The sequence below is a fragment of the Saccostrea echinata genome, unplaced genomic scaffold, assembly GCF_033153115.1.
Source record: "Saccostrea echinata isolate AGI-Se365-2 ecotype Australia unplaced genomic scaffold, CSIRO_AGI_Sech_v1 ptg000015l, whole genome shotgun sequence".
Lineage (NCBI taxonomy): Eukaryota > Metazoa > Mollusca > Bivalvia > Ostreida > Ostreidae > Saccostrea > Saccostrea echinata.
In genome coordinates, this window is record NW_026889764.1 from 3,926,751 (window position 1) to 4,070,929 (window position 144,179).

The 144,179-nt window shown below is 33.6% G+C and overlaps 4 protein-coding genes and 1 pseudogene across 7 annotated transcripts; 1 reads left to right on the plus strand and 4 right to left on the minus strand.

Moving 5' to 3' along the window:
- Nucleotides 1-22,081: 22,081 nt before the first annotated feature.
- LOC133187427 (FYVE, RhoGEF and PH domain-containing protein 2-like) lies at nucleotides 22,082-77,314 on the minus strand. 3 transcript variants are annotated; one of them, XM_061322791.1, is made up of 21 exons: nucleotides 77,236-77,314; nucleotides 71,213-71,383; nucleotides 56,488-56,685; nucleotides 39,092-40,323; nucleotides 37,522-37,620; nucleotides 36,981-37,129; nucleotides 34,960-35,116; nucleotides 34,525-34,612; nucleotides 32,838-32,888; nucleotides 32,229-32,287; nucleotides 31,809-31,955; nucleotides 31,041-31,124; nucleotides 30,087-30,125; nucleotides 29,031-29,110; nucleotides 28,355-28,385; nucleotides 28,068-28,151; nucleotides 27,781-27,909; nucleotides 27,231-27,377; nucleotides 26,838-26,966; nucleotides 26,486-26,631; nucleotides 22,691-23,114 (listed from the first exon to the last, which is right to left on the minus strand). In XM_061322791.1, the coding sequence occupies exons 1-21, from the start codon at nucleotides 77,297-77,299 to the stop codon at nucleotides 22,964-22,966; spliced, it is 3,435 nt and encodes a 1,144-aa protein (XP_061178775.1). In that variant the 5' UTR covers nucleotides 77,300-77,314; the 3' UTR covers nucleotides 22,691-22,963. The 3 variants fall into 3 exon arrangements, with proteins under 3 accessions (XP_061178777.1, XP_061178775.1, XP_061178778.1); XM_061322793.1 differs by lacking the exon at nucleotides 30,087-30,125 and having other exon boundaries at nucleotides 22,082-23,114; XM_061322794.1 differs by lacking the exons at nucleotides 56,488-56,685; nucleotides 71,213-71,383; nucleotides 77,236-77,314 and adding an exon at nucleotides 40,691-40,718 and having other exon boundaries at nucleotides 22,707-23,114.
- A 5,330-nt stretch (nucleotides 77,315-82,644) lies between these two features.
- Nucleotides 82,645-94,475, plus strand: LOC133187417 (U4/U6 small nuclear ribonucleoprotein Prp3-like). Of its 2 annotated transcripts, none has more exons than XM_061322781.1 (18): nucleotides 82,645-82,718; nucleotides 83,262-83,427; nucleotides 85,109-85,215; nucleotides 85,334-85,468; nucleotides 86,052-86,141; nucleotides 86,730-86,839; nucleotides 87,437-87,469; nucleotides 87,618-87,711; nucleotides 88,112-88,209; nucleotides 88,551-88,638; nucleotides 89,120-89,221; nucleotides 89,626-89,773; nucleotides 90,127-90,270; nucleotides 90,632-90,731; nucleotides 91,783-91,896; nucleotides 92,184-92,392; nucleotides 92,766-92,824; nucleotides 94,147-94,475. In XM_061322781.1, the coding sequence occupies exons 2-18, from the start codon at nucleotides 83,283-83,285 to the stop codon at nucleotides 94,306-94,308; spliced, it is 1,938 nt and encodes a 645-aa protein (XP_061178765.1). In that variant the 5' UTR covers nucleotides 82,645-82,718; nucleotides 83,262-83,282; the 3' UTR covers nucleotides 94,309-94,475. The 2 variants fall into 2 exon arrangements, with proteins under 2 accessions (XP_061178765.1, XP_061178764.1); XM_061322780.1 differs by having other exon boundaries at nucleotides 82,646-82,718; nucleotides 86,727-86,839; nucleotides 94,147-94,473.
- An 11,128-nt stretch (nucleotides 94,476-105,603) lies between these two features.
- Nucleotides 105,604-121,414, minus strand: LOC133188003 (uncharacterized). The gene is made up of 5 exons (XM_061323393.1): nucleotides 121,033-121,414; nucleotides 118,778-118,882; nucleotides 117,380-117,607; nucleotides 116,621-117,235; nucleotides 105,604-106,037 (listed from the first exon to the last, which is right to left on the minus strand). Exons 1-5 carry the CDS (start codon nucleotides 121,412-121,414, stop codon nucleotides 105,604-105,606), a joined length of 1,764 nt encoding a protein of 587 aa, XP_061179377.1.
- Nucleotides 121,415-122,802: 1,388 nt separating this feature from the next.
- On the minus strand, nucleotides 122,803-124,274 carry LOC133188004 (uncharacterized; annotated as a pseudogene).
- Nucleotides 124,275-128,539: 4,265 nt separating this feature from the next.
- LOC133187419 (uncharacterized) lies at nucleotides 128,540-138,679 on the minus strand. Its single transcript, XM_061322784.1, has 4 exons — nucleotides 138,484-138,679; nucleotides 135,438-135,665; nucleotides 134,639-135,232; nucleotides 128,540-129,377 (listed from the first exon to the last, which is right to left on the minus strand). The coding sequence occupies exons 1-4, from the start codon at nucleotides 138,650-138,652 to the stop codon at nucleotides 128,944-128,946; spliced, it is 1,425 nt and encodes a 474-aa protein (XP_061178768.1). The 5' UTR covers nucleotides 138,653-138,679; the 3' UTR covers nucleotides 128,540-128,943.
- Nucleotides 138,680-144,179: the final 5,500 nt, after the last annotated feature.

Consider the following 144,179-nt stretch of genomic DNA (forward strand, 5'->3'; position numbering starts at 1 on the left):
ATTTTTTTAGCCCTGAGATTGATGCAAAATAATCTAAAACTCTTGTAATTCCATCCAATGAGCTTGGAGAGCCATCAGAAATAACAGATGTATCATCTGCATATTGCGACAACTTGTATTCTTCACCATCAATTGTTATACCTTTTATATCTTTATTTTTTCTAATTAAAATACCTAGAATCTCTGCACAAAGTAAAAAAAAAGGTATGATGAAATAGGATCACCTTGTCTACAACCCCTTTCAGGGCAGAAATACTGTGACACAATCCCATTTTGAATAACACAGGATTAGATATTATTATAGAAACATTTTATTCAGTTTATAATTGAGGGACCAAAATTAAAAAAAAAACAAAGTATTTGATGTATGAAGTTCCATGGAATTGTATCAAATGCTTTTTCGAAGTCAATAAACATTAGTAGACCAGGTATTTTTCACGATTCTGCTTGGTGCATAATATCATATATTAATCTAATATTTTCACCAATAAATCTACCTTTAATATATCCTGTTTGGTCTTCATGTATTAACTTATCCAAGAATTTTTGTATTCTTTCAGCGATACATCCAGAAGCTAATTCATATACAACATTTAAGAGGCTAATAGGCCGCCAGTTCTTTAAAAATTGTCGTGGTTTACCAGTTTTTGGAATACATGTTATTACGCCAAGTTTGTTTGGTTCAGAAAATGTTTGTTTTAAGTATGAATCATTGATTGCTCGTGTGATGAATATTAATGTGATGAATTTATTTATCACTTGTTGATGCTATTATACCATTATCTCTGATTTACAAAACTGTTTCAATATTCTTTATTTACTCTGTTTTAATTGGAAATTAGAGGATAACATTGAAATGTTTTAAGTTATCTTCAATTCAAATGGAAATATATACAGGTATATTCAAAATGGTAAGGTATTTCGAACGGCCTCTGTTTTGTTCTCTTATCTAGAAATCTTGAAAATTCAGAAAAGATACACAACAATAGAATGTGTATATGTAATTTTTGCATATATTCATTTGTATATTAATCAGTGCTTATGTATTTGTGGAAATGAATATAATCTCCAGGACGCTGAACTCTTTCAATCAAATAAATGTGCAATTCATAATGAGTTCGTATATAGAATAATTTACCGATAATTGTAAAAAATGTAGCTATTTAGATCTATTTATAGAGGATAAGGAAGCAATGCTTTTATACGAAAATAAGTTAAATGATTCAAAAGATTTTTTTATGTAATTTTCATATGAAGAAAAAATCTTTTTGTTTGAACGCGAAATAATTGCAAGATAACGCAAACATTTTGCAAAATTATGTAAAACTTTCGCTTAAAATTCCAAACATTTTATTAAAATTCCAAGCTTTCCAAAAAAAAAGTGCTCTCTTACTTAAATAAACTCAACTAGCGTTCGAAAAATAACATCTGTATTTGCTGTATTTGGTTATGAATAATTATGATGGTCTTTTGAATATTATTTACCTACCCCTTGATCATGAGTGGTTATGTTGAATTTTTATATTAATAAGTGAATTGCAAGAGGCTACGACAAAGAATAAGTCATTGTACATGTGACAATTCGCGGCTCACAGTTTTATTACACGTTAATGTACCGTATTCATCCTCAATATAATTAAATTAATGAATTTTTAACTGATTATTCAATAACTTGCCTCGTTTTGAACATTATTCGTATGTGGATCATGCTTTTGCGTATCGAATCAACAGGGAGACATAAACTTCATATGCAGGTTATAATTGTATATTGCTACATAAATAAGGGAAGCTGACGATACAAAAGTTGAAGTCGTCAAGATTATCAAAAAAAGTTTTATTGTTAGTTTGCCAGTAATATTTTTCTCTTGTAATATTTACAAATGTGAAACAGATGTGTCAGACTCTGTGGTGTTTTTCTCTTCAAGTTCAAAGGTATATATCCAATCAAAGTCGGAATGAAATTGAATATAAAATGACAAAACGATGACATTGGCTTCGTGACCGGGAGGCCCGGGTTTGATTCCCGCCAAAGCGCAAAAGAAGTATAATTTGATGGACTTTTTCATGAGAGCTAAAAACCGAGGTTCGTTATTACGGTAGGCGTTGGCACGATAAAGAACTCTCAATGCTCAAAATACCTGAGTGCCGAGTATAGATCTAAATTTGAAGCCCTCATCAGTATATGGCGATGTTTCCATATGAATCAAATATTGTCGATAAGGACGTAAAACATACAATGAATCAATCAATTTATAAAACTTCGTCGATGTATCTAAATGTCGAATTGAAGGCTTTAAAATATTCATTAATTTGAAAGCATCCTTAGGTGGTGCAGATTTTAGGTTTGTTCAAATCACAATTCCCGATGATGGATGGGACGTCAATAAGGGATCAAAGCTTTGCATGGGAGTCTATAGAGGAAAAAAAATGAAAATCTGAAGAAGAACAGAAATTTGAATCATGGTCCTGTGGACAAGGGTGGAGCCAGATTTGGGTATCAAGGTTTTTTTTTTTACATGGAAATTTATTAGAAATGAATATTTTTTCAAGAAAAGTAGGGCCATATCTAATCAAATTACATTCGCTAGTTGTGAACTCAAGTATTTACCTAACTCATGTATACAGAAAACATCTTTAAAGAAGTCATCTAAAGAACAGCAAAGCCATGTCACAATACTGATACTGAATCATTCCCATGGTTTTTTGGATTCAAGTTCAGTTCGGCCAAAACATTTTTGAAGCTAGGATGGGGCCGCATTATATGGTCAATTTTTTTTCTGTGAATAATTTTCTGAAGAACAACAGGCCCAAGCTGACTCATGTGAGCGTTGTGGCCCATGAGTCTCTTATTCATGTATACATCAAATTATACGGTGGTTGATGGTTTAACTTGGTTGAACTGAGTGGAAATCCAATCCTTTTGAGAACATTTGAAAGATTTTCAACGACATTAATCAACTATCGAATAGATAATTTAATAACGTTATACAAGGTGATAATGTCGATGGCATGATTCATACTCTTTAAAGTAGACACAGACTTAATTTCTTGTTTTTTTTTTTTTTTTTGTTTTTTTTTTTTTGTTTTTTTTTTTTTGTTTTTTGTTTTTTTTTTTTTTTTGCACAAATCCCTGTAAAGTTACGAAGGATGTGGAAGGAATGAACTCCTAATAACCAAGTTTAAAATCTTGGTCAATTCAATAAATGACATATAAATTATTTTTTCCATAACCCCATGCATTTTGATATTCACGTGTAGGTATAAAGTTTGAAGCGTCGAAATCATCGTCGAAAACCCACGGCCAATCTCGCATACCCTTATCAATAAGCGTATGCGAGAATGGCCGTGGGTTTCCGACGATGCATCAAAATGAATGTGTTTCCGTTTGCCCGATCGTGACAAGCAATGTAAAAAAAAAATATTTCATTATAATCAGTTAGGATTATTATTTATTAATCAGCGTTAATGAAAAAACACAAAAAAATTTATATGTATATTTAAATTTCGGTACATCGAGAATCTGAATTTGATCTCAAGTTCTATGGTCGATACAATGAACTTGTCAACAAGTACAATCTTTCATTGTGTCGAATAATGCTGACTGACGTATTTCATACCAATTGTTAGACCATTATTAACACACAGAATTGTCCACGGATTTTTCCGTTTGCCCGATCATGACAAGGAGCACACGGCGGGTGTGACCGGTCGGCAAGGGATGCTTACTCCTCCATGGCACCTGGTTTTAGAGGTCCGTGTTTTCTCTGCTCCTGTTTTGTATTGTTTGAATGGACATATGAGCTTGAATACTGTTCGTTATCTCCATATTTCATTTTCATCAATTTTTCTATCACAAACAAACCTTACGTATGTTGCAATATAAGCATGATAACCTCGTGTGCATATGAGATGTATATATAGTCCAGTTAATTCGATAAAAAAAGAGCATGTTATACTGGCCAACAATGTCTAAAAAAACGAGGCAGGAACTGACCAATTGGTGATACAAAGTTATGAACAATCTCGTTCAAGGTCAACATTTTGCAAATTCTATGGTCGATGCAATGACCTTGTTTACGAATACAATCTTTCGTTGGGTCGAATGTTGACTTTTGTCTTTAACACCAATTCTTAGGCCATTATTTTCATATTGATTTGTCTACAGATTTCTCCACTTACCCGATCATGACAAGGTGCACTCTATCTGCGGGTGTGATCGGTCGACAATGGATGCTTACTACTCCGTGGAACCTCATCTTACTTTGATGTTTTCGAGGTCGGTGTGCTCTGTTCGCAATTTGTGATAGAATTAGGTATACCTACCCAGATACGCACCCTTCCCAGACCACCTAAGAACAAATAAACTTACCACCATCTTACCAAACTACATGCCTACTATTTGCATTCTTTCAACTCGATAATCGACATCTTAAGTAAATGTTACTCTAATAAATCAAACCTTTTTAATTTGTATGGTCTCATATGTTTTAATGGGTACAGAGAAATTACTGAATATTTCCATTACAAGTCCCCTTACTAGAATTAACCATATCTATCTCAACTGTTTCATGCTTGGGTACAATACCCACAGGATAGCATAAAAAGTAAGATAAAGACGCATTTTAACATGTTAGTAAACCTTTTTCTTGTTTAATCTTTCATTCACATTGGGACGCCACTAGTTTCCGGTGATGGATTGCAAATTTAGACCTGTATTTGGCACTTTCGGCCATTGAGGGATCTTTTTCTCACTACTGCAATTCGGGACCTCGGTTTATAAGGTTTCATCCGAATGACCAGTTTCCATGTTTGGGACATATGGTAAGTATACTGCTAAAGTTCATATTTACATACTTTAATCATCGCTTTTTCATGATAATCTTAATTTAATTGTGTAGCGAGACAATCTGAATTGGATTCAAGTAATAAGTAAAGTCTGAAGACCTTGCTTATAATAAAATGTTTATTTGTACATTTACCAATTTACTAGTATTCCCTGCAAAATGTACTTGCAGTTAAATGTTTTCATACACTTATATTTATGAGTAACAGAAATATTTCTTTCGATGAAAAATAAAGTATACAATTTTAATTATTCATACTCTCTCTTATTTCAAAATCTTATTTACAGTTCGAGGATTCCCAATAAATCCTACGTTAATTGATTTAAAGATTAAGGAAATGGCCAGAGAATTTCAAACTATTCATATTGGCCGGAAATCATTGTAACCAATTTCCTCTTGAATAGAGTTTAATGTATCTTTAATTTCAATTACCTATTTTAGTATGATAAGAGAGGTATCTTATAGTTTAATTTATTTAAACAAGAAGCTGCACTTCTTCACATAAGGCAATGTCAACATTCTCTCTAGGTTATCACACTAGAATGTTAGATACGGATGTTCGATCTATATTTGTAATCTTAAACGCAGTCGATTCCTCGAAAAAATATGCCTACTTTTTGGTCTAATGAAATTCAAGAAAACGTTATGACTGATTTGTGTACTATTTTTCTTATCATATAAAATTTTATATAATACAGTTTTGATTATTATGTTGTGTAGGTGATAAATCACCATTTATAAACAAATTCCTTAATCGCTTTACAAACAGTCTCAGCGTTGGCGGATATACAAGTGATAATTGTAGTAAGTTACATATATGGAAATTTCGTTCATGAATCGTGACTAAATCTTGTATATAAAGCAGGAACATCTTGTGCTTTCACTCAGAGAGTACATTTCTTCAAGCATGTCATCTTGTAATCTTTTAGAAGCAGTCACTAGTGGTAAATTAAGATTGGGGAGAATTCTGGTGGAAGGGGGCGCTAATATCAATGAAAAGAGCGAGGATAAGAGGACCGTTCTGATGGCCGCGTGTGCGCTTCAGACAAGTGACGGCCAAAGATACCGAAAACTCAAACTTGTACAGACACTTTTAGAGAATGGCGCCAATCCTGAAGAAATGGACGACAATGGGAATACCTGTCTTCAGTACACTCGCTCCAAAAGCGTAGACGTTAGGAATTTGATTGTAAGTTATAATGGGAAAAGTGATAATTTAAAACCCCTACGATGATGATACCGAGTTCCAAAATTTATTTGAAATCGTCTGATTGAATACGACCTGCTGAACAGAAACGTCAAGAGTGTGGAGAGATGAGACAGTTTAATGAAGATACTGATTTTGTTTTACAAAAGAAGACATCAGTTGTACACGTATATGTAACAATTGACACTTATCCGTTCTGATTTAATATCGTAAAAACAAATTCTAAAACAAAAGTGTAAAACATATTAAAATCTTAGAAGAATTTTCAGTTTAAACATGTTAAAGTGTTTAAGAATAAAGAGTTAAACAAGTGTGAGTATTTTTGATCTGTTGCTGTTGAATAAACATGTTAAAGTGTTTTTTTTTCTAGTACACGCAGGTAGGTTAAGGCTTCCCGTAGAATATGACAGTGCACTCAGTGCTTTCACATCTCTGAACTACCAAAATATGACGTCATAATGGAAAATGACGTCAGGTCACTGCAAACTTGAGGTGTTATGACGGGGAGAGTGTCATGAACTTTACACTTTATTTCAAACTGCATGTAAAATGCTAGATAGCTATTGCAAAATTCACGGGTCGTTAAAGGTTTTTAAAGTCTTAATGTCCGAATATTTTAAAAATGCACCGGTTACCTACCCTTGATTGAAATTCATCATGTTCAAAATGCTTATGAAAAATATACTTTTGAAATGTACTCTGTTTTATACCCGTGAATGGAGGTAGAATTTATTTTGTGTGCATAAAAGAGTCTGGCGCAGGTGATTAACGAGGATTAATCTGAGAATTTTTGTGGAAATCTGTAAGAAGAGGTTGTTCGCTAATTGAATCTTGCTTGGGAAAAATGTGCGTTGGCTTTGTTTTAATACAGATTACGATATTGTGTGGAAAATACCCTCAAATTTGTAGGTAAGTTGAATTTATCAGGAAATATTTTGTACCCAAGTAATACTATGACTTTTCCCAAGCACATTTCGGATACACAAGGATACGATGAGTTTATTTATATAACAAAATGTTAATAATTATTGTGTTAATCAGCTGCGCCGAAGCGATTTATATGAAACACTTCAAAAAATTATTAATGATCGTCACGTGATCAACACAGTCATGTGATATCATAACAAATATGCTAATATATAGCCGAGGAAACCCTTTATATAAATTGGAAGTACTAAAGTTCAATACTTATAAATTAAAACCAAAACCGACTTCGCAATGACATATTATGTTTTGAGCGCATTTTAAAGCTTCGGGAAGCCTTAACATAGCTGCGCATGTATTTTGCTACTCGTATCTGGCGTAGAATAGGTAAACAAGGTCTGGTTTAGTATCAAACTTTTACGTGCTACCAGTATATGATATAACATTTTAAAAGTGTTAATAGTATGAATAGAAACTAAATTATTAATTTTTATATTAAATTCAAAACATTTGAATGCGTTTATATATTAAGCATTTCAGAGTGTTCATAAATTAAACATGAATGTGTTTATTTCTTTGAACTTACTTATTACGTAGTATTTACCTAACTTCTTTGTGTTGGAACAATACAAAGGTAAGAGAGATATTTTTAAAATATTATTCGGATTGAAGTCAAGATACAAAAGTTATTTAGTTTCATAGGTGTTGCTGCAATATTTTGAGTATGAAATATCGAGATAACGAACAGTATTTAAGCTCATAGTCAATTTAAAGGGGGAGGAAATAAGCATCTCCTTCAAATTTACCTGGTCTGTGAACCCCTGTCAATCATCTGAAATTAAGCCTGGGATTGGGTACTTGGATTTGATTGACTTTTAGTTTTCTGCCATTGTGTATATCTTGTGTACCTTGTCGGGAGATCGTACCGACCATCGAATTTATATTCAGGCTTTTGATGCTTACCGCAAATAATAACTTGACAAAGAAGCAATGAAAACATTTTTTTTGATTTAATTCATAAGCATATGCCATAAATATAATAATTCTGTTAAATAATTAAATAAATGAGAAGAAAAATTATGCCTGTATATTAAAATTGTAATTTAAAAAGGGGGGATTTCATTTCACGATTACAAGCGATAACTATAATTTGTCAAAACATAATTTAACTGAGGTAAATTTATTCTACCTTAACAACATATAACGACCCGCGTTTGAAGTATCATGGAAGTAAATAAAATTATTTTTTTAAAACAAGTATGACAACATTGTAAAATTGCTCAAGTGAAATTTTATATAAGACAATTGTGTTACGTGTCGCTTTTCTTCGAGACAAGGTGACGAAGATACGGTATAATAACCAGTTTTAGAAGAGAAATTATTCGGATTATTACGTCTTGCTTTGCATATAATATTTGAAATTATGAATCCCGAAGGGAAAAAAGTACGATGCAGGTGATTCCATTTCCGTTTCAGCGGGTAATAGCTAGCTGTCGGGAAACCACCGGTCCGAAGCCCTGGCCATCGTAAAAAAAAATCAAGTAGGAATTTTCTTCAAAAATATTTAATTAGTTTATTATATTTCTACAAAATGTACCTCCAAACAGCGTTCCTAAGTTTTATTTTTACTGAGATTCATTTATGACCCACTTTCTGCTTTCGTTTTGCATACACGACGTGCAATTTGAATTACTTCCCTTTGTGTCGCCAGCTTACAACGACCGATTTTGGTTCGTTATTCGTTATAACATTTTATATTAATTAACAAGCACACAGTATAATTGAAATTGTCAAATTATTTTTAATAATATTAATTTCAAAAGAAAGAATTTAAGTAGGATTCTGTTCGCAACAAAAATATTTCGCATGCTTTATTTCAGAATTTTACGGTCAACATTTCAATTGACCTACACAAGAAACACAATGACATTGTTTTACCATGTCGTAGGAAAACGTATACAGGTAATACACTCAGGTAATATCCTGTGTATAAAGGTAGGTATACACAAGCCAGTGTCGTTCCCTAGGGGCTTCTCACCAGCTTCAATTAAGCTCCACCCCACACCAAACTTACCTGAGGAAAACCGACCGGTTGAAAACCTCGGCCTTTAAACAATACAAATCGGGAGCAGCAGAGCAAACATGGACCTCCAAAAACATCAGAGGTGGGATCAGGTGCCATGGAGGAGTGAGCATCCCCTGACGACCGGTCACACCCGCCGTGAGCTCCTTGTCATGCTCGGTTAATAACGGAGAAATCCGTTGACAATTCAGTGTGTAAACAATGGCCTAACAATTAGTATGAAAAACGTCAGTCAACATTTGACATTGGTTGATTGTATTTGCTGATAAGGTCATTGTATCGACCGTTGACTTCAAACGAGATTGTTGATATCCTTGTTTCAGCAACTTGTTGATTAATAGCTTACCTCATTCTGAAAATTGGTCCTACGTAGAGCATGCCCTTGCGTATCGAATTAACTGGGAGACATAAACTTTATATATGCAGGTAATAAGAGTATATACTGCAACATAAGTAAGGGAAGTTGATAATAGAAAAGTTGAAGTCATCGCGTTTATCATAATGTTTTGTTGTTAGGTTACCATTGATGTCTTTTTCCAGTAAAATATCCAAATATGAAACAGTTGTGCCATACTCTTAGGTGTCTTTTATTTCAAGTTCACTGGGATAAATCGAATGTTATATGAATTAAAGTAACTATTGTTAATTGATAATACGTCGTTGATGTATCTAAATGTCGAGTTGAAGGCCACAGCAAGCGTTTTCTTCGTCTCATGTAGAAGATTTTGAATAAATTCTGCTTCATATGAAAACAAAAATAGGTCTGCTAATAACGGGGTTCAACTGGTATCATAGGAATTCCAACAGATTCTTGTAAAGGCCTGATTTCCAAAAAACTACCTAGATATTATCAATCAGAAATTCAAGGATATTTTTAATATCAACTTCAGAGTTCTTGTGTGTACAAACAGAATGTTTTTAACAAAATAATTTTGCAAATGACCAATGACAAGGTAAGTATATTTACGACTTCCATTTTTATTGAAAAAGCAGCTGAAATAAAAAAAAACCTGGACTTTAATTTATTATGGGATGGGGAATGGTTGTATGTAGTGTTGATGTTATTGATTTTGGTAATCACATAAGAAGTAATGGCATACTGACACACACTAGGTCATGGAAATCAAATATAGTAAGACACAAGAACTGATTATAAGAGACATTCAAAAGAATACTACACAATACGTCGCTTTAAATCTATCTTATCAGTTTATGGTTTTATATTTAATTTTTTTAATTTCTTTGTCCGAAATAAAACTACAAATAATATAAAACATTTGTTTGTACATAAAGTTACTTGTTAATCGATAGGCGTGGTTTAAAAAAATCACGTGCGGGGCTGGAGAGAGAGAGACGGACAGAGGAAGAGAAGTAGGAACATGTGAATTTACGGAATCAAGAGCGTGTAAATACAAGGAATAACTGTCTGATAATTCTATGCATAATTCGGCTCTTATGCAAATTATCACGCAAGCCAATCATGCTTGATCACATCAAAAAAAAAATTAGACAGTTATTCCTTAATGAATAATAATCTTTTGGTTTATTATCCATATATTAATCGTCAGGAACAAGTAAACACACACACACACACACACACACACACACACACAAAACTAAAAATATGCTATACTTTTATAGATAAAATTAGTACCTACTGTTCTAGGCTTCCATTAACATTTGGTATTTCAGTAGCTACGCTAGTGATTTTATATAGGTGTCTTTATATAAGCCAAACATTTTTTTGCTGGTTCACGTTTGTAATAGAAATTACAAGCTAGCTGATCAAAACATATATAACATTGTCATTTTATAAAAGAAGACTGTTGATATAATCAAGATCTTCCCTTAAATGTAAGACTAGTGCAAGATAAGGAAATATTGGGACATAATGGCTGTTTTAGCTCAATCTGTTCTGTTGGTATTGCTAACAATATGTTATACCAATAGTACTGAGAGTGGGGTATCGAGGGATGAATTCTTGATGCTTAAGAATTTGGTGACTCAACAGAATGACGTCCTACGTAGATATGAAGAAGAACTTGTACTACAGAGGAAAGTTATCGAAAAATTGCAAAAAAGTGAGTAGAAGAATTCTTTTTACATACATGTATATAATTAACGGAACCTTAATTTAAAGTTGAATGTTTTCATTTAGAACAAGTTAAATTGCACTCATTTGCCCTATTTTTTTTTTATCTTACTAAATAAATACTGCTTTCTCATTGAATAACAGTTGTATTAATTATTTAAGTGTGATCAGTGGTTACTCAGGAAGGAAAAGGTAAGCTTCTATTCTTATGTACATCCTTTACAAAAGTTCACCGTAGTTAACTAATCAAAATTGGTACCGCATAAGATTTACATAATAGTAAATATTTCCAAACTTTGATTTACAATGCATTTTAGTACTTGGTATATATATAGTTGAACTTCAGTATCTCGAACACTGATATCTCGTATACCATAGATATGTTTAATATACCAACTTATTTGGAAGTCCCAATCACTTAGTCTTTATGTATGAAATATGAAGATAACGAACAGTCAAGCTCAAACTCCATTTAAAAAATACAAATCGGGAGAAGAGCAGTATCTTTTTTCAGTAGGTGAATCTGCAGCACTCACATTGCATTTGAGTATGATCATGACATATAAAGGTAACTTTTTTTATAATGGCAACGTTATTGCTCAGTCCATTTCGGTATCAGAATTACCGTCAGTTAAATTTCTTTTCTTTTTATAATAACAACATTACAAGATTTTTAATTGTTCATATCACATAAGAAAATCAAATACATATACGAAATGAATACTTTCCTGTTCAAAAGCGAAATACTTAAGCACTATTTATATTCCAGGATTTATATTTAGCTGATATTTTTGTAATACCAAGTTTTTCATTACTTTTTTGTTCAATGTTAAGATGCATTTTTGAAGCTTTAAATTCAATCAATGATGCAAATATACTTCATCATCTAAGCAGAAAAATACACGTAATATTCTGAAATTCATATGGGGAAGCAGTATAAAAACAGCGCCATTATGTGTATTAAATATTGATCTTTATTAGAAGCATGTGCTTTGTCAGTCAGTTTTCATAGTTACTAACTATTGAACTAGACATGTACTGTTTTCTTATTCATTAAAACAAAGTTTTATATCATTCTTTATTCCACTTTGCATTTAGCTTAAGCCACAAAATGTCATCTCACGATTTGATGAAGTTCTAGCATATAACCTTCCCCTTAATTAAGAGAAGAGCAAAATAAGATATTTCTTTTATTACAATGGCTGCATTGAAAGTTTTAGCCTCATGTACACTTCTCGTATGTCTTACAGAAAGTTTTAATTCCGCTTCTGGGTGTGACGTCGGGGTATCAAAGGAAGATTTCTTAGCCCTGAAGAGTTTGGTGATTCTGCAAAATGACACTATACGGAAAAATAAAGAGGAACTTGCATTACAAAGGAAAGTTAGGGAGGAATTACAGAATGGTAACTGTTATATCATGTTCTCGCACTATCACAAGTGTTACATGTAGATATTGTCTTGTCCAGTGACAGACAGCAGTGTGAGAGTTTTATTTTTTAAACTGTGTATAACGGCGCAGCGAACAGTATTAAGACATTGTATAAATAACTTAATAATCGGGGGTGTAAGTTAAAAAGTGCAATTTAAACTTGTGAAACTGTCAACTTTTATTGAAGCTTGTGAAAATCCCATCACTGTTTGAAAACCAATGGGTCATTTGAACATTTTACGATCAGAAACTCTCAAAAATTGTAGGTTGCAGCTTTTCATATAAATATCCAAATGTAAAACTTCTTCATTGTTACAATTCTATAACTTTTCTGAAAATATCCAAAAACTTTCACTTTAAAACATTATTAGCAGCCAGGGTCCTCGCTTGTTCCGAAGTGAAACGTTGTAAGAAAATTTCTCGATTTGACACCTTTTTCGAAAAACACCGCCATTCAACTCAAAACAGTCAGGTCGTACAATATTCTTTAATTTTCAGCTAGGCCTAGACTCACTTTTCTATGGGATTGATAAATAGCGTTTAACATACAGAGAATTTAACAGTCAAAATAATAAAAGATACTTATCTGTCCAGAAAACGAATCACTGTATGAAATCTTAACTACGACTAAAGTATGCTGTATACACATGTAACTCAACTGATTCCAAGGAATGCGAATGACCTATTTATGTCTTGAACAATCAACTTAATAACACTTAATAGTACTTAATAATCATAACTTAATAGTTATGGCTATATGTAAAGTACTAACATTTCTTTCAATTTTATTGTTTAATTGGTTAAAATATAACATTTATTCATTGAAACATACTTGCTTGTTCACTTCTTGTGTAGCTCTATTTTTAGGACGCAGAAGGAAAAAAACTGAAATGAATATATTATTCGAACTTATCATTGATGTTTTTCACTCCTTTCTATATAATTTTTTTATTGTTTTTGGGAAAAAAAATCGATATGTTCATTAATTTCTAACTTTGATTTGAATAATAGGCCTTATCCGAAATACTATTCGTGATTGAATTATTTTATTTTTTCAGAAAGACAAAAAGTCCGCTTTCTCGGGGCAGGACTAAAAAATGTTGCAAGACATCAGAATGATATGGATAATTTGTTGCGCAATACCACGATTCCGAAAGGTATTCACAATATTATGTTCCCCAAAAAGTTTTGAAACATATTGTTTTACTATGTTTCTTACTGTTATTATCATTTTTCTTCCTGAGAACTTTTTTGTGAACTCGAAAACTATTCATCCTATTGAATTGAAATATTTTTAGGGTTAATAGGCATGTTATTTAGATGTGCGGAACGAAGGTCATTTTGCGACATGTTTTGTTACTCGGAATATTAAGGTGTAGGAAGAGTATAGACGAGAAGACAAGGTTATCATTGCACATGCATGCACGTGCGCTCGTGTGTAATGCGTACAACGGCATATATATATATTTGTATATTTGACTGACTTATTCAAGGAAGCTTACAGGGAATAAGGCACTAACAAGGACTTGGGGAGCGTTTGGGGAACATCTGTAACGGTCCCAGTTACAATTAAACTAGTAAAAGTTGGAATTAATTTCTTAACATTTTATTCAAATGAAATATATGGAAATAACGAATAGTATTCAAGCTCAAAAGTCCATTTAACAATACAAATTTTGGAGCAGAGCAAACACGGACCTCTAAAACATCAGAGGTGGAAACAGGTGCCATGGAGGAGTGAGCATCCTCTGCCGACCGGACACTTGTCATGATCGGGAAATAACGGAAAAATCCGTCGACAATTCAGTGTGTAAATAATAGCCTAACAATAAGTATGAAAAACGTCAGTCAGCATTTGACTTAATGATAAATTTTATTTGCTGACAGGGTCATTGTATCGACCATAGAACTTACGAAATGGCGACTTTAAACGAGACTGCTGATATTCTTGTTTTGTCAAATTGTTTGTCAATAACCTACCTTTTAAAATTGTTCATACGTAGAGCATGCTCTTGCGTATCGAATCAACCGAGAGATATAAACCACGTATGCAGATGATGAAGGTATATTGCTGCATAAGTAAGGGAAGTTGACGATTGAAAAGTTAGATTCATCACGTTTATCATAAAGCTTGGTTGTTAGATTACCATTAACGTCTTCTAGTAAAATGTCCAAATATGAAACAGATGTGTCAGAATATGTGGTATCTTTTATTTCAAGCTCACTGGGATATATCGTATCGACATGAGTATGGAAATAACCATTGTTAATTGACAATACGTCGTCCATATATCTAAATGTCGAATTGAAGACCATAGCAAGTGTTTTTCTTTTTTTCACGTATAAGATTTTGAACAAATTCTGCTTCATATGAATACAAAAATAGGTCTGCTAATAACGAGCCCAATTGGTAACAATTCGACATACAGCTAGGATTAAAGTATATAATAAGATCTTGTCTTAAATTGTCAGTACAAGTTATTTTGAATTCATAATTCATTTGAAAATTGTTGTGATTGGGTTCAGACGATTACAGTTGATTCAATGTGAGACATCCAATAATGCAAACATCTGCACGCAGATTTAAAAGTGTCGATGCAAAGACGAATAATGACCCCTAAGAGTGAAAAATGATCCTTCAGATGTATAAAATGTAATTTTTTGTAGAAAAGAACCCTAAGGGTCATTTTTCATGTTCAATCTCTAAGAATTGACCCCCGTTGAAAAATTTCCTCCGTCCCAACAGAGTGATACACAGTTTAAAAGAGATGATTGATGACAATGTGTAGGTCTCAATTTGTAATTCTCTTGCCTTTTTCTGACAAACACTGGACGAACATGCAATTAAAATGTAATCTATTATTAGATCTATTAGACAAATTTGGATATTTTACTAGAGAAAAACATTAACGGCAAACTAACAACAAAACTTTATGATACATGTGATGACATTAACTTGTCTATCGTCAACTACCTTATTATGTAGTAATATGCCATTATCACCTGCAAATGAAGTTTATGTCTTCCAGTTGATTCGATAGGCATGAGAATGTTATAAGGTACAAAACGAGGCAAGCTATGGACAAATAAGTTGATGATACAAGGATATCAACAGTCTCGTTAAAAGTCAACATTTTGCAATTTCTACTGTCGATACAACTAGCTTGTAAACAAATACAATCTGTCGTTAAGTTGAATGTTATCTAACGTTTTTCCTACAAATTGTTAGGCCATCATTTTCACACTGAATTGTCTACGGGATTTTCCGTTTGCCTGATCATGACAGGGGACACACGGTGGGTGTGACCTGTTGACAGGGGAAGCTGTTGGCAGGCACTTGATCCAACCTCTGATGTTTTTAGAGATCCGTGTTTGCTCTGCTCCCAATTTGTGTTGTTCCAATGGACTTTTGAGCTTGATTATTGTTATCGTCATATTTCACTATTGTGTTTTCAACATACAATGAAAACCAATAGAAATAGAAACGACACAGTAGCTACCGGTGAAAACTGTTATTTTAATTTTTCTAGTTTCTCTGGGCAGAATACCACATTATACGATGTATTCTAGAAACAATCTTTTTGCATTTGGATATTTTACTGTTTTTGGACATTTATAATCAACTAACAACTAAACTATATGACAAACGGAATGACTTCCGAATAGGCTTTTCCGTTGCTAACTTCTTACATGTATATATTGTAAATGTTTAGTAAGATTCCCCCATCGCCTGTTTATAATATTTAAGTATCCTAACTTATTCGGTACTCTATAGCATGTTCAAAGTACAATCAACTTTAAACAGAGGCAGAATACTTGTACTTACAAGTAAGGTGATGTTACAGGACTTTCAAAAGTCTCAACGGCAGCATTTCGAAAATTCCTGGGTCATTTTAATCAGCTTGTTAGCAATTCCGTTTTTATAAGGATATACATTTTGTTACAGTAAAACTCGGTTACAGCGAAGTCCTGGGGACCTGTGAATTTAATCCGCTATATCTGTAATTCGTTATATCCGTATAATGAATTTGTCTAAGAATATATCGCGAATTCGCAATATACACGTTTTCCTTCAAGTATTACTACCGAATATGTTAGGGAAGCAATCATTACAAAACATATACCTTGGATAACTAAGGTTTATTATGAAGTGAATTTTATTGACAAATTTTATTGACAAATACTTACCGAAAGGAAAGTCAGTTCAATATATCAAATTGAGAGATCTTTGAAAATTCATTATAAATGATGTAAATTTCATTATTTTTAACCCCTACAAGACTCAAAATCAGTTCACTATATCCGTAAATTCGTTATATCAAAGTTCGTTATAACCGTAAAATTTTACAGCATTTTGCCGGGGACCCAGAAAAACTTTGCTATATTCGTGAATTCGCTATATCCTTGTTCGTACTAAACGAGTTTTACTGTATTTTAGAATCTTTAAGTTAATAGTTTAAACAAATTTACAAAAATTCATGGAGGTCTTAAATTTTGTATATGCAGAATATGTTTCAATAGAAGCCCAGAAAGAATAATATACTAGTAATTGTTCTGACGAATTATATGCTCAGAAAAAAATAAGGTACTGTAAGTTCTGAAAAGTTTGTTTTTCGTGCGGACGAACAAGATATTTGTAAGGACAAATTAGTTCTTTCTTTGGGCAACTTAAATACACTTAGAAGAAAGAATAAATTGTTTTGAACAGAATCCTTAGGACGAACTGAACATATGCTTGGAAACTTAGCTAATTACATGTGCATATTTATTCGAACAGATTTGACGTTTCTTGCTTATACAAGATTTATCATTACTCTGACCGTCACGGTCACGGTAGCTCAGTCGGTAGAGTGCTCGCTCCGTGATCGGAAGGTCGTGAGTTCGAATCTCGGCCGCCAATGACCTAAGTCGATAAAAAATAGGAAGCAACTGTCCCTTCGCCATGCGCTCGGCACTTTGAAGTTAAAGTTGCTGGTCCTTCGGATGAAACTTTAAAAACCAAGGTCCCGTGTCACGGCAGGCGTTGGCACGATAAAGATCTCTTACTGCTCAATGACCCTGAGTGTCGAGTATAGGTCAAAATTTGAAGCCCTTCAACGGTATATGGTGACGTCTCTATATGAGTGAAAATTTCTCGAATGGGGCGTAAAACAACATAAAATCAATCATTACTCTGATAAAGGGGAGCATCCAGAAAATCAAAGATGGTACGTGTATACAGCATAAAGATTTATTGCACTTCGGGAATGAGATATGGGTATCTGCATGATCTCGTTTTTATTGACTCCATTCCTTTGCGGTTTCTTGGATTTCTCAGAAGTTTTGCTTGCAGTTTAGGTTAAAATTCATTGCATATCCACTTTTGTTTGCTACGTATAATGGAGAGTTAATTAAGGCTTGTTATTTCGGTTTTACTGAAAATGTACAAATATTCATCTAAAACATCACACTTTATTCTCCTTCTCAAATTGTAAGACACTTTTACTACATGTATATGTCTGAAAATTATATGTAATGTACTAGTTATGTATACACAGTTAAGATTATTGACTTTAAAATACATGCATTTGCACAAAGTGAAGAATGAAGTCGATTAATGTTGTCAATTTATCATAAAAGGCAGATCATTTTACGTATAACTCGGGTGAGCATTTTCGCCCACTTATGTTTTAATTTATAATTCTTAATCCTTTAAACTAAATTCCTTATAAAATATACGAGAGGTCATTATTCTACGGAGGTCATTTTTCTTCACGTAAGGCACGTATGCAGATTTTAAGGGTGATGCCACTTTCTCTACAGGTGCGTCATTTTTCGACGTCGAAAAATGACTTCCGGTCATTATTCTACGGAGGTCATTTTTCGTCTTTACCCCGATCTACTTTGTTTGAAATGCTGGTTTTTGTAATCCGTTTATATCATACATTGTATAACATGGTCGACGAACTAAAAAATGTTTTTAAATATATTTATCATTAATTACAATTAAGGCATGAAGTTACTTAGTTGGACAGAGTAGCCTTAAAAGTTGGAAAGTGGACTATACTATGGCAATATATTTTGTGGATAGATCACCATGCAAAAGAATATATACATAAACTTTACAAATGCAAACGGCACACGGTGGGTATTTATGTCGCTATAAAGAGGGTTACTGATGATTTTCCTTATAACATTTAATATCATTCCAATGTTAAATCACACTTATCTTCATAAAAAGATCAGAAAAGTTATAGCTTTGCAAAGGGAAATACTAGTATGATTATAATTGCCATGAATTCCTTGGCAAACTCCATTTTATATGCTTTTGTTTTTATTGTGTGGGTGTGTCTGCCTTACATAAAATACAAGTTTATATATCAATACTATATAACTTAAGGGAGGTGTTCCTTTAATTCTGCAAATACACAGCCAGGTTACACGTACTTTGCCTGAATTATCAAAGGTCACAAGAATTTTTAGTCTTTAATTTTTATTTGGAATCTTAAAAAGTTCTATAAGAACTTGTACATGCAAGGTATTGTGCTTCATCTAAGGAAAACGTTAAGTAGTAAATCTACGTCTGAATTCCATGCTTTCCAGCTTGTTTTCATTCATTTTAAAATGAATACTTTTTTTTACAGTCCAACCGAATGAAAAGCGTTCAGTCACTTCAGAAACAGTTGCTTTTCATGCCTGCTTTGACCATAAAGTGGAACACCTTGGAAATAGTCACGAGCTTGCGTTTAACACTGTATTAACAGACACTCACTCTGCTTATGAAAAATACAGTGGCACATATATAGTTCCAATTCCAGGAGTGTATACATGTTCTTAGTTGGGTGACACCAATCTACAATGGTGATATTCCTTTCCAGTTGATCGTGAATGGAGCTGTTAAGGGGAAAACAGATCCATATGGTACCGCTTACATCTCATCAACTGGCGTGGCAGTGCTTTCCATGAATGAACACGACGCTGTCATGATTCGTACACATCCTGATTTTACACCTCGTGGTATGCTAGAAAGCAATTTATGGATGAATGCCTGCTTTTCTGGTTGGAAGGTATAACAAAGATAAATTCTTTTCATTGCGTTTATGTTCCTGAGCATAATAGATGAGAAACAATAAAAAGTTAAAAGTAACTATGCTGAGTTTTTAAGAAACAAACAAAATCATTGTTTCTTAACAGTATACATTGATTAACTGGGAAAAGAAACAAACTGTTTGCCTGAGGAAGATAACGAATAGTAATCAAGCTCAAAAGTCCTTTGGAATAATACAGATTTGGAACAGAGCAAACAAAGACCTCTAAAATAAATCAGAGGTGGGATCAGGTGCCATGGAGGAGTAAGCATTCCCTGTCAACCGGTCGCACCTGCCGTGTGCTCCTTGCCATGATCGGGTAAACGGAAAAATCTGTAGACAATTCAGTGTGAAAATAATTGCCCAACTTTGTATGAAAAAGTCAGTCAACATTCGACTTAATGATTCATTGTATTTGCTAACAAGGTCACCGTATAGATAATGGAATTTGCGAATTCTTTCTTTAATCGAGACTGTTGATATCCTTGTATCATCATCCTATTTGTCAATAGCTTGCCTCGTTATAGAATTTGTTCGTACATGTATAGAACATGCTCTTACCTATCGAATCAACTGAGAGACATAAACCCCATGCATATGCAGGTGACTACGGCATATTGCTACATAAATAAGGGAAGCTTACGATAGAAAAGTTGATGTCATCACATTTATCATAAAGTTTTAGTTTGTCATTAATGTCTTTTTCATGCTTACTTTGACAATGACGTGAAACACCTTGGAAGTAATTATAAGCTTGTGTTTTATATCGTATTTACGGACACCCACACAGCCTATAACTATGAAATTATATATAGTGGAACATATACATGCAGTTCCGATTCCAGGAAATGTATGCTTTTGGTAAGTGACACCAATCATCTATTGCGATATTCCCTTCCAGTCGATCGTAAAGGATCGAGTCGACAAGTGAAAAAAAGATCCGTATGGTACCACTGAGATTTCAGCAACTGACTCCGGGGCCATAAAGCTTAGACGAGCTCACTTTTGACCTCAGTCTTACTTTTACAAAAGGAATTAATAGTGGAAAAGTCGAAGCCTGGTGTACGTGACAGTGTTTTCCTTGAATGAACATGACGTTATCAAGATTCATAAGCTTCCTAATTTTATTCCAGCTCGTGGTATATCAATGAGATAAATTAGTGAGGTAAATCAATGAACTGAGAAATGCTTTTTTTCTGGATGGAAGGTCTGACAAAGATGATTATCTAATTTTCTTGAGAAATTGCGTCTGTTTACGAGTTTGAGGCAATAGAAACAATAAACTGTTAGTAAAACATTAAAATTATTAATAATTCGAGGCAATCTTGAAGAAATTGTTTGGTTGCCCTCTCCCTACTGACTGGCTAAAAATGGACTGACTTAAAACTTTCTAAACTTTTTTTTTTCTTTTCATTCCGGAAATTTTTCATCCCGTCAACAAGTATTTTATTTTATTTTGAAAATTCAGCATTGATGTTGAAATTTTCGGAGAGGGAGGGTGGGGTTACCACCTACCTACCTATCCAATTTTTTTTTTTATCCCGAGTCGGGTGAGGGCAAACAAACATTATTTTAAAGATGGTTTGATTTTAAACATTTTACAAATTTGTACTTTTGCTGGCAATTCAGCTATATGATCTGTGTATGATATTATACTTATTGAAGGCAGGCACATGATGACCGTTACCATGGTTACCCCGATGCTTTATTCTAGTCTGTGGTAATATAAGCATGGGTGGTAGAAATTTTCCATTCAAAATCAGTTAAAACTGTCAGTTAAAAAGATGAATTTAAACAATTTTAGAAAAATGTACTCAATTTTTTTTTCTTCCGATTTCCTAGTTATTAGTACATGTATCTTGATAAAGGATGGATACAATGCAAACAAAAATAGATTTTGTGAACTTTGGCTAAAATTCACTTGTTCAATGAAGAGAGGTTACGGAATATGAAAAGGACAAACATTCAAAACTGATATTTACCTGTATTTTGTAATAACCAAGAAACTGGAGGAAATGCAGAAAATATTAATGTGAAAGGTGAATTATGATTAAATTCTTCATGTTGATTTTTTTTTTTTTTTTTTTTTTGAAAATTGAAAACTGTTTCCTTTTTCTTAGTTTCCAATACATATTTTATACTAATGTGAAAGGTGAAAGATTAAATTCCTTATAAATTGATTTTTTCTTTTTTTAAAAATTGAAAACTGTTTTCTTTTTCTTAGTTTCCAATACATATTTTATATTATGTGAAAGATTGAATACTTTATAAATTGATTTTTTTAAATTAAAATTGTTTTCTTTTTCTTATTTTCAAATACACATTTTGGATTCCATTCATTACTATTTCACATAATTAACAGAGAACTACAGTTTCTTATTATCATTATGAAAACATTTATTATTTAGACCATTCAGTATAAAAATGAAGAAATTCTGTAACTGTACAGATATCTGACACACACTCATTTCAAGCAAATTTAAAAAAAATATGAATTGCTGTTATCACATAACAAATTAAAACATGTACACAAGAAACACATGTAATCAAAAAGCTGGCTTAAAAGTAAAAAGTCATTGCACAAAAAACAGCCCACATTACATAAAATTAAAGCTGCATGTATCATACTGATATAGCCTATAACAGTACAAACAGACTATGTCATTTGAATGTTAAATGATTTTGATGAAAAGTAAAACACAATTTAAATACCATTTCACTGTTGCAATGTCAGTCATTTTAAATCATTTTGATTTTCAATGATGTCAAGTTTTAAGCTCATACAATGAGCAAACCAAAATATATCGCTGAACTTTGATATCTCAAACACGGATATCTTAAATACCATGGATATGTCAAAGTGATTTGGAAGTCCAAAACACTTTTTCTTAATGTATTTTACCCTCAATGGCAATATCTCGAACCCTCTAATATCTCACAGTTTTTTTCCAAGTCCATTGGAGTTCGAGATAATGAGGTTTGACTGTATACTCAAAAAAGCTTTAGCAAACAATAATTCACAAATAAATATCAAATACCACAAAATACAAATTCTTTTATTCTTAATGACAACTTATCAACTAATTTATCATGTGTTAATGAAATAAATGAAAAAAATCATTGCTGCTCTTGATCTGAATGTTTTTAATGTCGTTAAAAATTAACAATGTTGGAAAACTTAACATTTTCAAATATACACCCAGTATCAATCAAGATCATTCAAACATGTGACCTTTGCATATTTTTTGTATCTTGGCAATTCACTAATTCTCATAAAATTAAAGTCTGACATGATTTGGCAATGTTTGGATTAATTATCAGTCATCTGCTATGTCTTGTTTATCTGCTGTGTCTTGATGTTTGTCGTCTGCGGTCTGACTTCCAGAACTTTCTGAGGAGTGAGTTGAGTTTCGATTTGGATCATCTGGAAGTTCTAGGTTCACCATCTTCTTCAGAACCTCCACCCATCTACAAACAACAAACAAAATAATCAAAAACTCCACCCATCTACAAACAACAAACAAAATAATCAAAAACTCCACCCATCTACAAAAAAAAAAATCCACAAACAGCAAAAAAAAAAATAATCAAAAACTCCACCCATCCACAAACAACAAACAAAATTATCAATATCTCCACCCATCTACAAATGACAAATAAAATAATGAAAACTTCCACCCATCTCACTAACAACAAACAAAATAATCAAAACCTCAACCCATTTACAAACAACAAATTCATCAAAATCTCCACCCATCTACAGACAACAAACAAAATAATCAAAATCTCCACCCATCTACAGACAACAAACAAGAACCCCAACTAACTACAAACAACAGAACCTCCAACCATCTACAAACAACATACAAAATACAACAGAAAAGTATGAAATGCATTACATTCCTGTTCAATTTCCTCAACAACAATTTTTGACATGTAACAAATCTTGAATTCATATATACTGTTTCAGGAACTTCCATCAAGAAATTTTATGCATTTATAACTTCTCAGAGCTACTCATTTACTAATCTCACTGCATATATAGAGTTGTTTTGTATAGATTTCAATGCATAAATTTTCTTCTACTGAATTATTTAATTACTTCTTTGTATAGAGTTGTTCATGTACAGATGTCCTTGTATAAAGTTGTTCATGTAAAGATGTCATGGTATAGAGCTGTTTATGTGTAGATTTTATTGAATAGAGTTATTCTTCTACAGATTTTATTGATTTGATTGTATAAATCTGTTTTTGTACAGATTTCATTGTATAGAGCTGTTCTTGTACAAATTTCATTCTATAACTTTAGCTGTTCATGTAATATTTTACTGCATAGAGCTGTTCTTGTACGGATTTCATTTGTATAGGTCTGTTTTTGTACAGTTTTCAGAGTATAGAGCTGCTCTTGTTCAGATTCATTGAATAGAGTTGTTCATGTACAGATTTCAATGAATGGAGTTGTTCCTGTACAGATTTCATTGTATGGAGCTTTATGTACAAATTTCATTGAACAGAGTTGTCCATGTATAGATTTTATTGGATAGAGTTGTTTATATACAGATTTCATTGTATTTATACAGCTGTTCACATATAGATTTCATTGTATATAGAGCTGCTCATGTACTGTTTTCAATGTATATAGAGCTGTTCAAATACAGATTCTACTGTACAGAGCTGTTCATGTACAGATTTCATTGTATAGGCTGTTCATGTACTAATATCTTCAAAGTATGTCACCCAAATAGTGTATAAAACGGAACACAAATCGAAATATTTTAACATCTACATAAACTGACGTAAATGCAGAATCTCTTCCTTAAATGAGATTTTGATGCAAGAGTATATCATATTGCTCAAATGTGATATTCACTATTAATATACCTCATTATAATTTTTCTACACAACGCATTATCTGATTGGTTCTAAATTATCACATGACAGGGCCATAAAACTTCATATTTCCGTCATCGGCATGCTTTTCATTATTCCACCTATTCCGAAACCTAGTGCATTTTCCTGCAAATGTTATCGTTCGTTGAACGAAAAGTCCTGAGAGTAGTTGATGTCACAATAGCCTGGTTTACGTCAAAAAATTGCTTATTGTTTCATCAGAGTGTGATGTTTCAAAGGGTTTCAGTAACTTTACGTTAAAAATGAACGTGAATTTGAGAGCGGTGCCAAATTTGAAAGTTTATGTTTATTTAAAAATTTTTGCTTGTTTCGGTATAATAAACAATTCATTGCATGAATGTTCGGGAAACATGAAGATTTATTCAGCCAAGAAATATCATATTCCCCTCATAATATGATTTTTCTTGGCTGAATAAATCTTCACATTTCCCTCACGATCATGCAATAAATGTATATTATTATGCATAACTTAGGATGTGATGGAGTTGGAATCTACACTCGTTCAAATATAGAGTATATCGTAAACAAATCATTTGTTAATATAAAATTTACAAAGTTGCAGTGCTTATGACCATCACTCTTTTAATGATGGAGCAATCTTATACTGTAGGAAAAGTTCATCATGATTTGAGGGCAAGAAATTGTTCCAGCTTGAGTTTACATTTGAATTTTTGAATTATAATACCTTATTCTTATTGAGTGTATAATTGTTTATATTGTGTATAGAGAATATCCAATTTTGTAGTTGAAAATTATTTCATAAGTGGGACAGCTAGGATTTTATTTTCATGAGTGTGAACCAAAAATCTTCTGTTTATTACATTTTCTTCATTTCCTTTTTGCCCATCCTTTTGTAATTCAATGTTGTAGACTGTGACATCAGAACCAAGAAGTTCCAAGATGTCATAGCTATGAGGTTGCGAGTTTGAAAAGTGTAAACATAAATTGTAACAAAATTTTGGAGAAACTTCTGCAGTTTAAGTCCATGTCAGGATGGTTTATTTACTCTGGCTATCTATAAGGAATATTTTTTTATAACACATACTCTTCATGAAGGGAAGAGAAATCTCAATTTTTGTTATATGTTTTCACAACTGAAAATATCACTTGAAATATTTTCATTGCGAAAATATCACTTTTTTTTATATATAAATTACACTCGTGAAAATATCAAAAAATCCTGTCCCACTTGTGAAATAAATTCCATATTCATCTACAAAACATTGAATTTTCTGTTTATTACATTTTCTTTGATTTTCCCTTTGCTTCTGTCTTTTCTTAACACACTGTCATAGCTAGGTTTGACGTTATAGTTGAGCGGTTGAGACCTCATAGCTTAGCAGTTGTGAGAATGAAAACATTACATAGTATGGATTTTAGCAACATATTTGGGAAGAAATTTGCAGTTTTAGCTCTAACAAGATGTTTAGTTACTATCTCTATCTTATGACAGGCCAGAAATTATTTTTACTTACTTTGATATCCTTTCACACTGTGAGAGAATATCATTTTGGTATCCTTTCACACTGTGAGAGAATATCACTTTTATTCAATAAATAAATCACAGTATTTCACTGTTGAAAATGTAATAAATGTGGGATATTTCACCGTTAAAATATAATAAATACACGTACTACTCTTTCATGTTACATCTGTGATCAATATTGATATAACAATACATGTAACACAATTGTGACAGTAAGATTCATCAATATTCCTATGTTATAATACCACAGATTTTCACATTTTAATGAATTTTCGTAGAAGTCAGAAAGTTATAAAGAAGCATAATTACAAAAATCTGTTTGGTTTGAACATTAGAACAATAAGCTTAAAAATTCTATGCTTAGAAAATTCTCAAAAGTTGTCTGCCCTTATACTTGTTGAAAAAAACCCTTAGAAATTGCAGAATTGCGAGTTGTATGTACCTATCTCGACTGGCAGCACACTCTGATTGTAGGTGGGTGGGTGGCATTTTTTGAGGGTGATTCAGACAGAACACATTCTCCATATTTTCGGAGGGAAATATCACCTGGTAACCAGGTAGAGGCAAGGTTGCTATGGCATATATATCCTGTGAATTTAAACAAGCAAATCAATGTACTGCTACATTTATAGAATGTGGCTGTTAACAAATTGTCATTTCATAGTTTCAATGATATAATATTATGCTTTTGCAAAAATACAAGACAGTTTGATATTCAAATGAGTAACTTCCTGGATAGCAAGGAAATATTTGAGCTGTACATGACATGCTTTATCCCTCCAATAGGGTCATACCTGGTGTGCCTTGAACTCAAACATTGCAAAATCCTTGGTGACGACAAACCATCTCCTGGTCCAAGTCTTCCCTCGGTCCATACTTTTATTGAGGTACCCAGACAAAATAGAGGGGTCATTGGCATTCATCTGTGTGGAAAAATACAAATAAAGCTTCAAAATAAAAATAAACTAGAAATAAAATCCTAAATTTAGAAAATTTAGAAATTAAAACATTAGTAAAATACCATAAAATATAAATATACAAAACATAATTTATGGTACATACAATATTCAAAACATAATTTATAGTACTTTAAATATTCTACCCTATGATTACTCTAAATCTACACATTTTTACATTTTTCTCCCTTCACAAACAATGTGACCTATTGGTGTACTATCCTCTCTCACCTTCCTGACTCCTTTAGGAGCTTTCATGTTGACATCCTTGCCATCTACATTTTTCAGGATGTGGAAACATTTATCACAGACTCGGTTTGGCTTGTTGTTGTCATAGGCCAAGTTACTCTTCTTAGATGAGCACTTTCCACACACAACCTGCATGATATTCCACAAGTCCTCATATTTTGTTCTTCTTCACAATTTTGAGATTTGTGTAGCATAAAAAAGAGGAATAACTCTAGGATCTTCTACTGAAGAAGAGACAAAATTGTTCTAGATTTATGGAGAGAATATAGAGGAGATACAACACCTTTTCCCTCTGATAGTGAATATTTTTCATTAAATGCCTTTAAAATTCAATTTCCTTCAAGGTAAGGATACAATGTCCATCATCTAATTTTAAGAGCACCTTTCGTATGTCAAACCAAGAGAGGCAATGCTTGAATGTCTAGACTTAAAACCTAATACTACAAGGGCAATATATATCCATCAACATGTACCTGGTGTTGTTTTACAATTATAATTATCTATATGCTAAATAACATTACTGATCACTCACCCTGCCACAAGCTCGACAATGATGTCGCCGTTTCAGTGCAGTGAATGATTTACTACACAGCTGACACATCGACACCTCATCGTCCTTAATCCAATGAGGAGCCACATTCCCAAGGTCACTTTCAGTAACCTACAAAATACACCACACTTACTGATGTAGTCAGCATTTATGTAAGTTTTGGTTGCTTTATTTTCAATTAATACAAAGTAGTATCATGGCCATAATCATGGGATCAAGAAACAAGCTTAAAATAAGCATAACATCTGTAAAGAGAAATTTTCCCTTACCTCTCCCCCATTACATGGAGGTAACTCTGTGACTCGAACAGAGGGTTTCCTGACCCGGTACTCCTTGATTACATTCTTAATGCTCTGTGAAATGTATTTACATGAAAAAAATGTCAATTTTTTTTTAAAGATCGTTTATATACATGTTTTTAGTTATGTGTATTCGTTAACCTTGAGGAGGATAAAACTTGATCTAAAACTAATAATTTTGGAGACAAAACAGCCAAGAAAAGAAAATTCAATTTCATTAACTTAATTTTTTTTTATTTGTTTCCATGGTAACTGACCTCACACCAACTGTTCTCCTCTCCAGGGTTTCTAAAAAAAGACAAAGATATATATTTTAACAGCTGGAGGCCACTGGTGCAAAGGAGAGATAGTGACATTCATTAAACTTAAGGTATTAGAGGTGTAATGGTCAGACTTCTTTCCCCTTTAGGAACTCTTTAAAAATGATAACATACATGTATTTTAATGCCAAAAATCATGTGACATGGGCATGGCTATTAAGAATGGAAAATGCATTAGTTTTCCTTATTTCAATTTTCTTAAACCTTACTGAAATATTTATATCTTTTATAATTTAATTATATCAAAATCAGGATTATATATTTATAGATCCAATAATTATTACTTCTAAAGAAATGACTAATCTGTCTATAAATATTTACAAAAAAATATTTTCCATATTGGTTTATATATTCACCACAAAAGAACCTTACAGAAAATGTTTTTGTCAGAGTTATTTCCCTTTCTCCCCTGTCCTACACAGTACAGAAAAAGGAGTACATGTACACTGTTTATGTCATTGCTCAAACATGTAAAAAAAAAAAGGTTTTAATTAATTTGTCATTTTCTGGTGATAATTAATAAACTAAAAAGTTTTGTAAAAAGAAGGGCTAACTAGATAGCTGACAGTTTTTTTTTTCTTTTTAATTCTAAAATAGATTTTTAAATACTTACTCGTCTAAGAACTGGATAATTTTGTGTCTGCTTTTAACATAAAACGTGTTTGGAATGTCTATATTTTCTCCTTCCAGGATCTGAAAAGTGAAATAGTAGATGTCCTTAAAAGTTTACCATACAATTATATACATGAATTTCTGTAAATCTACAATAATTCAAGAAAGATCACTAAAAGTTATTTTCGATAAGTAAGATATAACTAACATACTGGGTTTTTTTTTCCTTGGAATTTTTATTCAAAGTAACATTTGCTCCATTCTTAAGCTTAATTCCAATAAATAAGTGTCCATATATACAGTCATATACTTAATAAACTGTGATAAGGGTGGACATAATACATGTAATGTGATGGGATTTTTATACATTATGATTTTTGGCATTGCATATAAAGAGGTTGGAATATTTGTAGGAGTGCCTCATTAATTTACATTGGTATATTGTGATGTTAATATTGTGATAAGACAAAACAAAATTTAATTCACAATTATAATGCAATTATACAATTTTTTTATCTTTTAAAGTTGAAAATCAAACAGATGATTAAAAACAGCGAAACTTAATTCATACAATTCTGTGCTTTGAACACTTGCATAGTTTCAATCAAATTGAATATAAATTTATGCACAAATTTTAAATACAGTATCTATTTCAATTTCTAATTCATTATAAACATTTAAATGCAAAAATCTTATTTTTCACTCCATTTCCCTCTCAAACTTGATGATTTTAATAAATTTGACCACTCCATCACTACTGTATACAAAACTAGCCTTTTCACCAAAAAATGTAATTAAGATGACTTAATATATATCTAAATGATGATCACTGAAAATAATTTTTCATATGGTTTAATGATATTTGTGGACAATGAGGTGAATACAATGAAGATATGATTCAACTAAGCCATTTAACAATGAATAAAACAAGTTAAATTTAAATTTGAATGATTTCTTGGACAGATGATGAATTATGAAACAATGTTAATGGGTTGATAAGCATGTGATGTTAATGTATATATGTTGCTAAGGCAGCCCCGTATCCATGACAACATACCCAGTCAGCGTGAGTAATATTGTCTTCCGCAAGTTCAATCTAGAACAAAATCATCAGAAATGGACAATAAAACACAAGCATGCAAACACACACAAAAAAAATGATTTAGCTTTCTCTGGGTAAACAGTTTGAGCTAGTAAAAATACCCATACAGTAGATTCCTAGATATATCTGAAGAATAAATCATTGCGTAATAACATGACAAGTATCACTAATCAAACAAATTACTCGTTTTTATTTTCATGTGTTGAAATCTATGTAACATCTCTTGATCAACCATCCAGTTGCGAACTATTGTTCTCACGATTTGACTCCTAAAAGTCATTTCATGAAATTAAGTACTTGCGTAAAATAAGGAATCTACCATACATTATTATGTGCTGGTGCTGCAAATTATTATTATTTATAAAAAAAAAAATGTTCAGTCAATAAACTAAGATTTTCTTGAGGGGTTAATGCTGAAGAAAAAATTCTGTTTCAATATTATACAATAAAGTATATGTTGGAAAGTTTCCTTTAGATTAATTTTAAAAATAATAGTTAATAACTTATTAAGAAAAATGATAATGTGACAAATAAATATTGCATAAAACAATATTTATACATGTAGATCACATTTAATGTCATCATTGACAAAAAAAAATTAGATATCCTGATATGTTTTTGTTAATTACTATGCAAATCATTGTTATACAGCTTCTAGTATAAGTAATAATACACCCACTGAGGGCTAGCTCTTTGTAAGTTACAATATACAGCACAATAGTATCCTAAATGCTACAATTTATAGTGTTATTTTAAAATATTTTCTTGTAGTATATATATCATAAATATACTTATAGGCCTATATTGTTTAAATAGTGATATGTACATGTACATACAAGACACATTTATTACACATGTAAGCAATTTTCTTTTAAAGAGCTAAATTTTTCTTAAATAGGCCACACCCACCTCTAGTCCATCAATTGTTAACTCTGCCTTCAACTTGTAACTCCCCAGCAACAACTCCCCACAAATCAAAAGTAGGTCATTAAACTGAAAGTAAAAGTAAAACAAAATTCATTTGTGCTTAAATTAGTAAATTAAAAAAAAAAATAGAATTGACATTTTGAACTCAAAAGTTTACTTTCTGATTCATTCTTAGTTTAACTTTCAAGTATAGTATTCAAGCTGATGAAAATTTGACATTTTGCACTTTATTGATGATCGGATTGATATTTTTAATGATCTATTAAAAAATCCTTGGTGTTCTTTACAAATTCTTAATCTGTACTTTGTGCCTTGGAAAACATTTCCGAAAATTGTGACTTTAGAGTAATTTCCTTGTAATCCTTGAGTGCTTGTTAATTAAACATAAATCTGGACTATTTCCTTCCAGTTTATCTCTTCCAATAAGGAACTCATTACATTTATGTTACTTAATTTAATTTAAAAAATCAATTACTCTTGACTTGAATTTTAAAATGATGAAAGCATAAAAAAATTATCAATAAAAATTTTAACAGATTTTGATTTACATGAGTTTATGGATAAAGTACAACTCATTTAAATATTTTTTTGAACAATCATGTAAATTGAACTCTTCATTTTGTGGAAATGTACATTGCAAATTGTCGTATTTTAATCCTAGAACCATTCAGTCAACTTATTACCATACTGTACACATATCAAACCATAAAATCCTACTGAAAAAATTAGGTGTCAGGGCACCCTACTCACCAGAAACAGATACCGATCCAATCTCTCTCCCCCCCGAGCCGAGATCTTCTTAATTTTCCCCTCCCGTATTAACTCGCGGGTGGGGCTTATTAGATCTATGGTGGTGGTCACTTTTTCTTTGATTTCTAACAACTTGTGGAATTTCTCCTGTAAAGATAATCATCTTTTTAATTCAATTGTCTATTTCTTACAATTTCTCTTAAATAAAAATCTATTGAAAAGAGAGTTTATGATTTTGTAATTTGTTTGCACATTTGATGACATGAATTTACATAAAGGTGATTCATAGAAAACATTGATTTTCATTATCTTTGACTTAAGCTATTAGGAAAATTACCAATGTGACTGAATGTCTCATTCAAAACATATTTGATCTACAATTTACTGGTATGCTTTAACTGAGATGAGACTCAAACTTACGATTTTTTTCATGGCTTCTTCTGAGTGTTTTGCTGCAATCTCTACTTTCTCTAGAGCAGCTGTGAAAATTCAAATAAAAAGTATCAAATCTGCATAATGTATACATTGAATGAATAAATCTTACTTATTAGAATCCCTTTATCTAAGTGCAAATATCAGTCTCCTTAATACATTCTATAACAGGAAATATCTGAGGTTTGAAATTTGTCTTTGAAATGAAATAGCATCCATATATTTGTATCTATATACAACAACAAAAATAATAATTTCACTCAGTTCTTTAAATTACTATAAAAAATATGAATGTTTTGTTATTTTGTGACATTTTCCGTACTTATTGGAGGAAGGAAATTGTACATGAACATATGTGACCCATTATGCAGAACTGTAAACCAAAAATATATGCAACATTTTTATTTCACAAATTGAAAAACCTGTCCACCAAAAAAAAAAAATCAATATATTCAAAGTCAAAGTTTCTTCTTTCATAAGATTTTTAACTATTTTTCCACCATAAATATCTGAGAGCTGGAATTGCTCAATTATCTTGCAGATAAATAATTTTTTTTTTTTTTTTTACAGCATACTGGTTATTTATGCGAGACTCACATTTAGCGTCCTGAGAATCTGGCGAGTCTTCTGGTAGATGTTTGATGTAATCTGAAAAAACAAAGCTATACTATACAGTACTAAGACAATATGCTGCTAAAAGTGTAAATGTACACAAATTTTCTACATATGACATGCCTGAAACCAGAATTAAAAATATCAAAACAAATTTGCAATACAGGATATATTTCTAAAAAGTATTCAGTATGTTGTCCATTTATTTCTGTGAGTGTTAGACTGTTCAGCATTAGCTGATTCCTAGCTGGGATGGATTCTAACATGTTTCACATGTATGTTACTTTTCTATTGCAATTTATATATAGAATAAATTTTAACATGTGACATCTTACCTATATCTAGTAAATCTATGGATTCTGTTCTAAAATCTGCTACCTTACATCTCGTTTAGCATATCATATTATGCCTTTGATAATGACCTAATATCTGGGGAATCTTTGTATAGCCTCTAACAAGTGATGTTTATCTTACCATAGTAGTGATATTTAGGAATTTTCTGGATGAGATTTCAACTTGTATCTTAATTATTTTTCCATAGCAGCTAATATCTAGGAATTCTCAGTGTTGGTATAATATGAGATATCTACCTTTCAGTAGAAGCTGATTCCTAGGGATTTAAACAAGTATTTTTTTTCCTTTTATTAATACACTGTAGCTGAAATACATATCTAGGAATTCCCTGTATGGGTTCTGGCATGTGATATCTAAGAACTCTCAGTATGAATTTTGATATACAATTATCTTATCTGTAAGCAGTAATTGATATCTAGGAATCCTCTGTATGGGTTCTAACATGTGATATCTTACCCTTAAGCAGTAGCTGATATCTAGGAATTCTCTGTATGGCTTCTAACATGTGATGTCTTACCCTTATATAAGCAGTAGCTGATATCTAGGAATTCTCTGTATGGCCTCTAACATGTAATGTCTTACCCTTAAGCAGTAGCTGATATCTAGGAATTCTCTGTATGGGTTCTAACATGTGATATCTTACCCTTAAGCCATAGCTGATATCTAGGAATTCTCTGTATGGGTTCTAACATGTGATATCTTACCCTTAAGCAGTAGCTGATATCTAGGAATTCTCTGTATGGCTTCTAACATGTGATGTCTTACCCTTATATAAGCAGTAGCTGATATCTAGGAATTCTCTGTATGGCCTCTAACATGTAATGTCTTACCCTTAAGCAGTAGCTGATATCTAGGAATTCTCTGTATGGGTTCTAACATGTGATATCTTACCCTTAAGCCATAGCTGACATCTAGGAATTCTCTGTATGGCTTCTAACATGTGATATCTTACCCTTAAGCAGTAGCTGATATCTAGGAATTCTCTGTATGGGTTCTAACATGTGATATCTTACCCTTAAGCAGTAGCTGATATCTAAGAATCCTCTGTATGGGTTCTAACATGTGATATCTTACCCTTAAGCAGTAGCTGATATCTAGGAATTCTCTGTATGGGTTCTAACATGTGATTTCTTACCCTTAAGCAGTAGCTGATATCTAGGAATCCTCTGTATGGGTTCTAACATGTGATTTCTTACCCTTTAGCAGTAGCTGATATCTAGGAATTCTCTGTATGGGTTCTAACATGTGATATCTTACCCTTAAGCAGTAGCTGATATCTAGGAATTCTCTGTATGGGTTCTAACATGTGATTTCTTACCCTTAAGCAGTAGCTGATATCTAGGAATTCTCTGTATGGGTTCTAACATGTGATGTTGTAAGGTCAGCTTCCCACATTCTGGATAGCTCTATAGGAACAAAAAATTTAAAAGGGAGATAATAACTAAATATGGCAGAAATTTTCTGCTTATTTCCTTTTCTTTATCTTCAATTAACTCTTATTCAATAAAAGACATCAGACATCAGGATATCCATAAACAAGATATAGAACATATCTTTTTATTTGAAAGAATAAAAAAAGATTTAGGGTAGATAAATATTCCTTTTCACTATTAAAGTATTTTCAAACTAAACTGAAATTTACACTAAAAGCATTATAGGTACAGTACTAAAATATATATTACAGCTTGTTTTTCCTTATTCGTATTTAAGCTGCCTATAAACATTCCTCTACAATGAAATGAGTCAGACATACCTGGATTTCTTTGAGGAGACATGAGAACTTGGGTGACTTTTCCACCCAGGTGTTGATGAGGTTCATGGCATGGTCAAAGTTACGGACATACTCTGTGTATAGTTTCAGGAAGGGGGCATTGGTCTTCATTAAGTCTCCTATCCTTGGTTGTGCTTCCCTAAACAAATAGCAGTTACTGTCTTGAAGATTAAATTATAAATATGAATTATTCAAATTATACAAGAGTTTATATTAGGGATGTCAACGAGTACCCGGTTAACCGGGTACTCGATCGAATGTCCGAGTATCGAATACTAAAAATGGTACTCATTTACTCGGATGTGTATTTTTTCTTATTTCAAAGTACATATTTTTATAAAAAACTTATCAAAAAATAACATAATTATGCATACGATAATTTGCGTGTCATCATCTACACCTGTAAAACACCTGTTTTATCATCTGTGGCTGTGTATATACAGTAATTAGTAACCAATCACCCCGCTGTTCTCACCTATTGTGGTCCCTAATATTTGGATGGCTTCAATGATTGTTTGTCAGTAAACGTCAATGGTCTATTATCTTCAAATCATTTTAAAATTATTTACGGCAGTGAAATCGGACATGCATAGAAATGCCGCTACCCACTTCAAAAGTGAAGAAATGTTTAGAACTAACTTAAGATTGAAAAAAAATGTTGAAAGTCAATTTGCGTAGTAAGTTTAGTGTATACAGGGGAAACAATCAACATATGAAATAATATTAGACTAGCGATCCCAACAACGGCCATTCCTTCTCTTTCGCTAGTCTAATCATCATAAACATGCGTAACAGATTGTCCTCCTTTTGATGAAATAGATCCTAAACAAGAAGTGTAAACTATTTGTAATATTTTTGATGTATTAATTGTGTTTTTTGTGTTTGATAAATAAATTTAGTACCAAAAGATCATTTCCGTTGGAATCGATGTGTATATACATTTATAAACGTGATAAAAACAGCTTTGGGGTTTAACAGAGCTTAACTGGGCTCAAACAAAATTAACACACTTGTATTTACATTTTTTACCGAGTACCCGGTTACTCGATCGGAAAAACGTCCAAGTAACCGATTATCAAAAATTGACCGATTTGACATCCCTAGTTTATATTGATGAATATATGAGAAAGTTCAACATATATATTTTAATTCACACGAGTAAATTACATTTTTCTTTTCCTCCCTTGTGCTATCTGATCTATGTGAGCTCCTCTTATGTGCTATCTGATCTATGTGAGCTCCTCCTTTAAGTATCTTATCTATGTGAGCTCCTCCTATGAGCTATTTGATCTATGTGAGATCCTCCTATGAGCTATTTGATCTATGTGAGCTCCTCCTATGTGCTATCTGATCTATGTGAGCTCCTCCTTTAAGTATCTTATCTATGTGAGCTCCTCCTATGAGCTATTTGATCTATGTGAGATCCTCCTATGAGCTATTTGATCTATGTGAGATCCTCCTATGAGCTAGTTTTTCTTTCTACTTCTCTGTGTGATACCCATCCTCTGTACATTATATACTGGCTGTTTTGTGTTGAAACCCCCTAGGCCCACCCTTTCCCCTGTAGGAACTGTTCTATGCAACTCTCTCCCTTGCACTTGTTGTTCTATGTGAAACCTCTTCATTGTGTTAGCAGCTAGTGTAATCGTGGAAATGTTTGCATGGTGGAAGATTTTGCAAATTTTGCAATAACTAAATTTTCCCCAAAATTTATCACCATGTGCACGATTTCAAACAGAAGTACCACATCAAACAACAAACCAATACATTTTGTAAATTCCTTAAGATCAGCAAAACTAATCCCCTTGTAAACACTTTCTTACATAGAAATCCCAAATTTACCCTGTAAAAATATCCACATACAGTATTGTATGTGAATCCCATTCCTTGTGCTGTTCTTATTTGACTCCCTCCCCTATACTGACTGCTCTATATGAACCCCTCCCTGTACAAGATGTACTTTGTGACCCTTCTTTCATGTTCTATACAACCTCTTGACCTACCAGTCTTCCATGCGTTTCTGTAGCTGAGGAAGCAGAAAGTCTTTGTGGAAATGGTGGATACTAGTGATATTGGAGAAGATTTGAGGAATGACATCTGAAGGAAGGAATTTCTGGCTCTCATTCTCCTCTCGGACTTTTTTCTGGAACGTCTGGTGAAAAATCATAGGTGAAACATTTAAAAAACAAAATTTTCTGGAATGTTTGGTGAAATATCAAGGAAACATTTAAACACTTTTTTTCTACTCTGCTACTTTCAGAAAGACAATCATTAGTATTTTAACTTGATGTAGCAAATCAATCTCTCAAATTTACCTGTCCTGAAGTCTTTTTTTATTTGAAAAAAGTAAGAATAATATGATTTCTGGATGACAACTTTAAGTCAGTGATGACTCAGGGATGGTTTATGCTACATATTCTCAAGGAGAGATAGACAGCTTTCTACCACTCATCAAGTCTATGTCTATAGATTTCACTTTCTTAACTGTTAAAATACCTTGCCTAGAATTCATTAATTGACAATAAAAGTTAATCTAAAACTCACTTCATCCAGTAATTGAAGCCTTTTAGTATATGCTGCCTCAGTTTGCAACAACTCTGAAGCAATCTTCTTTATTTTACACTCCCCAACACAATTTGGATCCTGCAATAAATCAAGTAAATTTTACATAAAAACTATCAAGAAAAAGTGAGATTAACATAACAACTTTAGCCTCTAGCATTGTTTTAAGATAAATACCAAACTGACATGAAAAAGCAAGACTGGAGTTATGAATGTATTCAAACAAAATTTCACAAAGATATTCTGTGTTATAAAACTACGAATTTTGAAACTGAACTTTCATGCTTTGGAGCATGTTACAGAATTAAACTATCAATTGTCTTTTGATTATATGTGTATTATCAATTATATCTAATCTCCCATAGAGAAATTTCAAAATTTACATCCAAAGTTTGTAACTTCAAACCTTTGAAAGGGGAGATAATTCATTGTTAACATGATACAGGTCAAAAAGAGATCAAAGTACAGAGAGATTTTATACAGATTCTCCATATTTGCTTTGGTTTTAAACAGAACAGGACTGTAGTCTGTAAAAAGTGGACTTCATTGATTATCAATATACGCTTGTCTACATGTTCAAGTCTCCAGCAAATGCACTAAAGATGCACATATTGTGCTGCTCTCAGCCTTATTTATCTAATACTGGGAATTTCTCATATTGCTTCACTTGATATTTGCACAAGGAGCAAATAAAATGCAGCAACTGCTCACATCAATATTTTGATAAGAGGCTGAATCATAAAATTGATTTGAAAATCAAACATTCATTTGACAGTGATTCTGTAAATGACATGTCAGATCAGGAAGAAAAAGCTTCATTGACACGAAAACCTTGTTCCATATTACTGCAACAAGTAACTTGCCTCAATTTGTTTCTAAACAGCATATTGAAAACAAATTTGAAAATTCTAATTCAATCTTTTGAGACTTGTAGAAAAGAATGTTTGAACTTTCCTCCAATTACAAGTACCTCTTAAATAGATACATGTGAATGTTTCTGCATGAAGTCATAGCAATACTAAATGATTATTACATTTTCAACAGTGAAATACAACTTTAATTTATTTCCTGAATAAGTGATATTCTGACACAGTGTGAAAGGATATTAAAATGGTATTCTCACAGTGTGAGAATATCAGTAGTGCGGCAAAACACTTCCATACTTATACTGCCAAAGTTTTTCCAAATATGTCGTTAAAAATCCATGTTTACCAACATTTTTCAATCTCGCAATCGCTTAGCTATGACGTCTCAACCGCTCAACTATAACATCACAGCATATGACACTGTGTTACAAAAAGACAGAGGCAAAGGGAAAATCTAAGAAAATGTAATAAACAGAAAATTCAATGTTTTGTAGATGAATATGGAATTTATTTCACTTGTGAGACAGGATTTTTGGATATTTTCACTCGTGCTTCTCACTCGTGAAAATATCAAAAAATCCTGTCCCACTCGTGAAATAAATTCCATATTCATCTACAAAACATTGAATATCCTCTATATATTTTAACTAGATCAAAAAAAGACAAAATGATAAAATGATAATGACCTCTTTGACCTCAACCGGATGTTCTTCTTCAAGGTCACTGTCAAACTCACTGAAGCTGCCAACATCTGAATCAGACCAACTGGAGTCAAACAATTTTGCCGGGTCAAGGCTTAGCTTGGTCTCCTCCAGAACAGTTTCCTCCTCCCCACCTGTTTCCTCCTCCCCACCAGTTTCCTGTCCAACTGATGACACTCCGTTGCTATAACAACCAGAACTAAGAGATTTGCCACTACTGCTTATGTCACTTTTACTTCCACTCTCTGCCACTTCAACATTTTCGTAAGTATCCCCTGTCTCCTCGGGTACAATTTCTTTGTTTTTGCGGGAAGATCTAGGAGAAGATGTCACAACTTCATTGTCTGAGGAGCTACTTTTCTGTGAAGAGTTAGAACACCGATGACTGTTGAACACATGTTTTTTGGTGGTTGGGGAAAGCACAGGACTGGTTGTCCCCGAGGAACAGTTTGAATGGTCTGAGTAACCATGTCTCGTAGAAGGTTTCTTATGAACAGAGGGTGGTGTTTTCACAAATTTTGCAACATCCTTTTTAGAAACTTTGGGCGAATTCTGACTCTTCACAACATCTGAGGGCTTCACATTTGGAATTTCTAAAATATTCTTTTCTTTTTCTTCTTTTTCACATTCTGAGTTGGCTGGTTTTGCTTTATCAATTGGTTTTTCCTCTTTACCTGGACTTGGAGAGTTACCATCTATTTGGTCAACAAGAGCTTTCACAAATCCTTTAGACATGGCGGTCTTCCGAAATTGTTCATTTCTTGACAATCCTGAACAAAACACAGAAAGAGAGGGATCCCCTTTTGAATTACAAGATGTCTGAGGACTCGGGTGAACAAATCCTCGTTTTTTGAATGACGGTGAAGAAGGCGTAGATAAGGATCGTAATCTTGGTCCCTTATTCCCTGCACCAATCTGCTGATATTCTAAAAGTCTCCTTTTCACAATGCCCGATAATTTTGGAGAATTTGGTGTGGACTGCGTGGTTTTTTCTTGAAATTCTTCACAAGGGGAGCTAACTTCTGTCTGTGGTTCACTCACTGATCCCGGTAAATCCCTCTCCAGTGGAATGCTTAGATCCTCCTCTACGTTTTCTGAGTCCCCTGTTCCTGTTGTAATTGTCTGAATCACTAGACCATTTCTTGTTCGGCCTTGTAGTTTCTTACTTAATCCAACATTGGTGAAAAGTTTGTCCAGAAATTTAGGTTTTGAGGGTGCTAAAAAGAGAAAATTGAAAAAAAAATTAATGATTAAAGTTATAATTCTCCTAAGGAACTTGGGTTCATGTTATTCAAAATAATATAATTATGAATTAATTTTATTGGTTTCTTAAATTTTACATGCCGAAAATAAATATATTAATGAGATGACAGCACACAATGTCTAGAATCACAACATTTCATGATTACGGAACTATTTTTTTTTTTTACAATAATCAGTGCATGTATTCATTACTCTCATGCCCATTAAATCAAGGCAAGAATTAATTCACCAAACGATGAGTCAAGTTTCCAGTGAGTAATTCCTTCATGCCTTAAAATAACACACACACAAAGACACCACAAATAATACATTATGACTTACCCCACATACACATTCTGACTGTCAACTTATGGGGGTACCTGCTGACCCTCCCTAGTCTACAAACAGGTGCCCCCTAACGGATATACACACAGGGACAAATTACATTCCCACACACAGTAACCTGATGGTGACACTTTAGTATTGATTTTACGGCTAGGAATTTCACTCTGTAGCTCATTAACCGACTCAGGGAGACTCAGTCTTCTGTATTGATTTCATTTTTTTTCCTTTATGTGTGTAACTGACAATGGATACGCATTACAAACTTTTTTTTCTATTTGTTCTCAATTATTCATTGGATTACATGCTACAGAGTGTACTTGTCATGTCATTTCCATTCACAAAATCTTTACATAGCATCTCACTTGAATATTACAGTGTAAAGGCTTTAATTTTGAATAAATGGGTTTGTGTTCAAATATAGATTTTTAACAGAAAATGCATAGAGTTTAGTATTATATGTTTGACAGCATTTTTAAGTCAATCAAATGCATTTACACGTACTTCACTATACTTTTTTTCATATCATCAGTTTCAAAATGGACGGTTCCAATTTAATTCTTAGCTCTATGAAATTTAATTTATAGGATAATTACATGTATGTCAATATTTGGGATTTCTCTTTGGTTTTTTCAAACATTATGACATACATGTAAGCATCACCAGATCTAAGATGCTCTATGAACAAATTAAACTGATGGAATTAACCTGATTTTTTTTCGATGTTAAAACATTCTATATGAATGAAATGAATAGTATAAATCATTGTTTGACAGCTTAATATGACATAGTAGAGTTTATAAACATTTCACCTCTTAACAAAAGTCCAAGCTATCAATAAAATTGTACTAATTACAGTTTCTTTTCTAAATAAGTGATATTGTTCACATCCTTTTAACATTTCCTACATCATGCACATTTTAGGTATGTGCATGTAATACTGACAAAATTGTCAGTATTACATACAATCTCAAGTCATGTGATGCAAGAAGTTTTATAAATGTACATGCATGTTTATAAATTTCTGGTCAGTATTGAAAAAAAGAATGCATGGACAAGGCTTAAATAGGTGCAGTTTGTTAGCAGTCCCACCCCCTCCCCCATACTCATAAACATTCACACAAAATATGTTTCCAACAAATTTAAGAAATATTAGTATCAATTTCATCATCTTTTATCATTATTTATTCAACCAAAATCCCAAATCATGAGTTTTAAGAGGGTATACTATAGTATATCCTAGCTACATGTTTTCAGCTAGATCCCCAAACTTTATTTACCTCCAATAGCTAGAAGTAAAGTTAGTGGGTGGGTGATAGAAGTACGGACCATAAATGACACAAAAGTATCATTCACAGAGATTTTTTTTACATTTATATAGTTAAGAAGGAAAAGAATTCAAAATGAAAAAGTTAGGATAGCATATATATGATCAGATTGATTGATCAATTGTTGTTTGACGTTCCATTCGAGTCACCATATACTGGTGAAGGGCTTCAAATTTAGACCTTTACTCATCACTCAGGGCAAGTGAGTAGTGAGGGTAGGCTAACGCTTACTGTGGTCATATGGGACCTCTGATTTTAAGGTCTCATCCGAAACACCCGTGACTTTCACTTCTAGTGCTGGGTTCTTGGCAAAGGAACAGTCACTACCTATGTTTACGTCTTACTGGTTTGACATGGCATGGAGAATAGAACCCTGGTCATCTGATCATGAAGTGAATGCCCTTCCACTAGGCTACTATCCACAATTACCTCAATTTTTGGACATAAAGAACTACTTTTTGAATTGAAACATATTAGTTGTATCTTATTTTTAAGCTGTTCACCGTGATAAGGAACTTATTAAAAATATTTCTGTGAATTCCTTGACTCAATACAGAAAGAAATTTTTCTCAGAAAATGACAATATCTGATACTGTGCAACACTCAGTCTAATTTACTGTTGATTTCACATAATCACACGATCCCACTTTCCAGATCACATACCACACTAGCAAACCTGTGCATTTGCACAGCCAACTCGTGCCAATATTCACCAATATAAGTTCAATAACCCTATATTACGATATATATTTATATAATGATATATTTACACAGTTTCTTCACAACCTAAACCGAGTAAAAAGCAAGAAAAAATACTTGTGCTGACAAAACCAAAATTTAGACTTTTCCATGTCATCACATTGTAAACAATAAATTTTGAATGTGGTAATTAATTAAAAGACAATATCTTCTACATTTTTATGGATATACAATGATTCCAACATTTTAATAGAAGTTTTCGTTTGAGTGATCTTCACTCCTTGTACACTGTACTGTCTAACTGGATTGTAATCAGTTGTGGTCAGACAGTAGGGGTGATAGTTTTGTGAATGAGACACTTAACAACAACAGAGAGGTGACACATCACAGCTTAGAACATGTCTTATGACCAACTCTACATATATAACACTGAACAGGTAGACCTCTCAATACACAATGTGTAAAGGGGAATAACTCCAGCTATATGCAAGTAAACCTAAAACATGACCAGTGACACATTTTCACAGGTTTTGTTTGTATTTTGACCCTTTGAGATGATTAACTATGACTAATCTTTATCAACAACAAACACCTCAGATGAATATAAACACACTCAGCACATTACTGTATATAGTTGTCACTATTTTATAAATAGGTTTCAATTTTTTCTATCAAACAACAACAAATAAGACATGTGACAGAATTTTCCTCACAGTGTATGCCTTTGCCCTATGGTCACTCCATGAACATCATTGGAAACCCACGATCAGTCTCGCTTCTCTTACGAGAAGAGAAGCGAGACTGATTGTGGGTTTCCGAAGATGCTCCATGAAGCACATTAAAATTTCACACATTTACCCCTCAATGAGTCATTTTTAATCAGATTATGGCATATATGGTAGATGTATGTAAATTAATTTGTATACATATTGAACATAAACTTAATATAAAGAGTTCATCTGCTTGTTTGAAATCATTAGCAGCTTAATCATTTAATGTATCCACCCATTCCATGCTTGTATCAGGATCTTAAACAATATCCTAACCCACTGGTAGTCCACACATAGGAAATGCTAGCATAAATACTAATTCACAGAAGGCAAGTATTAGTTATCAATGGTTACACCATACCTTATATTTATAGTATGGTGATACTACAACTTTTTGGCTACCTTAATTTATAGCCAGACTGAGTGTATAAAAAAATATGTTTGTTTACAGTTACCCGACCAACCCTATATCCAAGAGCCGACCCAAATTTTTTTTCATTGTAAAAATCCAGAAGTCACTCATTCATCGGTTTAACTTTTATATGCATCTTAATTAGTCAAGCGTTTGAAATCAAAAGTACTAGAAATAGTTAGTGCAACATGGAATTAAAGAAGATATACAAGACAAGTTTTTTCATTGTGTGGTAGGTGTAAGGCAGTTGGCAAGAAAGTTATTATCTATCGTCCATATGGCAAGCCCAAACAAAAGTAAAGCACCACACAATAGTAAAACTGTTTTGTATTTCAACCAATTCATGTGAATTTGGGTATAAAAAAAATTCAATAAAATAAAAAAAATCCTACCTACCGACCCTATTTTATTTCAGCATGTAACAGTAAACATACATATTTTTTTGTTTGGCCTAACCTAGAATGTGCAGCACATGTCCCTGAGTATGCCCGTTTTGAATTTTAATCACCTTTACTAAAATCTTAGTCTTTCATTAATTCTAAGTCTGTTTCCAGACCTCAAAGTCAAATTGTTCAATACATGTACTGCTAAATTTTTCAAACACAAGCAAATTTAAGACAAGTATGCATTCAATTACCTACCATGTATATCTCAGCTGATCATATGAGAACTCCATTTGTCACTTAAAGAATATAAATCTTAAACACAGTGTCTAAAAGATGAAAACAAATACATGTAAATGCATATCTGATGGACTTCTAATTTCAGACATCGATAATCTGTTTTCTTATTTAAATGATATAAATAGTACATATATACTTATAAGATGTATCTATTGAGCCAACTTCCTGCTTTCACCCAAAACAAACAATAAAAACTCTGTGCATTGATAAAATGTGTGACACTGAGACAGTCCAATAGAATTTCAAGATACATTAATAAAAACATCCTTCAGTTTTATAAAATTGATATCTGTGCACAGACCACTTAAAACTTCATGAACACCGAGAATTTCAATTTTTTTTTAATCTTCCTTGTTTTTAGAATAATATATGCCAGCTTATAATATATAATACTGCATTTTCATGAATTTATTTGATCCTCAGGTATTTATGCTCATTCAGATACAAACTGATCTGCATGAGACCAAAAAAAAAATTTCCTCAATATAAATGTTGTCTCAGAAGGATTTAAACATTAAACACAAGGCCATGTGAGTCCAAGGGTATAATACTGATTTTAATATGGTAGGTCACACTAACATCAGCAGCTTAAGACTAGAGAAATGGCCAGACTGGAATATATGCCTAGAACAGCATGTACATGTACCTAATGGAGTAGAGGTCCCCTCTTTGATTAATATTAAAAGTTCAGGAATAATGAATTCTGTTTTGTCCAAAATGTAGAAAATGGGAAATTAAGACTTGAACCTTGTGCCTCTCGTAAAATTGAGAGAGAGAACATGTGAGTACACTCCACCAACTTAGTTATACCTAAACTGACAAACCACAAATCCACATTTATAAAAACAGCTGAATTATTTCTATGGAGGAATTTGAAAAGTTATGTAAGTAAAACATAAACTTAGAGATTAATAATTCACAATACCTTTGTTGATGAGATTTACTATTCCCGAAGTAAGAGAGGAAATATATCCGCCATTGAGGTTAACAAATGAAAAAACATTTAAATTCTTGATCTTTCAATTCTATCTGATGTCACACAAATTTAAAACTTCCCTGTTCAATGGAATCCTTTTGAGAGAATAAATCAGAATGATGAATGCAAAGGGTTCAATTATCTAACACAGTAAGAGTTTACTTTGCTAGTGTTCAATTTAATGCACAATTCTTTTCTGAATCACAATATTTATCCATGCACTGAAAAAAATGTAATGTCCCTCTCAGTGTCAAACTCTAAACTTCCTCGATAAAAAGATAAAACGTCATAAATATACAATCCAGGTCATTGTCATATATGTAAATCAAACTTTAGTAAGTAAACAGAAACTTGGCATGCCTGTGTGAATACATTGTACATTTCTAGTCAGCAAGTTATATGTATATGTACACTTAGCTAGGTTAACGTTAGTATGTTTCAGTTTCTGAAAACGCTGCATTGTTTTATCATCATAGAAGTTAGAAAAAACAAATTCTGTTACTTTGAGAAGTAAAACTTCACATACTTAATGGGAAGAATTCATCATAAAAACTTACATGTTGGTGTAGAATATTTACAAAGCCCTCGAGCAGTACAATGTTCCGAGAGACTAGTGGTATATGAACCAGGATGTACTAAACATGGATTACAGAAATCGTCATAATAGGCAGGGACACTAGTCACACTTAGTATCAGTCTATAATATACAATGATCCCTTATGTTTATGTGTGCAAACAGGCACGATGCATTCCTCACATACAAGGCCATAAAAATACTTCCAATCACCTGTGCATTAGGACAAATAATTCTGTCAGAGAGTGGATATGTTCCCAAGAATATAGTGTGAAAAATTGATGTCATAATCACTGTTTTGTAGTGTATAAATGAAGCATGTTTTCTAACGATGGTTTTTGTTTTATTTCTTGAAAATCATTAAGTATAGCTATCAATACTAATTATTCAACAACATTGATAAGATGGACTCGAAAATCATTTAAAAAGATTTCTTCCAATTGTGAAGACTGACTTGGTCAAATGGGATTGTGAGGTAATAGGAAACAATTTTAAAGGGAAATTATGATAGTTGGTACTGTTTGATCCTAAATTATTGTTACTATAGAAAGTGAAAGAAACTTAATACAGACCCACAACTGAATATTCTGCCAAATATCAGATGCTTAACTAGGGATGTCAATTTTGTCAATAATTCATATTCAAATATTCAAGGAAAGTATACGAATATATTCAAATATTCGATAAAAGAAATAAATCTGTTTTATTTTAAATATGCATCATCCTACTCTCATGAAAGGTTTAGCGTAGCTATACTTATATTGGAAGTAAAACTGTATGAAGACTTTTGTAGGTGTACAATAAGAAATTCCATTTGATATTTGTCAATGTTTGAAATAAATAATTGATTTAAATGTAGAAAAGTATAATTTTAACAAATGAAACGTGTATTTATAGTAGCTCCAACTGAGGAACCAGTCATCTTACAAAAGGCAAGATAGTCGTAATGGTATACTGTTCAGATTTCAATACTTGTAATGAATTACAATTATATCTGCCTGATAAGAGATTATAATCTTTGATACAATGTAAGCAAATATTTCCATAGACAATTTTCCTAGGTAATTAACTAATTTCCCGATAATGAATATAAAATTCAGGATTATGTACAACCCGAGATAATTAAGTAATTTACACCTTTATTCTGAAATTAAGCCCTTTACAATATTAATTACAGATTAATTCTATCGGACATTCATTCAATGATCAATTAATTTTATTTGATAAGTATGCTCTTTACGCCTTTTAGACATTTATAGGTTTCATTTTTGTCCTCGATTCTAGATCTGATCGTATCTAACTAATAAAAACTATGAAAGTACGTTTTGTATTTTTGTACAATTCCTTAACACCTTACTCAAAACAAAATACATGTAATTTAGTAGATTTATAAGATAAGAAAGTAGTGAAAAAATTGATCGCTAGTAAATTAAACGGATAATTCCAACGTTGTTCTAATCAAAATTTTTTAATCACAGTACTTCTCTTTTTATGAAATCTGAAAAAACACTGAATATTCGAATCTTAAATTCATATTCGAATTTCAACTCATCGAATGAATATTCAAATGTTCGAATATTCGTTGCCATCCCTACTTAAATACAATTCACCATGAGCAAAACTAAATTCTAATGTTCAAAAACAAATTGTTTCCATTGTCTCTTATATATAAGTCAAACCTCGTTATCCCGATCTCCATGGGACTGAGAAAAAACCAGAAGTCTCTGATGAGACTGTAGCTCTACTGGTCTGTACATATATCAAAAGAAAAGTAGCACTTGGATTTGAAACTTTGCAACATAAAACAATAAATAGAATTATGTATCTTAATGTAATCTACTTCTGTGGCAAGTTATATTGAAATCAAATGAAAACTGTAGGAGGAGTAGCGTTTTGAAAGTATTTTTTCGGAAGTTTCTATTTTTAGTAACCATGACAACACCAATCACCGAAATAAACAAAACAGAAATACATATTATGTATCGTAGTGTATTCTAATTGTGTGCCAAATTAGATTAAAATCAGACCAAAATTGTAGGAGGAGTAACGTTTTACGGTAACCATGGCAACACTGTTCATTGAATTCAAAAACCGATGCATTAAATTGTGTATCTTAGTATAGTCTTCTTGTATGCCTAATTATATTAAATGCAGACTAAAACTGTAGCAGGAGTAGCGTTTTAAAGTACTTTCACAGAAATTTCTATTTTTAGTAACCATGGCAACACCATTCATCGAAATCGTAAACCGATGAAGTAAATTATGTATCTAAGTGTAGTCTACTTGTGTGCCAAGTTATATTGAAATCAGACCAAAACTGTAGGAGGAGTAGCGTTTTAAAGGAATTTCACAGAAATTTCTATTTTTAGTAACCATGGCAACACCGTCCATCGAAATCAAAAACTGATGCACTAAATTATGTATCTTAGTGTAGTCTACTTGTGTGCCAAGTTATATTGAAATTGGACCAAAACTGTAGGAGGAGTAGCGTTTTAAAGGAATTTCACAGAAATTTCTATTTTTAGTAACCATGGCAACACCGTCCATCGAAATCAAAAACTGATGCACTAAATTATGTATCTTAGTGTAGTCTACTTGTGTGCCAAGTTATATTGCAATCAGACCAAAACTGTAGGAGGAGTAGCGTTTTAAAGGAATTTCACAGGAATTTCTATTTTTAGTAACCATGGCAACACTGTCCATCGAAATCAAAAACTGATGCATTAAATTATGTATCTTGATGTAGTCTATATATGTGCCAAGTTATATTGAAATCAGACTAAAACTGTAGGAGGAGTAGCGTTTTAAAGGAATTTCACAGAAATTTCTATTTTTAGTAACCATGGCAACACCGTCCATTGAAATAAAAAAACGATGCACTAAATTATGTATCTTAGTGTAGTCTACTTGTGTGCCAAGTTATATTGAAATCTGACCAAAACTGTAGGAGGAGTAGCGTTTTAAAGGAATTTCACAGAAATTTCTATTTTTAGTAACCATGGCAACACCGTCCATCGAAATCAAAAACCGATGCACAAAATTATGTATCTTAGTGTAGTCTACTTGTGTGCCAAGTTATATTGAAATTGGACCAAAACTGTAGGAGGAGTAGCGTTTTGTAAAATTGTTTACAGACAGACGGACGGACAGCTAGACAGACAGACAGACAGACGGACGACAGACACCTTACTATCGCATAAGCTCTTCTGGTCTCTGACCAGTAGAGCTAAAAATTGAGATATCAGAGGATTTGAGATTTCGAGGGTAAATGTGGTTGGGACTTCCAAATCACTTTGACATATCCTCGGTATTCGAGATATCGGTGTTCGAGATACTGAAATTTATCTGTATGTGGTGTAGTTTAACAGTGTCACAAAGGTCAACACCAAGGTCAACACTAAGGTCAACTTTACTGATTACTGGATCATTCTTGTGAATTTCACATATCAACCACAACAGTGCAGGGGTTGAAATTTTCCAGGAAAACTCACTAGCCCAGGGGCTACTGATCAGTAAACAAGAGGCCCATGGGCCACATTGCTCACCTGAGCACATTGGCTCGGCAAAAGCACAAATCAGTTCAGTATTGAAAAGATTACCGGGGGGGGGGGGGGGGGGGGGGGGGGGGGGCTTGAATTTTAAACTACCTGATGATGTTTCCATGTCAATATAACAAATGGCTTTGTTGTACTTGAGAAGATTTTTAAAAAAATTTCCCATATATTCCTTTGTAAAAATTTCATCCCCCATTGTGGCTTCTCCCTATCCAAGGGGTCATCATTTGAACAAACTTGAATCTACACTACCTGAGGATGCTTCCATAAAAATATGACTCATCATGGCTTTGCTGTTCTTGAGAAGAAGATTTTTAAAGGTTTTTCCTATATATTTCTATGAAAAAACTTTGATCCTCCATTGTATCTGAGGATGCTTCCATATAAATATGACTCATCATGGCTTTGCTGTTCATGAGAAGAAGATATTTAAAGGTTTTTCCTATATATTTCTATGTAAAACTTTGATCCTCCATTGTGGCCCCGCCCTACCCCTGGGGGTCATGATTTGAACAAACTTGAATCTACACTACCTGAGGATGCTTCCATATAAATATGACTATATGACTCATCATGGCTTTGCTGTTCTTGAGAAGAAGATTTTTAAAGGTTTTTCCTATATATTTCTATGTAAAACTTTGATCCTCCATTTTGGCCCCGCCCTACCCCAGGGGGTCATGATTTGAACAAACTTGAATCTACACTACCTGAGGATGCTTCCATATAAATATGACTCATCATGGCTTTGCTGTTCTTGAGAAGAAGATTTTTAAAGGTTTTTCCAATATATTTCTATGTAAAACTTTGATCCTCCATTGTAGCCCCGCCCTACCCCTGGGGTCATGATTTGAACAAACTTGAATGTACACTACCTGAGGATGCTTCCACATGAGTTTCATCTTTCCTGGCCCTGTGGTTCTTGAGAAGAAGATTTTTAAAAGATGCTCTTAATTTTTCACTAATTCTTTATTATCTCCCCTTGAAAGATTGCGTGGCCCTTCATTTGAACAAACTTGAATCCCCTTCACCCAAGGATGCTTTGTGGCAAGTTTGGTTGAAATTGGCCCAGTGGTTCTGGAGAAGAAGTCAAAAATGTGAAAAGTTTACAGACAGACGGACGGACAGACGGACTACAGACAAAATGTGATCAGAAAAGCTCACTTGAGCTTTCAGCTCAGGTGAGCTAAAAATTACTAGCCCAAATCTCAAACTAACTAGCCCAAAATTTTTTCACGCAAAATGAAAACTAATAACACAAGTAAAAGTTTCAAATGCTTTGGTGGCAGAAGCAAATTAAACTAGTAGCCCTGAACAGTGTGCACAAATTTGTATTCATTTTAAATGTTATTTAGACAATGACTTCTCAAACAATATCCTACAGGGTCTTCAAATTACCTTAACCTTTGATCTACATATTTAAGTCATTCATTCCTTTTACAACCTCTGGTGCTCAAATTAGACTGATTAGTCAATTAATCATTAATTAAGCAGTGTCTTCAACATTTAAAACAATTCTCAATGAACCATCTAAACATCTTGTGCCTTTTGACATAATTTAGAACTTCTGCCAACGACCTTCAAAAATGACATGAAAAGTCAAATGAAATCTCATATATATAATGGCATGCATGGGGGAGCAGCTTTCTAACTTATCATTTATATCCCCTTCAGGCCTTGAAATACAAGCCTCTTTTTCTGTTATAGGCAAACTGTCAACTTTGCAGTAAGGGTATATGACAGAACAAAAGGCCCATGGGCCTAAACGCTCACCTGAGTCAATATGGCCCTGCTGTTCTTCATCAGCAGATTTCTTCTACACTGTATATATTCATATGTAAAGCTTTGATTGCCTGTTTTAGGCATACCCTACCCCCAGGTGCCAATGTTTGAATGAAACTGTATCTAAACTTTGTAAAGATGCTTCTATATTCATATAACTAATCATGGTTTTACTGTTCTTGAAAACGAAATTTTAAAGATTCCTGCCACCTTACCAGGAAGGGGGGGGGGGGGGTGTCATGGTTTGAACAAACTTGAATGTACACTACCTGAGGATGCTTCTATATGAATATGACTAATCATGACTTTGATGTTCTTGAGAAGAAGATTTTTAAAGATATTTCCTATATATGTTCTTTTGTACCGGTAAAACTTTGATCCCCCATTTAATAGCCCAACCCTATTACAGGAGGATGCCTTAAACAAACTTGAATCTACAATACTTGGGGATGCTTCCATATCAATTTGACTAATTATGGCTTTCCTGTTCTTGAAAAGATTTTTTAAAGATTTTCCTATATATTCTTATGTAAATCTTTGATCCCCCATTGTGATCCCCCATCATGATTTGAACAAACTTGAATCTACACTACCTGAGGATAATTCCATATCAATATGACTAATCATTGCTTTGTTGTTCTTATAATAAGATTTTCACTTTTCCAACATATTCCTATGTAAAACTCTGATACCCCATTGTGGCCCCACCCTACCATCGGGGGTCATGAATTGAATAAACTTGAATCTACACTACCTGAGGATGATTCCATATCAATATGACTAATTGTGGCTGTGTTGTTCTTGAGAAGAAGATTTTTCCTATATATTTCTATGTAAAACTTTGATCCCCCATTATAGTCCCACCCAACTCCCAGGGGTCATGATTTGAACAAACTTGAATCTACACTACCTGAGGATGACTCCATATCAATATGACTAATTGTGGCTTTGTTGTTCTTCAGAAGAAGATCTTTAAAGATTTTTTTCTATATATTCCTATGTAAAACTTTGATTCCCCATTGTGGCCCCAACCTACCCCAGGGGGTCATGATTTGAACAAATTTGAATCTACACAACCTGATGATGATTCCATATCAATATGACTAATTGTGGCTTTGTTCTTGAGAAGAAGATTTTTAAAGATTTTTCCTATATATTCCTATGTAAAAATTTGATCCCCCATTGTAGCCCCACCCTATCCCAGAGGGTCATGATTTGAATAAATTTGATTCTACACTATGTAATTAAGGTTTCACATAAGTTTCAACTTTTCTGGCCCAATGGTTCTTTAGAAGGAGATTTTCATTTGTTCAATCTTGAACCCCCTTCACCCAAGGATGCTTTGCGGCAAGTTTGGTTGAAAGTGGCCAAGTGGTTCTGGAGAAGAAGTCGAAAATGTGAAAAGTTTACAGACAGTCGGACAGCTTGACAGACAGACTACAGACAAAATGTGATCAGAAAAGCTCACTTGAGCTTTCAGCTCAGGTGAGCTAAAAATGTAATCTACTTACTAAATATTACCTATCTAATTAGCAGTTTCCAAAGAGAAGTTAGAGCTGAGCCAATGGACAGTATAAATGTCCATCAAATATCAGTGTTATACAATGCTAAACAAGATTACATGGTCGGGGAAGAAAACATTAAACTTACTTGAATCTATATAGAACTGTGAGCTCTGAATTCACATAATTATATATAGTTCTATAATTTCTACATGGTATAGAAAAAAAACATACATTCTACATTCTGAAAATACAATTTCCCAATTGAGATTCACAGGGGTTATCTGTAATATGATGCCAACAATATCTGCAAATCTTAAATCTGTCCATCTTCAGACAGTTTCACTTCCATTCATTTTGAATAAAAGGTGCAACAGGAGGAATATTTACATTATATACATGATATACATGTAGTATCTATTAGTATACCTTTATATATCATACACATATTATAATAAAAAATCTTCCTTGTATAGACACTTACAATTTAGAAATTTGTACATGCATACACTTCAAAACACATAAAATTTAAAGTTGGAAAATAAATTTTTAATGACACAAAGTACATGTAAATGCATATTATATATCTATAAAAAAAAAAAAAAAAAAAAAAAAAAAAAAACAAGAACATAGGGAATCTCTAGAGAGAAAAAGGAATCTTTATGCAGAAAAAGAAGAAAATGGGGTGTCATAAGCCAAAATGATATAGTCTTTGCAAAAGGCATCAATTAAACCATCAGATTTCACCAATTAATGTCTCTAATGTGTCAAACTTATATACAGTGGACTGAAATGTTCAGTGTTTGGTTTATAGTATCATTATTTTGAAGCATCAAATTATTAATTCTTATAACAAATTACTACTCCAGTTCAAGTTTTCAAGGAAATGCAATTAAATGTGTAATGATCATCCAACTCAAATATTTGATTATGAAGATCAGAAAACCAAGTTGTACAAATCCAGATTTCCTTTTTGTTTGCATTTTCAACTTTTGTTTGTTTCCTTAATATTTTTTCAAGTTTGTATAGGTAGGGTTGGCAGAAATGAAGTTTGCATGGTCCTGTGTGAATATTTAGTACATAAAAAATTGTGACCCATAAAAACTTTTACATTGAATGAAAAATGAACTTTTCTAATATATATATATATATATATATATATATATATATATATATATATATATATATATATATATATATATATATATATATATATATATATATATATACTAGTGATAATCCCATTAGAAAAATTGTCAATCCTACAAATATTACAACTGCTAGAAGGATATGTTGTTTTTTGAAAAAGTGCTTTGACACCAGAAAAGAAAGTCAGCAATGAATACTTAGAAATATGTGAATATACTCTACATTATTTTGTTCAACTGACATTTGTCATTTTGTATATGTATGTATTATTCTTGTTAATTCGTTTTATGTCATGACTGTATGCCGACATGGTAATTGTCAATAAAGTGAATTGAATTAATATATATATATATATATATATATATATATATATATATATATATATATATATATATATATATATATATATATATATATATATATATATTATATATATATATATATATATATAGCTTGAAATGATATATAATTTTTCTTTGAGATGACCCTTTAAAGTGCCTGCTAATAAATAAGACCCCAACACTGATAAATCATGGTCTCCTCTGAAAAAATTTAAACAATTTAATTTACTTGTTTTATATTTTGCTCTGTATTATATGTAAGATACTAAAATAAATTTGCCTGAATTTTATTTCTTTATCTGTTAAAACAATAAGTCTGTGAGTGATATCCCCGCTCTGATGTAAATATACATTCTCATGTGAAAATACACAAAATCAGTTAAAGAAATACAGGAAGTTGACATTGAATTCGTACAAAAATGAATCCTACTTTATGGCATGATGAAACAAAGAGTGTGCTAAAATTTCAAGCATCTGCAATGAGTAGTTGCTGAGAAAACTGCGATGGAAATTTGGTACAGACAGACTCACAGATAAACGGGAAGTTCAGACTGGATTTGTACAAAAATGAATACCACCATATGGCATGCCTAAACAAAGAGTGTGCTAATATTTCAAGCATCTGTAAAGAATAAATGCTGAGAAAACTGCGAGGAAACATTTATTAGGAAAATTTGGTACGGACAGACGCACAGATAAACAGGAAGTTCACATCGGATTCGTACAAATATGAATCCCATCAAACATACCTAAACAAAGAGTGTGCTAAAATTTCAAGTATCTGCAATGAGTAGTTGCTGTGAAAACAGACACACACACACACACACAGGCACACAAGGGTAAAACAGTATACCCCCCCCCCCCCCTTGAAGCAGGGATATAATAATACTGCTTGCATCACTGAAAAATCTATTTAAGTATATGCAAAGTTGTTCTTTCACCATGTTCATAGATAACAAAAACTTCAAAAAAATTTTTAAAAACATGATAATATACCTGTAATATATCTGTATACCTTGTATAATAGATGATTCACAAAAATCCATTCATTTGTTGAAATTTCAAGGTAGGAGACACATGAGACTTTTTCATTATGAAAGATATACAGGTTTCATATCAACACATGTCTCAAATTGCTTTCTCTATTTTTCTTTATATCACTGAGTATAAAGATCACTTCTCTTCATATTTCCTGTAATGTATGGGGATAACATGCAGATCAGCTAAGATTATCTATAAATAATACTGAATACCCTTTGTAAGAAATTGCAGAGGTTTTAACCTGTAGGACAGAGATACAAAAGCAGCTTAGAAGTAACACAACAAGTGATAAAACTGCATTGGAGGTAGACTGGGTAACGACTAAAAGAGTTATTTAAAGACTAAATGTTGAGAATAACTCAAGTCTGGGAAACTTCTGATTTACCTTGAAGATGGAGCTTTGAGGGAAGCTAGAAACTAGATGACATTGGCCTGATGTGACCAAGATATACCATGCAGATGGAGCTTTGAGGGCAGATATAAACTAAGTAAATTTGACCAAATGTGACTTGAGATTTACCTGGAAGATGGAGCTTTGAGGGCAGCTCTAAGCTAAGTAAACTTGACCTTATGTGACTGAGATTTACCTTGAAGATGAAGCTTTGAGGGTAGCTGTAAACTAAGTAAACCTGACCTAATGTGACTAAGACTTACCTTGAAGATGAAGCTTTGGGGGCATCTGTAAACTAAGTAAACCTGACCTAAGGTGCCTAAGACTTACCTTGAAGATGGAGCTTTGAGGGTAGCTGTAAACTAAGTAAACCTGACCTAATGTGACTAAGACTTACATTGAAGATGGAGCTTTGAGGGTAGCTGTAAACTAAGTAAACCTGACCTAATGTGACTAAGACTTACCTTGAAGATGGAGCTTTGAGGGTAGCTGTAAACTAAGTAAACCTGACCTAATGTGACTAAGACTTACTTTGAAGATGGAGCTTTGAGGGTAGCTGTAAACTAAGTAAACCTGTCCTAATGTGACTAAGACTTACCTTGAAGATGGAGCTTTGAGGGTAGCTGTAAACTAGACAACCTTGACCTGATGTGACTGAGATTTGGGATGGACACAGCTCGCTGATTCTTTGGTTTTAGAGGAACTTCAACAGTGCGAGTGCAACTCTCAAAAACTTCTTCATCAAAAGTGCTTAAGTCATCTGTCGTAGATGGCACTGGAAATCCATCTCGATACTCTACAAAAAAGAAAGTGGCATCCTTTAGAAATTGATGTCTAAATATGTAATCATGAAACTTGAAACAAGACAACCACAGACAAATGCCATTAATATAAGTGATGTTCAATTCAATCTACCTACATTTTGTAAATAATCTTTGAATTTCTAGATTTTGACTGATTGAAATTAACAATGAATTATCACACCATTACTATAAAAAATTTTTGATTGTAAAAACACGCACTAAACATTTTATACATGCACAATCCCTGATCTTATCCCTTGAAATCACTCCTGGTGCATTTTTTTTATGAAAGGGAGAGAGGAGGGATTCTAATTTTTTTGCTTTGTTCATTTCTCTTTTTTCCCTCCTCTTAACCATTTGTCTCCCTCCCTTTCTTCTGCCTCTTCTCCTCCCATCCTCCCTTCTGCCATTTCCCTCCCTCTCCCCCACCCTTCTCACCCCTTTCTCCCACCTCCCATTTACCCTCTATAATGTTTCTTAGTTTTTTTTTCTCAAAATGATAATTTTTGATCTTATGATCTTTTTGTGATCTTATGATACATTTGATTACAACTATATACCATTGAGATGGTGACCATCTCAAAGACCTCCACATTTAGCAAAGGATTTTAGAAAGAAATGAAATTGTAAATTTAACAAGAGGCCTAAGGGCCTTAACGGTCACCTGAGTGTAATACAACAATTTAGAGGATCCATAGAGTATAAAATGAACTGAAAGGTGAAGCTTTGTTGCCCAAAAGCAAGAAAACTAGGATGATCAGGATCAACAAAATAATTAATCTAGTATTCATTGACAGTTTATAAATAAGGTTCTAATCTGTTCCCCATTTATCACTATCACTATACAGTATATTAAATAACTATCAGTGCTTCTGTACTATTTTAATTCCTTGTTGAAATCTCTTACATTGGCCTCTCTTGGTCTTTGATGAACATTTAATAAGACAAGTTATTATTGTTCCATTTTTATTTATCTATTAATTACAAGTCTACCTGATCATTAAAACTACGAAAATACTTTTTGTATTATACAATAAAAATTCTTGCATAATTCTCTTATTCTATTAACCTCTCAAGTACATTGTTTACAGTGATTAATTATCAAAAGTAAACAGCAAAGGGGAATAACTCCTCTCAGTAGAATACAAATTACTAGAGCCCTGGCCAGGATCAGAAGACTTGACCAAATGGTCCAGATGTTCAATCTGTTAAAAATACCCTTCCTTATTAAATCTTTTTGTCTCTGATATGCCCAAGTGAAAAGTTTTTAAAGGAATAATGCATTTTTACTACAGATTCACTATATCATCAATAGAGCCCCCCCCCCCCTCCCCACCGAGAAATGCTAGAGTCTCTCACCCTGGGACCAGAAGTTTGCTCATCATAAGTAATCACTTTGTTTATCCGCTTAACACTAAGGAGCTTTTCACTAGAACCCTTGACCCTGGAGCCATGAAATTCACAATTTTGGAAGAGGCATCCTTGCGTATCATAACAATGTACTAAGTTTGTTTAAATAGTACCCAGGGGCAGAGAAGAAGATTTTCAAAGAAAAAATTCACCTTCACTATAGGATCTATATACTGTATAGGGGAATAATTTCACGGGTTGTAATTTTCACGTTTTTCTCTCCTCGGACACGATCGCGGTTTGTTGAATTCGCGGAATCTGTATATAATAAAAGTCACCTCCCTTGTCTTTATCCGTGTAATCCATAGCTAGTATAGCAAGAACGACATTTATCAGCGTTATGTATTCACTTCACGAACAGGGTAGGTTTATAAAAAATGATTAGATTTAGTAGTTAATTGATGATTAATCAATACAAGTGCCGTTATTAAATTTTTTTGACTATAAACGTCAAATGACATTCCTATATGCTTTTACGATGAGTGCATGTGTACACATCTTTCCGAAGGTATACACATCGCAACGGAAAAAAAAAACACTGGACGCTAGTAAATGTATTAATGTAGGTAGACGTAATAATATCCTTCCATATCTTCAGCAAATTCGATAGTCATTCGAATAATATTTTTTAAAACCAAAATTTCCATAACAACTAGTACTCATAATACTAATGCAGGTAACAAATGCACGTGGTAACGTTACGCACGGGTAATCAAAACCCATGACCCGTGTGTTTTGATTGATAAAACATGTATCTATTAAAACAGCTTTTTAACAATAAATACAGGTTATTAGCTGCTTATTTGAATTAAAGTAAAATGTGATAATTAAGATAATTTAATGACAAGAACTACTCGTAATTACTGAATGACCGTGTACATGTACATATACCTGTCGTACACTGTCTATTTTCAAATTTCCAAATAAAACATTGAGGTTTAATATTTAAAACTTATTCACTGTTTCTTGAATTCACGGATTTATTAACACCGTGAATATAGCGAATATTAACACCGCGAGTTATTTTCCCCCTATACAGTAGCCCCACCCTAGAACCAGAACCCCTGACCCAGGGGCCATGAATTTCAAAATTTTGGAAGAGGCATCATGTCTTATCATAACAATGTACTTACTAGTTTGTTTCAAAAATACCCAGGAGCAGAGAAGAAGATTTTTAAAGCATTAATGCATTTTCACTATATAATAAATAGAGCCCAGCCCCAACATCATAACCCCTGATCCAGGGGTCATGAAATTCACTACCCTTGCTTATCATAACTATGTATTTAATTTGTTTAAATAATACCCAGGAGTAGAGAAGAAGATTTTCAAAGAAATAATGCACTTTCACTATATGATCTATATAGCCCCGCCCTAGCACCAGAACCCCTGACCCTGGGGCCATGAATTTCACAATTTTGGAAGAGGCATCATGTCTTATCATAACAATGTACTTACTAGTTTGTTTCAAAAATACCCAGGAGCAGAGAAGAAGATTTTTAAAGCATTAATGCATTTTCACTATATAATAGAGCCCAGCCCCAACATCATAACCCCTGATCCAGGGGTCATGAAATTCACTACCCTTGCTTATCATAACTATGTATTTAATTTGTTTAAATAATACCCAGGAGTAGAGAAGAAGATTTTCAAAGAAATAATGCACTTTCACTATATGATCTATATAGCCCCGCCCTAGCACCAGAACCCCTGACCCTGGGGCCATGAATTTCACAATTTTGGTAGAGTCCCTCTTGCTTATCATAACTATGTATTCAATTTGTTTCAATAATACCCAGGAGTATAGAAGAAGATTTTCAAAGAAATAATGCACTTTCACTATATGATCTATATAGCCCCCCACACCCCCCCCCCCCCAGCAACAGAACCCCTGACCCTGGGGTTATGAATTTCACAATTTTGGTACAGCCCCTCTTGCTTATCATAACTATGTATTTAATTTGTTTCAATAGTACCCAGGAGTAGAGAAGAAGATTTCCAAAGAAATACTGCACTTTCACTATATGATCTATATAGCCCCACCCTAGCACCAGAACCCCTGACCCTGGGGCCATGAATTTCACAATTTTGGTAGAGGGGTCAATGCTTATTACAATCATGCCAACAGTTTGACTGCTTGATGTCCAGGAGTAGAGAAGAAGATTTTCAAAGAAATAATGCACTTTCACTGTATGATCTATATAGCCCCCCCCCCCCCCCCCAGCAACAGAACCCCTGACCCTGGGGTTATGAATTTCACAATTTTGGTAGAATCCCTCTAGCTCATCATAACTATGTATTTAATTTGTTTCAATAATACCCAGGAGTAGAGAAGAAGATTTTCAAAGAAATAATGCACTTTCACTATATGATCTATATAGCCCCACCCAAGCACCAGAACCACTGACCCTGGGGCCATGAATTTCACAATTTTGGTAGAGTCACCCTTGCTTATCATAACTATGTATTCAATTTGTTTCAATAATACCCAGGAGTATAGAAGAAGATTTTCAAAGAAATAATGCACTTTCACTATATGATCTATATAGCCCCCCCACAGCAACAGAACCCCTGACCCTGGGGCCATGAATTTCACAATTTTGGTAGAGTCACCTTTGTTTATTATAACTATGTATTCAATTTGTTTCAATAATACCCAGGAGTAGAGAAGAAGATTTTCAAAGAAATAATGCACTTTCACTATATGATCTATATAGCCCCCCCCCCCCCCCCCCCAGCAACAGAACCCCTGACCCTGGAGTTATGAATTTCACAATTTTGGTAGAGTCCCTCTTGCTTATCATAACTATGTATTTAATTTGTTTCAATAGTACCCAGGAGTAGAGAAGAAGATTTCCAAAGAAATAATGCACTTTCACTATATGATCTATATAGCCCCACCCTAGCACCAGAACCCCTGACCCTGGGGCCATGAATTTCACAATTTTGGTAGAGGGGTCAATGCTTATTACAATCATGCCAACAGTTTGACTGCTTGATGTCCAGGAGTAAAGAAGAAGATTTTTAAAGATTGCATTAATTTTGGTGGTTTTAGCCCCACCCCTCAGGCCCCAGGGGGGCAGGGACCATGATATTCAAAAATTTTGTTTCCCTTCACACATAGATGCCATATGCTAAAATTGGCTGAAATCGGTTCAGCAGTTTCAGAGAAGAAGCTGAAAATGTTCAAATGTTAACACACGACGGACGACGCACGACGGACGATGGACGACGCACGACGACGGACGAAAACAGATAGCAATAGGTCACCTGAGTGACTCAGGTGACCTAAAAATGTACATGTACTTGGACTTGACCTTGACCTTTAACTTACACCTTTATCCTTTGGCACTCTTTGTGTGAAGTATGAGCAAATTGGAGACAAAAGGGGAAAATTTGCTCATGATAAGAATTTTGCACAGAGATCTATTCTGACCTTGACCTCTGACCTAGAAATTTGGTTCAGAGTCACTGCACCCACATGTAAGAGTAAAGTCAATAGGACAGTAGGAATTTCAATAAATGACAGCTTCCGATGTCTAATAAAAGTCCGACTTCGGCGAGAGTGACCTTGAGACCACGCTATTTGCCCCTATGCCTTGCATAATTTTTACAACATATCTCCATCCTTGTATGTAAGGTTGGTGATAATCTACCCAGTGGTTCTTGAATGAGCCAGATATGATTAATGGGATATAACATGTTCCACAAGGTTTATATACACAAATATTTGCTTTGACCATGACTTTTGATCTAAAAAACTGGTTCAAGGTTACTCCACACCCTTTATCCACAGGCTCTCTATGAATGAGGTATGAGTCAGATTGGGCCAAGGGAAAAATGTAGACAAGGATTTAACACAGACGATTTTTTTTTACCTTTTTCTTTCATCAAGAAAATTGGTTCAAGTTCACTACACACTTTCTATCAATAAGCACTCAATATGTGAAGGATCTGGACTGGTATGAGGCAAATCGGACCAAGAGGAAAGAAAAATATGTTCATGACAAGGATTTCACACAGAGATCTGCTTTGAACTTGACCTCTGACCTAGAAACTTGGTTCAAGGTTTCTGCACACCCTTAACCCCTGATCACTCTATGATTGATGTATAAGCCAGATAGGAGAGAAAATATGCTGTGGATAAGAGTTTCATGGATTTTACAAATGATTTTTTTTTTACCTTGACTTTTGATTAAAAAAATGGTTTAAGGTCTAGAAGTATTTATCTTAGTCAATGCAATCAATGAATATTAATACATGTAACTCATAATGTATTCTGCATGTAAATTTTTCAATTAAAATCTGGAAGAGGATTCAAAACAGAAATAAAGGGGTATTATTATATACCTTGTATATAAAGTTGTACCTTCTATTTCCTACACAATACAGATAGTATTCAGTAGGAATCTAACACACATTTAATTGTGTAATAACTAATTAGGCTATAGAGTGTCAGTGTTTGCAAATGATTCACTGAAAATTGAATACATCTTGTTGCCCAAAGAAACATTTGAAATAATGTCATATCATTCAAACTCTGACTAATAAGGCCATCAAAAGTGCTTCTCTTGCTTGCCCTTGCCAATGACAAATGTTCCCCCTTAGAGAAACTCCCAGGTTTTTAATGTTTATATATATGTATATCACTCCCTTATTCCCTGCAGGTACTATCAATAAGCATTCAAGAGGAATAACTCTGTTGTCTGAAAATCATGGATATCTAAAAACAAAATTCTTCCAAGGGAAAATATCATTTCTAACCTGTATGAATGTTAAGCAAATGAAAAAAAAATCTAATTAATATCTTCTATTAGTGACTGACATATAGTGTGTTTTAATAATTGCAAAGTGTATCATTAAAAAAAAATATACTGTCCATTCAAAAAAAAAAATCTTTAGTCATTTACATACATTCTAGCTGTCAATTAGTACAGAAAAAAAACTTTTTTCAATATTTTAAATTCAAAAATAAGATAATACATATTATATAAAAAATGATTTACATAAAAAAAACATGTACATAATGTACTTTTCGTCTCCTGATTTGACAACTTTCAAATTACATCTTTTATAGTTCAACAAGTTTGCATTACTGAAATCATAAATTTTCAAACCTCATAAATTCCTTTTCAATTTTGGTTCCTAAGAAACACAGTTAAACAAGTCACAAAAATGTGTAAAAATATAAACAATATCTGCTGTGTGATTGCAGAACAAGCTACATACAATCCTTATGAAACATCAGGATCCTTGCATAAATAAAACCTCATTCACTACAGTTTTCTGAATTCAATTTTTTTTTTGTTGAAATGTATCTATCAAATAATTTCCTGTAGAATTTATAAGAACAAACCTTAACCAGGAAGAATCTGTAATGAGAGGACAACAAATGTGTATTCATTTGACAATTTCTATTTTTAGTAACCCTGAAGTAAATATTCTGAGCATGAGGGAAGCGTGAACATTGTTAAGTGTATCTGTTTCCTGTCAGCTGACTGCGGGGTACCATACTCCATATAGACGGATTTAAAAAATACAGGTGCATAGCCAGAAAGGAAATGAAGGGTGTGCAGAAAACTACAGTGGGGCTGGGGGGCTGCCATGAGGCCCCTTGTGGGTCCAGGGCAAAGTCTTGGGGGAATACTATGGGGGCAAAATCTCTGGAAGCTCATGTCTTTTAACAAATATTTTAAATTACCTTTTGGGGGCAAAAAAAACATGTTATGCTTTTCTATAGAAATTCAATGGTTTTACATTTAATATTCAGAGATTACTGTAAAAGAGAAGGATAGTAACTGCTTCAAGTTTACCTTGTATGTTTTAATTTAAAACTTGTATGGAATTCATTAAGGTTAACTTACCCTCTGATAAGAGAGATAACTGTAACTAGGATAAGTGACTATCATTTTGGTATAAAATTTTAAGTTGAAAGGCTATTTCAATGAAATTTAGTCATACAACATATGTACTAAAATTATGTGCATTTTAATTATACATTTGGAAATTTAGTCCCATAAGGTTTGCTGAAAATTCAAATTGTGTGCATTTTAATTATACATTTGGAGTCCTTTTGGAAAATCACTAGCATTAAAAGCAAAATTATAATTAAACAAGTGAACAGGGAGATAAGGAATCTTAAATCTAATTTAAATCTTTACTTCATATTCTTTTAACATATTTTATACAAGTTTTACTGTATGCACATTTTGGGAGCAAGAGGAAAAAAAAAGAAACTAAAATTACTTTTTACATTGGGAATTTTTAGAACATTTACCATGATGGATATTGAGTTCAGGACTTATTGCTGAAGTAGACAACTGAGTTTTTTTTACATGTACTTTAATACAGGGTTACACTGTATGTAATGGATCTTTCTTTCTTTTTTTTTCTGAGCATGAGTCAAAATAAATGTTAATTAAATAAATCACTTCACTGAGTAAGAAATTTGATGAATGTAAACTGATTAATAGGTAGAAGCAGCTTAACTTTGATCCTTAAGGTCTAGCAGATATTTTAAGCCATGTGTTTATAGTAGACCTCCTCATATAGCTCTCCCAAAATACCAATAAAAATTCAATTTTACCAAAATAACTCCACAAGCTACAAAAATCGTATGTTTCAGTTATTTTTCAAAGTGAGATGGTATTGAAGACATCAATCAATTTCAAGATGATTCAAAAATTACTCTAAGAAGACAGGTGCTATACATTAGAGAGGATTGTCAGGTCGAAGGTCAGACTTATCCCACCCTTTGTCGGGGAGGAGATTTTTACAATGTTTATATCCAGATTGCTATATCATTTCCTAGATTTACACAAACCTAGGTCTGTTTACAATAGAATCCTAAGCCCCCATTGTTATGTGGGAGTTTGACAGAAATGACCCCATCAGGCATCTTCTCCAGAAACAGGTGCCCCTCTTAAATAAAATCTTCCTCCAATCATTACAAGTTTGTAAAGTGTACATAATATGATCCAATATGTATATCTTATGAAGCTAAATATCCTCCAGTGAATATTCAGCCATTTCATTGACATCTTAGACTTAGGTTTACTTATCTTATTGCCCTAAATTACTAACCAAGAAATCTTTAGCATACTTGTCTATCTGTCTGCCTGTCAAACGACATAGTTAGTTACACTGGCAGATATTAGAGAGACTCTGTCTTAAAACATAAATATCTCATATTTACATTTTGACAAACATCTAACTATGTACATATAGTCAAACCTCGTTATCTTGAACGCTAAGGGACCAAGAAAAAACTTCAAGATTTCCGAGTATTTGAGATACTAAGATTGAAAAACAGTACAGAAAATGTAATTGGAACTTCCAATTAACTTTTAGATTTCTATGGTATTCAAAATATCTGTTTTCAAGATATCTGTGTTCAACTGTATATATTTACAATCATTCAGAGATGGATCTTTTTTTTTCTCAGTCCTAGCTGATCCTTAGAGTTACATACAACACAGAAATGGATTGAATGACTAGTTAATGTTACTCTCAATCCATACTTTTTTTTTCTTTGAAAGGATAACTGCACTTAACACTGGGTTTTTTGGTCTTTTTCCATCGTTTCTGCTGCTTTTATATCTTAACCTTATTTCACTTTTGTATATTTACTATGGAATTCTATCAATCTGGCACCAAATTTAAATGTTAAAATGATTTTAGACTTGTGATAATGGAATAATTCTATGTTTTTTGTCCCTACTCCTTTCCAAATATAGAGATTTTACACTTACCTGCCCTTGATTAAACATTAGGTATGCATGAGAGGTTGAGCTATCATTGTAAGAATGTCTCTAAAATTATAACAATGAGATGTTTTAAAATACATGATCACTCTTTCCCATCTCTCTCTTTATCCTGTATGGCACAAGTACACTACTATAGTATTTACAAAGGTTTCAAAAATGAAATTAACAATATGAGCACATACATGTAAGTAAAGAATATTTTGAATCGATGACTTCAACGTGTTCGAGAAGAGTGTCCTAGTTAGCAAAAACATGCTATCTTACAAGTCATGACGGAATTTAGTATTCACAGAGTTACCTAAGGTAGGACATCACGTGGTGAATTATAATATTCAACATGCCGTAGCCCTTGGTTACAACAGAGAGAGCAAATGTGAGAAGAAGCAGTTTTTTCTCCTTTAAACCATGAGCGCATGTTTGTCTATTAATCTCCTTTTGACGCAATATTATTAATGCAAATATACAACTACTGTTAAATGGAGAACAATAGACAAACATGCGCTGACTACCGGTATGTACAAAGTCAGTGAAAAAGTGGGCGTCCTCATTATTGTACGGAGATTCAAGATATTGTGATGACTCCCACCTTTGAAAACAGCTTCGTACTTCCTAAATACATACTTTTATTTAATGTAATTACTTAAAGTTGTAGATTACATGTTGATCATTCCTGCAATTAAAAGAAAAATGCTTGTTTTGTCGCAATTTTCGCATGTCCTTAAGTGCAGTCATTCTTCGCAACCAGTGTGCATGGTGCAATGCTCAGAACATTTTGTCAATAAAAGTTTATTGAATATACACTGTACTACAAAGCTTATACAATATACATGTACTGTCCTGATAGCTTCCTTCCTCTGTCCAACATTTTCAGCAGATATTTCAATTATCTGATAATTGAAAATTTGAAAGTTGTATCAATGTTGTCCTTTCTATAATCAAGGAAATAATGATAGTTTTAATATTTCCTTATATGCATGTTATACACCCAAATTAAGTGGTAAAACTAACCTGCACCTGGTGATATAGATGCTAGTGTCTTCCTTCTAAACCTTTTATAAAACTTTGTTTTTTTGGTCGTCATTTGTCAGCATTAACCACCTGAATTTCAGTATTATCCTTTGTACATAGTTTCAAACTTTCTGTCATTCACAATTTCAATACACATGGCCTAGTTAATCCAAGAATGCAATTAACACACGGAATATGTGAAAATAAATTTCACCAATTTAAGGAAGCAGCTTTATAAATTCATTTAAAAACAATTTATTTAGTGCCAAAACCTTGATTATGGAGGTGAAATGTTGTATGTACATTTTAGTTTAAATTTCATGGAACAATAAAAATTATTTAGAAATCTGTTTCCTTGTAAAAGATTCAACTGTTCAAAGGAGTGAAACTTACACCAATATGGTAATAAAAGTATATAGGTAGATAATAATTGTAGCTGTGATATTCAGACAAGAGACAGTCAATAAAGATTGGTCTCCATCGTGTTTACATACTAAGATATTATTTTATTGTCCATTCTGTTTCACTCTGAGAATAAACAAACTCTAAAACTGTGTGCTTTGAAAGAATCATTTCAGTTTGTGTATGATAATTATGTTTTACTTTAAAAATTCTGCCTGCAAACTCTTTTAAGATAGAAATATTGCTGAACTCAAAATATCTATGACTTAAAGCACCTCTTTTGACAAAAACACTCAAAATCTCTTATGCGTTTTAGAGGTATATAGTAAACTGCTCTAAGTATCACTTGCCTGACTGCAAAAAATTTAGTATTGTACAAAACAATTTTGAGAAAACATTGGAAAATAAAAACAATTCCTGAGGCCAAGTAATTAAGTTTTTTTTTTAAGAACTTAGGCAGACATATTATTTTACAGGTATGCCATTGATTAACTGCATGCTAACAATTCAGAAACACTAAGAAAACAGAATTTTCTCATTTCTTCAAGTACATGTATCATATGGCTAGCAAAACTTATATAACAAAAGTGCTATTCTAGACTAAAATCTTGAGCCTTTTGTGTGTGTATGTATGTGTATATATATATATGTCCTTATATATATATATATATATATATATATATATATATATATATATATATATATATGTCCTTTATATATATATATATATATATATATATATATATATATATATATATATATATATATATATATATATATATATATATATATATATATATATATATATATATGTCCTTATTTCAAGGAACTTTATATTATTCCTTGAAACCACTCTATATACACATATCTATATCAATGACCAAATAAGCACCCTGAGGTCTTCAGACAATACTGGATCAGAATTACTTATAAGGGCTTGCAGGTTACATAAAAATGAAGAAAGCATTTTATTGTATATATAACATGATATAATGACAAAAGTTTTCCTCATTTCATGCATGGAAATGTAACCTGAAAATATACATCTGTTCTAGATGATTTTTTAAGTCTAAGGAGGGGATCCTTTTTTCTAGATTAAAAATATCTGGGTTGGGTGGTTGTAGGAAATAGGCATGTACATATCTGCTTGCAATTAGGCAAATGTATTTTGTAATATCTTAAACCTTTTGGTTATATCCATTGCATCCTATTAAAGCTGCTTGAACCTGTGTGGTATATTTAGCATTAAATTAGAGGATGATCTACATATACTTCTCCAAATGCTTCTTCTGCAGTATTGGTGTACGATGTTACGAGTCAGCTGTTAAGAGTTACGCGAGCAGGTCCCTCCCCAAACACATGTTCCACGTGCCATTCCATCATCTCGTATTCTACTAGACAGATCTCAGTCAAGAGTGTTTAAAAAGTCATTAAAAACAAGAGATAAAAAGTGACAGGAAAATTATTCAGCATCAGAAATTTAATGTTTTCTACATGAAAGGAAGGGAAAAAAACAGGAAAGTAAGGTCTGATTAATTCAAGCTGAAAAAAGATATTTACTAAATGAATTTATTGTGGCTATATTGCATCTAAAAGATTCCCTGGTTTATGAGAGAGAGAGAGAATGATGAATGAATGAATAAATGTACTGATACATTGCACGAAACAGAGGTGCAATGAGATTTATAAGACTGAATAGCAGCAATTATTACAAATCTTTCCTTTACAAGAGACAGCAATACAATGAGATTTATATAACAGCAATTACTGTAAAATCACATATTTTTGTGGGGTCAAATTGTCATGGTTTGAGGAAAAAAGTGGGTTTGTGGGGATTTAATTTCGTGGATGAAAAATTGTTGAGTATTCATATTCCAGTACATGACCTTTTGAATTTCATGGTGGACATGATTTAAAGGTTCTCTGCATACCTCAAACAAAAAAAAAATGATAATTAAACCCCCACAAAAAAAGATTTACTTGACATGAATGATTCTGAACTCAAAGTCAAAGGCAATCATGTTTTATAAGAAAATACAATACCACATATATCAATATTGATATTTCCCAGCAGATTAACATACCAAATATCACTCTCTTAAACTCTTAGTCTTCATTAAAATGAAAATATTAAATTTTGTTTAGGCTTGTAAACACGTCCACTAGCCATTGTTTTTTCCAAGAGGACGTCTTTTAAGAAACATCATGAATATACATGTATGTATATATGTATGATACCATGTCATTCTGAATAAGGAAATATTCCTATCTATTTGTTTAGACTTTTGACCTCTAAGTATGGCCTTGCTGACCTGACAATTACAAATGACCTTCACCATATACTAAGTCTCTCACAAATAGTTGTGACCACGATTTTCAACAAACATAATAGTCATGCAAAAAAATATGCATTTATATTACTTGGGATGTAGAAAAACTGAACCCATTAGGCCTTACTTCATTTTTTTTTTTTTTTTTTTGCTTAAGGACTGACATGTTCCTCAAATATCTGTTTTTGCATTCCTTTGTAATATGCTAAAAAGCTTTTTAATTATTCGGCATGTTTTGATTTCTGAACTATTTTCAAAATGTCTTAAAATATATAATCCAAAAATATTGACATCTGTCATCAGTAATTTAAGTGATTTCCAGTATAGGATAATATTGGAAATACCATCCTCCGGAATCTTGCACAAATGCCTGGTAATGTACCCCAATTTTTTGTGAGGAAACTTCTTAAAATAGCAATATTTCAATCACAAATTATTGGGGAAAGTTATATATTTTTGAGGAATGTGTCGCCTGACCTTGAGCATAAAAATATCTTGTCCTTGACATATAAAAAAAGATTGTTTTTACCTTTGAGTGTCTTGGATGAGCTCTGACACTAACTAACAACTAACAGCTGTCAGAAAAGAGAGAGAGAAAAAAAATCCTTAAAAAAAGACCAGGAAGAGCAAGGCATGGATATTCACATCTCACAGTGAATCAATTCTACTTTTTATTTCCTCCCTTCTGTTCTATTTTGTGCTACGAGGAAAAAAAATTTCTGAGAATATATATAGGCAGAAATATTTGCTTTGTGAGTGACTGCTTCAAAAAAAAAATATCACGTTATGTTCATTGTTTATACTGATTACATTTGTATATTGAATGTGGTACGTATCATGTGGAAATATCCTCTATTGGAAATAATTTAAGTAGGTTAAAGGTCAATTTAGTAAACCCAGAAATTCTGCCTAATTAAATTTTACATCATCATATGTAGAAATACATAACTCATGTCTGCAAAAATATGTCCCATATAATGTCTCAGATAAGGAAACAGAATAAAGTGCATTTGAGAATACAATTGAAAACAAAACAAACTGTTGTCCCATTAAAAAATGTTTCCTGTATAAAATCTATATTAAAAACAATAGACCCAATGGAAGCTTTCACATCATTTTCATCTTTTTCTGGCCCAGTGGTTCTTGAGGAGATTTTTAAATGACCCCACCCAATTTTTACTTTTTCATAGTTATCTCTCCTTGGAAGAAGGTGTGGCCCTTCATTTGAACAAATTTGAATCCCCTTTACCCAAGGATACTCTGTGTCAAGTTTGGTTGAAATTGGCCCAGTGGTTCTGGAGAAGAAGATGAAATTGTAAAAAGTTTACAACAATAACAATGACAGACAACAGACAAATTTTGATCAGAAAAGCTCATTTGAGCCTTCGGATTCACACAAAAATTAATCCCACCATATGGCATGCCTAAACAAAGAGTGTGCTAAAATTTCTAGCATCTGTCATGAGTAGTTGCTGAGAAAACTGCAATAAAAAAATTGTTACGGACAGACAGACAGCTACACACACAGACAGACAGACACACAAGGGTAAAACAGTATACCCCCCTCTCCTTCGGAGCAGGGGTATAATTAAATGATAACTTACTTGGATTGTTAATTACACAGTTCAGATCTCGTTTCTGTATCAGTGGCTCTCCGCACTCTGATCTCAGTCTACCATAAGGTGCTGCTCTTCTCTCTGCCACACAAGCACGTAGGATCCACCTCTCTGCTAGATGTTCTATCTGGATCTTCACCACGTCTCCCTGTACCTGGTCTAAAAATTCAAAGCAGAATGAACAGGTGATCTGCATCACTGAAACAACAAACCAACTTTTATGGCAAGAATTTAAAGAGAGGGAATTATCATGAACTAAAAGTTTAATAGTCATACCTCCTCATTTCTAACTCGATGGGACCAAGAAAAAACTTCGAGATAATCAATGATTTGAGATATCAAGGGTAAAATACTTAAAAATAAGCAGTTGGGACTTCCAAATAAGTTCGATATATCCACTGTGTTCAAGATATCAGTGTTCGAGATACCGAAGTTCAACTGTATGTTTTTGAAAAGGTAACAGATTGAAGCTTGATAAAATGAGACAGTTCTGGGGTGCATTCAAAAGTGTATCAGCTACAGAGCCTCTACTTAAATCTTGAACAATATGCTAACCTAGCAACTACATATGGAAAGCAAGCTTGAATATTTTATGCCAGGTACCAAATTCAAGATGGCCTCCTTAGTAACTGCCTTGGATTGCATGAAATACCAATAAGAAGCAGGGTTGTTTTAATAGTAAATTAAATTTTTATTTACAAATACATTTTCGGTTAAATTCAGCTCACTTTGTTCCAAAATTAAGTCATAACTATGATACTTGTATCCTAATCTAACACCTAGCAGCTATGCGAGCTACCAGTTCCAGGAAGCTAGATATATCTACCACCTAGCTGCTAGGTTAGCCACTACGATCTTGAACACAGCCCAGATGTAAGGATTTGAATCCTGACCAGGTGCTCTACCAACTGGCCAGCAGCAATCAAACCTGTCTAACTGCCACATTGTTCTAGTTAGAACTATATGGACTATGCATATCGGCCTGGGTACCCAAGTGCTTAGAGCACCTGACTAGTGATATAGGGGTCCCAGGTTCAAATCCCAGTAGAATCAAATATTTTCTTTATTCATTCCTTCTTTCCTGCTATCAGTAAGTTGTAAATGAAGCACTAGATAGAAAAAAGAATCCAACCTCTTGTACTAATGTACACAGGAGGTAGGATTTTCCTATCTAGAGCCTTATTTACAAGCAAAAAAAATTTCAGGTGCCTGTGGTCAAATCCACTGGTATTTTGTATGTTGGGTCTATGCTAATCATGCTAATAAATACATATGATACATATTGAAGGGTATTCTTACATGTAAGTACGTATGATCATACAATCTGGCTCTGACGTGCAAAATACGATCATCAAAGACAAGTAGTGAAAATTGAACTTTTGCTTTCATAAAAAAAAGTATTGGGCAAACGGTAAATCTAGTACTCCCGACTGTCCTGGATTAAATTCAGCTTCTCGTTGATATCTTTTTTATCAACGCAAAGTATCTCTTGAAATTTTTCAGGCACATTTTCTAGGTTGAAATAAATTCCCAAATGCATAAAAGTTTCAACAAAATTATGTATAATGTATTGCTGCCCAAAAGCAGTAAATCTAGTTCTGTGTTATAAAAGCAAAAACCCCAAAAGGACATTGATACATAGCCAAGAATTGCAATAGTTTAATTGAGGTTGGTGTAATATTTTATCATAGGGAGTAAAAGGAAAAAAGACAAATATTGAAATAAGAGGGCAAAAGTTTTTTTTTATCTTCTCAATAAAATGGATTGATGTTTTATATATTATTATATTTTGATAAATAAAATGGATGTATTAAACAGTTATAAATGAATATTGTTAACGTTTTCATCTCATCATCGTTCAGGAAAGTACAAACAGATATTTATGACGTCTTCAATCAAAACAGACTGTTAATACCTATCTACAAAGTGATGGAAGTCTGAAGTAATTAGAGTAGTGCTTTCAAATAGTAGATTCAAGTAGTCCGCAAATGTTTTAGCATGTTCAGGAAATCTCGCTTTATTCCTCCTCTGCTTGACGGTTGTGTAAGGGAATACTGCTAGGTATATGAAAAATAGATTGCAATATTACGTCCATAGATGTCATGCTTTTAAATAGTAGCTATTTAGGTTATGTTGGATTATATCCTTTTTTTAGATGCAGCAATTAAATTTCACCTATGGTAGGGAACAACATGCATTAAATCTAGTGCAGTAAAATTTCTTTGAAAGTAAATAAAAGAGTGAACAGAATGTAACTCTGAATCAAAGTGACTAAAATCAAATACACTTTTGTTTTTTCTCCTATGTGATATTATGATTAAATAGCAATATATAATAAATCTATAATGCTCTAGATAACATGTGACTTAATTTGTCTTCTGAGGCAAAGTTATACTCTACTATGAACTATATGTATATATTGGAACAATGATACAATTTAAATCATATTTACAAAATTAAAAAAAGTAAACCATAAAACAACTACTAAAAATTGATTCAAATTTAATTCAAAAAGAGGGAGTAGAACCATGAATTGTACACATTAGGGCTGGGATGATACAACTTTTTCTTTTATATCCATATGCATCACAATATTTGAGCCACGTACGATACAATACCAATCACATGGTTATAAAATGAACAAAACATCTCTTCACAAATAAGAATAATTTATTAAAAGTTGCAAAACAAAACTATTTTACACATGTATTTCATATTTATATTTAGCATATTTATTTTATATATTAAACCCAAAATGTTAAGTAAACAAAGAAAAACATGTCAGAACTTTTTTTACGATATTTCGATATATCTTCATATGTATCGATATCATCCTCACACAGAATATTATCAATATCTTGATGTATTAATCCAAGCCCTAGGACACATAACATGCACTTGTGTTAAGTGGCTAAGAGTTCCATGAAGAACACAGAAAAATATATGGACTTTCTGTGCATGCATATTTATTGGTATTCATATGAAGTTTCCTTCTTATTTCATTTATATATTTTAATTTGTATTTGTTGTACTTTATCACAATTCTTATACCTAATTAAAACATGATGAAAACCCAAGTTCTAATGGATTGATGCCCATTTTCGGTTTCTGCATTTATTACACAGTACTAGATTCAAGATCCAGACACTGACAGCTCAGTATTACATTATGCTATAACTCTATTACTGATAGGGAAAGTAGTCTCAGAGAATTGACACTGTATGTATACCAGACTTAACCCAGGTCTGGCATAATCTCTTGATTTAGCTATATAGCTTGATTTAGCTATATAGCTTTATTAAGCTATTTAAAATAGCTTGATTTAGCTATTTTATCACACTTTTCTCTTAAATGTGTTATTTTCTCAGCATGCACAAAGTCGCACCTTGGTGCAGTGATAATATTCAACCTTGAACTCTTCTGAAAATAATGCATGTAAAAATCACTCATCAAACTGTGTCTCCTGAAGAGACTTTGTACTCAAAGTTCTAAAAGTTTTGGGACTATATAAAGCAATTGATAGTTACTTCTTCATTGAAATTATAAAAGAGGCCAATTATGGTCAACAAGATAATTTATTGGTAATAATTCAGTACAATGAGAAGCAATCATACTTATCCACGCCTCAACGTACACAAGGTAGTGAACTGTTACTCAAACAATGGAAATTCATCTTTTGCTTAAAATTATTCAAATGCTGCAATGATAGAACTATCTTTGATTTCTGTTGTTGTTTTGATAGCCCATAGTACATATATGAATAATCAAATACTTGCGACTTTTTGTCTCTTTCTTACAAAAAACCTTTTTGCTGAAAAACTGCACATAAATAGCTTGATCAAGCTATTCTAAATAGCTTAATAAAGCTATATAGCTTTTTCAAGCTATATAGCTGTGCTGGACCTGTAACCACTTTTGGGCAGGTGACAATGCTAATTCAACATATTCTGATTTATATACGTAGATGTAATTTTGTTGATACTTTTATGCATTTGGGAATTTATATTAACCTAGAAAATAAGCCTGAAGAATATTAAGATATTCTGTGCATCGATAATAAAGATATACGAAATCCCGGACAGTCGGCAGTCGGACATCAGGAGACGGGAGTACTAGATTTGCCGCTTGCCCAAGTTTGGTGAGGTAATATAAGCCCTAACCTGTCAGAAATTTCAATATTCACACATATCACCATTGCCATAGCCTTACACCTCCTTGCATGTAAAATAATAAACAGATTCTAAAGTAGATCATCTATGACTATGTCCGACCGAAAAATGCGCCAAGATTTAAACTGGAAATGAGCTCCGCAGTCTAAAACATGAGTCCTCGATCAACTATTTTTCCGGATATATACATATATAAATGTTGGTTTCCCATTTGTTGGTCTCCACAACAATTTTCCTTGTATAATTAGTTTAGCAAGAAAATAATCAAAGGAGTGAGTGATTAAAAGTGAATAGACAAACACAAATATTACAATATTACTTACGCTGGGGAGGGGGGGGGGGGTAAGGAGTGGGGGCTCCCCTATTCAACTGGAAATCTTTATTCCACCCCCTTATCCACTGTTTTCTCATGAACCAAAGAATTATAAACATGACTTTTTAGTTGATGATTCACATGTATTTTGAGGGCAAATGTCCATTATGATAGATACAATTAGCAGGAGCGAAAATACTCATGATTAGTATATAGCTATAATAAACTTTACCGGTCTCTTATTCAATGCCTGATTTCGATAACGGTCATTTGATTCAGTTAATTAACAAAACACATGGCAACGCTTTCGTCTAGTCAAGGCGCCGACAGTTTTCACTCTTGCGTGTAACTTTTATGGGCAAGTTCTATCATAGTTCCAGAAAGTGGGACTAGTTTATTGACTATCTATCGAGATTTAATGCATGAAAGTTTAAAAAAGTCTTGATTATTTTTTCACACACACTTTAGAGGAAAAATTTTGCCACCCATGAATCTCTCTCTCTCTCTCTCTCTCTCTCTCTCTCTCTCTCATTTCATTTTACGCAACATGGTTGTATGCCAAATGTGTGGTGAATCAATAAATGAAATTGAAATAATAAAGCATGTTTTCATACATCATTCCATAATATTATCTAATCTAAACATCCTGGATCTTCTAAATTTTCCACTCTATTCCCACGAGTTAGTTCTAGGGATATGCATTAGAAAACTTCATAGATCTAAATCATATATTAAACATTTTGATTTCAGAACAGAAGTAAACTCATTGTTAAATTTGTGATAATGTTCTTTTTAATTTATATTGAAAAAAATAATTTTTTTGACAAAGGGGTATAAATAAAAGGATTTATTTTTGTGTTCTTGCAAGACAGAGCTTCATGGGGCCCGGGAGCTCAACTCCTCGGCTTTGTTCCCATAGACCTTAAAATAATTAGAAGTTTTATTAATTCTTATCACTAATTTTGACGACAAGAAATAAAAGTGTCTTCTTAGAAAATTTCCTTCTTGCCCTATAAATCTCTAGTTGAATCCAGGACACATCGGGTGCTTCGACACGGGGGCCCCATCAGGGCTTCACCCTGGACCCATTAGGAGCCTCAAGGGCTTTAATTTGCCACTGGGGCCCCATCAGGGCTTCACCCTGGACTCACTGGGAGCCTCAAGGGCTTCGCCACTGGGCCCCTCATGGTTTTTCCCTGGTTCCACTGAGGCCTCAAAAGAAATTCGGAAAACTTGCCCCCTTTATTCTTCACAATTTATACCTGCCCTGCGGTGGATTTGGTGGAGGGGCACCCGCAGTGCCCTCTATATAGCCTGCTTTAGAGTGTTTTTAACTAAATATATAGAGACATGGAAAAAAGGAAATGCAATTCAAACAAATAACTTATATACAGTATTGCAAAACATCAAAAATAGATATCCCCCCCCCCCTCCAACTGATCTCCTACCTTGAAATGTTTGATCCTCTCCTTTTGTTACTAATAATAGAAAAATGAAATATGCGTAATACCTGTAGAATTTATACTTACACTGAAGGATGCTCTGTAGCGAACTGTCGCTCTCATAATCATCCATTGAAATTTCCTGTCCCATGTCGACTTTTATCTATTTATATCCGCAATTTTAAAAGCAATTCTATGACAGAAATTAAGAGTGTCATATTCTTTTTCCGTATATTCAAAAGCACTGCACAAATGTGTTGTAATGTTTCCTCATTATCCAATTTATGGTAAGTATTCTCCTATATTCGTAACACGAGAACAAACCTATAATTTGGAATTAATTTTGTGAATCGAAATAACATGTTTTTACCGGCGTGTGTAGCATCCAACATATTTAATTTATGTTAAACCTTCTTTCGAAAAAGTCTGCGTAATGAATTTCACGTGTCAAAGTGCCTCCTATAATATATATTTTCTGTAATTTCAAACACAACTTTTCAGAACAGAAACCTCGATCCATTTTATTGGCAGACAGGAGCTTCTGTTACAATTCAGGACGGCTGTCCGCGATTAAGTACCATGTTTCTTCACGTGTTTTAATTGTGTACATTTCATCTTTTTTAAGTTATGAATGAAAGTGAGGCAATAATTTGATTATGAACGACCGACTGAGAAAGATGCTATGCTTCAACACCAGCCACAGAGAGAGATTCCAGGCACCCCCTTTAACGCACGTGCGACTGTCAGCTGTTCGCAAGCGCTCGCGTTCTGAGAGTTTGCCACTTAAGAAACAAACAAAAGCTAGCTTCCACCACTTAAACCATTCATAAACAATTTCGGTCATTTGTAAGCCTACAAAATTCCTTGTCTTAAGATCTGTATACATGCGAATAATTCCCTTTGCAATTTTCACGAGTTCTTGCTGAATCTAAAATAATAAGAAAGATCTGGAGATAACATACTGTCAACTTTCTTATTCTTTTCAAAGTGTTATTAGACCACAATTAGTTTCCACTCGCCACATTTCTAACATACGTTCAATTCAACTCATCAATGTAATCACTTTTACAGTACTGCTTTTGCTTTGTATCATGTACACATTGTTCAGTGTGCATATGTAAACTTCAAAATATTGTAAAATGAAACCAATGCATTGATTATGCGAAACTTTAACATCTTTTATATTTTTTAGTTCGATCATAAATCCTAGGGTCCATTCGAACACACTACAGAGCGAATATATTATCTTTACAAAGAATATTTTGTGAATTAAGAAACTTATTTACACACTTTTGACTATATAGTGTGGCCGACGACGTTGACTTTAAATATCAAAGTCGGATCCTGTTCAATCATGAAGCTACCATAAAACTAAGATATGTCTCAGACTGCTCTTAGGAAAAATTTAAGTTTCTTGAAGCCATCCTAACTTAACGATGCATCTTAAGAATTGTCTTGAGAGCCTAAAGTTGAGATCGATATACAGATTTTTATAAAAGCCTTATTAGAAACGTTTTCTATTTAATATATATATATATATATATATATATATATATATATATATATATATATATATATATATATATATATATATATATATATATATATATATATATATATATATATATATATAAGAACTATGAATTTGGGGACGCATTTGATTGACACATTTAATCCTTAACTTTTACGAAGTAAAACGTATCCTTAATATTTAATAAAATAGAAAATTGTTGCGTATTAATGAAAGATATTCAACTATTTTCTAGAAAATTCAGAGTAGAAATGCGAGAGAGCAAAACAACAGACCATTGTTGTCAGCTCGCGTTCAGTGATGTGAGCATAGTTATACAAACCTGGTCAAATATACACTGTAACAGAGCTCGTGCCATGTTTACAAATTAACACAGATGTAGGACGATATTATAAAATTATCATTTAAGTTCATTACTGAAGTTATTTTTGAATAAAAATAGAAATGCGAAATTGAAGTAAACAAAACAACAATGCAACAAGGCTCCTTTAAGAGCAACTGAAGAAATCATAAAATCTGTCTTATCCTTCTTTGAATTGTTCGTTAATTGTCACAAAAGAGATATCGATATTGGAAAACGATATGTAGTAATTATGCATTTTTTACTTCTTCAGGAAGAGATTTGAGTTTTCTTTGGAAAAGTTGGGGTTTCGTTTGATTTTGTTTTTAATATATGTTTTAATGGTTCGCTCTAATTTATAAAGAATTGTGTACTGAGCCACTGGGTAGTACTAATCGCACAGATATCGATGGTTCTAAATCGGCGCGAATAAAATCAATAATCGATATCACTGGTGTAAAGAATGTTTGTTACTTTAAAAAGTAGTAGGGGAGGGGGGCATTTTTCCGAGAGTAATGCTTGGTTTTAAGGACAGATGATACAAACAAACTTTTTCCAAAATTATGAAAATAACTAAGTATGCTCATATAAGTAAAATAAATGAATTTAGCCGCATAAAGTTTCATTTTTTATTCCAAGTTTCTCAATAATGTCCTTTAAGGAAGCTCTAAACACTGCCCACGGAAGAGTTCTTATTCCATAGTACTTTTAGGCAGTTAGAGTGATCTGCTCTTCGATGTAAAATGGAATAAACGAAAATTTACAATTAATGACACATATTGAATAAATAAATTATTCCTAATATTACATTGGACCAAGATAAATTAATTGAAATGCAAGGAATTCCCGAACAAAACAACAGTGATTTTTGTTCACTAATATTTCATTGTCTTTAAACATTTTTTTTTTTCTGGAGAAATATGACAGGAGCCCTAATATGTTGACAATGTCAGTATGATACATCTAGCTTTTTTCTTGAAGTCTCCAATTAAAGTTTTTAATTAGTGTTTAGAGTTTCCTTAAAGTAATGTAATGATATACTTTAAAAAGTTTGTAGCAAAATAAAAGTTGCCCCCCCCCCCCTTTCCACGAAATAGGATGGTATGTTTTTCGATTTTGTGAGTTTTTGATTCTTTTTTATCCTTGCTTTTCAATTTTTTTCGGGTATGTGTGTTGTCAATTATCCCCTCTCACTTTGAAAAAAAAAAGATGTTATTTGCCTGATTATACATAAACATAATACTTGGACATGTATACTATTGTGTATTCAAGTATGCATTTCAATTAATGAAAATTCACATTAACATTTTAAATTTTAATACATTTCCCTATTTTGTTTTAAATTAAGAATATATGCTAAAAGATATAGAGTTGCAATTTCAATTGTTTTTTTTTTTCATTTTTATTTTTTAAGAGGAATAACTCAAGATGTTGTAAAATTCTGATGATACAGTACCTCTAAGATGCTTCGCTTAACATCTAAGTAATGTCTTAAAGTGTCATAAGCTATTTCTTAAGAAGGATGTTAAGATACCTTGATGAACATACCCATGCACAGGAATTGTTCCGACTCGAGGGACTGGGGCGTATCCAAGTAAAGATCCGAGGCACGACTTGCACATCTTTGACAAGCAAACAATTAAGAAAAGAAGGGCGAATGCCCAGGTGCGAAAAACTTTATTTGGTGTGGGGAGGGTTTTTCGTTCAAAGTCCTTTTTCGTAAACTGCTATGTCAATTATAATAGCCCCCCAAAATTAAAAAAAAAAGGAGCGGATCCCCTTAAATCCCCTTGCAGGACCCATCGTAAATGCTCTGTTCACTTAGGTATAGAAACATAAAACAGAGAGAGAGAGAGAGAGAGAGATGATCGATTTATGTTCGTATGTGAGAAGCAATCATCCTGTCATATTTCATATATAGTATATTTAGAATATATAACTCAAAATGTACACGTATTTAAAATTTGCTTTATTCTAAATAATGTTTTCCAGTTTTACCCCCCCCCCCCAAAAAAAAATCTCCATACTTCATATGACTTCCAGATTAAAAGATATTCATCGAGAATAAATTTCTAGGTATATGCAATTTGAAATTTCAGATATAGTTAGGGTAATTGAAAAGATATTATCTGATAAGAGTTGTGAATAAACTAATTGTTGAGTTAATGTTGTATGTTTTATCTGAGGTACACATGTATAATTATAATTATTTGTATATATTCGTTATTGAATACACCCCTTCCCTATTAAAATTATGACTCTAACCAACAAATTAGATCCCCTTATATCATGTGAAATGTGCTGATGTGAAGTCGAAGACTTCAACAGGCGCGAAGTGTCAGTATGAGAAGGGTTCACCTCCTCATGGGGGATGGGGGTCACCCACCAAAAAAAATACGGAAAATTAAAAAAAAAAGAAGAAGGCCAAAATGGTGCCATTTTGTGTAATTAAAATGAAAAAAGGTTTTATTTTGGTTCGCTATTTATATTACGTTTTTACACATGTATTTCTGGTCTAGGTATCAAATAAAAAGAAATTGTTTGCCGTAGAAATTTTCTGTGAAGTAGAAAGACATCCAAGATTGTCATTTGACCAGTCAATAGTGATATATACCTTCTTTTTTTTTTTTTTTTAGCAGTTATGAAAACAGAATTGTAATGTCCACTTAACAAAATCGAGAAATTTTAATCCTGTACAATTCAGTATGGAAACTTCCATTTTGAATGCTTTGTTTTATGGTTTCCCAATAAAACAAAAATATATCCTGTAAACAATTTTTATTTCATTGTTGACTTAGTAAAATGCAATTTGCTTAGAACAATTTTTTTCGCATTTGACATCAAATAAAAATTTTCTCGTTTTCTGATCATTTTCCCCTTTTTCAACCATACTGCAATATAAATATTTAATTTTTACAGATTGAGTAAAATGATGTGTTGGCTACAGCCTTTTTGCCTATACGGAATATACGCCACTGCCCATCTCGTTGAATTCTTCTCTAAACCCAGGATTAACGCCTTTTCAGTTATCTTTTGGGGGGATATTACAGAACAATTTTTTGTCAGTGTGTGAGTGTGTGCACATGTATGTGTTCCATACCCCTCCCCCCTTTCCCTCGATCTGACTGACACAAGTAATGCATCTCACTGCGTCAAGGCAGAGTATTTATTTGAAGGAGGCGTCAATGACCCAAATTCTACCCATAAGGTAATATGAAATATATAGGATTTCATGAGTTTTCGTCTTCATTAAGGTGTAATTACTTCCATATTGGAAATTCCATATGATTACGTAAGTGGTCCTTAGAGGTTCCACTGAACTCTTTTTATCCGTTTGCAATTGTCTACGTATACATTCTGTTAAATTTTGACCATTAAATGAGGTCAAACATAATTTCAGAAATAAAAATTAAAAGAATGTCAAAATTAAAAATATAAGTAAAAACAGAGAAATATGCGGAAATAAGATGTCCTTACGGGTTTCTCCTTCTTTTAGCATCAGAAAGTATGTATTCTGTTATCGGATTGGTTGCCTGATTCTGCACCAACGAATCATATTTCGTTTAACAATAGCTTATTGGCTAAACGGAACACTCGCGTTTTGGACTACCTAAGAGTTTTATGCAAAAACTTGGCTTTGAAGTTATTTTCCTGCGTTTTTAGATCCCGAAAAACTAATAGCCACATCATATTTTAAAGGTATTTCATTAGTTTTCCCGTAATTTAAGGTTATATGTACAAAAAGAAAGTTAAAGTCAGATTGTTCATGCATTTCGAATTTCCTCGAACTGTTTAAGATTAAAAAAATATATTGTTGATTGTGTTGAACTATTTCTGGATAGAGGTAATGGATTCAGTAACTATATTTTCATTCAGGCGCATATTTAAATGTTGAGTCCTATTTTTATCGCATTGCGACTTTTTTTTTTTTTACAATGTAACCAATTCTAAAGAGCAAACACCTGTATTGTCACCAATTCTCGAAAGCAAATAAGACAACAGTAGGTCTGTTTATATGCTTAGGTAGCTAGCTAGACACAGTCAAGATAGAATTAGATTTGGTCTGGGTCTGTCAACAGAATTGAACTCTTAAGTATCTATAAACATGCAACCCATTTTATTAATTGCCAAGTATTCTGACTGTTTGTTTACTAAATTCAGAATATGAACTATATTATAGTATGTTCAATAAAAAAGATTTATGATATACTTGCATTTCATTTTACTTTGCTATGATGGCAGGTACCATCCAAAACAGGGAAAATGTCTCTGTCGAGCAGGGAGTGGGACGACCTGAAGTCCCTACTGGACAAAGCAGTGTACAAGTTCCTAGGCTTCACTGAACCCTCACTGGTCACAGCTGCGCTTAACTGTATTGACAAAGGATATGACAAGAAAAAAACCATCAGTAAGTCAGAGTGTCTGAAAAAACAAATATTTCTATCAGTCATTTGGATGGATGACTTAGTGGTTTACCAGTCTGAAGCAAATTCTATCAGTGTCAATAAATTCTAATAAAGTTCATGGGCCTAATTCAAAACAAATATGGTGCTGGTCATGACTGGTCACTGTTTCACCTGAGAAAGTTTACGTCAAATTGCAGAACATCTATGCCTACCCTGGCCTTGTAAGTACTCAAAATGATTGTGTAAATGTTTCTGTGGATCAGTACAACACCAATGATTATCGTGGAACATGGCAATAGATCAGAATACAATAAGTGCTTTGTAAAAAATATAAAACTTGTGCTCCCTAAAGCATTTTTGAAGAAAAGACAAGACTTTCCGGGTACAATGAAAAATTCTGGATTGTTAAGGCTGATAATAATCAGTCACATGGACCAGTAGTACAACAAATTTAATCAGACATTTTGATTTTCTATCTGTAGGACCAATGGTTTTCGGAATCTTGAGTGTCAGTCTGCGAACTATTTTAGACTTAGTGCTGGGTTGGTGGTTTCATAAATATTGCTAGGTAGAACCGTAGAATGTTCTTTTGTTAAAACTATATTGTCTTGTGACCTGGTTTTAACAGTTTGTTGGCAATGCAAAATTAACAGGGGCAGATAATCCATGTGTGAACATCAAATCATTCATAGACTTAAGAATGTCAACATGGCAGATAAATTTGAAGCGAGAAACAAAATGCTGAGAAAATGAATTAAATTTTTCCTATATATGGACTTATTTTTTGTGGTGGAAGGTACATATAAGTAATGTTTGATTTTCAATTGTGATCACATTCTGTTTTGCTGCATTGCAGCAACATGTGATATATTTTAAACTGTTGTGAGGGCATATCCCAAGACACAGTTAGAATATTCTAGCTAAAAATTGACAGAAACACTATTTAACCAGCCAAATGTTTTCAGTCAATTAATTTGATCACATTAATGAAGAGGATCTTTATTGAATATTCTTTTGATTATTTAAGAAATTGTAGAATGCCACATTAAAGCACTAGTTCACTCTGAGCTGTGTTTCTTTTCTAAATCTTGATTTAACCTGAAATTTAGTGTCTAGAGACATTTTTTTCACAAGCTTATCAGGCTTGTCATAGATAACTTTTTTGCAAGCCCATGCAATGATAATTTTACCAGCCTGTGGCATAGGGACTTGTGTTTTTTGCTCAGACTGCAGTGTGTTGTTACAGTTTTAATGACTGACAAAATTTTATTGAAACACAGACATTGTAGAATAGTTTTTCAAAGTACAATGCAACATGGTAACACTAGCTCGTAAGAAAACCTTTTTATCCTAAGTGTCCATTTGTTGAAAATATTTTTTAGGGAATAGACTTAAGGATTGAAGATTTTTTTTATTATAATTTGTTTGAATGTGATCAAAATATAAGTTAAGATTTTTTCATACATGAAAAAAGCAATCCTATTTTGTTAAATATGTGATAATGGACCCCTATCTGAGTTATGAGGCTACCACAGTGACAGGAAAACCTGTCAGTTGTAGATTAAAATCAAAGAGAAGAAAGCTACGAAATATGTAATGTGATTGATTATTGCATGGATTTGATGTAAGCATTGATTGTTTGTTATATTTCAGTTGAACATTTACTTATTTATTGATTATCAGGTAAGCTGGAAGTTATTTTAGATGACAGACAGGCAGAAAAATTCTCTGAGAAACTTTTTGATGTCTGGGATGATTATAGAACAAAGAGTCAGCGTAAAAAGAGGAAGGTCAGTTTAAAAGATACAAAAATTCTGGTGGTTTGAAATATTTTCTCTGTATTTGTTGACCTGACACAATTTGTGTGAGTATTTTTGTCATTCCATTAAGAAAGATACCTTTTAACAGGAGGGTGACAGAGAGAGGGATGAAGCGACGGAAAAGAAAAAGCGGAGGTTTGTAGACGATGGTCCTGTTGAAGTACCAGTGCCAGCCATTCCTGGCCCCGGAAATCCCAGCCCTGGACAACTGACTGGAGACAAGGTATTGAGATTCTACTGTCTACAATCTGTGTTGATTTTTCCTTGAATGATTGATAACATGTCAAATTTGATCATTTGTAAAAGAGTATTTACCCATAAATCAGAGTCCTGTTCAACAGCGCTAGCGAACATTTCTGTTGGAGGTACTGTATAAGGAATTTTGGTGAGTGCTTGCAAACATTCGATCTGTTGAACAGGCCTCAGGTATTTTCATTTTGTAAGTTTCATTTCATGATGCCTGTATACTGGTATAACAAGGAGAGCTAGAAGGCTTAAACTTGACAAACTTTTCAGCATTTTTCTTGAACAAAATATCTTATTTTTTCCATGACCCATTTTTCGGACATCCATAGTAGTTAAAAAGAGTTATATTTGATAAGATAAAAACGGTTTTTGTGGTACCTTTGTAGCAGACATTATGTCTGTCGGACCATTTTTCTCGAATGAATTTTATACAAAAAGAGGTAACTTATACTGTAGGTGACATGTGTACCCTGAACATACATTGTATGTCTTTTAATAAAATTTCTTTGATTTATCATTTTGGAGGCCAAAAAAATTAATTGTTGTTTTTTGTATTACAGATAAAAGAAATGATGGCTAATGCTAAGAACCTGATTAATGAGAGGAAGACCCAGCTCTCTGCCATGATGCCTCCTCCCCCAAAGACTCAGGTACTTTTGATATAGACATGTACGTGATTGTTCCCCCCCCCCCCCCCCCCCCCCAAAGTCTCAGGTACTTTTGAGATATGACATGAACATGATGCTTCCTCCCTTAAAGACAGATAGTTTTGAGATATAAATGTATGTGATATGTGATGCCTCCCCCCCCCCCCCTACACACACACAAAGTCTCAGGTACTTTTGAGATGCACATGATGCCTCCTAACCCAAAACTCAGGTACTTTTGAGATATACATGTACAGGAATTTAAAGCATCCACAAGATTTTTTTGTCACATATATTTGTTGGGTTTTTGTGTGTGTATGTGTGAGTGTGAACATTTACAAAAAAATCAGCTTAATTTTGCAAAACGTAAGCACCATGAAATATTTTCTTTTTGCAAGAAATTTTCAAATAAAAAAATGCATAATAAATAAGTTTTTAAACGTTGATAATAATAAATCTTATAAATTCAATGTCAGAATTCCTTTTTTAGCATTAAAATTTTATAAATTCAATGTCAGATATTATTTTTTAATATTAAAATTTTAAACAATTTAAGAAGATCTTTCATTTTAAGATCTTGTCATTCAGCAGGGGGGATTGTCCCACAATGAAATCCTTATGAATGAAGCATTAGAAAAAGTGAGGCGAGCTCAGGAACTACAGGCCAAAATACAGAACCAGATGTCTGGTCTCATGCAAGGGTAAGAAACATAGAATTAATCAAGTCTGTAGATCAGCTAAGCCTGAGATTCAAATTTAGATAAATTCAAAATAATATGTATGGATTTAGGGTTTTCTGGGTTAAATCAAAGGTCTCTCTGACTGAAAATTAGTGTAAAAATAGAACCAAGAAAAAAAAGAATGGTTCATAGATGTTAATTCAAACACTTGATGCTGGTGTTTGACTTAATGCAAAGATTTAGGTACAAATGCTGTAAATGTACATAAATTAGTGCACTCAGAAGTTAGCACAGTCTGCCTAGCCGCCCTTGTCATTTTATGAGCTTTATTGTAAATGAGCACATTTGGAGCAAAGCTTCTATATGAACTTGATTTCATAAAAGATTAGCATGTACTTGAAATAACGGACAAAAAGAAGCTTGAAAGGTGGTAAAATATGATCACCACTAAAATTAGAGTATTTGTAATGTAGGAAAATTAACTCTGCAGGTTATTATTACCCATTACAATATATAGTGTACATACATGAATATGATTTTTAAATGAGTATATTCTTAAAGTTACAATGGTAATTTAGTTCATGCACATATCACACATGAGTATTTATTTATTTTTAGGAAGGGAGGTCAGGGTGCAACCATCCCAACAAAGTGAGTAAATATTTTTTGCATTTTTCACATAATATCACCAAAAAAATGTCCAAAAACAGAAATCACATTTTCATAAATACATGTATGAGAAAATGAAACATCCAGTTCTTATAAGATCTCTGTAAACAAATCTATTTTTGTATTTCAGACCCACACCACTGATCTTAGATGCTGAAGGTCGGACGATTGATGCTAACACAGGACAGGCCATTCAACTGACCCATCACACCCCTACATTAAAGGTTTCTATGTATAATTTATTATCCCCTACATTAAAGGTTTCTATGTTTCATTTATTATAAACTTATTGGTACACATCTCTAACTTGTTGTATTTTTTAAGTTTACGTGTTGTTATGTGTCAATCATATGTTGCACCAAATGGTGCAACATATAAAAATGCATCGCTGGTATAATTTTTGAATTTTACAGAGATTTATCCAGATATAAAATGTTTTTATTTTATTTAAGATTGATTTATTGTGGAAAGTAAAGCTGGATGGTAGTTGTTAGAAATATGTTGTTGTTTTATTAAGATACCACATATACATGTAAGTGTCTCACTGTGCTGGACTAACAGTAATTCATTGATTAAAATACTACCTACTCATGTTGCATATACATGTAATTTCTTTGTTTTCAGGCCAATATCAGAGCCAAACGCAGAGAACAGTTCAAAGGTCTGATAGAGAAACCCCCAGAGGAGATCAGCGAGGGGAAATACTTTGATCCCAGAGTAGGGTGTGTTATAAAGTCTCGTTGATACTGGATATAAAATCCTCCAATAGATGCTGTATAATCATAGTGATGTGTTATAAAGTCTCAATATGTCATCAGACTAAATGTACACCTAAAATTTCTTAAAAGATCCTGTAAAATTATGTTCAAAAATGTTTCTATACAATCAAATGCATATTTATTAGTAATAAACAAGAAAAGAGGTACACAGCATCATAACCAGATTTGGTGAATTGTGCTTATCTAAAAATAGCAAGTTTTATTTTATAAATCAATGTAATGTGCAGAAAGCAAAGTGCTATTTATAATGTTTCGCAACTGATATTTACATATCTTTTCTACAGAGCAAGGCAGGCACAGAGACCAAAGAGGGGATTTAAGTTCCATGAACATGGGAAATTTGAGGCTATTGCCTCTAGACTTCGTGCTAAGGTAATTCCCAAGAATTTTCAGCATTATTTCTTGAATTCTGATCTGTAAAAATATACATGTTTATTTTAAGGAAAATTGAAAGCATTGAACTGCAGGCAAGTAATGTTTTACATTGTCCCCAAATGTTGAAATAAAATAATCTTAAGCCTCATTTTGTATAATCACAAGTTTCACTTCAAAATGTAATTCAGAAAAACTGTTAAAATAAAAATAATCTTGTATCCTTGAAGTCTCATTATATACTGCCCTAGATACAAGTGACTGTAAATCAGTAAATTTTCATGACATCTTATTTCCATGAGAAAGTTATTTGGTATATTAGTGAGAACAAAATTTCAGGAGTTTGGGATATTTATATAATTTTAATAACACAAATACATGCGAGAATGGAATTTTTGAGAGCAGACAATCTAGCATATAAAATATCATGAATAAAATTTGATTTACAGTTTTCACTAAAATTTTGTTGTTTTTTTTAAAGGCCCAGCTTGACATTTTACAAAGTGAGATAGCACAAGCAGCAAAAAAGACAGGTATTGCCTCTGCTGCTAAACTTGCTACCATTGCACCAAAGAAAGAATTGGTAGGTTACCAAAAATGACTAAAATATATAAAAAAAAAAAAAAAACTAAAATTTTATAACTATGACACAAAGAGTACAAAAAATTTTAAAAAATGCAATAATGTAGCATATTTACATTTATATATAGCTCTCTTAAAAATGAAACCTTCACTTTTGTTCAGTGAGCTGAATAACTTTGACCCAATGAACAATGAACAAAGAACATGGATGTTTTCCATTAACCATCTTCTAGCAATATTCGGATCACAAAGTCATTAGGTTAAATTATCTGAGTTATCTTGTGACATAAAAGTTTGAAAGACACCAATAATTTTTACAGCCCTAATTCATGAACACTCGATTTATGAATAATATACCTTTTCTCATATTCATACATGTATAAAATGTACTGTGTTTGTTTCCAGAGAGAGGGTGAGATTCCTGCCGTGGAATGGTGGGATAGCTTTCTCCTACCTAATGACAGTTATGATGGAATTGAAGACAGACTGAAAGATGGAAACTTTGAAGGCATCACACATTTGGTGGAACACCCTATACAACTCAAACCCCCAAGTAATTGACTATTTGCATATCTTAGCATTGCCATCTTTCAAGTTCACAAAATGTACAATTAAACATGATGTCAGCATAAATGTGAGTAGTCAGTACATATTTGTGGCAAAACTGTGTGTAGTTGTTAAGTAATGCAAAACAATGAAATATTAACTCGATGCTAATGATTTAAGACTAGAAAGTCCTTGTGATGGAAGAATTTCTGTGATTTTCTATCATTTTGTGTGCTAAATAATTCTAAATGATTAGAACCTTAAGTTTGCAAGCATACATGTTCATTTAACTAAAGATGAAAGAATAAAAAAATAAATCACAAAAAAGAATTTTGATATAATTATATTGTTTTAATTCAGATGAACCTGAAAAGGGGCCTCAGATACCTGTATATCTAACGAAAAAGGAGAGGAAAAAATTACGACGACAGAATCGACAGGAAAATCAGAAGGAAGTAACAGAGAAGATAAGACTGGGATTGATGCCTCCTCCAGAACCTAAAGGTGGCGCTGCTGTGTAGTTAATGTTTGATTCAGATAAGGCAGTCCCTCTCGAAGCTTGGTTATAAATGTATTTTATGTTTCAAAGCTGAGCTAAAAATGCATTTCATACTCAGAAGTTAGGCCAAAACATTTCATAAAAGGGATCATATGTGCAGTTCTATTGTACAGGGATAGACATATTGTTACAATAATTAGGACATGACTTCATATGAGTAATTTGAAAATTATATATGTATTTTTATACATGTATTGCAATTCCCATGGCCAAATTAATGGCATTGACAGTATTTAAATTTTGGATTGTAGTTTATACAGTCATTCTGTTAACACTATTAACAAAATGATCTGTTTTGCTTTATAGTTCGGATGGCCAATTTAATGCGAGTGTTGGGAACAGAAGCTGTACAGGACCCTACAAAAGTAGAGGCCCATGTCAGAGCACAAATGGCCAAACGACAAAAGTAAGAGATTCCACACAGAAACCTACTTGTTTTTATTTGAACATGCTATAGAATTTACTTTAAATTAATTTATAAATGGTACTTCAAATAATAATCTCCTCTGTGTATGTGTAGACCCCATTTATGGGTCAGTAAATTGCTAAAAGGCTCACTCGTTATTACGTTCATTTTGTCTTGGTAAAGTATCATAACACCGAGGGCAACATAATAAAAGTTTCAAATAAAACCCATTAAAACATCGTTTTGAAAGCTTATGATATCCCTGAATGGGGTTGTATTTCTTCCATTCTGTTTTCATCTTCTTGTTTATGTACCTGTATATTTCTTTGTGCTGTTAAACTCTTTTTCCTTTATTTCTAATGCAGTATTTATATTTTGTAGTAAACTTTGGCTTTGTGCTTTCATTCCTGCCATTTTCTTTTACTTTTGCTTCAATGTGAATGTAGATAAAAAAAATTTCACTGAAAAACTGTTTCTTATTCAACAAATGTTCATTACTTAAAAGACAACAAAAAACCTTGTTTTCATTAATTTTTGTTTAGATTTATTTTTACAAATTTCATTTCACTCAAACAGAGCTTCACAAGATTTGATTACACACAAGCTTTATGTCACAACTGGCAATTATATATCCGTGTTCTTGTTGTCATTTGTGAGTTAGCCAAGACATTATCCAAGCTGTTAAAACTTGACTGAAGTTAAAATTTTGTCAAAATAATGTTTGATACCCAAGCTGTCAATTATTGCAGTTTAACACCAAACCGAAGTGTGCAGTGGGTTTAACATACACTAACACAATTAATGCAACCTTTCATTTTAGAAATTAGTTTTATTTTGTAACCAAGATATGAAAAAATAAAGTAAATTTACAGAGGTAAAGAAACTAGAAGCTATAAATATGCATCACTAATCACCTAATAGGCCTGGTAGTTTACACACGGACACCTTGTCAGCGTTGTATCTTATAAAACAGTCACTGAAATAACGAGACCCCACTGTATATTAGAAACATGAATATTGGATTTAAATCTTGTAAATAAATGCATTTTAGAGCTCATGAAGAGGCCAATGCAGCAAGAAAACTGACAGCAGAGCAGAGGAGTTTGAAAAAAGAGAAGAAATTGAAGGAGGATACATCCCTGGGGGTTCATGTGTCTGTATACAGGTCAGAGGGACGTTTATGTAATAAATGTACATACACATTACATTACCTAACAATGAATATTTTTCCTTCAACATTGAAATCAGTAGTTATATTACCTGCAGGTCTTACTGGAATGTAGTAGTTTTTTTTCCAATATCAATGTGAGGACCAGAAATATTCATCTTAATTAATTCCTTTTATTAATGCACCCTTCACTTTAGAAATCATTGAATCAGTGTCATGAGCTCACTATGATACATTATCTCCATTATTACAACCACAGGTAAGAATTTAATTTTTTTTTTTAGATTAAGAGATTTGACAAATCCAGCAAAGAAGTTTAAGATTGAAGCTAATGCCAAGCAGTTGTACATGACGGGGATAGTTATCATGCACAAGGAGTGTAATGTAGTGGCCGTCGAGGGAGGGCCAAAACAACAGAGGAAATTCAGGCGACTCATGCTCAATAGAATCAAATGGAATGAGGATAAACATAAAAAGTCAACAAAAGATGATGGTAAAGTTTAGAGACCTCCAATTATCCATACTGATTAAATATATACAAAGAGGGATAGATATTACAATAATTAAGAAATTGTTGTCCCCAAGAAGTTTAGGTACATAATATATGTTTGTTGAACAAAACATTGTCCATTTGTACCACAAAAGGTACTTACACGTAAAACATATCAAAATGCATTGATTTGGTAATGTAAATTAAATCCCAATATTGAATTTGCACATGAAAACAAATGAATTTTTCTAATTTATTACTTGCTTTGGATCAAATTATTCAACCAGCACAAGCAAATAAATATCTGTTAAATGAGTGAAAAATCATTAATGAAATGAAATACATGTGTAATATTTCCTGTTTTGTTTATTTCTAGATGACAGTGATTCTGAAGAAGAGCAGGATAAATCCAACAAATGTGTTCTAGTGTGGGAGGTAGGTTTTTACATAAATAGTTTTCACACTTATGAATACTAGGAACATATTTACCATTTTAAAGTTTTTGAAGTGAATAACCTTATAACAAGTACAGTGTATTCTATCGTCACTTCAAGTTACTTGTAATACATTTACAGTACTTAACATGCACAGTATTCATGTTCTTTCTGAAACAGAAAAAAAGAGCTCAGTTTAATATTTTTTCTCTCTCTTTTACCTCACCTGCTCAAGTGAGCTTTTCTGATCGGAATTTCTCGTCTGTTGTCATTATTGTTGTCATCATCTTTGCAAGCCAAGGGATTTCATTCCACTTTGCTCTCCACAAACCCTTGGCAGATTATGGCACTAAAATTGTGGCTGATGCATTGTTTCTTTCAAGCTAGACCTTTGAAACCACTTTTCAAAACAGCTTTCATGTTGCATTACATCAGACGAACAGTCATCTATAAACGTTTTGCTACTTCGTGTTCTTGTACACATGTATACGTTATATTCTCACTTCATATCTATCTTCTTCCATTGATAAACCTTTATCTCTTATAGTTCCTCAACCTCTGCTTTTATGTACATCTCTATTTCTTGTTTATAATGGATACCAAAATACAATTTGAAATCTGTTACCTGATTGGCTGAAATCCTGAGTTAAAATTTAGTGCATCCAGAAGATGTTGCTTATATGGGCCACAGTTTTAGAAGTGTAATCTGCCAAGGGTTGGTGGAGAGCAAAGCAGACCGAAGACCCCTGGCTTGCAAAGATGTGTCATCATAAACTTTTCAAAAACTCGTTTTCTTCAGAAGCATTGGGCCAATTTTAACCAAACCTGGCACAGAGTACATGGGTGAAGAGGATTCATCTTTGTTGGAATAAAGGGCCATGACCTCTTGAAAGGGGAGGTAATCAAGAAAAGGCAAAAATAGGGTGGGGATCATAAAAATCTTCTTCTCAAGGACCATTGAGCCAAAAAAGAAGAACATATGTCAAAGCTTCTTGACATAGTGTAAATTCAAGTTTGCTCAAATCATGGCCCCAGGGACATAGGTGGGAGGGTTAGGGGGGCAATGTTCTGAAGAACAGCAAGGCTAAGGTGACTCAGGTGAGCATTGTGGCCCATGGACCTCTTAATATATGTAAAAAACAATCCCTTATGGAGAAAGATAATGTAATTGAATTGATTTTAGGTGTATCAGGTATTTTTTTCCTAGACTTTGGTGTGAAATTTATCTTGTGCTTGTATTGAATAATGAATTTTAGAAACATACTTGTATATTAAACATTTTTTTTTTAAGAAATGGTAAGTTTCCATTATTATTTCATGTAGGGAACTACCAAACAGAGAGCCTTCACAGACTTCAAGTTTAAAGTGTGTCCGACGGAAGCATTCGCTCGTGAACAGTTTAAAAAATGTGGTGTGGAGCAATACTGGGACTTAGCATTCAGTGGGGCTGTATTAGAGTCTACACAAGATGATGACTTCTTATAGCATCAAAGTGTACACTGATCTGATGTCTAATGAAAGATGAAATGACTTGTCTAATGAAAAACAAGGTTTTAGCAAAACTGGTTACAGTTAAAATATGATGCTAAGATTGGTTCAAGGACATATGTGCAAAGTAAATACTTGTATTATTACCCATTTTGTGGGAAAAAAATTCTAAAGAAATTAAAAAGGAAACAAAATCCAGCATTGAAGCTTAATTGTTTTCATTAAATATGAAAGGGAAAAATGACAAGGGAGAAAGAGAAATCTAAGTTCTCCCCATAATTTTAGGGAAGAACCTTATCTTAAAACAGGTACAAGTATCCTGCAATGCAATAAGAATACATGGTTGTGATAACATACATACATGTTTTATTTATTGCCCATTGCAATTTCTTATTAATGCTTTATTACAAAAATAATACATAATAAATTTAATCAGTTATAAAGGAGAAGTGTACATGAAGGTGTGGGTAATGTGTAGGATTGATTTAACAGCTGTAAGAATCGCTTGATTTGGTTAGATTTCAGGTTTGATATACTAGTACATGTAAATTGTTTTTTTAATGAGATACTCAGTTACTAGTGCTGGGTACATCAGTAGGCATATGGTTTAATCTGAAATCCAGACCTACCTGTATGTATAGTCGCTATACCAAAAGACCTTACAACATATACATGGAAATGTTATTGCCCAGTGTAGTTAATGAAATGAAGTTTGTCATAGGAAGCATGATTTGGTTGCTTTTTTGAAATTCACGACTGCATTTTTGTATGATTTTGTTGTGATTCATTGTTTTTGGTATTGTTCACATAAAGTATCAATCAATAAGCAGAAGCTTTCATTACGTATGATAACATGCAGCAATTGAAGAACACATGCTACTATTTCTGTCAAAGTAAGTGTGTTCAGGACATTTGATCGCTGTGGCATTCCCGCTGTCACATCTATAGTATGCATCCCATGGTCTCATTATGAACTGGTAACTGCCATCTGGTCTTCCGGTACAATCTGGAAGTAGTCCCACTCCCCATGGATCAGATGCTGGTATAGCAAACTTTTGTATGCACGTACCGTTGTAAGGATAAGTTTGTATTACTCATACTCGGTCAATAGGACATTGCTCCTCTTCCACTAACCTATTCTGATAGCATCGAATAAATGCTTTATGTGAGTAGAAGAGAGGATGTTTAAAAACACCATTAGCAAACAATTGCCAGGCTGGTAACCATTATCACATTGTCCGCCGTGTCAGTTCCGAAATAAGTTGAGCCAGAAGAATCTGTTTATGGTAATATGTAACATGTACATGGTGTACTCAAATATGGTATAGTTAATCTTGACAATGCCATTTGAATGAGACAGATCCATTAAAATATGATTTGAATTACCATACCTATACTGGATTCCTAAGCTACCTAAAACTCCTTACATATAAAAGGTACATAGTGGGTTTGTACTACCGTACCCTCACTGCACATATTGTCGTCCATCGGTACATATTGTCGCCAGCTGAATAGTTACACATGTACATATTGTCGCTGGCGACATTATGTACCAACCTTCATTGCACATATTGTCGCCTCACAGATATTGTTGCTTGAATATTTTCTTTTGGTAGTTTTTTGAATGTAATTGATGTATAAATCACATCGTTATCTCTCGTATGCTATTTCATGCAGCACGATTGTGAGGGCACACATTGTCGTCTTGTACATATTGTCGCTGGCAAGGATATGTACTGTACCTATCTTATCTGCCCATATTGCCATTGAAGAAGATTTTTAAGGAATTTGCTACTAGTATATATTCCGATGTAAAACTTTGATCGTCCATTGTGGCCCCACCCTAGCCCCAGGGGTCATGATTTGAATAAATTTAAACCTACACTACCCGAGGATGCTTCCTTATAAATATGACTAATCATGGACTTGACGTTTTTGAGAAGAAGATTTTTAAAGATTTTCTGTATATATTTCTATGTAAAACTTTGATCGTCCATTGTGGCCCCACCCTATCCCTGCGGGTCATGACTTGAACAAACTTGAATGTACACTATGTAATGAAGCTTTCACATAAGTCAACTCTTCTGGCCCAGTGGTTCTCGAGAAGAAGATTTTGAAAGATTTTTTTCCCTATATATATTCCTATGTAAATCTTTGACCATCTATTGTAGTCCCACTCTACCCCCAGAGTCATGAATTGGACAAAACTGAATCTACACTTTATAATAAAGCTTTCACATAAGTTTCAACGTTTTTGGCATAGTGGTTTTTGAGAAGAAGATTTTTAAAAGAAGTCACTAAATTTTCACTAATCCTTAATTACCTCCCCTTGAAAGAGGGAGTGGCCCTTCAAACTTGAATCCCCATTATCCAAGGATGCTTTGAGGCAATTTGTCGAAAGTGGTCCCGTAGTTCTTGTGAAGAAGTCGAAAATGGGAAAAGTTTACAGACGGACGACAGACAAAATATGATAAGAAAAGCTCACTTGAGCCTTTCAGCTCAGATGAGCTAAAAATGTTGAGCCCCACCCCCATTATATCGGTACATGTATAAGAATAACGCAAAAATATTTTTTTCCAGTGGATCATTACTACTGAGCACACACATTAACATTCAATCTCCAAGTATAACGAGAAAAAAAAGAATAGGCTGATTTAACAGATAAATCAAGAATTCTGGTATTCTGGCATATCATAGTGATGTACACCAATCCTTGACACAGTTTTATGACCAAGACCTACAGTATTGCGAGTGCTGCTCAATAAATGAATACAACTTGTTTACTTATCTATCTGCCTTGAACTTTGTTTATCCTTGTGTCTAGCTGTCTGTATGTCCGTCTGACTCTGTCTCTGTGAGTGTCAATCAAATACAGAGATCATGAATAGTAATCAAGATAAGAAGTCCATAGAAAAAATACAAATCAGGAGCAGAGCAAACACGGACCTCTGAAAATATCAGGCCCCGGGGCCATAAAACTTAGATGAGCTCACTTTTGATCTCAGTCTCACTTTTTCACTATATATTCCTTTTGTAAAAGAGACTGAGATCAAAAGTGAGCTCGTCTAAGTTTTATGGCCCCGGAGCCAGAGGTGGGATCAGGTGCTATGGAGGAGTAAGCATCTCCTGCCGACCGGTCACACCCGCTGTGTGCTCCTTGTTATGATCGGGAAAACGGAAAAATCCACAGACAATTCAGTGTGTAAATAATGACCTTACAATAAGTATGATAAACGTCAGTCAGCATTCGACTTGATGATTGATTGTATTTGCTGACAAGGTCATTGTATCGACCATAGAACTTGCGAAATGACGACTTTAAACGAGGCTGTTGATAACTTGTTTGTCAATAGCTTGTCTCGTTTTAGAAATTGTTCATACGTAGAGCATGCTCTTGCGTATCACATAAAGCCCATATGCAGGGGAAAAGGGTATATTGCTACTTAAGTAAGGGAAATTGACGATAGAAAAGTTGTAGTCATCACGTTTATCATAAAGTTTTGTTGTTACGTTATCATTAACGTCTCTTTCTAGTAAAATATCTAAATATGAAACAGATGTGTCAGACTCTGTAGTATCTTTTATTTCAAGTTCACTGGGATATATCCAGTCGACAATGAATGGTAGTAACTATTGTTTATTGATAACATGTCGATGTATCTAAATGTCGAGTTGAAGGCCACAGTAAGTGTTTTCTTCTTTTCATGTACACGTTTTTGAATAAATTCTGCTTCATATGAATACAAAAATAGATCTGCTATTAACGGTACTATAGTGTCCGGATAGGGTCATTTGCAAAAGCTCAACAGCGCGTTCAGAAAAACACGCCGTCGCGCTAACACACAACACGCCGTCACGCTAAACACACAACACGCCATCGCGCTAACACATCATTGAACAACACGCCGTCACGCTAACACAAGTTCGCACAACACGCCGTCGCGCTAACGCACAACACGCCGTCGCGCTAACACACAACTCGCCGCCGCGCTATCACAAAGTTGTGTTAGCGAGTTGTGTATAAGCGCCATGAAGTGTTTTGTATAATTGTGTTAGCGCGATGGCGTGTTGTGTGTTATCGCGATGGCGTGCTTTTCTGAACGCGCTGTTGAGCTTTTGCAAATGGCCCTATCCATACACCATACGGTTCCCATGGGAATTCCGACAGATTGTTTAAAGACCTGATCTCCAAAAACTACATGGATATTGTCAAGCTTTTTTCAATATCAATTTCAGAGTACTTGTGTGTACAATCAGAATGTTTTTCAACAAACTAATTTTGTAAATGACCAATGAGAAGGCAAGTAAATTTACGAGTTCCATTTTTATTGAAATTATAGCTGTCTATGATGTCAAAAGCCTGGATTTTAATTTGACATGGGGAATGTTTGTATAAAGTTTTGAAAAGTTGTACGTTTTGATGTTATTGATTTTGGTAAAATTTTGTGATTTCAAATTTTCTAAAAGTTTCTTGGGGTTTTAAGTATCCACATCTGATTTACACCACTTCTAGAATATATTGTTGAACAGTACTCCTGACGTTTTTCCTTAGTGAGAAGTAAAGAAAGAGGCTCGGTACAACATTTATTGGAACCCGCTATGCATCTTTGTAAGGATTTTTATGTAGTTTAGGAATCCAGTATAGGTATGGTAATTTAAATTCATTTTGATTGTCGGGAATATTAAAAAATATTTAAAAGTGACATATGGTTTTGAAGAATTTACTCCTTAGAAAGAGAACTATGGGTATAAATTGGATTGCCACTAGAGAATTAAATCCCATTTCCTCTAAAATACAATTAACATAATGAGCCTGACAAATAAAGAGGATGTTGTTACCTGCTTTGTCATCTGGGACCAGTACAAACTGATAGTGTAATCTATCCAATTCTTTTTTCACTTCTGAATTCTTGAAGACAGAAGGATAGATGGTTTTCATATTGTCCCTCAATCTCTTAATCCGATCTGATACTTTTAAAAAGCGTTAAGGTCTTCTTTTTATGTTGGCCCATCGTCTGGAGTAATCTTCCACAGAGTTCATAATATTTATGACGCCAATTGAAAGATCGGGGTTCCAAACATTTAGGACATAAGACTTCCCTGAAAAGGATTCGAATGATGGTTTAAAGAGCAAGATACTTATACCTTACATAAACCCATTCACAGAAAATTCTGGAGACAACAGACACATGTGACCAATATAGGCGAACAAACGCAATTAGATTTAGTCGATGTTTCCAGCTTACAGAAACAGAACGACGGATACACGTTTTTATTGTGTGCCATTGACGTGTTGTCTAAGTATGCCTGGGTAGTCCCTTTGAAACAGAAAACAAGAAAAGAAATGATTCGAGGATTACAATGAATTTTTCAACAAGACGGTCGACGTCCCGTCCGCATTCAATCGGATCAAGGCAAAGAACTTTCCGATCGAAAATTCTTACAAGCTCTTAAATCCATTCATTTTTTTACCACCCGCAATGCGGAAACCAAAGCCAGTATCGTGGAACAATTTCAGCGTACAATCAAAGCACGCATGTGGCGCTATTTCACGAGACACAAAACTAGACGGTATTTAGACGTCTTACTTCGAGATTTAGTGTATGCTTACAATCATACTTATCATCCATCGTAGTATTAGAAGAGCTCAGACACAGTGAATGCCTCCAATTTGCTGAAGGTCTGGAAAACTTAATACGGGAAATCGAATCGGAAACAGTTAAATAGACACATGGAAGGGGTATAAATGGTAAGCAGACCAATTTTTATTATCATATCTGATCTCACTGAGGACAGCGCAACACGTTTTTAAAATCAGAATACCGTTGGAAAATTGAAGGCCCTAGATAATAAAAGCTTCAGTCAGTTTATGTCACAATCATGACATACTACTGGAGGTCAGAGTATTGGGTCGTAGTACTAGTAGAAAAAGGTGTTTACCATTATTGTCAAAATAAGATGGAAAATTTACTGAAATACAGCAAGTACAACAGTGCCGGAGAACGTGTTAGATCGTATTGGGTTTTCGATATTTGTAAGAGCCCGATACCTCAGTGGGAAGCCGAGGATGAGCCTTCTTTGAAGCATTTTGGTTGGGATTGGAGTATCCGATACTTCCTATGGGAAAATGGGGGTAAAAATATGGTGCCACGTGCACGTTAGACCAACCTCATCAAGAATAAAAAGATAAGATGTCCAACCTGTTGGCTGGATAATACCAGGGAAAAGGGGAAATGTCGACAGTGTCGACAATATCCTTGCTGTCAAAAGTGCTTTAAGACTCAAGTATATGTACGAAGTAGAAAAGGGACTTTGTCATCATTGTCATTATAAAATGATCAGGAATTTTGATGCAGTCTGATTGGTCTAGACGTCTTTTCCTGAGGTGTGCCTCAGAGTGAATTCACCTCAAAATGAAGTTCCGGGAGGTTTATTCTGGATTTCCCTCTTGACCAACCATAGATTTGCTTACATTTTTTTGCGACCAATCAAATTGGACGTTTTAAAGCTTGTGTTGTTGTGAATGTAAACATGGCAGACGCAAATACCGAAGAGACTAAACACCTTTCTTAGTAAATAGTTGAGTATTTATTGTTTAATAATATCGTTTTCCACTTAAAAAAGTTGTTAAGCTGTTAAAATATAATTATAATGTGTTGTTACTCTACGCATTATATTATGAGTATTTATATTTGTTGCAGACAAGAACTAAAGTGTCAAAATGTTGTAAAATTCCTGATCATTTAATAAAACGGTCATTGACTTTTGAATTCGGTCTACTCATGACTTTACGGACCTGATCAGGTATTTGTTAACCTCGTCCTTCGGTCTCGGTCAACCAATACCTGACCAGGTCCGGATAGTCACGAGTAGACCTCATCAAAGTTCATAATTGTATAAAGTAAGATGGAAACCTTAGTGAAATTAACTGGGTATAACAGTGTCAGACAAGCTATCCGTTCTTATCGGGGGTGCAATGATTGTGATTGATTGATTGATTGTATGTTGTTTTAAGTCCCATTTGAGAATATATCACTCATATAGAGACGTCACCATATACCGGTGAAGGGCTTCAATTTTATACCTTTACTCGGCACTCAGGGCCATTGAGCAGTGAGGGTTCTTTATCATGCCATCGCCTACCGTGACACGGGGCCTCTGAAAAGTCGTAGATCCCCCTTTTTTGGACCATTGTGCCTGTAATTGGTGTATACGATATTTCTTATGGAAAGATGGGGGTCAAAATATGGCGCACTGTTGGTCCATCCTAAGAACAGAAAGATGAGGAGATGTCCAACCTGTTTGAAAAGACAAGACCAAGGGAAAATGGGAATGTCAACAGTGTAGACAATATCCGTGCTGTGAAATATCCGTGCTGTGAAAAGTGCTCTCAGAGCATTGTTGAGACTTCCTACAGACGATGCCCATTGTGTCGATTTGAAAGTTAAAGTTATAAATACAGAAAACCTCAAAATGCGTTATTCTTTGTGTAACACAATGAGCGTACAAATTACTATTTTAATTGATGTATTAATTTTGTACCATGTACCTCTTGATATTTTAATATTGTGTTTTGAATTATAAATGATACTATCAGTGTGTAGAGCGACGACAATAACCTCTTGATTTTGAACTTGTTTACCGACTCTAGGAGATTGGATACAACAAGAAGAGCGTCTTCATTTGACGGACAATTAGTTTTTTTACGATATGCTGTTCTCGAACATTGGCACTTTCCAATTAGACTTGGTGCAAAGCTGCAACCATCTAATTAACTGAAGAGTGTGCAAGATACACAATGTTATTGTAAACAGAGGACATTGCCGTATTTTATAAGGAGATGATCGACAGAGCTTCAGTGAGGGGCGGACTGTATCAATATTAATGGAGTGACACTCGAACTTACTTATTGCTATTACCAAATATGTGATCCCTATGATGTAGCTTCTTGTACAAAAGATGTGCGCACTGAGTATCAAGAGGTTTTAACATCTTGGCTCCGAGACTGATTATGAGAACTTTTACCATCTTAGCTCCGAGACCTATGTGATGCAATGATTATGTGAGCTTTCACCATCTTGGCTCCGAGACCTACAGCCATTGAACTTTTCATGTACAATTGTTTTGTCTTTGATGTGATTTTATAATAAAACTATAAACTTACAAAAGTCTTCTTAATCCACACATTAAGTTATTGCATTATATTTGTTTTTTTTCCCTTAAATACTAAAAATAGAGATCTGAAGGTGTAAAAAAGGAGACGCATTAAACAAACCTCTTATTCTTGAGAATGTAAAGTACCACAATTCTGAATGAAAGTCTCTGGTACTCGGACTTGAAAGACTATCTTCGACATTTTTTCAGAATGGAGAAAAATGAACCAAATTTTCCAGACAGTTACTGTACTACAGAGTATGTGTATTGTCGCGTCCCCTTTTCCTGTATCAAAGAAAACTTGGAAAAGGAAGGACCTCCTATCTTACACAGAGTGATTCGTTACAGATCAGAGGATGATGACGTGTAAATTATGTATACATCTGAAAATTTTATATCTATAAATAGAAGGGTCACAGATAAATTCCTCTCAATATCTCACTGATCATGACTGAGAGCAGTAATTTTTACATGACTTTACCCATTGATGGGTCAATGGCAATTCAACACCTCACTATTCTCCTCTTACAAAATCCTATTACTTCTGATCATGTGATCTTTGTTTACTTTGATTTTAGAAGGGAGAAGATTTTGACCCTCTCTCCTCTTCATCTACCGGTGTTCAAATGAAGCTAGCCACATCATGTTTTGACATTTTGCTCAATCTGTGGTATAGTTAATGTAAATTTAAGATAGTTAGTTCTTTTGTTACATGTACCTCTTGGCAAGCTTAATAAGGCTAGTTCCAATATGTTTACTTCAAGCTAGTCCCATCATCTTCTGCCATTTTATTTTAGGCATGGGCATGTTTTTTTTTAATCAAGTCCCATCTTTTTTGCGATTTTTAGTCATGTGTTTTTTTTTATTGTTTATGCCTATATAGTTTTATATTGATGATTGTTCTATATTAATTAAGGCAAATTTAAGACACTGTATGCACTTCATTTTGTATTGTATGTACCTTTTTGGTTGCTTTTAGTTTTTCCTTGTGACAGGTGTAGCATTAAATACTGCTGTCTATTTATGTTGTTTTTACTTGCATTGACATTTGTTATAAATGCTCTTTTTCAATTCAAACTACATGTATGTTGCTATTATCTTTTGGGAAAAAAAAGAGCAGAGTAGATTCTGGTAGAAAAATGAAGAGAGGAATTTTTTAAGTTAAAATAGACGATGGTGTAAGATTGATTGATATGCAGGGATGAAATTTAACAATGCATGTTATGTAGCTAAATACATCGCACCTCTACTGGATGGCAAAGTTAAATGTTAGTTATAGACATTTATTTATCAATTAGGCTTTAAAAACACCAACAACTACGTGTTACTGATTGATCCGTACGCCAGCATAATTAGGAAGACGTCTACATCGCAATATTAATTACTGCTTTTTGCACGGAAACAAAGAGTAAAAGAATCTAATCACAGCAAATGGTAATATTTCAATTTATTCTTATCAAGCTTTCAAGAATTACTCACTGTATGTTGAATTCGCGGAATTTTGTTTCCGTGAATGTAGCGAATATTAACTCCGCGAGTTAATTTCCTGCTGTACAGTATCGGAGGGGTATAAAAAAGAGAGTTTAGGCATAAATAGCCCACACCCTGCATGTTTTCAGAGAGGAGGTAAACAATGAATTCTGTTACAACTGAGGAAGACTTGCTTAAAGAGGCTGGGTGGTTGTGGCCATTTTTTGACTATATTGATCTCCTTTAGAGGAAGAGCTCCATATGAAGATATAGAAAATGATCAAATTTTAAAAATAAAATTTTTGAAATTTTTCTTTGCCAAATGATAGTTGATAGCTTAAGATATCATATCTAAAAAATTAAGTTAAATCTGGTGGTTAATTTGTGGTTAAATTTGTTGACCCCCCAGCCTCCTTAAATGGAAGTCAAAGTGAATGACATTTAGGAGAAGGTGATATCAAATTACAAACCAAAAGACCAGTAGAAACAACAAAAGAATCCAAAGAAAAAAACCAGCAAGTACACAAACCAACTTTTGCCTCATCTCCGCACCTAACTATCCAAAGAAACAACAAATTTTGTTCTACGAGTGTGACCAGATTGGACATTGGACAAACGAATGCTTTGAAGACAGTCAGGATTTCCTGAATTAAAAATTAAAAGAAAAATTAATGGACGTTTGAGTATGTGCTGTTTTTCGTTATGAAAGAAGGAAAACACACTGTGAGTCCTTTTATCTTTTTACAAGCGTTGTTATTGTATGAAATAAAAACACATTAAATAAGAATAAAAAAGGTAAAAAATTAAATTAAAAATAAATAAAACAGGTCATTCTCAGTCTGCAATTAAAAGGAGACAGGACGTGTTTTTATCAGTGCTGAGCTGCAGAAGGAAACAACAACCAAGGTATCTTGTTATTATTTTATATAAAAAAACCTTAGCTGATGGCTCAGCTGAGTGTCATAAATGATAGTCTCTTTGGAGTGTAAATCCTGTCAAAATGTAAAAATGACGTTAGAAATTTGGCTAGACTGTAATTGAATCCATGTTTTGGACGTCATAATACTGCCTTACCTGAGACGCTGAAGTTTACGTAGAACTGTCAAAATAAGCTGATCTCTGTAAGGTTTTTATGTATAGTTATTTACTTATCATACATAATAATTAAATTAAGTTGGGGATCAGCACGAGACCTCGTTCTAAAAACACTTGATTTTTTAACTGCTGAAAGTGCAAGATTTTTTTACTCACGTGAAATAGTTCAAATGATCTGTTACTATAATTATATATCACGAGATCCGATTCTTAAAACACCTGTACCATTTCGGCTGAATCAGCAAAATTTTCTTCGATCATGTGAAAAAAATTCAAATGATACTAATCTTAGACATCTTTTACTATAATTATAAAGCACGAGATCCGATTCTTGAAAACCTGTACCATTTATACTGATCAGTAGTAGGTCAACTGCACACACTTGAGCCGCCCATGCAGGCCTGTATAATGGGCACTCAGATGACCCGCCCATCAAGGCGGCTTATACTTCTAAAATATAACAACATATCTTCATATGCAATAGTCCTCCATTATAATGAAAGAGTGAAGGTGGTCAAATTTAATATCATTTATCTACAGTTTCTACTAATATTAATCAGTGAGAACATTTCATTACACACGGTAACATGAAGCATTTGAAGAGCATCTGCCAATATTTTTGTCAAAATAAATATGATCAGGACATTTGATAGCTGTGGCGTTCCCACTGTCACATCTGTAGTATGCATCACATGGCCTCGTTATGAACTGGTAACTACCATCTGGTCTTCCGGTACAGTCCGGAAGTAGTCCTATTCCCCGTGGATCAGATGCCGGTATGGCAAACTTTTGTGTGCATGTACCGTTATAGGGATAAGTTTGTGTTCCCCATACGTGGTCAACTGAACATAGCCCCCTTTCCATTAACGTATTAAAGTAGCACCGAATATATTCTTCTTTTGAGAACCGGTTTATTGGAGGGTGTTGCCATACACCATTAGGTAGATTCCAACATTCGTTTGGACCACCGCCACAGAGTTTTGTGCATACCATGTGCCAGTATCCGCCTGAAAAAGAGAAGTATGTTGTTTAAATAAGATAACGTAATGTATGGTATGACAATTGCAATTTCAGTAAGGTAAATCCCTGGAACAAAGGACTTCAATAGCAGCATCAGTAATAAGTGAACATAATTAATCAAACTTAATTTGTTCAAATCTTGGAACTGGGGGGGGGGGGGGGGGTTAGGATAAGCCCACAATGGAAGTTTTATACTTGAATAAATAGGAAAAAATCTCCTCAAACACAACAACAGCCTCTTTAGTCAATGTTAGTATGCAGGTATCCTCAGGTAGTTTAGTTTCAAGTTTATTTAAATCATGGCTCCTAAGGTTTGGTGTGGCCGCAATAAAAGATTGAATACTAAGATTGAAATAAACAAAGATTTCCTAGAAAAAGCAAACTGTTTAATTCTATCATAAACTCTCCAGGCAAAATTATTCATTTTTTGGGCATTGTTCAGATATATGATTTTTCATCATTTTTGACACAATATTGAGAGGCTGTATTGTCTTATACATGTGCAAACAGCATTCAAAAGGTGTTAATATCGATGGTCGGTGCACCACAATTTAAAAAAAGAACTGTCAGCGACTTTTTCTTCATAAATACAAATAATATTGAAACATAATGCGACAAAATTAATACTCCTTAAAATGTTGTAATCAAGAGTATTAATAAGGGGAAAATCATTAATTTGACTGCAAAAAGGACAAGTATATAACGTTATATGCGCAAACATTTCCAAAAATGGGGACTTCGGGAAATCAAATTCAGTGTCGAATTTATCCTTCAAACAAATTTTTAAAAACGCACAATTCTTGAATATATTCGAAAACACCTCGAGCTACGTTTTTGTGTCATCAATGTTGCACCAAAAGCTATTTCAGATAAAAATAATATACAGAGAGATATTATATTGTCATTTCTTCGTATCAATAAAAAAATGTTGATTATGGTGCAAGCCAATTTTTAGCTCTTCTGAGCCAAAGGCTAAAAGAGCTAATGCTATGGCCATTTGTGCGGTGTGCTGTGTGCGTAAACTTTTTAGAATATGGGCCATAACTCAAGAACCCCTTGGCCAATTATTGTCAAATTTGTCACAGGGTATATCCTTCGCCCAAGGGCTCCCGTTTATTCTAAAACTAAGGTTGTGACCCTTAAACAAAGGGAGATAATTAAGTAAATAAAACCAAAAGTACTGGTTGCTAAAAAATCTTTCTCTCAAGAATCACTGGGCAGATTATCACCAAACTTACACAAAGAGATGAGGATATGCTGTAGATTAAAATTTGCACGAGGAATTGCCCTGGAGCAAAGGGCGTGGTTTCAAGGTCACTTCAAAGTTAACAAAAAAAAAGTTTTATTGAAGTGTTGATATTTTGCTTACTATAAGGACTAGGATAATCAAATCTTGTCAGTTGATGCATCTAAGGACCTCATATCATGTTAATTCAAAAGTAGGTCAAGGTGACCTACTTTTTAAATTTTGCGACCATTCTATTTCAAAATAGTTTAGAGGAATATTTTGAACAATTTAAGGCCTATGATCATCAAACTTTGTCAGTTGATGCACCTTGGGTCCTCAGAGTACGTCAACTAAAAAGTTTCTGAATTTTATGGATTATCATTTAAGGTCATTAATTCGAATACTGAGATGTTTAGAATCATTAAATCTTGTAAGATGATGCATCTTGGGGCCATAAAACATACTGACTAAAAAGTAGGTCACATTAACCTACTTTTTGAACTTTGTAGGCATTCGACTTCAAAGCGTTTTAGAGACATATTTTGGATATTTTAAGGCCTATGATCATAAAACTTTGTAAGTTGATGCATCTGGGGTCCTCGAAAACGTCCTCTGAAAATTTTATGGCAATGTTTAAATATTAAGGGTACTATTTGGCTTAGAATCATCAAACTTTGTCAGTTGATGTTTCTTTGGTCCTCAGAGAAGGTCGAATGAAAAGTAGGTCACCGTGACCTACTTTTCAATTTATATGACTATAATTAAATATTTTCGGGTACTAATTGGCTTAGAATCGTCAAACTTTGTCAATTGATGCATTTTGGGTCCTCAGAGTACGACAACTGAAAAGTAGGTCATCCTGACCTACTTTTGAAATTTTATGGCTTTATTTAAATATTTTCGTGTACTATTTGGCTTAGAATCATCAAAATTTGTCAGTTGATGCATATTGGGTCCTTGGAGTACGTCTACTGAAAAGTACGTCACCGTGACCTACTTTTCAATTTATATGGCTATAATGAAATATTTCGGGTACTAATTGGCTTAGGATCATCAAACTTTGTCAGTTGATGCATCTTGGGTCCTCGGAGTAAGTTGACTGAAAAGTAGGTCACTGTGACCTACTTTTGAGATTTTATTGCTTTATTTATATATTTTTAGGTACTAATTGGCTTAGACTCATCAAACTTTGTCAGTTGTTGTATCTTTGGTCCTCGGAATATGTGGACTTAAATGTAGGTCACTCTGACCTACTTTTGAAATTTCTATATTTAAATATTTTCGGGTACTAATTTGCTTCCAGTCATCAAACTTTGTTGATTGATGCATCTTGGATGCTTGGAGTACGCTGACTGAAAAGTAGGTCACTGTGACTTAATAAAATATTTTTTAGGTACTAATTGGCTTAGAATCATCGAACTTTGTCAGTTGATGCATCTTGGGTCCTCAAAGTATGTCAACTGAAAAGTAGGTCACTGTGACCTACTTTTGAAATTTTATGTTTAAAATTAGATATACTGAAACGCAAAAGAAACGCAACAAGCAGTAATCTACAAATATTTAAATTTTTTATTTAATGATTTTCAAAAATGAACACATTTAGGTAAAACTTGATTTGAAATCATCAGAGATTTGATAAAAATGTTAAATGATTATCTTTTAACTTTAGAATGTCACACATGACTGTTAAAACACCCCCACCCCGGCCATTTAATTACAGCGTGCAAGACTGCCATGCACAACAGTTGCAGCTTGATTTCTACGATGCAACAGGTTCATCAATCTCGAGATCTAAGCGAAAGAAATATTCTTTGTCATTTTTAAATGCGTGTTTTTCAGATGATGAGGTCGAATTTAATCTAGCCAAATGCAGTGTAGTAATCCTTGGACTTCCGATCCAAGGACTGTCTTTCATGCTAATGATACGTAAGAGCCTGTTGAGGCGTGATGTGGGTCATATTTGCATCTGCAACTCTCCATCACCTTTATTTTGAGATTTTCCAGCTAGAGCAATGGAAATGCGTACTTAAGTCATTTTCAGGAAGCCTTGGCATCGCTTACGGAAAAGAAAGGGGAATTTATTTTTCGGAACATTGCTGCATTTCTTAATATGAACAGATACAAACCCTAAAAACCCCATATTATTGCCAAATGTTTTGTTAAACATGCAATTTTTGATTTTTCTTCAGCAGACTCAAACTTTACTTCCGGTAATGGTATGAAAATCATTCGACCGTTAAATTACCGATATTTACAAAGTTGAAGATGTCCTTACTTTTTAGATACAAAATTATAACTTATATGTAATATTTCCCCCTAAAATATGTTGCGTTTCTTTTGCGTTTCAGTATATTTTAGGTATTAATTGGCTTAGAATCATCAAACTTTTTAAATTGTTGCATTTTGGGTCCTCGGAGAACGTCAACTGAAAAGTAGGTCAACACGATCTACTTTTGAAATTTTATGGCGTTATATGAATATTTCAGATACTATTTGGCTTAGAATCATCAAACTTAGTTGATGCATCTTGGGTCCTCAGAGAATGATAAATGATAAGTAGGTCACCATGACCTACTCTCAGGTACTAATTGGCTTAGAATCATCTTGGGTTCTCAGAGTGTTTTATCTAAATTGTAGGTCATGATGACCTTCCTTTGGAATTTCATGTCTTTATCTAAATATACAGGATACTTAGAGGCTTCAAATAGAAGTGATAGGTTGTACAGTTTATCAGAAGAGCGATTCAAGGCCCTCGGGCCTCTTGTTAACATTGCAATTTTATTGAAACCAAAAAAAAAAGGAAAAATGTTTGCGTTTGCATCCCGAGAAAGAATACATTCAACGTTGATAATTTCATGGCCTCATGGGGTTGGTTGAGCTACATTAGTTGATCAGAGGGAATACGTAGAGATATATCTTTGCAGGGTCACGCTAATTCGAAATTGTAAGCAAACATTCCTATGCATTTTGGATTCAATACATTTTTTATCTAAAAATTATGGACCATGGAGTAAGGGTTTTGCAGGGGTAAGGGTGAGGCTAGCATTTTTAGTGAGAATCTTTAAAATGTTTTTTTTTTCTGCAAACAATAGTTCCTGATCAGATATACTGATATTGATTCAATGTTACGTGGACTCAAGTGAGATTAAATCATAACCCCTTGAGGCTAAGTTGACGGCACAATATGGGATCATTGGAATAATTTGGGAAAACACTTTATTTTAAGATTTTTCTGAAGTACAGCAAGATCAACATGACTTAGGTAAGCGTTATGGACCTTGGGCAGCTTGTCCAGATATAAAATTAGAAATAGCAAGACAAAAATTATTTATGGATTTGTTATTTACTTGTAAAAATGGCAGTAAAGAACAATAAGGTTGACCCAGCAAGATATGAAAACATTATAGACAATTTAGTTGACTGAATGGTTTAGGTTCATTCTGTGAATTTAAAACTATACATTTTTTTATCATAGGCAACAGCTTCCTCAATAAAAATGGAAGTCGGAAGTTTTCGTATCTTGTGAAAGGTCATGAACGAAGATCAATTTGTTAAAAATCACCCTGATTCTACCTAAAAGTATCCTGAAGTTGATGTTAAAAGGAAGCTGGAGTTCCTAATTAACACCGTTTTGTAGTCTTAATTCGGAGACCAGATCATCAGTTTTTTTTTGGAATTTCGATGGGCTTTAATTGTGCTCCTTTATTAGCCGATCTGTTTTTATATTTCTATGAAGCAGAATTTATTTTAAAAAAAATTTACACGAGAAGAAGAAAACACTTGCTATGACCTTCAACCCGTCATTTAGATACATCGATGACGTATGATCAAGTAACAATAGTTTCTTTAGTTCATATGTCGACTCGATATCCCAGTGAACTTAAAATTAAAGACACCATTGAATGTGCCACAACTGTTTCATGTTTGGAAGTTTTACTGACTATGAACGATGAAGGCCAACTGACAACTATATTGTATAAGAAAAGAAATGATTTCAACTTCATCTTTTCCAAAGTGAACTTTCCTTATTTGTAAAGTAATATTCCGATATCACCCGTATATGGTATGGCTCCTTCACTGCTGTTAACATTTAACGAGGAGTAAAGAAAGAGGCTTCTTTTTCACGTCTGAATTATTGAAGACAGAAGGATAGGTAATTTTCATATTGCCCCTCAGCCGCTCTATGCGAGATTTCAATATCCCTCTGATATTTTTAATCTATTACAACAAATGGTCAATATCTTCTTTTTCATACTTTGCCCATTGCCTGACGTAATCTTCCACAAAATTCAAAATATATATGAAATTATGACGCTATTTCAAAGATCGGGGTTCCATGAATTGTTGCCTTTTTAAAATAAGCGATTTAAGGTCCTCATTATTAACTATATTTACATTACCATTAATGACGTGTCCAACAGGACTATAGTTGTAGGGTGAAGAAGAACATGAACATGTAGAAGGATTATGTCTCTGATGTTCGATATCTAGGCAATGTAGAGGTTTTTTTTGTAATTAAATAGTTTGGAAGAAATATATTCAGTGTACATTTGTAGGAAATACAAGGTGTGTACTTAAAATTGAAATGTGGTTGAATACAAGACTGGTACGGAAGCCCATTTAGGACCTATCAAAAAATATTTTTGAATTCGATTTAACGAATTGTCAAATTTGTTATAACGATTTTGATTCGTTATAACAATTCTCTGAATTCGTTATAACGAATTTAATCTGTCATAACAAATTCGTTGAATTCGTTATAACGAATTCAAATTTTTGTTATAACGAATTAAATTTGTTATGACAAATTCTTAAACTTGTTATAACGAATTAAATTTGTTATGACAAATTCTAAAACTTGTTATAACGAATTAAATTTGTTAAAACGAATTCGACAAATCGTCATATCGAATTCATATATATTTTTCTATAGGCCCCGATTGTTGAATTTGATTACACAAATTTAAATCGGAATAACAAATTTAAGAATTAGTTTAACCGAATTTAATTCATGATAACAAATTTTAGAATTCGTTTAAACGAATTAAATTCGTAATAAGCCCACATGGCGCAGTGGTAGAGCGTTCTGCTCTAGAGTCGCGGAGTAAGGAGTTTATCCTTAAGTGGCGGGTTCGAATCCCACTGTGGGACGTGGTGACCGGTCCTTCGGATGAGATCGTATAAACCGAGGTCCCGTGTCGCAGTAGATGCTGGCACGAAAAAATCCCTCACTGCTCAATGGCCCTGAGTGCCGAGTATAGGTCAAAATTTGCAGCTCTCCATCGGTAAGTGGTGGTGTCTCCATATGAGTGAAAAATTCTCGAGAGGGACGTTAAACAACAAACAAACAAACAAACTGATTCGTAATAACAATTTCTTTTAAATTCGTTGCAACGAATTTAATTAATTTGTTATTATAAATTTAATTTGTTATAGCGAATTCAAAGAAATTCTTATAACGAATTAAAATCGTTATAAGTTATATGATGATTTGAAGATAATAGACCATACTGAAACACCCCATTTTATGTTAACGCCCCCAAAATCTACCTGATTCAAGATCAATAATATACCGCCTGTCAATCCTTAAAAAAACAAAAGCCTCTGATTTGATTGACGGGCCAACTCCTTGGGCTACCTGAAAATCTGAGTTTGCATGTTTTGAAAACAATTACCTGGTCACGCGTCAAACGCTTTCATGTGCCGCGTGAATGGTCGCTTTGTATACACTCTGGTTAAAAAAAAAGCATGTCGCTGTTACATTGGTTGATAATTTTATTTTTGAAATATAATTGAGATTAGATAATTAAACAGTGACTTCGTGTTTTTTTTTTTCGATCTCCACTGCTGTTTTGTACTTGTTAGCAATATGACGTCCAAGATAACTGTAGAACATTTCGAAGAAAAATTAGCGGATATTCAAGGCCTCTCTTCCTTCAGTAACTGAGATCCAAAGAGAGAAGTTTCTGTAGCAGCACAGACCGATAATTCTTCCGAGCCCCTTACTCAACCTGTGCCTTGATTTTAAGAATGTACGTAATGCCTTTGTTGACCTTGCACTTGGGTACTCAGAAACTCAATTCGCCCTAATTGGAAACAATCGACCCCCACCCCACCATTGAAAATTATAACAAAATGGAATGGATTAAATGAGAAAAGATATTTACACTAATATAAATAAAGTATCGTGCATCTAACGCCATGAATTACGAAAAATTCTTTTTATATCCAAATCTGTAAAGAGGGCATAAGAACACGGACCCTCGGAAATGGCGAATGTTCGCCAGAAAAGTAAATAATATTCCGATCGTGGTAAATGGCCACACAATAAGTGGAATCTTTTTATTTCAATATTCACACTTAATATTCTATACTAATTTCTTTTAATGGCGATTAAAATATTGATATGATTGCTTTGTAGTTTTCACTCGTTTTTTTTTATTTTACGATTTTTAAAAAAAGATATTCCTTTTTAATTTTTTTTCTTCAAAAGATATCGACGAAACTGCTAAGTCTACAAATTTTATATTTTAGTACATAATTTATTAATATATTTTTCACTCAAAATTGTGCACAAAACGCGTATTGTTGGCCCTGAATATCAAAAGCCGGACTTCCTGTGTAATGCAGCGCGTACAGGGATTTTTGACATTTTGAGTATTGGGGCTCTCCAGGTAAATACATGTAACACCAATACTACCAAGACCACTCCCCATCGAATCGATGTAAGCATTCATTGAAGCCATCAAAAAAATTAAGGACCACAACAGGTGAGAACAGCTGTGTACTAGATGATTGGTCACTAATTACTGTATATACACAGCCACAGGCGATGACGGGCTTTTACAGGTGTAGATGACGCTAATAACCGTATGCAGTTTTAAGTTATTTTTTGATAATTTGTTAAATAAAAATAAGTACTTTGAAATTAGAAAAAATACTCTTCCGAGTAACCGAGTATCATTTTTAGTATTCGATACTCGGACGTTCGATCGAGTACCGGTTAACAGGATACTCGTTGACATCCCTAGTAATAACAAATTCGACAATTCGTTATATCGAATTCAAAAATATTTTTTGATAGGTCCTAAATGGACTTCCGTAATACTGGACCCTATTGAGATTAAGAATTTTACTAATATTTATTGCGTCAATTCCTTTGTTGGCAAATTGAAGTTTAAGGAACAAATGGGTTGATTGAGCAGTATTCTGGTGGTGGTTTAAAAAGCCTAAATTATTGCACGACCGATGTCCATGACTACGCTTACAGCTCTGAGTATTGCTAAAAAGTCCCATCACATTCAAATTGCTACACTGTGGACTTGAAAGATTCCCAATACTATCGACATTGCCATTGCTACCGTGTCGAAAGCCCGTGCTTAGTTTCCTAAACCAGTATTCTTCTCGTTGTAAACGGAAAGGTGTACTCAATGATTGGCTATTAGTATGATGGTGATTTTTTTTCTAGAATTCTAACTTTCATTGACAAAATAGAATTATTAAATTGCTTGCAGGGAAGCTGCTGGCCTCCGTTGTTAATTTGAAATCAATGGCCCTATACTCTTTTATTAAGTAAACGCTTGATTTCACCAACATAAACCCACAACGGGTACATTATATTCCGTAGACAAAATCGGAAGATTTGCAGTTCAGATTTCCCCAAGTTTTGGTAAAAAGCTGTGTCCAATATGATTACTAGTAAAGGAACAGTTTGCAAGGTGCATTGAATATTGAAGTTTCATCAATTTAGCATTTTTGAATTTGGGATTATTTATCCATGCCGCCGTGCCGAACAATGAGGCAGTTGTCGAAAATATTTTCCAGTTTTTTTTTTCTATGAAGTTAGCAAATTCCTCTCCCCATACTGTGGTAAGTTCAATTTTAAGTATTATTTCCAAGTAGCCTAAAGTGAGGGTTGCATATGTTGGCGCTACCTGAACACTATTAGGAAAAGAAGATCATCCCCTTTGTTCATACATTACACCTTTGCACTTTATTGTTGGAAAAGGAAGTCTTAAAGGGGACACTGCTGAAAATGTGCCTGGATAAAGAAAGGATTTTGACGTGTTGAAAATTGACCCGGGGTTCATTTTTGGAATATTAAACCAGGGATACATTTTCTCCATTGAAGTGCAAAACATGTATTTAGATGCACTAAACTATGACAACAGAAAGAGTAGGCAGTACTATTCGTTATGCTAAGCGATTGTTTTGTTTTGTATAACTGCACTGTCATCAGAGTCCAGGGTAATGTCAAAATGAGATACGTGTACATGGTATTTATATCTGTATTGTAACAATGCTACTCCAGCATGCTAAAAGTTCATGGTGAGATATTTTTGAGCTAGCGCTGCAGATACATTGTATATAAGGATCGCAAGGATTAAACTGAGGTTCTTATTTGTAGAGGAATACTTAAAATATAGATGTCAAATAATCACAAATGTTTGTAGCATTCAATGTTATTTACTGTAAATGATCATGAAAAATATTTTCATCTGATGATTTTCGAATAAAGCATTGATTAAGATAAGATATGCAGTACTATTATTTTCTCTTTGGTTCCCATCTATCTGATTGGCTCAAACTAGATCACATGATCAAGAATAAAACATCTTATAAACTAGAGTTTCTATTTAAACCTTCTAAAAAGCTTATAAACCTGGTGTTTCTAAAACTGGTAAAAATCTTCTATGAAACACAAATAGTGATGATTTCATAATAGTCAGTATACACAGGAAGATTCTTCACCAGTCATGCTAAGTTTGTAATTGTTACGTCATAATGAGCACAATAAAAAATGCCTTATATGAGAAACATGGATTTTTAAGATATTTCTTATTAACTGATATGCAAAAAAAAAAAAAAAAAAATAATAATAAAACACATATAGCTTATTGATTCGGTACAATCCCTAAATATATAGACCCTAGAGAAAGCACATGCTTCCTCTAAGGTCTATATATTCAGGGGTCAAAAGGCTCATCAAAAGACTATATTTGTACAAAATTCTCCAATATCGATTATTATACTGGAATACCTTAAAACCTATGTTTTTAGATATAGAGAGTATTATAGTGAATTTTATATCAATTTTACAAAATACATGAATTGTGACTCTTAGATTTTACCTTCTGGTCTCTTAAAATCAGGAGGAGTCTTTTTTTGGCAGAATGACTGAAGACAGGTTGGAAGACTCAAATAATTTTTCAGGTTTTAGTTAAGAGAGGAGAATAAAACCTGCTCCCCCCACATACACACCATTCCGTTTCATCGGCATGTAACATATCAGTGGAAATCAGAGCCCCTTCGATCCCTCTCCATGATTCTTCATTACATATCAAAGATACTCACATTGATATTTAACTTCCAAGCGTGATCCACAATTGACTTCAGTGAAATTTTCACATTGTTTTGTCCTTTCGGAAAATTGTGATGGATAGTAGCATTCTACAATTCTTGGTGGAAAGCACCCAGGGAAATCATCGTTTTGGTTTGGATTACAATACAACTGACAGCTTTGTGGAAGAGAGGAGTTACCAGTTTTACAATCACCGATATCAGAATGAAACACTGTTCCAGGAGGACACCTGACAACAGTTATATTTCCACTGTCACATCGATAGTAGGCATCACACGCATGGCCTATTCTAAAATAATCTTCCGTTTCCCTCCCAAACACAGGTCTGATATAGTTAAACCGATAAATACCATCAGCTTTTTGCTTGCAAGACGGTAAAAGACCTCCAGGGTACGTTATGGGTACTTCAAAACGATCTCTACACTTTCCCTTATACGGAACTTCCTCGAACAAACGACACGAACCCTCAGCCATCAAGCGCCCTTTGAGGCATATAGTGTATGAGTACATGGAAATTGGTATCATGCCATCTGGTAGTCTGACACATGATTCAGAAAAGCAATATCCACTGGGATCCTTTTCCTTTCGATAGGAGCCTTTGTGAAAAATACACGTTAATAACTTTTTTATATATTGATCTTTTTTTCGAAAGGACCTGTTTTAAGTTTGATCCAAAAGATGTATATCAAAATGTATATAACAATTTATCTTACCTTGAATTGCTTTCTTTTGCAACTTACATTTACCTTTTAGTTCCTTTCTTCCTCCACAGCAGACGTCAGTGAAATTTTCACACTGAAGGGTCCTCTCAGAGAAGAGATCTGGGTATTTACATTCCATCATGTGTTGTTCCATAAAGCTGGGGACAGGTGGGTACGTCTTAGAGCAATTGTAATACAACTGACACTCGCCCGGATGTGGAAATATTAGAGAAGGGTAAACCTTGCATATTTCATTCACAACAATTTCTGAAAATGAGACTAAATTACTTTAGGAATGAACACTTCGCAGGGGCCTAACAGAACCATCTTCTTTATTTTCTGTTATAAAATGTTATCAATAATAGCTCCAGACCGTGACTTCGAATCGCATAAATATACTTGCATTATCATCAAGTAAACAGAACTTGAAAATTAAATTTTAGCTTATATCTTCTAGAGATTTTGGGAGAACACACACATTTAAAACGAATCAAGTCAAAAGTTTTCTAACTTTCCCACTAAGATGATATCAAGACGAACGGTCTACTCGGACACGTCTGACAGGTATGACTTGAATTGACCAATTAAGCCTTTCCTTCTGTTGATTGAAATTTAACACAAAACTAAGATGACGCAGATCTCTGATTTTTATAGGCCATAATCACTTTTGAAGACAAAGAGTTCTACAAACAAAAATTTAATTAACTTTGTTTTCAAACTATACCCAAAATACCAAATTTAGAGTAAGCTGTTTTTAAAGTACATTTTTTATTTAAAAAGTTGATTATTATCCCCAATCAAACCCCCAAAAAACTAACATCATGCTATCTTTGTCAGTTAAACAGATTGAAACAAACATAAAATAGGGACAAAAAGTTCAGAAGTTGACACTGATAAATTCAGAACATAATAAACTTGGAATCTTGTCATTTTACCTACTCTTTTGCTGTTCCTTGGCTACTATGTTTTTTACTGAGAATTGTACGGATAAGCTGATAAGCTATACATGTATATGAATTAAAAGATATAATAAAGGATTCGATATTTACTCATTCAAAGGGAGGCTTGGCTGTGTACCTGGTAAGTCATTTACAGGACATGTAGGTTATATACTGTAAACGTACTTTGTGAGAGAGAGAGAGAGAGAACTGGGCGGAGCTTGGATCAATCTCGTGAATTCACGGAATCATGTAAATATAAGGAATAACTGTCAGGTTCTTTGGTTTTATGATGATGATCAAGCAATTGGCTTACGTGATAATTCTATGCATAAACGCCTTTGGTGTTATTCCTTAAAAAATTGATAGCATGTGTAGATATCTTTGTTCAAAATCAAGGATTTCTGCAAAAACAACTGTTTTTAAACCTTTATGAAGGATTCAAAAAATACTTTTGAAATGATATAAGATAATATAACTTTATCTTAGAATACCTTACCTGGATGAGCTGTCAGAGAGGGAAGCAATCTGGTCAAGATTTGGAGAACTTTCTGTTCTCCTGAGGCATTTTGGTGTGGTGGATGATCCTGAATTAAGAAAGCTTCTGTAGAGTAACAGAAAAGAAATAAGGCCGAACTCAGTGTTTTCAATGTAATTTGCATGACCGTTTCCTTTTGTGTAGGAAATGTTTTAAAATGAAACCATTCTTTAAAATTGTGTAATTTTATCTAAGAAGTGCGCTGAATCCTAAATATCTATGTAAAACTAGTATTCTAGCATATTAAATGTTTGTTTGCTTGCACATCCCTCTGTAGTTAAGAGGGCATGCATAACGACATACCGGTAGCACAGCGCCATATCTTTCCATACAGAAATTATACATAAAGGCCGTGCTTTGGAGGCAATCGCAATCCCCTTTTAAAAAAGCCGAAAATATCATAATTTCATTATTCATCTCTTCCTAGAAATGCTGCTTGATCTGTGTATTTAATACTGAGTATTGAAACTTTCTGAATGAAGAGAAGCTTTCAAAGTGGTACCCATATGTACAATAATTTTGAGCATAGGGGAGGATGTTTCCCTCCTAGATCTTCTTCAGGACTAGACACCTAGTGGTTGCCCTGTGCAAGAGGTTTTTATAATTTTAAAGGAGACACTCAAGAGAAAATATGATTATGTTAAAACAAAACACCTAATTACTTGGTTTGAGTACAGTTCATCATATAATCTACCTTGGTTACATATTTTATATGTATTTATAGATAAAACGGAGATTCAAAAGTATAACTCATGATTGAGAATTATGAAGTTAAACGAGACTTACCTGGAGGGTGAAGTTTGACTGTAATTTTTCCTCCATTGAGAGACGTATGGATCAAATGAGATGAAGTTCAAGGTCACGTAATCATAATTCAGAGGAGTAGTAATAAATATTGGGGCATCAAGTTAACACAATCATAGGGTGGGACTAGGAATTAAAACTTTTTAGGGCTGGGCATTTGATCCCTACGTCTCTCAATGGAGGAAAAATTTCAGTCAAACTTCACCTTCCAGGTAAGTCTCGTTTAACTTCATAATTTTTCCCCATTGAGAGCCTCAGTCCCAAACGAGACTTCAGAGTTGATGACACAATAATAAATACATCACAAAACCATTATTAACATCTTAAATCAGTCCCAAACAAATGTTTGAATTAACTTTATTTTTTCCAAGTCAGATCAATGAACATATTAACATACTAGTATATAATATGCTACAAGTTATCCTCATGAAAATTGTCCAACAAAGCATTGCTGAATTCACTACACAGTTTATCTGGTTTATCATAAAATTTTCTAAAGGTACTGTCACTTGTCCAACCTGCTGTTCTAAGAATTGTAGCAACAGACACCTTAGCTTTTGCTGCAGCAATAGTTGCTGCTGATCGAGTACTATGCGGTAAAAAACGGTTCATGACTATTCCAGCATTTGTCATAACTGACTTGATCCAGCGACCAACAGTATCCACAGAAATCGAATTGTGAGGCTTTTGGGTACTTATAAACAGTGTACATTCTGAACCTCTCAATTTTTCAGTTCTATGAATATATTCCCTATATACATGCACTATACATAAATCTGTATCATTTGGATAAGCAACAATAGAAATTTCATCTAAATGATGCCCTGGTCTTGATTGCTTCAGCAAGTCACCATATCTAATGATTAACATATTATCTCTTACAGAAATATTTCTAACATCTAATAGATGTAAACCTTGTTTTCGTTGTCCAGATAATAAAGCTAGTAACATTGCCAATTTCTTTGACAACTGAAACAAAGACAAATCCTGTACAGGAGACAGTGTCTTAAGATATCCTAAAACTTTATTTAAATCCCATGTAAAATGATATGTTGGGTAAAGTTGGTCTTGACAAAAATACACACTTCATAAAACGTTTAACTAAAATATGATCACCAAGTTTCATACTACAGTGCCCCAAAAGAGACAAAAATGAACTTAACGAGCTTCTTGCCGTATTTAAAGCACTATAACCAAGATTTTTCTTATACAGATCTGTAAGAAATTCTAAAACTTAATTAACATCTGCTTTAAATGGATCACTCTGTTTTTCACAACAAAACTGCAACCATTTTTGTTGATAACCCCTATACTGTCTCTTTGTGGATTCCCGCCAAGATCCGCAGATAATATTGACAGTGTCTTATGGTAACTTTCTACTATACAAGCATTGCCGAACAAACTGAACGCACCCATCTTCATCTTTGTCAAAGGATGTCGTCGTTCTGGATCCTTTGGCAAGAGGATCTCTGTTTTCGGAAGAAGATAACACGGACATGCAACTTGATGCATCAGCTGCGGAAACCATGCTGTCTTCCACACTGGAGCTATCAACAGAGCAAACTTCACTTCTTCCTCCTTGATTTTCTTCAATACACTGCTTATGACACTAAAAGGAGGAAATATTTCTCCAGAGTGTGCAAAAGCATCAACTCCTACAGCATTTGGGTCTGGTGTATATGAATAATATTTCTCTAACTGTTGATTGTCCTTAGATGCAAATAAATCTATATCACAATTTCCACACAGATTTGTCAGTTTATTAAAAACCACTTCATCTAACTTCCATTCCATGTCTACATTATGGCGAGATAACGAATCAGCTATAATGTTTGTTGCACCCTGGACATGTTCTGCACTAAGTCAGATGTTTCTATCTATACACCAAATCTATAATTCACGAGCTAGTTCATTCAATGTTGAGATCTTGCCCCTTCCTTGTTAACATATGAAACAGCAACTGAATTGTCCATACAAAGTCTAACATGGGAGTCTCTAATATTCATTGTCCATACAAAGTCTAACATGGGAGTCTCTAATATTCTCTCCCAACCCTTTTAGAGTATAAAAACCAGCCAAAAGCTCTAAATAGTTAATGTGTAACTCTACAAATATTCTTGTCCCATAACCCACTAATTGCTTCACCTGAATCTTCATTAACTCTACCCCATCCAAACTTGGAACTATCACTTTTGAAAAGAAATTTTGGAGAGTTTCTAGTTAATGATTTAAAAGATTTACACACATTCAGGGACCACCAGTTTAGTAATGTCCTACTCTGATGAGAAATAGTCATATGGGCTTCAAAATTACCTCGATTAAGTTTTAAAGCCAAGTCTTTTTCAATTTCTAGGGTCTTATAATAATTAAAGTCTAGCATATTCTACCCCTGGTTCAGAGGCTACAAACATGCCTACAAGCTGTGCCACCTGTTTTATTGTCACTTCATTCTGATTCAAACCATATCACAGAAATCTTTAATAGATTGTGCTTTGTCTGGTGTAAGTCTAACAGTCATTGTAACCGAATCTAATAAAAATCCCCAAAAGACAACATTCTGGCTTGCATAAAACTGAGATTTGTCTGGATGAGTGGTAAATTCAAGACTATCCAAGGACTTAACAGTGTCTCTTAAATTAACTTCACACTCATTTTTTGTATTGCCCAATAACATAACATCATCTATGTAATGACCAAATTTCCTAAGTTCAGAAAAAAACAGGCTTCATGATTTTAGTAAAAATACGTGGAGCACTTGCTAGTCCCATTGGTAAACAGGTAAACTGATATGTTTTACTTTCCCACTTGAACCTAAGATATTGTCTACAACATTCATGAATTTTCACAGAATAATAAGCATCTTTGATATCAAGTGAACTAAACCAACAATTTGGTTCAATTAAAGATAATGCGGACCTTAAGGTCTCCATCTTGAAATGATTATTGTCAACAAATATAAACTCATTTAAAAATTTTTAAATTCAGAATTATTCTAAAAGACCCATCTTTCTTGGGACGCAGAAACATATTTGAATAAAAAGAATTCTCACATAAATTCTGATTCACATGAACCCTTTCCACAATTTTCTTCTTCAAAAACTTTTCTACTTCTCTGTGAGCTGCTTCATATTCAATTTCAGAAAATTTTAGGGAATTTGGTACATGAAATTGAAAAGGTTCATATTTGAATTCTATCTTATAACCTTTAACTACATCAAGAATCCAACTATCATGATTCAATCTACACCAATTGTGTAAAAAAAATTTGATTTTGCCTGCAGTAAAATTTTCAGGTGTGTTCTTCAATACAAATTGATCTACATTTGTACAAATATTAGACATACTAACATCATGTGTAACTACTGATTTGACTCCCACTTCTTTTTCTTGTTGAAACTGAACTGTTTGGCCAAAAAATTGTTCTTTCCAGCCCCATGCCTTGGCTTCTTCCCGTAGCTATGGGAGAGTTTGGGGATCCTGTATTTCCCACCATAATCTTTGTTCGATATCTTTTGCGCAAGTTTCTTTGCCTCTAGGACATTCTTCACTTGACTGCCCAAGTCGTCTCCAAATAAATTTTCTGATGAGCTCTCTGCGGAACATAAACTAACAAAATGTTTGTTTTTCTCAGGCTGGATAATTTGTTCCCGCCTCTTGTAAGACAAGTTATGTTGTTTGTATATGTTGTTCAACGTCCCTCTCGAGAATTTTTCACTCATATGGAGACGCCACCACTTGCCGGTGGAGAGCTGCAAATTTTGTCCTATACTCGGCACTTACGGCATTTGAGCAGTGAGGGATCTTTTTCGTGCCAGCACCTACTGCGACAAGGGACCTCGGTTTATACGGACTCATCCGAAGGACCGATCTCCACATCCCACAGTGGGATTCGAACCCGCGACGTAAGGATCAACTCCTTACGCCGCGACTCTAGAGCAGACGCTCTAACCACTGCGCCACGCGGGCGACAAGACAAGTTATGGAAAACACATTTCTGAAACTTCAAGATGTCACCACACAGCTGTTTTGCCTTCTTCACATCAACCAACCCTTTTTTCGAGTTGCAATTAATGAGCATATCAAACAGTCTCAATGTCGGAATCATTGCTTTTCCTATAAGATTCTGGGTAGTCTGTAATTTAATGTCACTTGTTCTGTTTTTGGATGACATGTTTTCCCATATGACTTTGCTTTTGGTGCAGAAACATTGTTAATGTTTTTTGGCCTATCATACTTGTTGGAGATTTCTTTAATTTTCTCTGAGTTAGTTTTCGTCAGGAACGTTTTCGCCATTATCTTTGCCAGTTTAGAACTTAACGGCTCGCTTGTCTTGTCTTCATCACCGAAAAATTCTGACAGTTCATTAAGAGCAGAGACTTCATCATCATCTGATAAACCATGAATACTATCGTCTCCCTCAGTAAGGGAATTGAGTGCGTCATCGGCAGGCATCCGATTTATCTGAATTCTCTTCATCAGATTCATCATCGCTAAGTTCGTGAGAAGGCCGATTACAAACTTTAGACAGTTTTGTTTTCTTGCGAGGTGGCGAACTACTCTTGTTCAGTCCGCGTTTCCTCGAAAAGTCCGGACTTGTATCCACTGAGGACCGATCAGATTTCAAAGCAATAAGTTTTTTTTGAACTAATGACATAGTTTTTTGACATATCTGCAAAGTTACGCATAAACATGTCAAACATACCATTCACAGAATTATTACTCTGCATGGCAACTGTTGTCGAATTCGACTTCGATTGCATCGTGTGATCATTACGAACAGCATCCTCGTCAACTTGATCTACGAAGTCCACCAGCCCATTAGCCATGACGATAAAGAAAGAATACAGTGAAAATCTGATTCTTATTAAATGCTAAGACCACACCACACATAGGCGTCGGAAGGGGGGAGGGGGGGGGGGGTAGGGGGGCTTAGCCTCCCCCCCCCCCACTTTTTTTTGCAAAGATAGACATAACATAGGCATTGAAAATTGGGGCTTATCTTTTTTCGTTGGTTTAGCCCCCCCCCCCCCCACTTTCAATTAGCCACCCCACTTTCAATTTGCTTCCGACGCCTATGCCACATGGCATGAAAAAGCAAATGGCGCAAGGGGCTAACAGTCCCTGCATCAGTGACGTCACTGAACAAGTACTGCACATCGTGATCAACACGTGTGTGAAACAAAATGTGCAACGCTATAATATTCCCACATGGGAAAAAGCGCAAAAGAACACGTGTTCTGAATAGCGATATTGCTAAAATCCACCTGTTACAAAACCAGTGAAAAATTTAATTGATAAAATCCGAAAAGAAGGGCCTAACATAACTCGCGTCTGAACTATGAAAAGACACAAACTTCTATGATTACGTGGCCTTGAACTTCATCTCATTTGAGACTAAGGCTCTCAATGGGGAAAAACTTTATTGTGATTGACATATTCGTTTGAAATTCATAGCCATACTTCATAGAATGTTTTGCTCATTGGTTTCAGAAAACAATGACCATAACCCTTAGATTTTTTTGAACTACTCTTAAAGAACACCAGAAAGAGATGATAAGTTTCGATTGAAAAATCTGTACTTATATAGCTCCTTAAAAGCATGTGCATGATGTTTATAATAAAAGGTATCATCCGCCAAATGCTAGCGTTCCAAGGTATTAAATGAATCTGGAAGAGAATGAACGTATCAGGTTTCATGAATTATTTATCTTTAAAGTTTTGCAGTTAACATCAATGCAAACTTTTACATGTATTCTATGGTAATTACAACCTTCCTGTATGTACTGTATTTCATTTTAAAATAAAGCTGCCCAGTTTTTATTTCTTTTGGGGGTACAAAATCTCCATTACTAAAAAAAAGAAAACTTAGATTGACACTCAGATGTATTTATTTATTTTTTTCTACAAAGATTTGGTGTGTAATTTATTTTTTACTTGTGATAATGAAGTTTTAAGTAGTTTGAAGTAGATAAATGCCAAGCTTAAGACTCTTGAAAGTTTAGAATCATTTAAGGAGCTTAACTTTTCTGGAAGAAATGCTGAGAATGTATGATTTTTTTCTTATAGAGAACCACCAAATAAAGAGCCTTCACAGACTTCAAGATTAAAGTGTGTACATGTCCGACGGAGGCATTCGGTAGTGAATAGTTTCAAAAGTGTATACTGGGACTTAACATTCAACGGGGCTGTGGTAGAGTCTATACAAGATGAAGACTTCTTAAACAGGTCGAGGAATCTACCATATATGGATATTGTTGTCATTGCGCACAGAGGTACTTACAGCGAGCAATCGTCCAATCCAATGAATGAGCCGAAAAGCATGATGGTCTACTACATGATTATGTTTTACTACAAGCACGTGGGTCAGGCAAATTTAGGACGCGATTTCAAATGACTGCGGGAAAGTCAACTAATAATTATTTTTAATGTTTTTGTGAAAAACACGAAGAATAGGTTCTAATTAAGATTTTCCATGCTCACATTCACAAACAAAGTCAATTTTCCGTGTTAAATAGTACGTTGAAATACCGCTCACAAAGTCTTCACAAGTAAATAAGAACCCAGATTTTATAACTTGACATTCGTAAATTTGCCATGCTACTGGTGTTATTCGTTGTTACTTTGTTATTTGTTTACTAGAAATTAAAAGTTAATGCAGTTATAAAAAACGTAAGTCTATTGCTGTACGGTATTTTAATTCTCATGTACATTGATCATAGATCGTGTATTGAGTAGCATATATATCGATGTTGTATACGTAGTAAACAATGACAATACGTGAGTACACCTGAGTCGATTTGTTTTGGACCAAGGAATAGTCACGTGAAATTCATACTGACTGATAGTACAGCACGGGAAAAACTGCCAGGCTATTGTCAACAAATGGACTTATACAATGGAGTGGAGAAAATCCAAATTTTACTGTTGTAAAACATTTGTATGTAAATGTGAGCATGGAACTAGTAGATAATGATGTGCATATTATATTAAGTGTGTAAAATGCTTGGAAAATGCATTATGTCTCTTCGAGAGCGATTTCAAAAACTGGCCTTTTCGAAACGTACATGTAGTATTTTTTGTAGTAACCCATAATGCAACTCATTTAGCTGATTGGTCAGTTTGCCACTCACGTTGGGTGCCTCATTTACCATGTAAATTTATTCTGACGTCAAAGAAAATAGTTTCCTCAGCCTGTTAAAGCATCAAAATGTACAATGATCTGTCTGAACCAAAAAAAGAACTGACTTTCTAATAAAAAAAAACCCATTCAAATATGACGCTAGGATTGGCTCAAAGACATGCTTGTATTACCCAAAGTGTGAAACAAGTCTAAACAAACTAAAAAGAAAACAAAATCCAGCATTGAGGCTTAATTGTGTTCAGTCTTGTAGATATATTAGGGGGAAATGAAAAGGGGGAAAAGGGGAAAAATCTAAAGTCTCACAACTGATTTAGGAAACAACCCTCAAGGTTTGTCATGAGACCTTTACAGTTGAAGCCTGCAGTCTCAAGAAATTGCAGTCAGATTTTAAATTCTTCCCAAATTGTTTTTTTCTTCATAACTTCTGATAAATTTATATACCTGTAATTATATCTAAAATTCTCCTCTTGAACAGTGTGCATGTAAGACTTGTGAAATTTTAACATTTCACCTTGTAAGTACATTGTATTGCAAAGAATTATCAACTACATGTACATGATTTTTTTCTCAGGTAGAAATGCATTTCTGTATACGTAAGTATCACGAAAACACATATATTTATTATAAGGTTATTGTCACCCGCTTTCGCGAAAGCTAGGGGACATTAAATCTCATTCGTCTGTCAGTCTGTCTCAAAAACTTTAACCTTGGTTATAACTTTTGAATGAGAAGAGATAGGTAAGTTTGATCTACTTTTCAAAAAATTTAACATTACTTTAAATTGGTCATAAAATTTGAATGAGAAAAGATGGGGCTTTCATATTATACATGTATATTACCTGAGACAAGACCTATTTAAATATAATATGACTTTTGACCCTCTTATCTTGACCTTGAAGTTTGAAATACTTTTCAAAAATTTTATTTTTGCTTATAACTTTTGATAGGGAAAAAAATAGGGCTTTCATTTTTGACATGTGCATCACCTGTGACAAGATGTTTCCGAGCATGCTATGATTTTTTACCCTTGACCTTCATGTTTGACCTAATTTTCAAAATAATTAACTTTGGTGATTACTTTTGATTGAAATATGATACGACGTTCATATTTGACAAGTGCATTACCTGTGGCAAAATGTTTACGATGTTCTATAATATTTGACCTGTAACCTTGACCTTATTTTCAAACATTTTATCAGTGTTGCTTACTTTTGAAAGAGCGAAGATAGGGCATTCTTATTTGACACGTGACAAGCATTTCCAAATGTTCTATGATTTTTAACCCCATAACCTTGACGTTAATTTTCTAAAATTTTAACATTGCTGATAAATTTCCATTGAGAGTAGATATGGCATTTAAATCTGACATGTGCATTATCTGTTTCAAGACCTTTCCGATTGTAAACTCTGGTTTTTGACCTCGTGACCCTGACTTTAAAATTTAATCCTCAGTCTTTTTTTTCAATTAATTTAACATTTGTAATACCTTTTGAATGGGAGAAGATATGGCTTTCATATTATGTATTATGATATTTGACTTCATGACTTTGATCTTGAAGTTTGAAATATTTTTGAGAAGCTATAATCTTTGCCATAATTGTTATTAATTCAATGATTTATGTCTTTTTTATATGAAGACAAGGCACACAAACAAGAAAGTTACATTATGCCATAAATAATGGCATCCCATCCACTAAGACACCGAAAGCGAGGGACCACAATTCTTTGAATTTGCTTGTTTCCCATTGCAAGTAATAAAAAAAATAATACATAAGGGACACATTATATCAATCTTTATTATTCATTTCACTTGTATACATGTAGGTGTGGGTAATGTACAGTCTAGGGTTAATTTAAAAGCTGTATTAATCAGTCGGTTGAATTTCAATTTTGATAAATATGTAAATTGTTATAAGATATTCAATAGGGCTGGGTGCATCAATAGACATACTGTTGATTCTCAAATCCAGACCTACCTGTATTTATGTATTGTCCATATATCTTGATACTTTACAACTTATACGTTTTTTTCCAGTGTAGAAGAAAAGGCCATGGTGGTGGTGATACTTTATCACTAAGCATGATTTGTTTGCTGATTTGAAATTCACAGCTACATTGTTTTTTCGTGTTCTATTTGTTTTTGTGGTGTCGTTCATCTACAGTATCTATCTTTCATCGAACTTTAACATGCAGCATTTGAAGAACACCTGCCACTATTTTTGTCAAAATAAGTGTGATCAGGACATTTGATCGCTGTGGCGTTCCCGCTGTCACATCTATAGTATGCATCGCATGGTCTCGTTATGAACTGGTAACTGCCATCTGGTCTTCCGGTACAGTCCGGAAGTAGTCCTACTCCCTGTAGATCAGATGCCGGTATAGCAAACCTTTGTGTGCATGAACCATTGTAAGGGTAGGTTTGTTCAAACCATACTGGGTCAAATGAACACTGACCTTCTTCCACTAACCTATTTTGATAGCATCGAATAAATGCTTTTTGTGAGAAGGAGGAAGGGTGTTTAAATAGACCATTAGGTAGACGCAAACAAGCTTTTGGGTGATCATAAGAGCAGTGCCCGCCATTTCGGTAAAGGTATGAAATGTACCAGTAGTTACCTGAAAAAAAAATGATTTGGTAAATATAGTCAAATAATTTATATTAATCTTCACAATTTAACTGTATTTGATTTACTCAATAAATTTTGGAGTAGAGGAACCTTTAGATTAGATGGCTTTTGAAATAATGTACCTTCACAACTGCAGACTTTAGACCTAATAGACATGCTATATATCAATCTCTACCCAGAGTTATCGTTCCTGCTTCGCTCCACTAACTGTTGTTGTAGCGTAGCGTAATACGCCCTCTGGTGAGAGCTTGGCTATATATAGTATTAGCATTCCTGATAATCGGAATTAATCAACTTACCTGACTTCAATATCTCATGTTTTGTTACAATTTTTGTATGACATTGGTCCAAACAGCAATGTGTGTATGGATTTAGGGTCAGAAGAAACTTTCCTCAATAATGTATAATGTTTTCCAAGAATTTGTGATTGAAGTATTTACTTTAAGAAGTTTCCTCACGAAAAATCGAGGTACATTACTAGTCATTGGTGCAAGGTTCCGGAGGATGGTATTTCCTCTATAATCTTATCAAAAATATTATAACATTTTGGTTCATATACTTTTGCAGACATTTTGAAATGTTTAGAAATCAGAAAATAATTATACCTACAAATATTTTTGGTTAATTACGATGAGTTAAAAAAAAAAAAACAACAGATATTCGAGGAACCTTAAAAAAATAGATTTAGCTCTCTCTGTAATATATATTAGGAGATGACTCCTGCTAGATCCGCAGATATAAATCCCTAAGGATAGGACAGTCTGTGCAATCTGTGAATTTCAACAAAGTACTAATTCGTCCGAACAAAATATATAATTCATCCAAATGAATTTATTTGTTTGAACGAATTTCTTATTCGTCCAAATAAATATGTTCGTCCAAACAAATATCTAGTTTGTCCGAACAAATTTCTAATTTGTCTAGAACAAATATAAAATTCGTCCGAACAAATATCTAATATCTATTTTTCAAATATCTATTTGTCCGAACGATTTCTAGGTCATCTATTGCCGTCCCTTTTTTTGTCTCTCGTCGTTCGTCGTGCGTTAATACTTGAACAACTTCGTCTTTGAAACCGCTGAACCAATTACAACCAATTTTGGCATATAGCATCTATGGGTAAAGGGGAACACAAAATGTGAATTTCCTGGTTCCTGCCTACCTAGTGTCTGAGGGTGGAACTAAATCTATCAAAATTCATACAATCTTTAAAAATCTTTACTCCTTGACATCAAGAAGTCAGACTGTTGGCAGGATTGTAACAGGTCGAAGCCACTAAATTTTCTGATGTCCGCATATATTTGCAATGTTAAATCAGCTATCCGTTTACTTTGTCGAATGACCAATCAGCTGAATGAGTTGCAATGCATTATGGGCTACTACAAATTTTAGTACGAACAGTGTATTGAAAAAATGAATAGCAATTAATTTTGATTTTCATTTGGAAACTCATTTTCCATTCTTTTTCGATAATTATGAAATAGATATTGAAATGGTGTATGATCTTTCATATCTATGCTCACATGTACAAAATTTGGTTTATCAAGCCTTATATGAACTTGTTTAAATATGGCGTAAAATATTGTTCAAAGAGACGTGCATTTGTGTGTAGAACAAGCAATGAGTGTGTTTCTCACGTGGTTCTAGAGAGCAAAGAAGAAAACATAAATTGAAAGAATGCGACTTGATGTTTTTTAATGGTAATTTACAAAATGTTTAGAATATAAAGCCTTTTTCTTGGTAATAGTATTATGAACATATATATGCCAATGCCCTTTTTAACAAATGATACTCATTTGCGACTAAAAATGCAATTTTTTGATTTTCATAAGAGTATCAGGCGTGAAGAAATAATGGAAAAAAATCTTAATGCTTTTTGTTGACAAACAACAAAAAAACGTATTTTTCTGTCTTTGAGTGCATTTGTGCATCTACATATATCTATTCATGTATGTCGAAAACAAGATCTTGTATCTAAGATATTTTTCTTAGATCTAAACGTGTGCAATATTTGTTTTACTACTCATTATCTTCAAAATGTAATGCATACATCAACGAATTAAGACGGTATTTGACACAACCATTAATCATCTAAAACAACTCCAATATCCAGTGTGAGTATGAAACATTGTCTATGGTATACAATCTTTTAATTTCAGCCGAATGAAGTGAAAAAGAATTAATACATTTTTTCTGATGACCAACTAAATATTTTATGCACTATAAGGACGAAAACCACATGTAGCTGATAAATCGTAAACACGTAGTAGACCGTCATGCTTTGCGACTCGTTCATTAAATTGGAGAATGGGTTTTACGAAAATATCTTCACGTGATGAAAAATGCCTTCCATAAAAGGAAAGGTATTTTACCCAACCTGTGTAATAAGCATTATAAGTATTGAGAACTCTACTAAAATTGAAAAATTCATGGCCCAAGGGTCAGAGGTTCTGGTGCTAGGGCGGGCTATATAGATCATACAGTGAAAGGTCCTTATTTCTTTGAAAATCCCCTCTATTCCTAGGTATTAATCAAACTAATAGCACCGTTATGATGTGCAAGGGTGCCTCTTCCAAAATTGTGAATTTCATGGCCCCTGGGTCAGGGGTTCTGGTGTTAGGGCGGGGTTCTATAAATTATATAATGAAAATGTATTAAATTTTTGAAAATCTTCTCTGCTCTTGGGTACTAGTATTTGGCAGACATACTAAACATATGGTTATAATGAGCAAGGGTGTCTCTTCTAAAGTTGCGAAATTCATGACCCCAGGGTCAGGGGTTCTGGTAAAAAGGGGGGGGGGCTTAATTGATTATATAGTGAAAAGTGAAAATTGGACAAAAGGCCCAGGGGCCTTAACAGTTACCTGAGTATAATGTGATATTGTAAAGATTCCATAGATTGACTTTAAAATAAAAGAAAACAAATAGATGAAGATTAAAAATTTTGTTGCCCAAATGCAAAAGAAATATGATGATCAGGATCAACGAAATAATTAATCAAGTACTAAGTAACAACTCATTTTGTTGTTCTACTTTCCCCCGTTTATCACTATCACCATGCATATTAAACAAAACAATAGTGCTTCAGAGCTATTAATAACCCCACATTATTACCTCTCACGTTGGCCTCTCTTTGTCTTTAAAGAACATTTATAAGATATGTTATTATTGTCTCATTTTTATTTGTGTATTATTTGCAATTCTAGCTGATATTTTAAACTCTGAAAATACTTTTTGTATCAGACAATAACAAATCCTGTATAATTTTCTTATTCTATTAATCTTTCAAATACATTATTTACAGTGTTTAATTATCATAGATGAAAACCAAAGAGGAATAATTTTTCTCCGTAAAATACAAATTAATAGAGTCCTGGCCTGCACCAAAAAAACTTGACCAAGTGGTCCAGAAAAAATCTGACAAAATACCCTTGCTTTTTACAAGTTTTACTCTGTTTGCCTCCTAGATGCCCAGGAGCAGAGAAGATTTTCAGAAAAATAATGCACTTTTGCTATAGATTCAAAACAGTTTTAGTGTTAGGGTGAGGGATATTAAATTATGGCCCCAGGTGTCTACACACAAGTAGACTACTAGGTAATCAAGGCATTGTGTTTATTGTTTTTTGATGTTTTATGGTGTTCTTAGGTTGCAAAATGGAATACTTTGCATACATGTTCTGATACATTTTTGTTTTGTTTGAGTAAATATGACACAGGCTTAAAATTGTCATAGTAATTCTGGAAAACTCATGCTTAATGGAAACTCAAACCCCTTGCATCTCAAAGATGCGTAATTGCATATTTAAACAAGCTAGTTCAGAGAATTTGTGTCCCCCGCTTAGGGAATAAAGAAGAGCATGCGCAGTTCGGTCGGACCCCCCCCCCCCCCGGATTTGTAGAATTATTAAATGTATACATGTATATTGAAGGAAATAGAAAATGCCAATATGGATATAAAGATTTGAATGCTTATTCTTTAATATGTGTATAGAAGATTCTTTTTATATAGAATATTTATCACACTGTAATAATCATTTTATGAGTTTGTACACGCCAGACGTCATAACTTTTTCATTTCACATGTTGAATACTATCATTCAGGTCGCCCGCGTGGCGCAGTGGTTAGAGCGTTCGCTCTAGAGTCGCGGCGTAATGAGTCGATCCTTACGTTGCGGGTTCGAATCCCACTGTGGGACGTGGAGACCGGTCCTTTGGATGAGACTGTATAAACCGAGATCCCGTGTCACAGTAGGTGTTGGCACGAAAAAGATCCCTCACTGCTCAATGGCCGTAAGTGCCGAGTATAGGACAAAATTTGCAGCTCTCCACCGGCAAGTGGTGGCGTCTCCATATGAGTGAATAATTCTCAAGACGGACGTTAAACAACATACAAACAAACAAAAAACTATCATTTAGTAAATCAAAAAAAAAAAAAAAAATCGTCTGGAATTTGAACCCGGTACCTCCCGCTTGCTAAGCAAGAATCATACCCCTAGACCACATAGGCACTTAATTATACGGCAAATTAAATGCAAACATTAGATCACATATAATATTTTTATTCACGTTCGATATTGTCAAATTTTACACAATACATGGTGTCTATTTTAGCCTTTACTAAACAGTTCTAATAGATGTAATTAGAGTGTAAAGTCCGCCGACAACCTGCGTTATACGTAATAACTCTCCACATGCTCCTGTGCTAAAAATAGTGCCAAGCGACTTTAATACAATAAATAAAAAAAAGGGGCGGGACACCTTGAGAGGGGCGAGAGAGGCCACAAGGAGTTATGGTATAAAATTTCATTGCAAAACCTCAAAAGCTTCTTGAGATATCGCCCGAAAATGAAAGTGTTACACACGGAGTGTATGAATTTACGACCTTGAACTTTGCCCTTTTGACCTCAAAATCAATAGGGGTCTTTCTTAGGCCACAGGGAGTTGTTATGTAAAATTTCATTGCAAAAGCTCAAAAGATTCTCGAGATATCGCGCAGAAACGAAAGTGTTAAAACAGACAGAATTTATGACCTTGACCTTTGACCTTTTGACCTCAAAAAACCTCTTCTTTAGGCGATAGGGAGTTGCTATGCAAAATTTCATTGCGAAAGCTCAAAGGGTTCTTGAGATATCGTGCGGAAACGAGAGTGTTACAGACGGACATAAATACAGACGGACGGAAGGACGGACAGACAGACCCAAATTAATTTCCCCCACTTTCAATGAAAGCAGGGGACAAAAAGTTACTTACAGTAATATTTAATTTCCGTGCGTGATCCACAATTTACTTCAGTAAAATTCTCACATTGTTTTGTTCTCTCTGAAAACTGTAACGGTGGGGGACATTCTGCAATTCTCGGTGGAAAACATCCATTAAACTTTTTCGACCTATATGGATTACAATACAATTGGCAATATTCGGGAAGAGAAGAATTACCAAATTTACAAACACCGACATCGGAGTGGAACACTGTCCCATTAGGGCACCTGACAACAGTTATATTACCACTGTCACATCTATAGTAGGCATCACAAACATGACCTATTCTAATGTAATCTCCAAAATTCATTACTGAACTGTCACCAATAAATCGATAAATGCCATCAACTTTTTTTTCGCACGACGGTAAAAGACCTCCATTATGCTCCGATTTAGGTACCTCTAACCGACTTGTGCATTTTCCCTTATAGGGTAATTCCTCAGTGTCACAAGATCCCACACCCAGCAGGCGTTCTTTGAGACATATCATATACGAGTTCCATGTTGTGCCTATCATGCCATCTAGTTTTCCTACACATGATGGAGAAAAGCATTGCCCTCTGGTTTTTTCCATCCGATATGAGCCTTTAATGTATAGAAAAAGTACGTTTAGCACAGAAATTTGTTATAGATTATCTAAACATGGATCTTTTTCTTTAGAACCACTTGTTTTAATTACACTGCATATTCCACAACAGAGCGTACGATACACATACAATATATATATAAAATTTTATTATTTTTTGGCATTTGAAATGATGTAAATTGAATTACTTTAAATGCATCTTACATTTGTCTTTAATTTCCTGTCTTGCACCACAGCAGACGTCAGTAAAATTTTCACACTGAAGAGTTCTCTCAGAGAAGAGATCTGGGTATGTACATTCCATCATGTGTTGTTCCATATTGCTTGGGACAGGTGAGTACGTCATAGAACAATTATAGTACAACTGACACTCACCCAGATGTGGAAAGATGAGAGAAGGGTAAGCCTTGCAAATCTCATTCACAACAATTTCTGAAAAATAAAAATGATTGGTTGTATAGTGTAAATACTCCAGGAAGGATCATTTCGAGAGCACTTGGCAGAGGCCTGTAAGAAACGTATTACCTACTTCTTCTTATAGAACATTATCAATATCAGCTCTGGGCTGTGACTTTGAGATCGCGATAAAATACTTTCATGTTTGTCGAGATAATAAATGAAAATCAAAATTTTAGGTCACCTAATGTTTTACTTAAACAAAGGCATTTAATACATATCAAATCAAGAACTTTCTGGCTTTCGCACTAAGGTCTTATCTAGAGCAGTCTGCTAGAACTCGTCTATCATGTAAGAATTTATAAACCAACTGAATTGCTCCTTTTTTTATCCAACCTAACAGAAACAAAATATTTAATTTTTGTTTGTAATACAAACGCTCACCATCAAGCAAAGTAAAAATACCAAATACTAGATGAGACATTTCCTAAAGGATTTAAAAAAAATCACCCTTTTAAATTAAACACACACACACACACACACACACACACACACACACACACACAAATCATGCTATCATTCTTGGTTAATTGCATTGGATTCAACTTTTATCAGTGTTAAAGAATTACAGAAATGGATACTCACATTACTTACAATTTTTTATAGTTGGAAATGGAATTTATTTCACGTGTGGGTTTAGCATTATATATATATATTCATGATTGCGAATGAAAATATTAAAAACAAGAGGCGGGCTAATTGCAAAGGCCTTGAAGGTCACCTGAGTTATAACAGAACAATTTAGAGGATCCATGGAGTATAAAATAAAGTGATAGATGAAGCTCTTTTGCCTGTTGATACAATCACAAATGGTACATATTCTTAAATTTCTATCAATATTATTCCATCTACCTGTTTCAATTGGCAAATGATGATTACATGCTTTGTATGTGTAACTCTTAAATCTTTTGGTAAATTCAGCAAATATTTTTCGAAACCAAAGTTTGTTTTAAAAATTCTATAATTAAAACACTTGGGTAAACTATCAACAATGCTTCTCCATTCTTTTTTAAATTGATTTTTTATGGTTTCTTTAATAATTAACTTAAGCCAGTTAAAGCTATGAAATGTTTGACTTATCCCCATGTAGACTATCAACAAACTATTAGTGATTCTGTAGTATTCTAACCCCATATTGTACCGTAACCTCTCATATTGGCCTCTCTTGGTCTTTGAAGATCATTAGAGAAAATAAGGTATTTTTGTCTCATTTTTATTTATCTATTATTTACAAGTCTACCTGATCATTAAAAATATGAAAGTACCTTTTGTATAATACCAAAAAATTGCTTAATTTTCTTATTCTATTAACCTTTCAAATACATTATTTACAGTGATTAATTATCAAAAGTGAATGGCAAAGGAGAATAACTTCTCTAAGTAGAATACAAAATAATAGAGCCCTGGACAGGACCAGAACACTTGACCAAATGGCCCAGATGTTCAAAAATCTTGTAAAAATACCCTTGCATATTAAAACTTTTTCGTTTGCCTTCTATATGCCAAGGAGCAGAGAAGATTTTCAAAGAAATAATGCATTTTCACTACAGATTCAACACAGCCCTACCCTGTCACCAAAACTCATGACCAAGGGTCATGAAATTCATCACAAATTACAAAGTACCCTCATTATCATATCTATCCACTTAGTTGAAGGTTTTCATAGAATTAACACATTTTCAATATATTATCAATAGAGCCCCCCCCCCCCCTTCCCCTCCGAAAAACACAAGAACCCCTGACCCTGGGACCACAAGTTTTAAAAATTCTGTCAGAAGTATCCTGTTTCATCATAACTATGCACTTTGCGCAACACTAAGGGGCAGGCAGGATTATTTAACAGATTTAATGCATTTTCACTATATAATCAATAGAACCCCACCCTTACACCAGAACGACTGACCCAGGGGCCATGAAACTCTCAATTCTAGAAGAAGCACTCTTCCTCATCATAACTTTACACTTTGTTTATTTTGCTTTATAACAAGGAGCAGAAAAGAATATTTCAAAGAATTTATGCTTTTTCACCATATAATCATAAACCAATAGAGCCCCCATCCTTTCACCAGAACCTACAACCTGGGGCCATGAATTTCACAATTTTGGAAGAGACATCCTTGCTTATCATAACCATACACTTATTTAGTTTGTTTGAATAATACTCAGGGACAGAGAAGAAGATTTTCAAATACGTAATGTATATTTACTATATTATCAATAGAGCCCCGCCATAATACTAGAACCCCTGACCCAGGGGGGCCATGAAATTCACAATTTTGGAAGAGGCACCCTTGCTGATCATAACTACCGGTATTTACTTAGTTAGTTTGTTTAATGCCAAGGAGCAGAGAAGAAGATTTTCACAGAAATAATGCATTTTCACTATATGATCTATATAGCCCCACCCTAGCTCCAGAACCCCTGACCTGATAACCAACTTTTATTCGCGTGCGAGAATATCCGCGAGTTTCACAACCTTCTTTAATGTCGGAATTAAGTAAGTATATTGTCAGCTGCAGCAACATCATTCACATAGATTAAAAACAAAAATGGAACTAAAACTGAGCCCGTGGGGACACCAGCATGTATGGGTTAAGGTGCTGATACCAAAATAATAAATAACACTCTTTGATATCTACATTCTAGATGTTTCTTTAACCATTTATTCAAATAACCATTAATCCCATATGTTTTAAGCTTAAATAAGATACCTTTATGCCAAACACGATCAAATTCGGCTTAATACATGTACTTACGAACTGAAATAAGAGAACATAGTCATAGGGTATCTTACCTGGATGGGTTGTCAAAGAAGGGAGCAATCTAGTCAAGATTTGGAGAGCCTTCTGTTCGTCTGATGCATTTTGATGTGGTTGATGATCCTGAAGTAAGAAACCCTCTACAGAAAAACAGATGAGAAACAACTTCAAGACCAAACTCAATGTTTTAAGAGAATTATGCATGACCGTGTCCTTACGTTCAAGAAATATTTCGAAATAAAAACATTAAAGCGATTCTCAAAGCTGCGTCATTTTATCTGAAAGGTGCGGCGGTTTCCTAAGTACCTGCACGCTTCTAAGCTATTAATATTGTAAACGTGTTTCATAACACAGCCTACTATTATAATTAATATCTTACTCCATAAAGATATGAGTAAGAAATTTAATTACATAAAAAAAGATCGGCATGATTATGTCATTCATACTTGAAGAAATTGTGCAATTTGTTTAATTTTCACTAAACTTTTTTTCATAATAACTTTACTAAAACAAAAGAGTGGATTGAAAAGTAGCTTATTCTTCATAAGTACAAAATGTATATCCAAAAGTCCTGATATACATATATATACATACATACATACATACATATATATATATATATATATATATATATATATATATATATATATATATATATATATATATATATATATATATATATATATATATATCGTTACTTCTTTATCATTCATGGATTGGGACGCCCAATGACCTTGTATGACATACTACCTTGTCTTTCGGTGACTGGAACGTGGAAAGTGGGAATACACTATTTTTACTGCCTTGCATCATATATTTAGCAGGAATAATTCACATATGTATTATTTCCAATCTTCAATCAGAAAGTACACGTATCCAAAAATCAAAATTAATGCCCTTAATTAACGTATAAAAGAATGCAGTGTTAAGCAAAAATCGTGACAATATCTTAAGATAAGGACGGAGGTCTTAGACGTGATATTTAGTTGGAAATTAATTACTCATTTTATTATTCAGATGGAAACAAATTTGACAGTTTTTAAAACGCTATCAATTTATTAGGATTTTAATTTTTTTTATTTATTTGAATTTTTGTTCCATATAGTTTTGATCTGATTGTAGAAAAAAAGTTTAGAAAACATTATGCGTAATTCTATGAAGGTAAAACTAAAAAAAAGTTTTAAATCCAGGTGCAACTTTTCTTAGTGGAGCAGACAGTTGGGAAATATTTCACTTGGTAAGACAAGCACGAGATTTGGCATGATCATCCATGTCAAATACCTTAATATAGTAAATGTGCCAGAAGAATAATTTATGAAATAGACAAATAGAAATATCCGAGGTATATATTCGGGGGGGGGGGGGTCTGTCCGCAAGCACCTTTGCATGATCCCTGTATGCAAAGCCTCCATGTGGTATGATTCCAGGATACCAAATACTGCAAATACATGTATCGTAAGCACTTGTTCTTTGAAAACAAGGATTTTCTTTTGAAGGTTTTAGTTACGTAATATCGTCAGATTTCTGCGCCATAAAAAGATTTATTTCATTTTGTTTTTAGATATTCTGTTTTCTTAATAACACAACCAAGATATGAAAATTAAATGACCTCTCCTATATGTTATTCTTTGAATGTAACAGTTCCTTCGTTCTAGTCTTGACCCTCACTAACTTTATCTTCTGAGTACATTTATATGTATAAATCAATAGCCTCATCTTTTACCTTTCTCATCTGTTTCATCTTTTCTCTCATGTCTGTTAAAGGGTGAAGTAGAAGTGCAAGGTCTTATTTAAAATCTAGGTCGTCTGATCTCTGAACGAATGGGCACTGAATTCCTTTTGCATTCCTCAAAGGATTATCTCGCTACCCCGCCTATTGCTATCACAAATGGTGTTGGCTATAGAGGGAAACCCTGTTTCAGCCGTGCTTACAGCAAATCATTCTGTCAGAGTTGTTTTATGGATTATCTGTAGTTCAGACTGTACAGACTTTATATCATTGACGATCTTAACAAGCATTCTAAAATGTCATTAGTTTCCAGACTTCCTCTATTGACGATATCAAACGCTTTTTCAAAATCGTTGAAGATAATGTAAAGTAACTATTGCCATTCTACAGACTGCTTTATAATTTTTGGTGTATATGTACAAATTATGATCGATCTAAATCTGGCTTGTTCATTTCTCAAAAATATTTCTACACGAGAAGAAAAAAATAAACATTTCAATTCGACATTCAGATACATTTACGACCTTGTATCAATGAACAATAGTTACTTCCATTCAAATGTCTTCTCAGTATATTCCAGTGAACTCAAAATAAAAGATTCCACATGGTCTGCAACATCTGTTTCATCTTTGGATGTTTTAATGACTAAAGACGATCAGGGCCAACTTACAAGTAACTGTATGACAAACGAGATGACTTCATCAATTTTCCTTATTTATGTAGTAATATTCCGTTATCACCTGCATATGGTGTTTATGTCTCCCAACTTATTTGATACTGAAGAGCATGTGCTGAGCAAGATTAATTGATGTTGCAGGGAACCTTGTCAGCATTTCGTAAATTCTAGTGTCGTTATAATGAAAAAGATATAAGCAAATTTAACCCATCAATGGGTCGTATTTTGATTGACATATTTCATATCAATTGTTAGACATTTGTTTTCATACTAAATTTGACTACAGAATATTCTGTCCACCTGATAAATACATAAGGCTCACGGCGGGTGTGACCGATGGACAGGGAATGCTTACTCCTCTTAGGCACCTGATCCCACCTCTGAAATTTCCAGAAGTTTATATTCGAAATAACACGATTTAGAATCTTGCTTGTTACACATAGGAATATGATTTCTCTCACTGTATGCAGAGATTTTTCATCTCTCTTCTTTACAATTATTATCTTTTTCGCCTGCAGTTTGACTTCTTTGTCTAGCTTCTGCAGTATGACTTTTTTGTCTAGCTTCTGGTATTTATTAGGCAGCTTCCTTCTTGTGTAATTTTGTATTCACATTATTAATAATTTCCCTTAACTTGCTGCCACAATTTAATGACAGCAATTCTTTCATTTTACCTTATATATTATTTTCCCTGGATTTTTCCAATGCGTTTTGAAAATGTCTTGATCTCTATCCCATTCTTTTATTGAAGACTTCTTCCTTTGGTATCTAGATTTTCAATTCGATTCTTTAATTGATTTTGAAATTCCTCTCCCATTCGTAAAGTCTCTTCAGTTTTTCAACATTGTATTTAATGTTCTTTTTCCCTTTTTTCTCAGTTTTTCTAGTCCTATTCTCAATTTCCCAAATAGTCCAAGGTAGTATGGATTTACAATTGCTACTTGTTTTACACTTACATAACAAGGGTGCGAACTTTTTCACCTCAGATAAATCTTGTTTTTCACAGTCTAACTGACGACTCTCATTTTGCTTTATAGATATTCATATATGGGAACAAAAAGCCCCCGATTACAAATGCATTTTATTTCACAAAATTCAGCAAGAAATACTCCATTTGTAATTATGTCCCAAGATTCACCTTACCTTCCTATTTTATCTTCTCCTTTTCTGTTGTATTTACCAATCTTTGCATTCTTATATCACCCTTTAAATTTTAAGTGTGCTTTTTCTTCCCACCATTGTAATGCATGAAATTTACTCGTGAATGATCAAGCCTAAACATATTGCGGAATTGTATCGAGTTATAAGAAAGTCGTATAATTAAAGCATGATTAATATATCTTGTGTAAAGCTTAGTTATAACCAAAATATATCACATAACTGCCTGTCTCATCGTGAAACATTTTGAGTCTTTTTTCAGAGTAATTGTCCCAAACAACATCAAAACCTAGTTCCCTGAATTCCTGTTACATTTTTCATAGCAGCCCAATCATATTTTGGAAGAAGTCTGGGTTTGTCCAGTTGCTGTGCACTTAGGTTTTGAAATTTTGATTTTCAACCTGGGCGATTGGGGGTTGATAATCGACATTTTTGTAAATTATAGAATTATTGTTGCCTCTTCCCTTGTTACTTAAATATGAAGTGAGTACATTTAGAAGGAAAAATCTAAGTGTGGATATTACTGTCTTATGACAGCATCTATTTAATACCGATACAGTACCCGCATCGTTATTCTTTACAATTCTATCGTGTCCTATCGTGCGTTTATCCTATCGTATCGTGCGTGTATCCTGTCGTATCGTGCGTGTATCCTATCGTATCGTGTTTTCCGTTTATCAGGTTTTGCGTTTATCTGAAGATCGTTTATCAGGTTCTATCGTGTATCGTGTTTTACGTTTATCGTGTGCATTCGGAAACCCTTGCTTTTTATCTTTACCTTGAAAAGAAACACCCGAGATATCTCGAGTTCATCTTTCGTTCTGTTAATTTATTTAGGATTAATCTAACTGTTGAACAAAAAGAGAAATTAATACTCTAACTCTGGTATATTTTTAAAAGAAAATAAATAAATAAATAAATAAATTAATTAATTAATTAATTAATAAACGTCAAGTACCGTCACCAAGCAGAGAACACAAATCGAAAGTCAAATTCTATTTTTGTACATGACATAATCGATCTACTATTTTAGTCATTTGTTTTTTTTTTAATTTGTCGATATGTAAGAAATATTTTTGTCAAAGATAGAAATATTATAATCCCTTTACACAGTCAGAGTCATAAAAGCGAGACCTTTATTAACTTTGTTTTGATAATTATAGAAACATAAAACATTAGGTATGTGTGCAAAAAATAAATTATGAATAAACAAATATCAATATCTTTATTAAGGCTATCCTTTTTATCAATAACGGAAACATTAATTTTGTCTATGCGCGCAAGTTTTGTTGTTCCTTTGTATTATTATTTTTCTCTGATAAGTATATATTATAATATAGATGTTTGCCATTCATATTTAACTACTGCATTTAGAAGAAGTAAAAAATAAATAAACAAAACCACACAAATTTTTATTACACATCTTACCTACTTCGGCGCGGGGATGAAGTAATATACCGTAACTTAGTGACAGATGGAAGCGCTACCGTGACAAGAGAACTGACACTTACCTGCCTAATCAGTACACTGTCTTCTTGTCAAGTCAAGACCCCCCCCCCCTCCTTTCCCCTACATGACCGGCCCGTGTGTATTCAACGAAGACAGACCTGAACTCTAGCTCTCACCTGGTGTCAAGTATTTACCTTGAACCCTACTGGGTTTCAATGAAATGCATTTACTTATTTTCTGGATATTGTTCATAATTTTTATGAACAACACTTAATTAACAATTAAAGATTTTATACTAAGAAAATTGGTAAATGTACACTTCCGTTACAGATTAAAAATTGAATAATTGAATCAAATAAAATATAGGCGAGGTTTGTCCTTCAAACTCCGTTGATTTAGTTCATTTGTATATCTTTATGTAATTTTTATAGGTTAACAGTCATAAACATGATTGGTGTGATCAAATAAAAAAAAAAATGCGCTTGCGGTACTTCTGGATCTTAGGGTTTTCTGTGTTGTCTCTCCTTGTTACATGTAAAGGCGTCTCAAAGATACATGAAAAAAAAATCACCCGGTTCTGCGGTGATACACAAGACTGGTAAATACATGTAACATTATAACCAACATAAAATGAATAAAAATATAATAATACAATTACATCATAACTGCAGTTCTGTGGATTTTTAGGGCTTTAAAAAAGTTGACAGGGGCACTTAATT

Bases quoted from the DNA above. Each gene is read 5' to 3' on its own strand.
- LOC133188003 (XM_061323393.1), bottom strand. From the start codon at position 121,414: ATGGAATGGAAGTTAGATGAAGTGGTTTTTAATAAACTGACAAATCTG. The intron at 118,883-121,032 runs GTGCGTTCAGTT...GTTACTCTACAG, and splicing joins TTTGACAAAGATGAAGATGG to AAGCTTTCTTAATTCAGGAT. The intron at 117,608-118,777 runs GTAAGGTATTCT...TCTCATTTTCAG, and splicing joins CTCTCTGACAGCTCATCCAG to AAATTGTTGTGAATGAAATA.
- LOC133187417 (XM_061322780.1), top strand. From the start codon at position 83,283: ATGTCTCTGTCGAGCAGGGAGTGGGACGACCTGAAGTCCCTACTGGAC. The intron at 89,222-89,625 runs GTAGGTTACCAA...GTTTGTTTCCAG, and splicing joins TTGCACCAAAGAAAGAATTG to AGAGAGGGTGAGATTCCTGC. The intron at 90,271-90,631 runs GTGGCGCTGCTG...TTTGCTTTATAG, and splicing joins GCCTCCTCCAGAACCTAAAG to TTCGGATGGCCAATTTAATG.
- LOC133187427 (XM_061322791.1), bottom strand. From the start codon at position 77,299: ATGGGACAGGAAATTTCAATGGATGATTATGAGAGCGACAGTTCGCTA. The intron at 71,384-77,235 runs GTAAGTATAAAT...TTGAATTTTTAG, and splicing joins GCTACAGAGCATCCTTCAGT to ACCAGGTACAGGGAGACGTG. The intron at 26,967-27,230 runs GTGAGAGAGGAT...TTTTCCACACAG, and splicing joins CTCCTAAAGGAGTCAGGAAG to ATGAATGCCAATGACCCCTC.
- LOC133187419 (XM_061322784.1), bottom strand. From the start codon at position 138,652: ATGCATAATTCTCTTAAAACATTGAGTTTGGTCTTGAAGTTGTTTCTC. The intron at 135,233-135,437 runs GTAAGATGCATT...TATACATTAAAG, and splicing joins ACAGGAAATTAAAGACAAAT to GCTCATATCGGATGGAAAAA. The intron at 129,378-134,638 runs GTAAGTAACTTT...TTTTTTTTTCAG, and splicing joins CACGGAAATTAAATATTACT to GTAACTACTGGTACATTTCA.